Source organism: Pleurodeles waltl, chromosome 6 (genome assembly GCF_031143425.1).
Source record: "Pleurodeles waltl isolate 20211129_DDA chromosome 6, aPleWal1.hap1.20221129, whole genome shotgun sequence".
Lineage (NCBI taxonomy): Eukaryota > Metazoa > Chordata > Amphibia > Caudata > Salamandridae > Pleurodeles > Pleurodeles waltl.
Genome location: NC_090445.1, coordinates 490257369 through 490401547, shown reverse-complemented (window position 1 = coordinate 490401547; position 144179 = coordinate 490257369). Strand labels below are relative to the sequence as shown.

The window sequence follows — 144179 nt, the reverse complement described above, 5'->3', positions numbered from 1 at the left end:
AGGCAACCTTCAGCACAGATGAACATGCACGGCAGAAAACGTTGGCGGTTTGCACCGCGGCGGAACAAAAAAGCACAGCGGAAAGTACCCAAAACCACATTGGCCAGTTCAAATAACCCACACCTGATAACCATACACACACACACCACGGACACCTGACCACACCACCATGTGACTCCCCCCCACCCACCTACAATCCCTTGCATCAGATCTGAGCAGCCACAGCCAAAGTGGAGAAGAAGTGTACCCCAAACACAGCTAACACACTTCAGAGCATACATTGCACAAATCAACACTGCAGCCCACCAGCCCACATAGCCAAACATCCCCACATCACCACACACCCTGTACTGCACCCAACATACACTACACATACCCATCTCACAACATGTGACGCCAGAAGCACCCACAGTTCAGCGATAATGAGTTGCAGGTCATGGTGGACGAGATCATCAGAGTAAAGCCACAGCCCACGGGAGTCCAGGTGCAACAAACATCAATAGCCAAAAAGACGTTATGACTGAGGATGGTCGACAGGGTCAACGCAGTCAGCACATACACACACACAAGGGAGGACATCAGAAAGAGGTGGAACGACCCCAGGGGGAAGGTCCAGTCCGCGGCGCCTAGGCAGAGGATTGCCAATAATAAGATTGGTGGTGGGCCCCACCTCCTCCCCTCCAGCTGACAACCTGGGAGGAGAAGGTCCTGGACATCATGTATCCAGAGGCCCTGACTGGCATCAAGGAGGGCTCGACACTGGTAAGTCAGCAATAACTCCCAAGCACCAACCACCCATGCCCAGCATGCCTCCCCACCACTCTCCAAACCACTGCAACCCACTGCACTGACCCGTGCCAAACACCCCACACCCCTCCTCTGCATGCCACACCACCCCACCCTCACCATCCTTACTCACACACCCCGAATGCATGGATGTCAAGCACAATGTGGAAGAACCACAGCTCCCACAATCCAATCCAAACCAATGTCTGCAGTGCAGCAGCTGTCATTGCTATCACTGGGTAAGAAGTTGAGCCACTACATGCATCACAACAGGGACACAACAACAATAGTCACACAACTAACATCTACCTTATCCATCCACAGGTACCCCTGCAACTGACACCCTGCAGAGTATGGCAGGCTCAGACAGCACTCCCCAGGATGAAGGCCCTACTGGATTTCTGGATGCGGTCGACTTGACTGGGCCATCTGGGGCCACTGGGCAGTCCACCAATGGCACACCCACCCTGGACACACCGGAAGGCCCTTGTCGTAGTTCGGACTCTTGCTCGGGGCAAGACTGCTGATTCAAGGATGACAGTGCTTATGTTTGTAGGTGAATATGCCTATCCTACAACAAGTCGCAACTGGAGTCCCAACCCTTCCGGCTCACCAGCAGTACCTCACCAATAACCCAAACAATTAAAGGTGATTTGTGGCAGCCTTTACGCATGGACTCAGAAGGAATGTATGTCGGAACCACGCTTGCTGGAACAACGCATGCCTGAACAACGAGGTCGGAAAAACAACCTCGTTGTTACCACTAATGCCTTTACCACGAATGCCTTAACAACGATTTTTCGTTGTAAAGACATTCCTGGTAAAGGCATTAGTGATAGGCATGCATTGTTCCAGCATGCGTCCCCCCTGGCCCCCCACCCCTAAAAATTACCGCAACCCCCCCTAAAACCACACCAACCCCCCACCCTTGCCCCTAAAACTACCCCAACCCCCACCTCCTCCCTAAAATTACCACAACCCCCACCCTACCCCCAAAACCTAAAACAACCCCAACCCCCACCCCATCCCTGAAACCTAAAGTACCCCTACCCCCACCCCTAAAACTACTCCGAGACCCCACCCTGCCCCTAAACCTAAACCCCCCAACCCCCCACCCCGCCCCTAAAATTAACCGACCCCCAACCCACCCCTAAAACCTAAAACCACCCCAACCCCCAACCCTAAAACAACCCCAACCCCCACCCCATCCCTAAAACCTAAACTACCCCAACCCCCACCCCTAAAACCACCCCAACCCCCACCCCATGCCTAAAACCTAAACTACCCCAACCCCCTCCCCTAAAACCACCCCAAACCTCACCCCTAAAACAAAAAATACCGACCCCCCACCCCTGCCCCTAAAACTAAAACCCCAACCCTCACCCCGCCCCACCCCTAAAACTAAAAATACCCTGACCCCCCACCCGCCCCTAAAACTAAAACAAAACCCCAACCCCCCACCCCTGCCTCCCGCCCCTAAAAATAAAAATACCCCGACCCCGCCCCTAAAACTAAAACCCCAAACCCCACCCCGCCCCGCCCCGCCCTTAAAACTAAAAATACCCTGACCCCCCACCCCGCCCCTAAAACGAAGACCCCCTGCCCCTAAAACTAAAAATACCCTGACCCTCTTACCTGACCCGACCCCCCACCCCTGCCCCTAAAACTAAAACCCTAATCCCGCCCGTAAACCTAAAAATACCCCGACCCCCCCCACCCCCGCCCTTCTTACCTGACCCGACCCCCCACCCCGCCCCTAAAACTAAAATCCCAAACCCCCACCCCGCCAACTGCCCCTAAAATGAAAAATACCCCGACCCCCCCACCCCTAAAACTAAAACTCAAACCCCGACCCCTCGCCCCTAAAATGAAAAATACCCCGACCCCCCACCCCTAAAACTAAAACCCCAACCCCCACCCCTCGCCCCTAAAATGAAAAATACCCCGACCCCCCACCCCGCCCCTAAAACTAAAACCCCAACACCCCCACCCCTAAAACAAAAAATACCCCGACCCCCCACCTCTGCCCCTAAAATAAAACCCCAACACCCCCCACCCCTTGCCCCTAAACCGAAAAAAACCCGACCCCCCCACCCCACCCCTAAAACTAAAACCCCAACCCCGCCCCAAAACGGAAAATACCCCGACCCCCCCACCCCTGGCCCTAAAACTAAAACCCCAACCCCCCACCCCGCCCCTGCCCCTAAAACGAAAAATACCCCAACCCTAAAACTGCAATGATTAGGCTAATGAACAGTGCAAGAGATAAAATTGTAAAGACCAGAGTCATGATTAAGAAGACCCCCACCATCTGACGATAGTATTGAAAGGCATAAAGTGTATAACATGTCCTAGTGCCCTATCATAATAGGCCTAACCTTCTACCTAGAGAACAGCTGGGTATGTTAAACCTAATTTGCCATTGCCATGTCCCTGGAAGGAACCCCCAACCCTCGTTACCTTGGAATGAGGTCTTGTGCTCAGACTCCAAAGAAACACAAAGTCTGGGTCAGTGTCAAGGCGACATGCAGCATCAATAGCAGCAATGGTATCTGGTCGGAATCCCTCTGATTATCTGTCTAAAGTGTGATGTATTTATACAGATCTACTTGGACCCCTGACGTAGGTTGTTCCCAAACAATAGATAACACAGCATGTTTGGGACGGTAATTCTTAATGTGAGCACCTATAGTTTGTTTGTCTTTGTTGCATGAGTTGAAGCCTTAACGCGGTGGCACTAATAACATAAAGCTAAACAAAATGGCCTAACTATAAACAAGGCAGCAATCTTAGAAGAATTAATTAAATAAATGGTCTAAGACAGAGCAAGCTAAGTAGGTTAAAAGTCACTAGGTGACGGGGGCACGAGTCTGCAAGCCAAAGGCTAAGCTAACTCCTATTATCCCATTAAAACAAACTAGGATTCACTACACCCCACCCATTTGGCAACAATACCACAGCCAGACCCTGAACCCCACACCTGTGCCCTAGTGACCCAACAATCAGAGGTGTGCCCTGTAGTTCAGCAGCCAGGATCAAGGGCACCCATCCCAGACAATGACGGCCCTGCTGATACTGTGAGTGGGCACACTGTGCCAGGGGCACAGGGGGGCCAGGGATAGTGGGAGGGGAATTGTGACCCAAGGGTCGGGACAGCCACACCAACTGACTGCCCAGGAGGGCCTCAAACAAGTCCTGGGTGTACACCAGCACACCTAGGACACAGCAGCCCAGATCCTCGCAACTGTCCAGGAGACCCAGCAGCTGCAGGGGCAATACCATCAGGAGGCCATGCAACAGTGGGAGGTCCACAATACCCCCTTGGCCTCCATTGTAGGGGTGCTCAAGAACCTGACCAGTGTCATGCATGAGTCCACCACCCACCAGCAGGCCCCTACCACTGGCCACATCCTATCACAGCCCTCCACATCAGCGGCAGTCAGTGGTATGGAGGCCCCGCCACAGGTCTTGCAGGACACCACCACCCCGTAGATGAGAAACCCTCATGCCAGCGATGACGTCCAAGAAGACATACAGCCGGACATGATGCCCAGACCAAGACTACTGCCAGGGAGTGACCCTCTCCTGAACAGTCTCCCTTGTGGGTGACACCCTGTCGACTCCCATATCATCGTCTACCCACGGCCAGCAGACTGGACCTGGACTACCTACAGCTAACCTTACCATTCTGATGACCTCTGCCACCATGACCCCACTCATCACCCCTTGCACTTAAAAAATAAATGACAAATGAGCACAATCCATGTTTACGTGTTTATTTCCCATGAGCATGTATGGAACAGCGAATACGTGTACAAGTGGCAGCCCATGCCCAGCACATTCATGTGAGGGTGACAGCGTGGGGAGCAGAATTCTGGGAGGTTAATCATGGAGCAGGCAGTGGCAGGACATATGTGTCAATGGAGGAAACAGCCTAGGCAGGGAGCGCAGAACACCACTACATTGTCCTGAAAGGAGACCAAGACAGGAACATCACTGTAGGAGTCACAGATGCCAACTCCACACAAATGCACTGTAGGAACAGGAATCCAGGGCAAAAATGCCAGACAGGTCCAAAACCATATGGCCAGTACCAACACACATACACAACACATACCAACCCAATGGTCTCACCCTCACATTGCCCAGTGTCAGACCTGGCCCCACACCCACTGCCACCAACAACAATGTTGCACTGCCCCCCAATGTTGACTCCCAGGATGGATGCTGCACAGATGCAACCCCCCTGTGTGGGAAACGCGTAGCACTTGAACTGGCAAATCAGGGAACATTCCACATACACATAGATGGCACTAGTGCACCAGCACAACACCTGCCTGACTATAGACCTCACCTGTACACTGTGACCACCTCAGTCATGGCCACATGTGACACCCCCCAAAACCCACCCTGAGTCAGTGGTCATAAACAACAGGTGGCAGCAGGGACATGGCAGACAGTTGTAGAGGACACATACCACACAGTTTGCACATACCTACATCTCAGCCAAGTAATGTCGAATAAGCTCTGCCCTGGAGTCAGCTGCATTCTCATCATCCTTCTCTTCATCACCCCCATGTCCCATTCATCAGCCACTGGCACAGCTAGCCCCTCCTCCAGCAATGGGATGTGACGCCTCAGGGGTAGATTGTGCAGCATGCTGCATGCCACAATGATCTGGCACACCTTTTGTGGCTTGTAGGGCAGGGCAGCCCCGGAGACATGCAAACACCAGAACCTGGCCTTCAGCAGACAAAAGCATCTCTCAATGACCCGTCTGGTATGACTGTGGGCCTCATTGTAATGGTCCTTTGCAGCTGTGGATGGATGCCTCACGAGTGTCAGGAGCCAGGGCAGGTTGGGGTAACCAGAGTCACCTGTGTGCATAGAGGGAAGAGGCATGTCAAGACCAGAAGGCAATGGGGCCGGGACACAAAGGGCCAGTGACCTGAGGGGCCCACATATGGAGGGGTACATACCTATGAGCCAGGCCCGGTCCCTCTGGAGTGGTGCCATTATGTGTAGGATGCTGCTGTTCCGCAGGATGTAGGAATCATGCACAGAGCCTGGGTACTTGGCGTTCACCTGGGAGATGTACTGGTCCACGAGACAAACCACCTGCACATTGACCGAATTAAAGTTCCTGCGATTTCTGTACACCTGTTCACTCCTCCTGGGTGGCACCAGGGCAATGTGCGTGCCGTCAACGGCACCAATGACATGTTGGACATGTGCCACAGAGTAGATTGCAGCCTTGACAGTGGGCAAATCTGCATGTTGGGGAACCGGATGTAGATGGCCATATGTTTTATCAGGACACAAAGTACATCCCTCAGGACGTTGCTGAACATGGGCTGTGACATCCCACTTGCAAGGCCCACTGTGACCTGGAAGGATCCAGAGGCAAGGTAGTGGAGGACTGAAAACACCTGCACTTTGGGAGGGATGGCACTGGGATTGTGTCTGGCAGTCAACGGATCTGGCCCCAACTGGGCCACTAGTTCCATTATGGTCACATGGTTCAGGTGATAGGTCTGGATGATGTGAAACTCCTCCAGGGTGGCAAGGACGACTAGGGGCCTGTACACTGGTGCATTCCTCATCTTCAACCGTGCAATGTACCTGGGGACAGGGAAGAGGTGGTAACATGTCGTGCAGCACATATGTATGATGCAGTAAATTTCACACACATCACACTTCCTAAATGTAAAATGGTTGCCGCCTGTCTGCATGCATGGGAGAGGTGGAAGTGAGATCATCCCGCCGGCGTAAGACGTCATGGCGGTAGGCGGTCACGACCACCGTGCTACACATTGTTGTCTCACACTCTTGTCAATCGGAGGAAGGAGCCAATGGTGATCGCCTCCGGCAGTGACGGTGATGTCCGCGGTGGCCGTGACTGCCATTTCATGTACTCATGCTCACTTGACTCCTGAAGCTTGTGCACCGAAGACCTCCACTGCATGTGCTGCTGTGTACTGACTCTGGTAGCCAAGATGCAGTATCCTGCAGGAGACAGAGCCCCAGCCTTCACTCAGGAAGAGTTGATGCAGCTTGTGGACGGGGTCCTGCCCCTGTGTGGGCAGATGTATTATGGGGCACCAGAGCAGCAGGTGAGCCCCCTTGTCATTGTCCTGTATGTGAGTTGCACGCATGGGGATGGGGGCCTTGGTAGGTGGGAGTGTGAATGGAGCATGGACTTGGGTGAGGGGCCGAGGACCAGGTTAGCTGACGACGTGTGGGTGTGCGATGTGTGATGTGTGCTATCCACTACTATCCTCGGTTTACCATCCTACATGACTGTGTTCTTCTGTCTGTGTCACCCATGCAGGTCAGCACCCATCAGAAGAAGGGGATTTGGCGTGCCATCACGCAAAATGCGGACCCTTTGGGTCCATGCCTGGTGGAGCACCCACTGCAAAAAATGGTGGGAGGACCTGGGACGCTGGGCCCGGAAGGCCGCGGAGGTCCAGCTGGGGACTTCCTCCCAACAAGGGAGAGGTACCCGTCAGACCCTGACCCCCCCCCAATGGCCCACATATTGGTGGTGGCCTACCATGAGGTGGATGGGCACTTGAGGGCAGCACAGCAGCCACATAGGGGTGAGTACTCACTCTCACTTGTGACATGTGTTGACATGGTGGCTCTGGGGGGGCAACATCGGGTAGCTGTGGCGTCGATGCTTGGTACACTGATCTCCACTATGGGTTGTGCCCATCTGGGCAGGATTGACATCACAGGTGTGAGTAATGGCATGCAGTCAGTGGTAGCAGGGCAGACTCCTCAATGAAGTACTGTGTGGCCACCTACTTGCTAGATCTGCCTGCCAGCACATGGCAACTGGATCGTCAGAGCGGGGATGTTAGGGCATTCTGATTGGTCCTGGCCAACCCCTGTGCCAGGGGTGTATCTATGACCTCAATCAGATGGCAAGCACTGCATGTATGGTGGGGTCGGTGCACCAGGTGGTGACAGTGCTTCTTGGCATTAGCCAAGGGGGCCATCCAACTAGTCATGCAAGATCCTCTTGGGTGTCCAGTCCTTTGCATGCGTGCCACAAAGGCCATGGGTAGTGGGCAGGTACTGGACAGGTGTGGCTGGCATGACACTCCTTATTTTGAGATATGCCTCAGTTAGACCATCAGTGGTTGACATGTGCATTGTTGCTCCTTCCCCCATAGTGTCACCAAGTAGTAGGATGTTCAGAGGTGGGCAAAATGTATCATGGCATGGCTTCAAATGCAGATATGTGACTGTTGTGCTGGCATTAACCGATTGCACCCTGTCTCTCTCTCTCTCTCTCTCTCTCTCTCACTCTCTCTCTCCCTCCCTGTCCTCCTCTATCTTTGTGTGCATCAGCATCATCTGGCGAAGGAGAAGGGGCACCGGCAAGTGGGAAGCTGTAGCCCACGGGACCCAGGAGGCTGACACCAGCGGAGCCGAGGGGACCAATGGGACGGAGGGTGAGGAGAGTGCCACGGGGGAGACCGGACCGACCTCTACATCTTCTGATTCTTCCTCCAATGGTGGCTCCCTTTCAGTGGCAGACCCATCTGAGACCACCCCAGCACCATCGTGGCCGCCATCCCCCATACCAACACCGCCCTCCCTGTAGCTCCCCACCCATTTACTTGTGCCCGCTCACCCAAGAGGGTGGGCATCTCCTTCGCCGCAGGCACCTCTGCCCCTGCTCCAGTCAGCCCTGATGCCCTCAATGAGGAGGGTATTGACCTCCTGAGGTCCATCTCTGTGGGGCAGACAACTATTGTGAATGCCATCCAGGTACTGGCATCCCAGATGCAGCAGGCTAATGCGTTCACGGTGCCTTGTCTGGCCTACAGAGATCGTTTCGAGCTCTGACCTCCTTGTTGACATCAGCCAGTGTCCCTTCTTATTCTGTTCCCCCTCCAGCTACCTGTTCCCAATCCCACATCCCTCTCCCCTCACCCATCCAAGGCACACCTACTGACCCACATGCATCCACATCAACAGACACGGTACGCAAGGACAAACATAGGCACCATAGATGCCACCACTGCCATGCACACACTCTACACACCCATGCAGACATGTGACCATCCACACCCTCCACTGACTCCCTAACTACCTCCCCTTTCACAGTCAACACTACACTACACAGCCACATGTGCCCTCACTGACACCGTCACCACATCTTCACGCACCCCATACACCATTGGCGCAGACACCACAACAATCAACACACCCACATGCAGCACATCCACACTACCTGCAGACACCATCCCAACATTCACTCACACTTCCCCCGCCATTCTCCCTGCATCTCCTCCCAACCTCCTCCCAGTACATCTAAACGCACACACTCATCCACCCAACAGACTCCCAGCGCACACATTTCAACCACCCATGAACCTGCACCCATGGCGCACACAGGTACACACCTCACAACCATACCCACTCCCTCCACTCCCAAACGTCTTTCCAGTGACCTCCCATGTGTTCCCAAAAAATGTTTCCTGTGCAAGTTTCCCTGTTTTCCACCACTGATCCAGTCCCTGTCCCACCCATGCACCCTGCTACCCTTCCTCTGGCCCAGGCTTCTCCATCCCAGTCTGCCACTGCCCCTGCCCATGCCCCGCTGCCACCCGCCACTTCCGCCCCTCTCACGTCCACGTCCACTGCTCCTGCTACCAAATCCAAGCCCACTCCCTCCTCTTCCCAGGCCAAGCCCACTCCTTCCACCTCCAGGGCATGCCCATGCCCACCCCCTTTGCTAAGCCACCACCATCCAAGGGAAAGTCCAAACTGCAGCCCCTTTCTAAGCCCCCCCCAACCAAGGGAAAGCCCAAACTGTAGCCCCTTGCTATTTCTCACAATCTAAGGGAAAGCCCAGGGACCCCCCATCTAAGAGCACACCGAAGGGGCCCCCCTCCAGGCCCAGATGGAAGGACTCCCCCCATCCAAGCCCAAAGAGCCCTTCACCCATGAGGTGCCTGCATTCTCCATTGATGCCCCTGCCCTGTGGAGGTCGGCACTTTGCAGTCAGGAGTCAAGTTGGGGCGTCATCTTGTGCCCAGTGTACTCAGGGCACTATGTTTTTTTTGACTGGCCCTTGGGCCTGTATGTACATATGATTCATCACATATTTTAAAATATATGGTTATCATGCAGCAGTACATCATTGGTGTTGTTGTTATCTACCTGGTTCTGGCTTTCATTCTCCATGTATGTGTGGTGGTTGTGGGTATTGGTGTGTGTGTGTGTTGGTACGAGTGTTTGCGTGTTTGTGTGGGCATGGCTTCCTGTGTCGTGTGTGTTGTGTGTGTGTGTGTGCTAACGTTGTTCCCTCCAGTGTGTGCTAGGCTGGTGTACTTAGGGTTGGTGTTGTGGTCGCCGTCGCTGGTCCGGGAGTTGCAGGACCAGGGAGAGGATTGGGAGGAGTTGCATTCCATGTGCCATGCTGCCTACGGTCGTGCCTGTAGTAGGTGTTCCCTTTATCTTGTTCGTTTCTGCCAGGGTTTTGGTGGTGGTGGTTCCGCCCCGGAAATCCTGGCAGTGTCCAACCTCGTAGTTTGGTCGTGGGATGCTGCCTGACCGCTGTCTCCACACGCCTCATCCTCAACATCCCTCGCCGCGACCACATCTCAGCCCACCTCAGAGACCTCAAACTCCTCATCCACGCTCACAAAGCCCTTCACAACACAGGCCCGACCTACCTCAATGAGCAACTCACCTTCCACACTCCCACCCCCCAACTGCGCTCCGCCAACCTTGCCCTCGCCGCTGTTCCTCACATCCATTGAACTACAGCCGGTGGCAGATCCTTCTCCCACCTCGCCGCCAAGACCTGCAACACCCTCCCTGCCCACCTTCGACAGACCCAGGACCTCCTGACCTTCAAAAAACGCCTCAAGACCTGGCTATTCGAGCAGTAGCAGTCCTTTCCCCCCCCCCCTCAGCACCTTGAGACCCTAGCAGGTGAGTAGCTTGCTTTACAAATGTTTGATTGATTGATTGATTGATTGATTGATTGACCGCCAGTGTGGAGATGGCTGCTGCCTGGCGCACCAGCACTTCTGCTGTGGCGGCCCAGACAGTAACTTGCCAGTGTTCTTCAGGTCCCTTTCCAGCACTTGTAATGTGGCGGTCTTTACAACCGGGCCCTCGGCGGTATGGCCGCCAACTCCACCACAGCGGTACGCTGACCGCCAAACACTTAATGAGGGCCATTACCTGACAGAAAAAAACAGGCATTAAAAGGGCAGTGGGGCACATTCATTCTATTCAAATCGAGTGCTGTTGGTTTGTTTGATATGTGTTTTATGGACAATCCAATTGTTCCAATTATTAGTTTGAAAGATGATACAAGTATATGAAGGGAGATATTGTTGTTAGCCCTTCCTGTACTTTTTGGGTTACATTTTCGGTGTGCTACTTTATTCTTGTAATGGATCGATTTTTATTGTCTGTTTTTGTCAGGAAAGTGACACACTTAAAAATGCTGAGTTCGGAATTTTCAGAAGGACAACTCCCCTGTTGACTAATTCCTGCTCATTGCCCTGCAATTTAACCATAAGGATATTTTAAGACTGCAGCAAGGACATCTATGCAAGTTTCACAATACCTTCAGTGTCTCTGCGGTTAAGGTTACGGTCAACCTAAGAAAACATTTTCTTCTAAAATGTGGTGTCATACCTGACAAACAGCTTTTCCTGTACCACAACCAAAGGCACAGGTGACACTTGGATTTACGTGTTTGATTTATAATATGGGAAGTCCCAAATTAGACTATTCTTTTTGTTATTGTTCCTTTTACCACACTGTGTGGCTTAAACGTGAACTCTTAATAACCCCTCCTATTAGGCTGCTTTTCCAGTTTTCTGTTTATCCATCTTTTATCCTGCATCTATATTTCTATTTATATGTAGTTTCTGTTTGTGTTGTAAAGGGAATATACAGCAATACTGGTAAACATACTTTAAATGTTTATGGCACATTGAAGTACCTGATTATGAATTTAGTTAAAAACAAGATATGGGGGCAAATTAAAAAACAAAATATGGGTCAGTAGAAAGAGTTTCTTGGCATTCATTTTAACTTTGGGAAGACTAAACTCAGTCTGGGGCTTTAATATACATTGAAACCCGATATCGGCTCTGTTACACATAATTGAGTATATATTGGAGTAAAGCCGCAATTGAGATTTGGAGGTCTCAAAACTGATTTAGAGCCCAATTTCGAGTTTGTTGGACGTGGTACTCCATTACAAACACAATGAGGTATCCTGTCCACCAAACTGATGGTCAGCCTGCCTTCTCTTTAGGAAAGGATGGACCGACAGCTTGCCACTTGCAGAGTGCCCTCCAGCTCTCTTCATGGAAAGCTATTTCGGACAGCCCGATTAAGTAGGGGCTTTTATAGTAAAGTTACCATACCACCCACAATATCTAAAGTGGATGGCCTGAGCTTCTTTTCCTGTCCGTCACTGCCAGGAAAAACAAAAAAGAATGACTTCCACACCTGGAGAGGAATCTCCCAGGACATTGGGGTCATTAGTTTTTGTTTTTCAACAAAAAACTTCCTCTTTGTTAGTTTGTTTTTGAAAAACAAAAATTGTTAAAAGCTTGAAGGGAACAGCTGTGCAGCAGTTCCATTAAACATACAAGTCTTCCACCGCCCTGGTGTATGGTACTCCACCCTCCAGGTTCTAAATCAGTCTAAAGCCTGATTATGAGTTTGGCGGTCCGTGCACTGCCATGGAGGCGGTCCGACTGCCATCTGCTTGGCGGTAGGACCACCATATTACAATATTTGCAGCCCCACAAAGCAAAGACCTCTTGGTTCTGCCGGCATCGCCAGGCAGCGCAGACCGCCGTGGTGACGAGGCAGGCCAAACAGGCCGACGGAACTAGTGTTTCCATTGTACACATTATGATGCTGCTCACTGCCAAGGTGACCGTGGCGGTCCAACCACCACGTCCCAGCAGGTAGAAACAGAGTACAAAGGAACCTGCAGGCAGCGTTACATGTCCTGTGCCGCCATGGAGCCCATCACATACATCCTGCTGCTGCTGCTGTTCATTGATGGAACCCAAAATCCACGCTGCCATGGATGCAACTCACTGTAAAGCAAAACACCTACCTGTGTCATTAAGCTCAACAACAGATTGTCGCGCCGTCATCCACATGATATGGGGCGTACGCTACAGGCACCAACTACACTTCACATTGTGTTCATAGTCGGAGCCATTCACAACAAATGACAAATATGCAGCTATCAACGCCCCCTTTAGGCAGGTCACTGACACTGCACTGCCACACTCCACAAAAACACACATCTGCTCATCTGAAGCACAGGGACAGTGAAGTGGACAGAACATTGTGTCACATAACAGCAACACCACAGTAACATTACCAATTCAACTGACACCTTCACATTCCTCACATGCTTTGGACTGTCGTCAGATTGAAGACACATATGTATGGATGTGTCATGAACCACAAATACTCCTCACATTAGACATCCCTGTAATGGATACACATCACACACATTGCAACACAATGGGCGGTCAATGGGATACACAATATTTTTTTTAACAAATATCCAAAGCTCACAATGACAATACCTGCACAATAGGGATGGGGCATCAGGAGCCCTCGTGGAAGGATGATGCCTTGGGACACATTTCACTTTGCACATGCCCCTAAAACAACATTCATACAGTAACTGGACCTTCAGCTATCTCACGGACAAACAATAGTACAGCCAAGTGACATGCCAATCTGCAAAATGTTTAAGTGCAAGTCAAGAAAGCAAATGCAGAAGCAACGGCATGGGCCATGCATCTAGATGAAGTAGCTGCAAGGTGCACAAATCAAAAGGGACTTATGGTTAGTCAAATGCAAAGGAACATAGCACAATTGAACACCTTCCATATGTGGACAAACAAAGCTCAAATGTCCATACATGAGACAATTGTACAATCCATAACAGGGGGACAAGTCTAACACCATGCATGCTGACATTGGCCAACACAAGATGAAATACTTGGCCAGTCCAAATACAAGTCCATGCACATGGTTGTACCCAAGCTTGACTCCAATCACTGCCAGAGAACCTCCACAGGAAGAGGCATCAAGTGGGCAGGCAGGCACATGTGGGATCATTCTTGGGTGGGGTGGGGTTGGATTTAGGATGAGTGGAGTTGGGGGGGGCTTCTTCGGAGGGGTGGGTATCTTTTTGGGGGGGACAGATATGGGTGCTTGCAGGGGGCAGGTGTGACAGGGAAAGACTTTGATGTGGAAGGGATGGATAGGGATATGAGTGGGGGGCCTGTTGAGTTTGGCAGGGTGGGTGAGAGGTGCAGGAGAAAGGGCAGGCTCAAAAAGGCAGCTCTCCTTGGGAAAATAGGTACAGGCATTAAAAGAGGTTGGGGGTTTGAAGGCTGAGAGAGTGGTTGTTGATGCCTGTGGGTATGTGCGTTTGTGAGGTATGCTTGTGTTTGGGTGATGTCTGTTGCATGTGTGAGTGCAGGTGTTTGCGTGTCTTGGGGGCTGTGAGGGGGAGGTGCTGGTGGCAATGGTGGATGTGTGTGTGCCTGTTGGGGTGGTGTCTGTGGGTTTGGTAGATGTTTTGGATGTGTGTGTCTGTTGGGGTGAGGTCTGTGGATTTGATGAATGTTGTGGATGTGTCTGTGTGTGTTGTGGTGGTGCCTAGGTTGTATAGTGTCTGAGTTGTGTGGATCGATGGGTTGTGAGCTGTTGTCTGGGTGTATGATCGGTGTGGTGGATGTGTCACAGGCTGTTGTGGTGGTGTCTGTGGGTATGGTGGTTGTGGTGAGTGTGTCGGTGGGGATGGTGGGGGTCTCTGTTGAAATGGTGGCTGAGGTGGTGTTTGTGGGTGACTATTGAGTGCCTGCATGCTGGTGTATCTTGTGGTGTTTGTGTCTATATGTGCTGCTTGTGTGTGTTGAGGTGGGTGCATACAGATATGGCTGTGTGCTTGGGACAGGCAGTGGAATAGGGAATTTGGATTGGGAAGAGGGAGGTGGAGGTGGAGTGGGGGAGGATTGTGGGAGGGGTGGATGGCTGCCATCAGTGAGGAGGCCAAAGACTGAAAAGATCAGTGTAGGCCAGACATTTCACTACAAATGCCTTCCAGATACGCATTTGTCTGCTGAACTTTGGTTACAGCATTCACAATAGAAGTCTGCCCCACAGAGATACTCCTCAGGAGGTCAATAGCCTCCTTACTCAGGGCAGCATGGGTAACAGGGGCTGAGGGTGAGGTGCCTGGGGGGAAGGAGATGCCCATCCTCTTGGTTGAGCAGAAATGGCCAACTGGGTGGGGAGGAACAGGGAGTGTGGCAATAGAACTGGGGGCGGCAGACAAGGCTGGTACAGGAGCAGGTCCTGATGGGTCTGCCACCACTAGGGAGTGGCCACTGGAAAAAGAATCCGAAGATGACAAGGTCAATCCTGGGTCCTCCGTGGCACTCCCCTCACCCTCCTGGCCACTGGGTTCCTCTGTGTCATTGGTGTCGTGACTGGAGGTGCGGTGCTCAGATGCTTTCCTACTTTGATCTGCCCTATCTCCTTTGCTTGCCTGGGATAATGCTGCAAATGCAAAGAGAAATAGGGTCACTACATGTTCCTGATTATGCGTGAACAACAACTGTGATTAGCAAACATTATCAATACATCATGTAGGCCCCAGCAACAAACTACGTCAAAGTGGCCCATATATGTACCACACCATATACATCCATCCCACATGAACTGCCAACTGTTCCCCACAGGAAAATCTGATTCGCAAACAGCTCTAATTGCATGGGTGTAGCCGTGCAATCACAGTAATCATTGAAAAAGTAGAAGACCTCATCACCTTTGTTGCTTTGCCTCATGGAGAATGCCTGTTACCTGTTGTCCTACAATAGTAGGGCAATGCCCAGTTTATTCCCACAGATCCCACACAAGGTCATGCACACATCTATTGGTCATATACACAATACCCCAACAATAAGAAAGGATGCTCCACAATCCTGCCATGTTGCTGACAGCAGTATAGTAACCTGAAGAAGGTGACATGGAAATACTCATGTCACACTGGAAACATAACAACAATGCACACTTCACCATGTGTAAATTGTCATAATGGAGTCATGGAGGTTGAACTTATGTTGCTCAGATATACAAAACATTTGGCATGCCAATGTACACTGTAAACAAAATGGGCAAATTGTCAGGGAGATGTATTTCGAAATCCACAACACAAGGAATCAGCTAGCCCCAGAGAAATCAACTCTACTGTATGGCACCCTTTACAATGACCACTCTGATTGCATCAGTAGAAGCCATTAGTCTTTTGAATGTTGGAGAGGCCCAGATATTTCCAAGTACAAGTAGAATGCCCTCAACATGTTGCCCAATGGGGAGCTACATCACTGTCTCTATTTTGGTCCTGCAACCCAGATGTCCGTGGATGAATGGTTGTATCCAACTACTTATGATTACCTCATAACTGTAAGTCACTCCATGGCGTATACCAACAGTCAGGTAACAAACCTTTCCCATTTTACATGTGCAGGGCACTTTGCTACATGATGCCTCATCAATGGCATGGAAATGCGCATTGTGGGTAAAACCCGTAGTCCTACATGTCATGTTCCTCATTGCTACTGCATTTCTACATGGCAAATGACATCAACGGCTGAAGATATGTGTGAGCCACAACTCAGTGGTGATACACACTCCTGTCTGTGGCACCACATGAAATGTAGACCCATTACATATGTCCAAGTCAAAACATAGGTTGGCATGCACATATATGTGAGGGAATAAAATAAGTTATCCAATTAACACAGGTATACCATGTATGAAAAATCAGTTTACACATTTTGTCAAAAGAGAAAGGGACACATGTTATCATGTACCCCATAGGAATGTTGGCAACAGAGATGTCACATAAATCATGTCAATGGACATTCCCCACTTACCAAGAGAAAGTACTGATCTGTAACTGCACCCAAAGAAAAAAGTATGCTCTATTGCAGATATGATGGCCACCTTCACATGACAGACAGTAGTGAGGCACTAGCACTCGTCACACACTGAAGACAAGTGGCCTCTGGGGGGCAGATGTCAAATTACTCACTTGATCAGACACACGGATGAGGACAGTGGTCCATCACTTCTTTCTCTTTGGGCTGTAACACTGAGGAGTAGTGGTGTGTGGCATAGATTTTAGACCCTGTACAACAACAAACGTTACTTGATTGATAAATGTACACTGCCATGTGTTTCCCTTGGAGAGCAATTTCACGGTGGAGTGTACTCGGTTGTGTCCTACGTCCCTGGGCTAATGGGCAGGGCACATCAGTATGCACCAAATACCATTCCTAACACAAACAGTTACTCATTTTGTGTGTCACACATGGCCCATCCCCATTTGTCAGGGGGGAGATGGCAGAACCTAGGACATCAAGTTGGCTATGTCACAGGCAGGAATATGCCCTGCACTCACCCCTTTGTGGCTGCTGTGCTCCACTCAAACCCCTATCAAGCTCTGGATAGGCCACCACCAGAATGTGGGCCCTTAGGGGAGGTCAGGCTGCGTTCTTTCCAGCCCAGTGTCTGAGGTCCTCCCACCTCTTTTAACAGTCAGCGCTCTGCTGGTTATGGACCCCCAAAGTCCACACCTTCTGGGCAATGGCTCTCCAAATCCCCTTCTTCTGATGGGCGTTGACCTGTCTGGATGCACAAGACAAATCAAATAATTGCAAACACAAGTTTTTGCACCAATAGTTGTAGCACACACTTGTCAGAAAAACCAAGCACAAAATGGCCAATTTGTCATCACACCACAAGTGTAAAGCACACATGCCAAAAAGTACAGGGACATGACTACACACTTTTGGAGTCATCTGTAGACTAACCCACTACCCTGCTCATGGCCTACAATGACTAACCAAGCTTACTGACATCAGGTAGCCCATGCTCCAGCAACATGTACTGTTATGTGAGCTACAATGAAACAATACACACCAATGTGACTTCTGAAGGGTAAACTCCTTAGGACTCACTGGACAAACACATTTACACTCTACAACATTAACTCAATGCATACAGTCCCTACAGGCATCTGCCATAGTACAGATTTCAACCTTACACTTGAGTGACACTGAAAGGGCTGGCATAGTGGGTAAGAAAGTGTCTTCCCTTTGCATGTGTGGACATGTGGCCTACTAAATACAGACTCATGCTGCTTCATGGTGGGTTTCTGTGGTATGCACCTGTACCACAGAACACAACTTTGAACATATGTTGATAACTTACAGAAATGGCATACAACATACAAAGTTATGTTTTGTTCAATTTCAGCTATGTCACCAAGCTACTGAGTCACATGTCATGGCCTCCCAGGAATCTACACACTGTCTGCACTGTGGGTTTGTCATGTGTGCAATACACCTGTACAGGACAAACATGACTTATGTGAAGGTGGCAACACAGCTGTGGTAGTAGGGGACCTGTCCTGTCTTGAGTCAAAGACACACATTGACAATTATGCAAAAATGCACATATGGAACAATTTTGGGATTTACCTCAGTTCTCATTCCAAATCTACTCACTGGGCTGAGGCATTCCTTCCACATTTTGCCACTAGGAACGTATATTGGCCACATGATAGGATGTGCAGGTCTACAGGAAGTGGGCACAGTGCCACAGTTGCATAGCCACAGTGACTCTCCCACATCCTGGAGTATGTTCCATACTGAGAAATATATTTGACAGGGCCTGGTCTCTGCAGGCGGAGCATACAGAACTCACATGACACTCATTTCCATCACTTTCGTGCATGACAGTACATCATGTGGCCATCAGCAATGTGGCATGTGGCTTGTGTAACAACCTGAAGGGCACAGTGAGTCATGATATGCCTTCCATACAAAAGTGTGGCATGGTCAGATATGGGGTGAAAGATATGTGGCACAATACACATTGCTTACAAGATCCTCAAATGACTCAGACAAGAGGCATACACAGCTCATGCTGCCATGCACATAAGTGTTGTCTGACATAAACAATCATCATGAACAAAGAAATGTCATTGTATGGCAGTAAAGTCTCATTGCCTAGTAATGTGCATCCAACACAAGGAGGATCTAGGCCCTCATAAAACCTCATGCAACACAATGTAAATGAGCACAACATATAGTACGTTTTTCCAATACCTGCACCATGGACATCCCATGGATGCCACACAAAATGCAACAACAGGCACACATGAAGTCCAACATGAAGGCACACAGTGGCACATTGTAGCCTGTGAGGAGGGAAAGGATGGTGTTGAGCAGAGTCATTTGTGCATATGAGGTACTAACGTGCTCCTCTGGTGAGCCATAGAGCTGATCATAAAGGGGAAGGACCTCGCTCACAAGCCTCTCCACCTCCTCTCGAGAGAAAGTAGGAGCCCTTTCACCTGCAGGACATGGCATGATTGCTCTCAGAGGCAGCACACAGGAGCTGAAGTGGTGGAGGTGTTGCTGACAGCAGTGTCAGGAGTCAAGTGACTGATTTTGCACAACGCAGCATACATGTACACCCCATACGCTGTCATCACCGTCGACGGACACAGCCAGTGGGCGGTGACTGCCATGGGAACAAGCTTATGGCTGTGTCCGCCGCGGTTGGAAATTCCCACCGCGCAGTCGACTGCCGCTGGCGGACGCGGATGGTCGCTGCTGTGTACTGGGTGTAATGTATTGTCAGTCCGATATGCTTTATCATATGTTATTGGTGGTATGCATCATGTATGTTGGTGTGGACTCAGTGACTAATGTTCCAAATTATGTATTTCCACACATGGGTATCCTAGGAGAGGGAGAATGTGACAACCTCCTGTCTACCGTCCATTGCCAGACCTTCACACCATGGAGAAAAGCCATATTATCCAGCTGTATCATCTCAATAGGCAAACAATAGTGGATTTATGCCATCAGTTGGAGCCAGATCTTATGCCAGCTATCAGGAATCCACACTGCATACCACCCCTTATTCAAGTCATGTCAGTATTGCACTTCCTGGCTACAGGGTCCTTCAAACATATAGTGGCAGAATCTGATGGTATTTCCCGAACCTATGTTCAGTCTTGTGTTGAGAGATTTCCTCTCAGCAGTGCTGAAACACATTGACAGCTATAGCTAGTTCCCCTGACATGAGGATTTAGCCAATGTGAAGTCTGGCTTTTATGGCTTTGCTCGCCTCCCACAACCGAAGCATCTCATCAATGTATTCACGAAGATGGGTGTTCCCTTTTTCTGTCAAGGAGTATGTCCTTCTACAAGGTATTTGATCTCTGTGTAGAAGATCAAGTTGGCAACCCTATGGCCTGTGAGGAGGAAGGAGAGTGGCTTTTTTTTATCAAACACATCTGCGAGATCCTGGTTGCACAGAGGCTGGCTCAAAGGCTGTTGTTACCTGTGTCTGTAAACCAGAGTTTCGGGTTCCCGATAAACAATGCTTAGCACAAAAGAGAGTCAAAATGTCAGGGTATGATCAATCCAGTCAATATCAGGATTGTGCTTCTCCAACCAGGGTTTGCGAGTATGGCCTGGAATTGAGGGGCTTAGATCAAATCAAAATGAAATGCTTCCTGGTGGATTTCCTATATTTGCAACAACAATTCTCCGGTGGAATGAGTAATGGGCCTTGATTTAAACACAGTCCCATCAATGGTTTTAACTTCATCTACTACTTCTTTTTTTTTTTTTTTATTAGTATTCTAACATGACAGAAGAGAAGGCCTATACAAATAAAAAAACATAATATTTCCACAAACAGAAACAAAAGCTGGAAGGAGACAGATATATTCATCACATATCAAAATACCCAACAACCTCTATGGTGTATCTTGATTTTCCAGCCATTTAGTCAGTGGTGCCCAGATTCGTTCCCCCCTATGTCTCTTCTTATAACCTTTTAGTTTATACAAGCTCAGTTCAATATTATAGATGGCAAGTAGTCTAGAACGCCATCCCTCAAACATAGGGGTTCTTTTTTGATCCAGTCTGTTGCAATACAAAGACAATATATTGCCATTGTTACAAATAGAAATCACCTTATTTTATACATTGAGGGCTCCATACCTTTAGTTGAATCAATAACCCCAAGTAATACCAGCATAACAGACAACTGAACGTTGCAACCCGTAATCTTCTTGAGAAATACCTCTATCTCACACAAAAATATCCGCAGCATTGGACATGCATAAAACATATGCAATATCTCAGCTTCCTCTTCCCCACAACGAATACAAAGCCCAGAGGATTTCCCCCATTTTTTCAGCTTAGCAGGTGTGTAATATAGATCCACCAATGTTTTATAATGCTGGGTTTTCAAATTAGCTGAGAGAAGTGTTGTGTCAGCCATAGCTAAAGATTGAACCATCCAATCCCCAGCCTTGCCAAACCGTGTAGACCATCTTTCTTTCTGATGTGCCATATCGTCTGATTGTAAATCGACTAGTAAAGTATATATCATACCAATCTTTGCACCATGATTAATAGCCTCAGTTAATGGAATCTCGGTCATTTCTGGCATGTCATGCTTCTGACAGCAAAAGAAATTCCGTATTTGCAAAAACGTAAAGAAATGGGTCTGAGGGAAACCATAATGAGATTGCAACTCCATAAAGGATTTACATCCAGATTTACAATACATGTCACCAACATTCTTTATTCCCCTAGAACGCCAAGAAGCTAGTATAGGATCTTTAAAAATATAGTTAGGAATAGCAGAGAAATTCATTGGCGTATAAGCTGTAATCCTTCCCAATCCCATACTCCGTTTTACCTGGACCCAAACCTTGTAGGCAGCTAAAAAAAGCTTGAATCTTACTTTTTTTAAATAGCTTGGTTCCTCAAATTTCGACAGCCACCCGCTTGCTTCCCCACCCGCCATCATAGTATAAATAGAGGTTTGATTTACTTCTATAGCTCCTCTGGGGCTTCCCCTTATAAATTCATCCATATGTTGGAGACAACAAGCATAGTAATACAGTGTAAAATTGGGAACCGACCAGCCACCACGACCCTTGGGAAGTGTCATATACTTCATTGCCCTTCTAGATTTAGCATATCCCCACAAGAAGTTATTCCCTATTTTTTCCAATTTTTTAAGCCAACTTTTAGTAACCTAGAGGGGAATAGCCCGAAATAAATATAGTATTTTCGGAAGAACCATCATTTTTAAAACATTAAAGCGACCCTCCAGTGATAAGTGCAAGTTGTGCATTCTATCTAAATCACTTTTTATTCTACTTAACAATGGAGCGAAATTTAGTTCCACCAATCGATTGACCACAGAAGTAATTTTAACCCCCAAATACACCGCATCAGATACCACCTGCTTGTCTATTAATGAGGTATGCTCAGAACATACTATCTGCGTCTTACCGGAATTCAACTTATACCCGGAGTATCTTCCAAACTCTCTTGCCTCTATTTCAACTGCCTTAATAGCATTCTCCGGATTACTTGTCACTATGGCTACATCATCAGCATAAACACCTTATATACTTCTCCATGATATAATAATGGTTTACTATTATTGCATTCTTCTAATCTTAATAGAAAAGGATCAATATATAAAGCAAAAAGCAAGGGGGAGCAAGGGCACCCCTGTCTGGTCCCCCTTGAAATTGAAATAATGCCTGACTCCAAGCCCGCAATACAAATTCTAGCTTTAGGGGCTACATATAAGGCTTTTATAGCTGTGATATACCCTATCCCTATACCCTTCCACTGCAGAGTTTCCCATAGAAACTTCCACGATACTCGATCAAATGCCTTTTCGGCATCTAATAGTAATAGCCCAAGAGTTGTTCGATGCAGCTCTGCAAGATCAAACATAGATATTATTCTTCTTATATGATCAATCGTGTCTCTGCCGGGAATAAATCCATGTTGTTTTTTCCCTACCAAACTAGCTATTACATTTGCCAATCTACTCGCCAAAACTTTTGCACAGAGCTTTCCATCTACATTCAACAAAGATATTGGTCTATATGAGCTGGGAAGCTCTGCTGGTTTATCCTTTTTATTAACACTATAATATTAGCGTGTTCCCAAGATAAGGGTGCTTGGCCTACCTGTGCTTTGCAAAAGGTGATATGTATGTCCCTTTTTATATCTGCCAAAAAAAACTTATAAAATTCAAATGGTATGGCATCAGGCCCAGCCGCCTTCCCAGCTGCCAGGGAACTCACGGCTTCAATTATTTCTCCAATTTGAATTGGTGCATCTAATACCCTTTGTTCCTCGAGAGAGAGCCTTGTGCTTTTTAGTTTACCCAAAAATCCACTGGCCTCTTTTTGAAGTTGTTCAGAGTGACCTATATCTTCTCTATACAAATCCTGATAATAATCCTTAAAGACCTCTAAAATTTCTTCTAGATGTCCGTGTTTCTGGCCATTAATGTCAATAATATCTAAAATATTTTGCTTGACAGCCTTTTGCCTTATGCGCCTAGCTAAGACGTTTCCTGTTGTTTTGCCATATTCGTAATGCTCAAACCGGTGACCTTGATAATCAGCTGCAACTGTTTTGTTCAAATAAGCATTTATTCTAGCTTTGAGGATCATCGTCTGAGTCTGTATAGAAGTAAAATCTTCCTTACTAGTAATTTTAAGGGCTAGTTCCCTCTCTTTTGCTATTAATCTTTTCTGAAGCTCTGCAATTTCTTTCCCCCTGGCTGCCTGTACTCCCAAACTATAGCTAAGGGTTTCACCCCTTACAGCGGCTTTAAATGAATCCCATACCATCCCCCAATCTGCTGTGTTTCTATTGATTTAAAAAAATTGATGAATCCACACTCTCATATGAGATATATAACCTGGGTCGACCAACAGTTTCCTATCGAATGTCCACACACGACGTGGATTTAATGGCCCCCTTACTACTATTGACAAAATTAGTGGATTGTGATCTGATAAAAATCTAGGCTTACATTATATTCCAACCCCTTGAATTAAACTTTGTGTAATAAAAAAATTATCCAGCTGTACTAATTTTGCATTAGGGAAGGAGTAGTAAGTGTACCCCGGGTTTGGAGCTTCAATATTTTCCCAAACGTCCGTCAATCCATGATCCACCTCTAACCTCCTTAAGGCTTTCCATACTTTAGGCTTTTGACCCTGATATAGGCTCTGAGCATCCATACTGTTACTGCCTACTTCTAAATAAATATTTAAATCTCCACATACAATTAATGGTAAGGGCCATCCAGTTAATTCTACATTCAACGTATCCAGAATCTCAGCCTCATCGAAGATTGACCCATATATAGTACAAAGAGTAAATTTAAATGTGCTCACAGAGAATTCTGCGAGAGCCCAATTTCCATCACCACTTGCTAGAGATCGGCAAACATGAACATTACCCATTCTAGCAAATATCGCCTCACCACGTGTCGATACCTCCTGTCGGGTACAAACCATAAGTGTTAAACCAAGTTCTCTCAGTAGCTCACGTCTGCCCCATGAAATATGTGTTTCTTGTAAACAATATAAATCTGATTTAATCAGTTTAAGGCCAGCTGCCACTCTTTTCCTTTTTTGAGGGCTATTAAGACCACAGATATTCACGGTGCAGATCCTTAATCTATTTGCCATTTTGACCAATTTGTTGTACCAGCCTCGCGACACTGCTCCTTCCTCTAATCAAACCTACTTGTTGGGATCCACTACTTCTTTAGACAGAGTAGATATAGGAAACTGTTTGGCCATGGTTATGTCCATTAAGTTGCCACTGGCACCGGAATCAATTAAAATATGTAGATGTGTGAAGTGTTCTTCCCAAGTCACCCGAGTGTGAACAAACAAATGACAATAGGTATGCATAGAGGTGACTTATGGCAAAGATTTTTAAAACTATAGGACTAGGATAACCCGAAACACTTGTCTCAGCAGGTTCCAGGGTTTCTAGTTTCCTGACTCTCCTACTTTAGGTTTCACAGTACATTTGCATAAAAAGTGGCCTTTTTCCCCACAATATAAACACAATGTAAGCACAACTTCATATTCCAATGTCTCTGTCTTTCTTCTTCACGAAAGGGTCCTCTTAAACTTCCTTTTTGCACAGGTCCAGGATCCTCTGTGTTTTCTCTGGTTCCAGTGTTCTGTCTATATAGACAAGAACCTAGCTATCAGTACGTCCCCTCTTTCTACGTCTTTCTGTAAGTCAGCGGTCTGGTTTTATTACTAAATTTATTAAGTTGTTAAAGGATCAGGGGGAATTTAACACCTGTGTTAATAGGTTCTTCAATTGATCTCTCAAGCCTCTGTAAAACAGAGAACTGAGTTTACTTTCAGGCCAACTGGCTTCGTCATTTAACCTATTAAGTTCGGAAATGTAAGTCATCAGGACTTTATTGCCCTGCGGCGGATTCAATAGCTCTGTGTCTACAGACTCTATAAAGGATTGGTGATCAAACAGCCGTTTTAGTTTACTTTTGAAGGTATCATAGTTGTATAACAATGGATCATTCTGTTACACTAATGGAATGGACCAGGTAGCTGCTGTGCCTCCTAGGAATGACAACATGAGGGCTACATTTGACTATTCATTGGGGAAACAAGACGCCTTGCACATGAAATGTAACTGGTACTGATTAATGAAAGAAGTAAACTTCACGGGATCCCTTTTGTACCTCTCTGGAGGAGCTAACAGAATAGTGGGACTAGGATATGAATGGCTAATCCCTGTGGTGGTGGACATTGGAAAAGTACCACCCGTAGCTCGTGCACCTTGTCCCAGTGTTTGTCACTAATACCAGCAACCCCTAACCCCAGTTGTGTGTCTACTCTTTGGGTCAATGTGTTTCTTTCTGTAGACTGCCTATCATATGGGCTGTGTCTGCTAAAGTGATATCCTATGCCTCCATCTCGCTCAGGCAAAAACTCCACTTGGGTTTGTCGTTCTGTCATGTTCTCACTTGGATTTTCCCAAGGGAGCAAAGTGAGGTCACAGTGCCAGGTCCCAACCTCCCGACGACTGAGGCGACCCAACAGTGGTCAAAGTCAACCCTGGCCGATGGGGAAGAGAAGGAAGAAGACAAAAGAGAATGTCCCACGAAGACTGTGCTGCAAGAGGTGTGTCTATTAGGACCCGTCAAGTTCTCCCTGCATGAAGATAGAATCGACAGGTGCATCAAAGTCTTTCTACAGCATATCTTCATCCCTTCTTATGAGCTGTACATGATCAATAATAACTCAGTACCTGCATGGATCCACTCCTCTGCCTTTAGTGTAGGGACACCTAGGCCAACTGTTGTAATGCAACAAGGCAAAATAAAAAAATACTGGTAGATAAGAGACAGATATCACTAATGAGCTTTCCCCTTAGCTAGTGTACATAAACATTAGCATACCTCATGCATCTAATAATGTCGTCACAGGCTCGGATTAAATGACTAGAAAACAAATACTTAAGGAAAGAACAATGTACATATATAGACATACTAGTTCAATGCATTGCCTTATGTGCCTCGTATTCAGCCATTAAAAATAATGTATAAAACAAAAATAGAAAAAATGGCAAGCCTAACATACTAGTACTGATGCAGTGTGTTCAATGTGATAATTTGTCAAGACCAAATCTAAATAACATTAGTAATGTTTGTTATCTCTGTATTTTCTGTAGGCAAGAAGTAAAACAGACAACTCCTCTTTGATTCCACAGTAGCAACTCATTGAGTGTTGCCTCTTGATTCTGTGTCTTGTCTTTTTCTTTTCAGGAATGCTGTGGAGACTCATATGGGTCCAAGGACGAAGCTGGAGAACCACCCCGAGGACACCACGACGAAATCCTGCCTGATGAGTCGAGGTGAAGGAAAACGCCATGAACAATGATGGAAACCCGGAGCAGGCAAGGAGCGCAACACAGGATGCTACAGGCAGAGCACGACGAGAATGCAAAGCAGCTTTGTGCCCGTCCCCACGCCCTCTTTATTCAGTGCGTGCCCTGCCCCACCTCATTAAGAGACATCCTGGGACCATCGGCAAATATGCTAACCCACTCCCCGGGTGATTGGCAAGCGTGTCACACTCTTTGAATTGATATCAACTGAAATGCAAACATTATAATGTTGGAGCAGAGGGCCCGTACCAACCATTATTGACCACCTAAAACTATGTTGACTTCTGTAAAGCTCTAAATATGCTAGTGTCGAGTCGGCCGCCGAGGGCTAAACGAGATCCTCTCCCATGCTAAGTCACAGTGCAAAGGCCCTTTTACTGACTGGTGTAGCCCAGTGGAGAAGGGTATCTTATTAAAACATTCCCCCTTTAAGAATACGGTATATGATGCTAAATAGACACTAGATCACTTTACGAAGAAGGCAGGGAATTTAATCATAATTATTAATTAAAAGAAACATTATTATCAATGCCTTCGAAGTGTAAACAGCAGGATTGCATCTGGAGGGAAAGAGTGGAGAGTGGGCGGCATAGGAGAGGAAATGAATCATCAATGGAGTGGAGGTGGTGAAGAGCTAAAAAGAGAAAAAGAACTTTAGTTAGGAAACAAATCAATTTTCGGCCTGAGTGGAACGCATTTGCCAAACACACACAGACACACGCACTGACACACAAATACATACGCACACTCTTTGCAAATTGTACAGAGCCATTTTTGGCGCGACTTCCCAATTTACGTGCTTGTGAATTGGCTTTGCAAATATGGAAATCCTCAAGCAAGCAGCAAGGGCTCAGCTTTGATAATGCTGTCTCTCTTACTTACCCGCTCTGTGAGGGGTGAGTGATCTGACCGGAGTTGGTAGTGGGTCAGGAACACAAAGATGAGTGCTGACTATGGGCAGCCACTTTTATTTCTAGGCAGTGAAGCGGGCACACCTTTAATTTGCTCTTCCTGTGTTGTTCATTCGCAGAAAACTTCGTCCTGCACCTGCGCTGTCCCAGTCTGTCACGCTCCAGCATAGCCACAGGAGCCCGGTGACAGGCCTCAGACACAGTTATCCAATCTGCTTCAGCAAAATCGGCTAAACATGATGGTCTACCTGACAAGCAGCCGTGCTGAGATCAGTAACCTGATGATGCAATGTCATCATGAATGAACGAGGGTGGGATAGCCTGTGAGGACATACTAGGCAGCCACCCTGAAGGACAGGTATATTTATTTTTAATAACTTTCGGGCCCACCACACATGGAATAAAAACTTTATAGCCCCAGCCAAGTTGTGCCTCCCACCCGAGAGCCATTTAAAAGCAAGTGTTAAAATCCGGTATGAGTAATTTTGTTACTGATGAGTATTTCCACCTGATTTCATGTTCTGGGCAAAATTATGAGTTATAATGTGTGGTGACAATAGTATTGCACATGTTTGTACTCATGGTTACATAGCAAACGTTTGCTAAAGTAACGATAACTGACTTAACTATTCTCTGATATATGATTACTGCATTACGTATTGTAGTTTTACCACAAATCTTTAAATCTTTGAAAACAAGAAAATGTGCTGTAATCTAGCATTTTAGATCTGACTTGAAAGTACTGCTGTCTGCCCGACCTATTGTTACCAATTCCTTGAAATATACAAAGTGTGGGCTTTGGCTTCGCCCAGAAAGTATGTATTTTTCACCTTATGCTGTTATATATTTGCTGTATAATTCCATTTTCCATAAAGTTTCGTGTATGCCAATGCCTGAGGGACTATTTCACATCTCAAAATTACGGCGAATCATCACAATTTAAATTCTTTACCTCAGCCATGCAAGGTATAAAGAAAGCCATTTTATGTCTTTTTTTACTGCGGCATATAGCACGATTACAGAATATTTTCAAGACATGCACAAAACGCAGCACATTTACAGGTAATAGAAGAGAAAACTTTCACATATAGCACAAATGACAACATTTCATGTGGCTTGGGAAAGTATAAATCCTTGTCATTCTTGGGATACCTAGCTTGGTAGAAGATGAAAGGCCTGGCTTTAATGTGTGAACACATGCAAATAACATTTTGTGATGGTCCAAACACTGTCAAGAGACCAGACAAGGTGGTAGGATCATATCACACTGCCTAGCCTAGTCCGCCTGTACCTAGAAGCGTGCCTATGGAAGAGTTCTACCTGCCTGCAGGGACCACAGTGCGTGCGGCGTGCCCCAGGGCAGTTAGTGAGATGTGAGGGTCAGGCAGGCTGTGCCTTTGATATTGTGAGTGAGGGTACGAGGCCTCCTTTGACGGACAGCTAAGGTTATTTTCCATTGGCCTGCGGGGAGCCGGAGATTGTGCTGCATGCTTGTGTTTGCCAAATAAAAACTAAAAATTGACACAGCACATAAATAAATTAAACAAAAGGAGAGGTTAGCCTAACAGTCCTGGCATGGAAGTGGACTGCATTGCAGTGCAAAGACAGTAAAGTGGGTGTAAAAGGTACCGAGGGCAGACAGAACATTGTCAAGACACCAGAAAAGGTAGCGGGATCTAAACACACTGCCTAGCCCGTCTGTACCTAGAAGTGTGCCTATGCCAGGGTACAAAAGTGTTTCTCCATGATAAGATTCCAGGCCATATGAAGGGTGCAAATGATAAGTGACTTGCCTCTTAGTGCAGCAATGATATTATCATCAGGGTGGGGGACACGAATATAGCTACATAAATGTTAATGAACGACCACTTTTCATAGATGCCTTTCAACGGTATAGTCCTTTAGTCTGTCGTTCTAAGGTGAAACACACCCGCATGTCACTGAAATGTTGTTCTTTTAATTTTAAAGTGACTTTATCATATTTGCATATAACGTTTGCTGCATGATTACATCATTTATCTGTCCGGACCCTTGGAGCCAAGCCAGACCTTGGCTTGGCTCTGGCTCGGCTCCCATGCTAATTTCTTCACTTGCCCACCTCCAGAGTAGAAGAACCCATTTTACCCATCAGGAGAGAGCAGTGGAAACCTGCTCCCCCTCACCCTAAGGGGCAATGGTAGAAGTTACCCGGCCACACCCATTGCTTCCATGGCAGGCAGTGGATAGGCAGGAGAAGAATAGGACAGGAACTAACATACGGTACTATCGATGGGCAGGCAGGGGCAGTCACGGTCAAGCAGAGAACAAACGAACAGTCAGAGGAAAGGCAGGTGAGGGGGCTGAGGCAACCAGAGGCCAGGCATGGTGCAAGTCATGGGGGTGAGGAACAGTCAAGAGAGGCAAATGAGAGTTAGGGCCAGACAGAGGCCAGACAGGCAGAGCACCTACACAAAGCAGGCATATTACAAGACAGTGCCCCTTTATGGGCACATATCTCAACTGAAAACAACAACTGTAAATACGCGCACCCTCAGGGCCGCCATACATCACAACCACCGGGGCCCGCTACATACCACCATGGTGACCGGAAGCGCCCGCACGTGGGGCTCCTCTGTCAGCTCCCCCAGTCCCTTCACAGATTCTTATAGCATAACACTCCAGTTCCTCCACCACTCAACTCCAGAAAGCCAAGCCAAGCACCTCCTCCAACAAACTCCAGCACCCAAATGGACGAAGAAAGGGAAGGAGAGAGTACCAGCGAACGTGCTGCATTCTGGGAATGCACTGCACCCGTTTTGTGAATTGTTTTACGCTGTGGGAGACAAAAGTAATATGCTGGCTTGAAAAAAATAAGTAACGACATCCTGGAAATGCAAACACTCAGAGAGAAAGCCAGATTGAATAAAGGATGTGAAATGTAAGCAGAAAAAACATGTTTACTTTAGCTGAGAGCAGGAATGCACTGCAAATGAAAAGGGAAGTACCGAACACAAGCAGGAAACCAAGAAAAAAAGGTCTGCCAAAGAAACTGATAAACACAACAATGGGGGACATTTTGACCCTGGCGGTACGAGACCGCCAGGGCTAAAATGACGGAAGCACCGCCAACAGGCTAGCAGTGCTTCCAGGTGTATTACGACCGCGGCGGAACCGCTGCGGTCGCACCGCCGGGGCCAGCGGTATTCCGCCACTTTAGCCCCGGCGGTGATAATCCGCCTGGGCAGCGCTGCTTGCAGCGCTGTTTAGGGGATTACGAGTCCCCGACCGCCAGCCTTTTTCTGGTGGTTTGCACTGCCAGGAAAAGGCTGGTGGAACGGGGAGTCGTGGGGCCCCTGGGGGCATGGGTAGTGCAGGGGCCCCCTGACAGGGCCCCATGCAACTTTTCACTTTCTGCTATGCAGACAGTGAAAAGCGCGACGGGTGCAAATGCACCCGTCGCACGGCCACAACACCGCTGGCTCATTTGGAGCTGGCTCCTATGTTGCGGCCGTGATCCCTGCTGGGCCAGCGGGCGGAAACCAGGTTTCCGCCCGCCGGCCCAGCAGGGATCTCCAAATGGCCGCGGCGGGGGTGCGGCCGCATTGGCGGCCAGATCTTGGCGAATGACCCCCAAAGTCTAATTATACTGTAGTTAGTCCCTGCTCCAAAAGAGAAAAAGAAGGGACAAAGAGGCATGACTGACCACTAGCAAGCAAGGATTTTTAAATGACACTGAATTATATTTATATTTGTTTTAAATTGTGTTTATTTTTTAAACTATGCATAATTTCATTTAATTTTGTTTTAATTATTATTTGGCCCCCAGTATTTCAATAGGGAAGCAGTTATAGATACAATTGCTATAATCCTACTTACACATTGTGACAGATGTGTTCATTATATGACAATAAGCTCATAAGCATACACTCATTATCCCTCATTTTATTGATGTATTGTTCTACTTTTATAGGAATATAATGATAAATTACAGCTTCCCTCATACACAGGTGAAATACAGCATTATTGCATGGGCTGCAGGAGTGCTGGTCTCAGTGTGTGGCAAGATACACATTCATTGTTTGTCCTGGGAACCATATGTTTTATATGTGCCAAAGAAATGTGTCATTCACAATGCTGTTCAAGACAACATGTGGCCAGCAAGATGGATCCGTAGTTTAGCCCTTGCCCTGTCCTTTTGTATAATGATAAAGCCATACGTTTGAATCCTATTTGCAGCACTTTGAAATGGCATATGTGAAGTGTGAAGCAATTCATAAGCAAACATTACAAATAAACATGTGCCGAGACGCGTGCATATAAAGTTGTGAAAGTGAGCCATGCCAGTGATAGAAGTGAGTAGTGGCCTCTTTAGAGGAATAATCTTGTACATCTGTACCTATTATATTGCTTTTTTTTTTAACAAACTAAGCATTTATTTTTTATGTTTTGGATTCGTAAAGTGCTCTTTGCACGTGCTAAAAAGCCTAAGAAATTAAACAATCCATAGATATGTATTTATACATTGAGAGAGTAGCACAGAGTATCTCTACTGAGAAGCTAGGGGTAGCCTCTGTTTAGAGAGTAAAATAAAGAAACAGGGAAGTACAGTTCCACCTTTTAGTTTGGTAATGTCTATCCAATTGGCTTTGACAAAACCCTAGTACTGAAATGTAAGCAGGATACTGCCCTCCACCTATGTGGTGTACACAGTAGGTTTTCTGGAAATTTAGTGTAGACTGGATTATGCAAGGAGGTCACAATTTGTGCCCTTCAAAGCATTTCCAGAGGCTGTGGGAGGATGACCACTCCCAGTGGAAATAGGTGTTACAGGCATGGGAGGGGTATCCTCCCAGAGCCTCTTGAAATGCTTTGCAGGGCACAAACGGTGCCCTCCTTGCATAATCCAGTCTACACTGGTTCAGGGACCCCCAGTCCCTGCTCTGGCACGAAACTGGACAAAGGAAAGGGGAGTGACCACTCCCCTGTCCATCACCACCCCAGGGGTGGTACCCAGAGCTCCTCCAGAGTCTCCCTGGTGTTAGCCATCTTGGGTTCCAAGGTGTGGAGACCCTCTGGGAGCATCTGAGTGGCGAGTGCCAGCAGGTGACATCAGAGGCCCCTCCTGATAGGGACATACCTGGGAAGGTAGCCAATACCTCTCTCAGGGCTATTTAGTGTCTCTTCTCTGGATGTTTCCTCAGATTCGGTTTGCAAGACTCCACCAGGGCTCCTCTGCATCCTCTGCTTCAGCTTCTGATTGTCGGATCAACCGCAGACTGCCCCAGGAACCACTGTAACTGCAACAAAGTGTCCAGGAAGGCTACTGTGACCTACAACTTCAGCTCCAGCCAGCAACTGCAACAGTTTCCAAGGTGTGCACGCTCTGAGGACTGCCTGTCTTCACCCTGCACCAGAAGAATCAAAGAAATCTCCCGTGGAGTGACAGAGTCACTTCCCTGCTTCAGCAGGCACCTCTCTGTGATGATGACCAGTACTCTCGGACTCCTCTCCCATCGACGAACCTGATCCCTGGAACACAGGTGGTGGACCGAAGTGACCCTAACTGTCCAAAGGTCCAGCAGTCCAAATTTGGTGGAGATAAGAGCTTGCCTTCCCGTGCCAGACAGTACCCCTGTGCATCCCATCTTCTGCAGCTCCTTGGGCTTCTGTGCACTTCTTCCAAAAGTTCTTCCTCCACAGCGTAGCCCAGGTCCCCAGCACTCCATCCTGTGATGGAGAGCTCTCTGAGTTGTTCTCCTGTGGTGTGGGATCCTTCTGTTTAGTGCTGCAATTGCTGCACTTTGCAACTCCTTTTTCCCCATTTCCTGGGACTCCCGTGGGTGCTGCCTGGTCTTCTTTGGGCTCTCTGAAGTGCTGATAGCCCCCTCTGTCTCCTCAGTCCAAGTTGAGATCCCCAGGACCCTCCTGAGTCCGGGCAGCTTCTCTTTGATGCAAAACTCATTCTTGTGTGAACCAAGGCTTGTTGGCTGAATCTAGTGATGCAAACAGCCTGTATCCAACAACTCGATGTGGGGCATCTCTTGCACCAAGCAGGAACCTGCAGTATCTTCTTTGGTGCATTTCTGTACTTTTCTTCCAACCGGAGAATCTACTTTTGCACCTTCTTTCAGGTGGACAGGAGCTCCTGTTCTTCCTGGACTTTTCATCGACTTCTGGACTTGGTCTCCTCTCTCCACAGGTCTTCAGATCCAGGAATCCACCATTGGTTGCTTGCAGTCTTGCTTGGTTCTTGCATAATTCTTCATCACGACTTGTAGTGTGTTCTGAGGAAACTTGGTGTACTTTACTCCTGCTTTCCTGGGCTCTGGGATGGGGTACTTTACTTACCTTTGGTGTTTTCTTACACTCCCAGTGCCCCTCTACACACTACACTTGCCTTAGGGGGGAATCCGGCCTTCGCATTCCACTATTTTAGTATATGGTTTGTGTTGCCCCTAGGCCCATTGCAGTCTATTGTGTTTTTCACTGTTTGCACTATTCTATGACTGCTTACTTACCTGATTTTGGTTACTAGTGTACATGTTGTGTATAATACAGGGAGTGCAGAATTATTAGGCAAGTTGTATTTTTGAGGATTAATTTTATTATTGAACAACAACCATGTTCTCAATGAACCCAAAAAACTCATTAATATCAAAGCTGAATATTTTTGGAAGTAGTTTTTAGTTTGTTTTTAGTTTTAGCTATGTTAGGGGGATATCTGTGTGTGCAGGTGACTATTACTGTGCATAATTATTAGGCAACTTAACAAAAAAAAATATATACCCATTTCAATTATTTATTATTACCAGTGAAACCAATATAACATCTCAACATTCACAAATATACATTTCTGACATTCAAAAACAAAACAAAAACAAATCAGTGACCAATATAGCCACCTTTCTTTGCAAGGACACTCAAAAGCCTGCCATCCATGGATTTTGCCAGTGTTTTGATCTGTTCACCATCAACATTGCGGGCAGCAGCAACCACAGCCTCCCAGACACTGTTCAGAGAGGTGTACTGTTTTCCCTCCTTGTAAATCTCACATTTGATGATGGACCACAGGTTCTCAATGGGGTTCAGATCAGGTGAACAAGGAGGCCATGTCATTAGATTTCCTTCTTTTATACCCTTTCTTGCCAGCCACGCTGTGGAGTACTTGGACGCGTGTGATGGAGCATTGTCCTGCATGAAAATCATGTTTTTCTTGAAGGATGCAGACATCTTCCTGTACCACTGCTTGAAGAAGGTGTCTTCCAGGAACTGGCAGTAGGACTGGGAGTTGAGCTTGACTCCATCCTCAACCCGAAAAGGCCCCACAAGCTCATCTTTGATGATACCAGCCCAAACCAGTACTCCACCTCCACCTTGCTGGCGTCTGAGTCGGACTGGAGCTCTCTGCCCTTTACCAATCCAGCCACGGGCCCATCCATCTGGCCCATCAAGACTCACTCTCATTTCATCAGTCCATAAAACCTTAGAAAAATCAGTCTTGAGATATTTCTTGGCCCAGTCTTGACGTTTCAGCTTGTGTGTCTTGTTCAGTGGTGGTCGTCTCTCAGCCTTTCTTACCTTGGCCATGTCTCTGAGTATTGCACACCTTGTGCTTTTGGGCACTCCAGTGATGTTGCAGCTCTGAAATATGGCCAAACTGGTGGCAAGTGGCATCGTGGCAGCTGCACGCTTGACTTTTCTCAGTTCATGAGCAGTTATTTTGCGCCTTGGTTTTTCCACACGCTTCTTGCGACCCTGTTGACTATTTTGAATGAAACGCTTGATTGTTCGATGATCACGCTTCAGAAGCTTTGCAATTTTAAGAGTGCTGCATCCCTCTGCAAGATATCTCACTATTTTTTACTTTTCTGAGCCTGTCAAGTCCTTCTTTTGACCCATTTTGCCAAAGGAAAGGAAGTTGCCTAATAATTATGCACACCTGATATAGGGTGTTGATGTCATTAGACCACACCCCTTCTCATTACAGAGATGCACATCACCTAATATGCTTAATTGGTAGTAGGCTTTCGAGCCTATACAGCTTGGAGTAAGACAACATGCATAAAGAGGATGATGTGGTCAAAATACTCATTTGCCTAATAATTCTGCACTCCCTGTAGTTACCTCCAGAAGGAGTATTGCCTCTAAGATATTTTTGGTCTTGTGTCCTATAATAAAGTACTTTTATTTTTGGTAACACAGAGTATTGTCTTTTATTGTGTGTAAGTACTGTGTGACTATAGTGGTATTGCAAGAGCTTTCCATGTCTCCTAGTTCAGCATTGGCTGCTCTGCTACAGCTACCCCTAGGCAGCCTAAGCTGCTAGACACTGCCTACATTTCACTAATAAGGGGTAACTGGACCTGGTATAAGGTGTATGTACCTTAGGTACCACTACAAACCAGGCCAGCTTCCTACATCAGGCAGCCAGGGAGCTCTATACCTTCAACTTGGCCACTGGTGTGGTGGCTTCACTGAAGCACTCAAGCTTTGCAGAACATGCAGAAAGTTTATAGCATTCCACATATAGAGACAGAGGAATGATTTGTCACAGTAATGTGTCATGGTATTGCCACCATAACTCCAGAAATATCACTGGAATACCTAACACAAGATGCCTAACCACTGGGGTCCCAATATATTCAGGCGACCCTTAGAGTTGGGTAGATGGCTGACCTAACTCCAAGGGTCTTCCCCTAAAAAGCACAAGAGCCCTCACTCACCGAAGTAACAGTCTTCCTCTTTGGTTCCCTTCCTCACCACAGTAGCATCCAGTTATACATGTTGGGCTCCCCATAGAGCTCTTTTTTGAGGAAGAGAGATTTTCTATGTTTATTCTTTTGTTTTTCTAAAGTGCCAATATGTAGAATCGGAAAAAAAATTGGATTAAGAATGTTTATGGGAGTGGAAGATGTCTCAATCATTTTTTTAAAATGATGTCCTTCCTATCACATGGCAAAAACAACTATGTTAGAAGGGCTGTTTAATGCAGACCCCTAGTATTTGTTGGCAGCATATTTATGTTCTCTTCAAAAGGCCCCTAGAGATGTAGAGCATTTGTCAGGATTAACAGAATGAACTCCTTCTAAAGCCTGAAAATTGTCTAATCTTTAGACAGCGAGTCATTTGTGAGAAAGAAAATAAAGTTTATATCTTGCCTATTGGTATCCTGAAGGTGGTCCTTTAGACCTGTGAAATAAATATCACATATAGCAATAACATATTCTGTCAGTATTTATCAATATGCTAATGGGACATAACATTCTGTTGTCCTTATCACGTCTTTTAGCTACAAACTGAATGAATACATCTGTGATCACTATACATAGTACACAAAAAACACTTGCACCCACCATCACACTTAGCCAGTTACCTTCTGGTGTTCATTGTCTTTTTTGAAGATCAAATGCTCACCAGTCTTGGCTCTGCACCGGGCCACCGAGCTGTGGCCCATGTTTTTAGACTCCTTTTGTTAGGCAAAGCACATATAGGAGGGCATGGCTTGACATGCCAAGATGGTGGATGCTCTTCACTGAGCTCCTGTCGACCGCACTCGATCTGGGATCCTCCATGGTGCTGGTGAGGATTGCAGGTGGCCCCATTGTCCCAGATGTTGTTCTTGCACCAGAGGGGGTGTATCACAGGCGCAGCTTGCCGGTGTGGGGGCCTTTACAGCTACTGGACTGGATGGTAGACCTACTCCTAAACCAGCGGTCGAGCTTCACAGTGGCACAGCATGGAGAATATCTCGAGCTGTGGGCCACTTAGTGCCAGGGGTGTCTCTGGGGGGGATTGGCAGCTGCTCCTGAGGACAGCCCCATAGAATGCCCCACCACCCAAGAGGGATTGATGGACTGCAACGGTGCCTGTGGAGTGACAGACTTGAGCTTCTCCTAGGGCCACAGGCTGCGGTGGCACACAGGATTGTCCCAGCTCTGCCCAGATCCTGGATGTGCATGGGGGACATTCTGGGTTCCCAGATGGGCCTCTCCTGTCTGGTTGCTGCCCAGACGTGAGGGGGTCCCTGCTGATGCCCTCCACTGGCAAAGGCCTGGGGTGCGGATTCGGGTGGAGTTCCTGTCGCCCCCCCACTGCAGTTTGGCTGCTCAAACTGCCCTTTCCTCATCGCAAAGCGGGACAAGCAGGTCAGGACCTGAGCTTCCCCTAGGGCTCCCCTCACAAAATAATGGACAGGGTGATATTTCCACTGCCTTTAGCTGCACTGACCAGATCATGGGGTGTGTAGTGGGCAAAGGGGAATGATGCAGACCTGGGAAGGCCCTCAAGACCTGTTGCAGCGCGTCACCCCTCATTTGTGGGGCACTTTTGCCTGGATTCTTTTGGTGGTCAGTACTCTTATTCACCAACTTGGGGTGGGCCTACCACCCGTTGAGGGTACTGACCCTGCTTCATCCTCAGAGCTGTGCCCTTCTGATATACTTTCCTGACCGGCACAACTGCCTGCAGTAAAATCCTCCCTGTGTCAGGGCCTGGTGCTGACTGCCATATTTTCTTCCCCCCTCTTGCCCTTCCTCTTGGCCACCTGGTTAGGGGCTGACTGATTCTATGGACCTTTGCCTGCTGCTGGAGAGCCACTCCTGATAGTGGACGCCGTGGGGCAAGATAAACCCTCTGCCTCACACTCGCAGTCTAAGATTGATAAGTACACGGCCCCTACTTCAGCTGCCCACGAGGCATTGAACCTGCTGGACAGGCCTGCTTTACTCCAGCAGTGTACAACACTGATGCTATCCTACAAGCCATTCAATCCTCACGCATTGTGCTGGAGCCTAAGGTTGATGAGTTAGGGGTAAAGGTCTCCTTCTTACGACTAGATTTAAGAGGGGTGGCTGACAGGGTTACTGAGGCGGGAGGCTGGGTATTGGAACTTGAGGACACAGTTAAGGTACTGAAAATAATTGGCCTGTGACTTTTGATTAAGTCCAAAGTACTGGATGCTCGTGTTGATGAGGTAGAGGGTCGGGCGCAACAGTGTAACCTGTGCTTTGAAGGCTTTCCAGAGGGGGTGGTGGGTCAGACACCTGAAAAATTACTAGAGAACTGGCTGGCTGCCCACCTTCTGTTTGTCAGCCTATTGTGTTGTGGAGATGGTGCGCCGTTCACTTGTACAGAGGCCCCCTTTGTGGCTCCACTATATCCTATGATTGCAAAGTTTTTGAACTATTGAGACCGCAATACCATTCCCTGCGAGATGTGGGAGGCAGGGAAGGTTCGGTTCCAGGAAAGCCATGGTATAGTCTTTCCAGATTATACTTATTCTGTGCAGCAGCATCATAGGACCTACGACAAAGTCAAACAGCATCTTAGGACAAGGGGGATTCACTATATACTTCTCTTCCTGGCTCAACTCAAAGTGCTTTACAATTTCAAATCACGTTTTTATAGACTCCTGAGGCAGCCTTGACCTAGGCGACAGAACAGTTGCTACTTAAGTGTAACCCTCCACTTGTGTGGCAGCCCAGCGGCACATAGGTGGATGAGTTTGATGAGGCGGAAGTGCTGGTGGTCCCACAGGCGGAAACTATCAGACCAGGAAGAGGGGGATGCACTGGAGCATCCTCTTCATTCCTGGACCCCAGCGACATGTGTCACCTTCTTCATCTTTTGGCCCCCCAGGGGTCCAGGACCGTCCCACCGCTGACTAGCTGAGCCCTGCAGTTCATGACAGTCTTTCACACCACCACTTTATCCTTTACATAAGATCTGGCTCAGTTGGTTGGGACCAAGGTCTTGACTTTTCCACCTAATTCTTTGTTGTTGTTCTGAGGGGGCAACATATGTTTCTGGGCTGGAAGTGTAGGGGGGGGGCAGAGTTGTTTTGGGGTTGTTTCATTGTTTCAGTTGTTCTCTATGTTATGCTTTTACTTTCTGATATTGGCTGCATTTCCCGCCTGTTTCCCATGCATGTTTGTTTGGAGCAGAACCCCTGTGATGGAAGGTACAGAACCATTTACTGTCCTCTCCTGGAATGTAAATGGTCTTAATAAACAAATTAAGTTAGTTGCAGTGTTCCAATACCTGAAGTGCCACACCTCACTGGTGGTACTTCTTCAGGAGACCCATCTGCTTGGTAACCACTGTACCTTTTTGCAACGGGGGTCCTACACCAGGGCTATAACACTCCAGCTAAACTGCCACCTCCCAGGGAGTTTCCATTTTCTGGTTTCAAAATCCTACTGTGATACCCTGGGTCACTTTGTTATCATTGAGGGCAGCATGGTGGGCATTCATTGGATAATTTCCTCCATCTATGCCCCCACGCTTGTGTCCACCACATTGCAGGCATTTTCACTCCTGCTCCTTCAATCCCTCCCTGGCCCTACACTGCGGAGGGATGATCTTAACTTGGTGATAGACCCTCATCTGGGCTCCAGTGACCCCCTGGCAAGTAGATTGTTTGACCTGGTGGCATGAGTCTCCTCTATGGCTCTGACCGATGCCTGGAGCCTGCTTCATCCACACACAAGAAAATACCCATTCTACTTCCATCCCCACAAATCCTCTGCCCATATTGATTATTTCCTTATGCCCTTCATAGACATAACCAGGTTGATTGACTCACAAATCCTGCCCCACACTGATCATCCCCAGATTACTATTAATGTGAAGTCTTCCAAGAGACAGAAACTGGGAGACTGAAGGCTGAGCACCTTGTGGCTCACAGATGTCAAAGTTGATGACTTTCTTTGGTGACAAATTTCTGATTATTTTTTACCAATAAAGACCCGGTTGACTCACCTACTGAACTGTGGGAGGCCATGAAGTCAGTCCAGCCTGTATAGACAGTGTTCTACCAGGCTGCTGCTGGGACCCATAGATACAAGGAGATCACTACTCTAAAACACAAGTTGCACGGGGCAGAGGAGGCCCTTGTGGCCCATCTGTTAAAAAATGAAGAGGCTAACGTTTAGGTAGAAATTACTGGATAAGGTATCCCTGGCACATATCACCACTCAGGACAAACTGTTACGAGTTGGGGGACAAGGCAGACAAACTCTTACATTGGCTGGAGGGCAGGGACTTTGCCCTTCGTGTAGTGCTCAGTTTAACTGCGGACATAGGATGTGTGGTGTCAACCTCCCATCTCGTAGCTCAGGAGATCGCTCTGTACTTCAGAAGTCTTTACCCCAGCTGCCCGGCTACACAGACGAAGTTTTGATTTATGTCGGTGAGCCTGAAACCTCTGTCCTGCAAATCTTAGGGCCTGATTTAAATCTTGGCGGATGGAATAATCCATCACAAACATGATGGATATTCCATCTGCCATATTACGTTCGACATAGGCTATAATGGGATCATAATATGGCAGACAGAATATCCGTCATGTTTGCGACAGAGTATTCGCCACCGCCAAAATCTGAATCAGACCCTTAGTTATGTTACAGGTGTATCCTGAGGAATCTGGCCTCACAGCGAATTTTCCCAAATCCACCCGCATTCCCTTACAGGGTGCCTGAAAGGGTATCAGAGCTACAATCCTGCTTCATTTGATATCCCACCACTTCAAATATTTGGAGAGGGCACATCACTTTTACCCAGCAGTAGGCATGGTGTGTCAACGTTGCACCCCTGGTTGCCCAGACCAGAAAAGTAATGTCTCACTGGTGGGCAGAGAGGCGCTGTTTAAGATGGTTGCATTGCCCCAGTTCCTCTGGACCCTGCAGAATTACACATACCCCATCCCACCCACCTTCTTCTGCATGCTGCAATCTGAGGTGGTGAGATTCATATGAGCAGGGGGCCTCCCACAGATCTCCTTCTCTAAATGCGGTACTTAACCCTTACAATGACAGACTGGGGTTATCAGACCTGCAGTTATACTACTGGGCCAGTCGCCACCTCCCAATTACCAAATAGTTCTGTTCAGGTATGAACGATTCCTCTATAGCAGTGAAGCTGAGTCCAATTGACCACCATGGGAAGCTCACTCTGGGTCCAGCACACCCACAGCCCTCCAACCTTTGACGCAATCTAACCTGCTTAGTTGTCATTAGGCACTGTGATGGATTGGTTGGCACAGTGTACCGACAGCGGCAATGTTGCTCTGGGCCAGGTTCTGGCTTCAACACACATCCACCCTTGAGGGGTTCTGAGCATGGGATTCAATGGATATTTCAATGGTGGTGATGTTGGGGCAGGCACCTCCATGTGCACATTCCAGCACCTCATAGATGCTTTCACAATGCACAAGGTGCAATTCTACCACTTTTTACAGCTGCGCCATGCACTCATCCCCCAGCATAATCCCCTAGAGGCATACCTAATGGAGTCACAACTGGAGAAGAAGGGTACTCCATCCTTTACCAATCCTTTGTTAATAACACCCTGGACCCTATGGCGACACTGAGGGAAGGATGAGAGCCATGTGGGCCCTTTAGATGAAGATGAGGAAATTGCCAGAATGGCCCTGAGGGCACTAGCAATTTCCTTGAAGTTACATCTGATTCAACTGAAGTATATGCATCTTGTTTACTACAGCTCTACAAATTTGCACAGGATGAGGGCTCACTAGCCACCGCAGTGCTGGTGTTGCCCAAACCCTGAGGGTACCTTTTTTCATATGGAATGGGATTGCCCAGTTTTACACAGCTAATGGTAATGTATTGGTATCACTTTATCCCATGGTTGTGGTTAGGGCGATAATGCTAGAAATGAACTTGGCTCTGTTGGGTCTAATGGACAAATGGAGAGAGAGACGCCACACCAGACTGCTGGTTGGTATGGGCTTTGTTATTGCTAAATGGGACATTGCATGGCACTGACACTCTTGTCTGGCTCCGGCACTGTTTGAATGGACTTGAGGGATGGACTATACTGCTAAAGTTGAGAGGTTCATATATAAATCCAGGAGCTGCCCTGAGAAACATGTATTAAGGGAATCGCTCACACATGGTTACTCATGGGCATATTTATACTCTGTTTGCACCGAATTAACGTCTTTTTATTTTATTTTTTTTACTCTAATTCGGTGCAAAACTAACTCAATATTTATACTTTGGTGCTGACCCGTCTAGCACCAAATTTATGGAGTTAAAGTCATTTTTTGGAAGTGGAAACCTACCTTGCCTTAATGAGATGCAAGGTAGGTGTTCCCGTGCAAAAAATGACTCTGTGGCCTTAACGCCATATTTATACTCCTGTGCAAAAATGGTGCACAGGAGGGAGGAGGGGTCAAAAAATGGTGCAAAGTTTGCTTTGCCCCGTTTTTTAACTCCTGGGTCAGAGCAGGCGTTAGGGGACCTGTGGGCCTATTTCCATGGCGGAACACCATGGAATAAGCCCACAGGTGTCCTCCCGAGGCCCCAGGGGCACCCCCACCCACACCAGAGGAACTTCAGAGGATGGGGGACCCCATCCCAAGTAAGTACAAATATGTACATGGAAGTATTGCATTTCATTTTTTAAAGTGCCTCGGGGGGCCCTGCAATGGGCCCCCATACATGGCACAGGGTGCAATGGCCACGCCCAGGGGACCCTCGTCCCCTGTGCAGGCCACTGGGGTGGTGGGCATGACTCCTGACTTTTCTAAGGCAGGAGTCATGCGGCATGGTAGGTTTAGCACCATAAAATGACTCTAATCTGGTTAGAGTCATTTTTTTTACTCTAACCTGCCTAAAGTCATTTTTTGGTGCTAATCCCCCTTCTTCTATACCACCCCACCCGGCCAAAGTAATTTTTTACTGTAGCCTACCCTTTGCACCATTCCATAAATATGGTGCCCGGCTGGTGCACAGAAATGGTGCAAGCCGGTGGTAAAGTTTTTGTTGCAAAACTGCTTTAGTGCAGTTTTGCACCAAAAAGAATAAATAAGGGCCTTAGTGTTGATTTTCACTGATTTCCACTGTGGGGGGGCAGGCTAGAGATTTCTGCAGTACAGTATCTGTAATTGTTGTTGAATTCTTTGTATATGATACGGAAACCAATACAAAGATTTTTACATATATGTAAGCATAAATATCAATGTCTTGTTTTAATGTCATAAATGATACATATATGTGGTGTTCTAAAAATGGTCATTAGAAATTCAGCTCATACCACACTCATTCATTCTCTTCCCACTGGGATAATTTCTGTTGCCCAACAGTCACCATTCCAACTGAATGAGACACAATCCGTGATATCACTATTTGTACTTCTCTTGCCAAAGGTTTTACTGTTCTGTGTGTGAAGGTACTAGGCCATTTGGAGTGATACATAACAAGAGACATTTTGATACCACCCACTTGCTAGGTAAATATATAAGTAACATCTGTTTGAGCGTACCTTTGTCTAAAAATGAGTGTGGCCAGACTTAATATTATTTGAGATGGTGGAAATCCATTCTGTAGGTGGTTCCATTCAATATCATCCGTGAGCCCAACGACATTGCTCCTAATTTGAAACATCCACCAGTGTTCACAGTGGAACTTTCTCGATTACAGTCCATGTCTTAAGATTTATTGTGAGTGTTTCTAATTGTATTGTGTTCCTAGGCTCAGTAATTCTTATGGTAACCTTTTGTACTGTCAAGCCTAAATATTGGGCAGAGCAAGGGCATGGGATGAGGTAAGTAACCCCCTTCCATGTTACAGTTTGTAGCAGTATTCTGCCTCCAGGAATAAGTAAGTCCCAGCTCTTCTTCAGTGTTGTGAATGGTAACATGACACACAGTACAAGTTCCACAATATACAGTGATGCCAGTGGTTGGGTATCTTGTATCAGGTACTGCAGTGCAATGCTTATATTGCCTACTACTAGTGTTTTTCAAAAACAAATTCCTAAAGTGAGATTTTGTTACTGAAAAAACTAAAAAATGGCCCTGACACACTAATGCCCTTATTACAAGTCTGGTCCTGGGACCGCCAGGCTTGCGGTGGCAGTCGTACTCCCACCAAGCAGCGGTCCAGTCTCCACATTGTGACCATAGTGGAGCCACCACGGTCTGACCGCCGGCACTGCCACATTGCCGCCAGGCGACAGCCTGCCTGCCAAACTCAAAATGAGGTCCTAAGTTTTCTCCCAGTGTATGCAGTGTATTTTTTTTTTGTTTTCCTATTTGGGACCACCAGGCTTTTCCTGGGGGTCTCGAATAGGTAAAATGTATGTTGGAGTTTCCCCCCAAAATATGGTTGATGGGTCTGACATAAAATGACCAGCACCCGAAAACTAACTAACTGGCCAACCGTCAAAGGTTTCTGTTGACAGAGCCAGTGGAGGCTCTGCTTTCAGATCCATGGTGCTTATCCTGACTCTAAATATAGTAAGGGAACTGCGAGTTTGGTGAGCAGAATACCTACTTCTTTTTGACAGATGCTCTGCATTCACCAAACTGTAAATGAGCTCCTCTGTAATTCGAATTTCCTCCAGAAATTGGAGAATTTTCAGTTTCATCCAAACTCTAAATGAGCTCCTAAGTGTCCTCACCTCTGTTTTTGACACCAATAAGAAATGCTTTAACTGACTACATCTAAGAAAACGAGTCTTCCATCCCATTGTACTCCCCTCTCAATCTCATTACATTAATTTCCCTCTTTATAGCAAAGAGAACCCTCCTGTGCTTCAGAGTTTTAGACCCCAACCCCGGAAATTAAAAAACTTGGTGAGCATCATAAATATTGTGACAGAACTGCTGGGCAGTTGCTAGTTGTTGTTGGTCCGTGCGAGGAGTGAAATGGCATTGAAGACGTGTATCAGTTTTAGAGACTGGGGAACCATGTATTGTCAAATATTAGAGGTGGTGGTCACTGTGGAGCATTGATTTCACACATGAACCAGCTCATTTGGGCACTAAGTCACTGGAGATAAAGATATAATCAATAATAGATAAGCCACCCCTGCCAGTGAAAGTATAGTGCCACAAGGTTGTATTATCAGTCAGACCATGGGCATCCTGTGCATTCCTTTCCAATATATAATTAGCAAGGGCATCTCCCTGTTTATCCAGGTGTCACTAACATCGGGATAACTTTTCTGGCGTGAAACTGCTCGATGAAAATCACCAGACACCAGTTTCCTACTGGTGTTAGACTTAAAATCTCCAGCAATAAATTTTTCATTAATGGGACGCACTGGATCAAAATCCCAATTAGCGTAAGTGTCAACTATCTCATTCTTATTATTATAAGAAAATAGGACACTAAAGTTAAAACTTTGATCCCTTCTTAGATTAATTCCCTGTATGTTTCTAGAGTCAATTGGGAAGCAACTGACTATACTATTCTGTGAATTTGCTACCTTCCTTTCGACCTACCAGTTTTGGAGGGATTGCTGGTGTAAAGAAGGTGAAATCCATTTAAGCCATGGATCTACAGCCTTTTTCTGTAGTAAGAGCTACTTTAGGTCACCAAAAAGCATCATGAGCTACTGCCTAATATGTGGATGTTAGATAACAATACACAAAGTCCACAGAACTTAAACACCACCCTTAGAGTTTCTGGTCCTGCTCCAGCGAGTATTCAGTATTAATGCTACACAAGCTATGTAGCAAATGCTAACTTATGCGGTCCATAAGGATCAGTGTTATCCCTTGTTCATGAATCACACTGGGAGTCCTCATTATCGTGCAATACATACGATGACACTTTGACTTTGAGAGTTAGGGCACAAAGGACCATTAGCAGTAAGACAGTTTGTGATGCTCATGCAGTCTTCATAGATATCTACAGGTAAACATATCTCGGCAATGACTGGCACACTGTACAGCAGTCAGACAATAAAGTTAATGTACGAAGAGATTGCTTCAAGAAGCTAGGCACTCTTTAAGCAAAGGAAGAAAGAGCAGAAGAAAGAAATAAAGCAATGATAGATGGAAGAGAAAGGAAGGAGAGGAACAAATGAAAGGGAAGTAGAAACAAAATGGAAATGTGAGAAAGAATAAGAACGAGAAAAGGAAGCATGAGGCAAAGAGAGAAAGAAACTAAGAGAACGAGAGCAATGCAAGGAAAAAGGGAAGAAAGGAAGAGACAAGCCCAGGGAAAGAGAGAACGAGATAAGGATATTAAAAAGAGAAAAACAGTGAGAAAGGACAGTGATTGAAAGAGAAAGGAAGGATGTGAGAGAGCATGAGACAGGGAGAAAGAAACAAGTTAATGAAAGAAAAAAGGTTAGGAAGAAGGAAGAGAGCAAGAAAAACAAATAAAAAGGAGAGAATAATCAAAAAACGACACAACAGAAGGCAGAATAACGAATAGAAAGAGCAAGAATAAAGGAATAAAGGAAAAGAACCGAAAGGAACAAAAAAGAAGCAGAAGCTAAACAAAGAGGAACCAATCATGGAGAAAACCAAAAAGAAGTAAAAAAACAAGAAGTGAAAGGATACGAAGGAAAAAAGAGAAGAAAGAGGTGGAAAAGGGTAAGACTGAAACCAGAAAAGAACATGTCAGAGAGAAAAAGAGTGGAGGATAAAGAAAAGGAGAGCAAGTATGGTACATGTCAAGAAGGAAAGGTAGAAAAAAGAAGAACAAGAAAGAAACAAACAAACAAAGAAAAAATCAGAAAAGGAGGCTGAGACAGACAGCTGGGGGGAACGAAAGAGGGTAAGAAAAAAGAAAGAACCAAATAAAAAGAAAGGAAGGAAAAAAGGAGAGTAGTGGAAAAGGAAAGAAAAAAGTGAAAGAAACTGGAAAGTGCAGGAAGAAAAACAAAAGGAGACAAAGAAGAGTAGTCGAGAAAGAAGATGAGTTTTAAAGAAGAAATAAAAGGAAAAGCAGAGAAAGTGGGGAGAAACAAGGAAAAAATGACTTGTAAGGAAAGTACAAGAAAAAAGGAGTAACTAACAAAACATAGAAAGTTAGAAAAGGAGAAAAGAAAGAAGCACGTGAAGGAAACAAAGAAGTAGAGAAGAAAATTAAAGAAAAGAAAAAATATTTTTTCAAAAGAGTGTGGACTACATGGTTCTGCATTTTCAGCTTCACATGTCCCACCGAAAGCGAGGCAAGCCATGCACTGTGGTTTACAGTGCTGCCTTAGCATTTTGGCAGCAGCATAACCAGTTGGCAGGCAATTATCATGTGTGAGCTACTCACGCATAGCCTGGGAAATACTGGAATCTTGCGATGGAGTCATATGCAATATCGAATGACTTCTCTCATCCCTATACCTCCACAAATCAATGCAAAATGCCCATTAAATCATCTGAAAGACCTGGTGGGAGTTACGCAGTTCCTTCCAAAATGCCTAATAGGATTTAGGAAAGAACATTCTAATACATCCATCTGTCTCCTGTTGAAATTGATGGCAAAGAAATACCCTAAAAACAAAGGAGAATTGGTATATGCAGCATTTGTCAACCTTTCCACTGCATTCTATACCATTGACAGAAATGGGTGATGGGAAAAAATGTGGTGCTATGAGATATCCCTTCTGGTTTGTTCAAGTTAACTGTGGAACGGAACTTGGACAAGGATACAACTGAGGGAACTGTGACATTATACCATAAAATAAAAATGGAATTAGGAATGGATATATCATTTCCCTAACGTTATTTTCAATATATCTTGCTTATGCGCCCGACGTTATGAGTATGCCCATTGTTTCCCACCAAAATTGTATCAGAAGCATATATCCAACCTTTAACATGTGGGTGATAGTATCCTTTTAGACAAGATACCAAGGTGGTTGCACAAATCAATGGTTGCATTCTCTGGCTATTGTAAAGTTTATTTATTGAAAATAGATATAACTAAAAAAAATGGTGATGGTGTTCAGGAAGAATGGATTATGTGGTAATCTGTACTAAAGAAGAACATTAATAGTGGAGAAGTTGTATCAGTATAGCCATTCTGTAAATTGTACTTCATACACGTTTTATCGCAGCTCATAAGGAATTCTTGCTTTCCTTATTTAGAAGATTAAAGATAAGGTGAGTAAATAATCTATATCTTAATAATATGTCATAGTAAAAAATGTTTATGCTCTGCATTCGATAGGCACAGCAGTAAAACAACATTACTCTGAAGTGAAAGCAAGTGATGTGTCTGTGGGTATATTTTGGAGACTGATTTAGAGTTATCACTCCTATGCTGTTTCTACTTACTTGGCCAAATGACACTTCAGAACCTGTTTGGAACCAGAGAAGAAGAAACCGTCCTAACTCCTTAAAGAAGGCTTTCAAGTGCCTGCCAGATGAACATTTGACGGGTCTGTTTCTACCTTCCTTTAAAATCTCTTTGTTCAGGATTAAGGTGCAGAACTTGAGAGATACTTTATAGATTCGGTCCACTGGGATATTTGGCCCTGCCTCTACTGGGGTAGATGACCGGAGAAATGAGCCAAAAGGCTTCCTCCGGGGACATATGTGCTGCAGAGCTGGAGTTTGGTCAATTTGGAGCTATATCATCCAGATAAATGTGTCTCACCAAGAGCTGCTACTGGATGTGTTGGCCCATCACAGAGAGCTCTTCAGATAGAGCCTCCCTATTGTCCCACTGGCCACATTTCTTTTCCATAACTTGTTCAAAGTGTAAAGTTAAAATCTTTCAGTTACCGAAGACAAGATAACAAACCTTTGGGGGAACCTGGTTAGGTCTGTGGTCTGGTGTCATAGAATAAATCAAGAGGTCAGTTTCTCGAAGTAAATCACTCCATCTTCCCTGTCCCCAGTTTATTATCCTTCTCTCTGTTTTTATTATGTTTTTTGTTGCGATAGTGGAACAGTTGTGATAGTGACACACAGACATGATGCCTTGCTGCCTTCAGCAGGGGCATAGTTTGGTCAATAAGATCTGGGGGTGCGAGTTCAGATTTCCCAACACTCACGGTGGCATAGCTTGTTAAAATACATTCCTGGTAAAGTCCGACCAAGACCTCACCATACCGGACTAAAAGCACTTGTACCCAACTATTTACCATAAAATAAATGTATTAGGTGAGGTGCTACAATCCAACCCCCCCCCTCCCCCCCCCCTCCCCCCTCCAGTCCGACGCTATGCCCCTGGTCTTCAGGAATGCTGGACTTTGAAAAACTCTTTAATTCTTACATCCCATTGACTTACATTTTAAGGGTGAGGATGCTTTTAAATGATTCTGGAGTAGATGTTTGAGTAAAAAAGCTTTTTATTACAAATTAAATATGCATGTAACAATTTGAAATGACAAACAAAATTGAAGCATTTAAAGAAAATGTCTAGCTGTACATTACTCTTTAAATTTTTCATAGAGGAAGGGAAATAGCAACAAGCATTGGCGAAGCCAGTTTGTCTCACCTTTCTGACCTCCTGGCTTTGCACATGCTATTTACCTGTGCTTTTCAGCATCATCAAAAGAAAAGCTTTTTACTAAAGCTGTGCAGCATCAGGAAGAAAACGAAAAAGTGTGAAGACATGGACACATGCATGCCTCAAGATGCATGCTCACATTTACGTCATGATATGTGTCATGATGCTACAGTGACATTTTTTTTATTTTTGTTTACTGAAGCGGTAAATCAAAAATAAATTAATTTTATCAGGCGCATGTGTGCATTTCAAAAAAAGGAATATCCCAGCAGCAAATAGCAGATGTTGGGACTTATAAGGGACAAGTGTCTGTGGAACTTGGAGGATACGTGAACACAGGAAGAAGCAATGATGAATAATTGGGGGGAGCAATGGAGGCATTTGAGGCAGGGAAGAGGTAAACATTAAAAAGTAAAAAGCTTTGGGTGGGGAAGCAATGGGTTAGCTAGGGGTGCCCGGAGGGGGAAGCATCATGGAGCGTTTTGGAGAGCAGGTATTCAAATGGAGGAAGCAGCACATGAGGGAAACAGGTGGAAAACACAAGCACTCTTGTGGAGTGCAGAAAGAGAAAGAAAAATATAATTTCTTGAATGTGAACTGTGGAAGGATATAATTCATCCTAGCAAAAAGACTGGTAACTAAGGCATGCTGCAAGGGAGGGACAACCCTAACAGGAGGAAGGTAAGCAATAGGCTAGTTCTAAGCCCTTTGTAAGACAGGCAGGTAAGACCTAAAAAATTACATAAATGTCCTCCCTGTTTGACACCTCCTTTGACGCACATCAAAGAAGAAAGGTACTAGACTCTCTTTACCACCCTTTCCGTGAGGCATGGTTTCATGTAAGCCATTGCAAGACAATTCTGCTTTAACAAATAGCATTTCCTGTTTGCCAGATTTGGGGGCTATTCTATTTCCACTTTGTGCCTCTTGTGTTCCAGAGAGATGCACCAGCTTGGACTATGGAGTACAAGTTTCGAACATCTATGGCCAGATTCCGTAGCACAACCAGACATCTCTGTAGGACAACTATGGCACTGCAACAGGCTGATGGGTGCACTCCATCATTTTGAGGCATGGAAACCAATGAGAAAATACACTACTTATTCAGGCAGCTCGGCGCTGCATTACGAGAAATGCATAATGCAGGACAGCACTATAGCCACAAAGGTATGGTGCTGCTCCGCTCTTCCTTAGGCACCACTATAAAATGCAGCAGCACCTACAATGTGTAGAATTCCTCATTGGACCAGTGCGGCACCAAAAGTATTTTGATGGGTTTTCAAATAAACAGCGGCCTGCCAGTAGTCACTTAAAAGGATTTGAATAAGATTATTAACTACGTCAGTGCTTGCCCCCACCGTGCCCATCCTGTGAAAACAGTTAATCCTGCAGCGCCTCCTTCGCTCCCAGGAGCAGAGGGCGTCGCGCGCACAACACGGGTCACGCGCTCGGTCGTGCTCCCGGTGACCTTGCTAATCTGTGTCCTTTTCTATAAAGGTGGAGGGACTTTTGATTTCCACTCTGCTTATTTTCAGATGTGCTTTTGCTGCTGATGTCAGAGTCAAAGCCAAACCTGAAGTGGATTACAAGATTAGGTTCCTTCTGGGAATTACCTCCCCATCGCAATCTGAATCGCCCGTTAATCTCAAAGGCTAGTTCCCATTCCATCTTCATTCTGTTTTTTTCCTTTCTATTTTTTTTTTTGTTCTTGGAACTCTAGCCAGATCCATCAACAGGGAGTCATTATCACGTCGTGTGTCATTGGCCGAAAAGTTAATTTATACAGGCTGGTTTAAGAGGCGCCTTTCGGCTAGAAGAGATTACTTCAATGAAGCTCCCAGTTCAACAGTCGACAGTAGAGCTCAGGAGGCAAAGACTCCAGTAAAAGAACAGGAATCATGAACCTTAACTGCTTTTTCATCCGCTGACCTGACATCGCTTTCATAAAATCATAGAGCTGTGATTGGTTTAACAAACTGTATTGCTGCCTTCTTGTGACCCAAAAATGGGTAACATTGACGGGAAGGCGATGGAAGAACTGAGTGCCACTGAGATCCACCAGTGGTACAAGAAATTCATGACGGAATGCCCCTCTGGGCAGCTCACACAACATGAATTCAAGCAGTTCTTCGGCTTGAAAAACCTAAGTCCGGATGCCAGCCAATACATCGAACAAATGTTCAACACATTCGACTTCAATCAGGTAACTATGCATTGTTTTTATCTTTTCTCCCCCCCCCCCCTTAAATAAATAATGGTGTCGTCTCATACCGGTGCCTGGTGCACAAGCAAAGGTGCCCTTCTAGGCTGTGTACGAATGACTGTTATTAGCACAGTGTTGTTAACTCTGCAAAACACTTTCCTATTGACGAATCACCAGCGTATTTAATGTGAGTGACTTATTTTGTAAAACTACCATGCTCATGTCTCAATTTACCGGAAGTTTTTTTTCGAATCAAACTCAGAGAAACATTTTCAAAACTCCTGAAGATCTGTTCACACTCTAACCTCAAATTGCACAACGGACGATATCATAATAGGAATAGGTGTTTTTAAAACTAATCTTTCAAACCTGCTAATAAAAAGCAGACTTATGAATTGAGCACAGTTATGACTATCCTGTGGTTTTAAATACTCATTTATTTTAGCCAGTGTTGCATTTGTACTAATGGCACTAAAGTAAGAAAGTAATAGCAGGCAATAGTTTGATTTCAATTGTTAGAATTTATTTTTTTGTGCTAAGGCCGTAATTGTGAGTGCCAGGGAGGAGGGTGCAGTATTTATTGGCTTGGTTAAAATGAGACTCTTCGTGGATAAGAACTTTCGGGTTGCGATAAAAAGAACCTTTTACGTGTTTTTTTCTGCCAATGGGGGATAATATGTATTTTGGAGCTTAGGCACCAAAATCAGCTTGTTCTACATTTACCAGATCCATTTCCCATATTACATTCTGCCACGTTTGACATGCCGTCATTTAATGCCCCCGGTAAATACTGGGTGCAATGAAGTCATGATCACTTAAAATTCCAACCCACTCACAACAGGGGTGTGTGCAGGAATCAGAGTTGTAGTGAGAGCCTAAGGTGAGTTTTGTCACCTGCTCAAGATTGACAATATTACAGCAGTTTGATGTACCCCCTTGTAGTGCTCTCAAGTTGTCCTATGTCAGTTGTGAGGTGTTGAGTATGTCCTAGCACTGTTCTCATTGTAGAGGCAGAGAAGCAAGAACCAAAGTGCAAAGTTGTAAGCAGTGGTGCAAAGAAACTTGAGCCCCCCCCCTCTGCAAAGTACCTGGATGGGGCCCCCTCCTCCCTGGACTCAGTCACGGGCCAGCAGCCCGTGCACAGTATACTGTGCTGAAGGGCCCCCTAGACCTCGGGGGGTGGGGGGAGCACACTGCTGGAGCTGCCGGGGCCTTTGTTACGCCACTGGTTGTAAGAACTAATAAAAATCTACGTGTGAAGGATTGAACTGTCATTTATGGCTAGTGGACTATTCTACTCAGTGTGTGAGCTGGTCATGAACACAGATATGGCATTAGGTAGGTCACAGGTTTAAAAGACCAAATGTAGGGTTTTCCATATTTGCAAGAAGACATTAGCTGAGTGTGTCAGTTTTCAATTGGAAATTGTAGCCTCAGCTTTATTGTTAAAAGTGTGGGTTCTCTAACAAGGCACAGAGGGTGTGAAACCACTACCTTGAGTTTGGAAGTCAAGGCTCAGCCCTGAGACAATAATGACACATTGTATTATATCAGGCAAAGTGCACCTTGCATCCCAGTACTCATCTTTCCTATCTGTGAAGTCTGCTTACAATGTGTGTGTGTTCTATCTTGGGCCATTCATTGACCTAGGGCATGAAAACCTGGTATTTCAAGTGTGTAGAACCTCACCCAGAGGATCAGTTTCAGAAATACACATGGAGTAGCTTTTGTCCTCTCTTTGCTTAAACAGACTTGGTTGGGGTAGGGCTGTTCAACTAAATCTATTTGCACCATCATCTAAGAATTAAGCCTTCAATAGACTGCATATTCAATATGGTTAGAAAGTTGTACCCAAGGAGTCCATTGTGTTCTGTCCTGTGCAGCAAAACCAAGGCTACTGTTTTACAAGTAGTGCTAGAATATGTAACCACAGCTCCACTACATCCCATATGCCTTAAAACTCTTTTGTTGGCCCACTAACTCTGTTCAAAGTAACATTTATAAACTTTGCCCTAGACAGTAGCCACTGAATGGTGTTTTAGTATATCATCCCTTAGCATGACACACTTTCCCTCAACCACCTACTTAAATTTAACATTTAAAAAAAAAACATGATTTCCAGCATCTTTATTTTAGGCATATTTCACATAGCAATAGTTATTTTAGTAGGTGTGTCAGCTGGATAATATCTCATCAAGACAGATACAAAGTACTTGCTTGCTGTTTATAGTAATAAAACTATTGGTTGTGATATCTTCTCTGTTTAAGCCGACAACATATGGAAGTCCCTACCTGCAAAAATTAGAACAACTGAGAATCACTCACAAGTCAGAAGAATAGTTAGGACCTGCTTATTCCTAAAATGAGCAGTGAGGGAATCTATATTTTCTTCACAAAATTAAATGCCATCTCAAATTCTGGCTTCTCTGCCTTTGGAAAGATGACCTGCAGAACACTCTAAGACCAAGAGAGCACCAATTCAAGACAATCCTGTTACAAATAAGCACCTCATTAATCTCGGGAGAACCAGATCCACCTACAAAAATACCACCCATGCATCAGTTTCAAACAAATACATAACAGAATGATAGATGCAAATCCTAGAGATTGGCCACTCCTCCATATCTTACCTACCAATCCCAAAGGACCAGCTACCAGGAAATACCAATTAACACAGTTCTTCATATTAGAAAGAGCAAGAATCGAAACAATCTTCAATATGAAAATAATGTATCAAAGGAGAAACTGTTAAACACCATTGCAGCCAAATGGAACAACCAAACATGCCCTAACATAGAGCACCTTCTCACAGGTGAAAACCACCCTCCCTTCTTTCTATAGTTTCTACAACTTCAGATTGCATGCTGTCTCAAAAAGCCTCCTCCGACTACATTTCTAAATCTGCATGGCAATTAACCTTCTATTGAGTGCTGTCTCTACTTTGTATTGAATGACCCTCTCCTTACCCTTGACTCTCTGCATGCCTTACTGTCCCTGAGAGCAGCGTACTCTGTTGCGAGCTGATCTCCCTACTCTCTACTATATTTCTGAAAACTGGCCATACCCCTCCTCATAAATCACAGACTTTCATGTGTAATCATTCTTTGCCATCAAACAATACCTAGCAACGTCTAGCCCATCTTCTCATCTCACCTTCCATTTGCATGAATTCACACTAATGATCACACCTAGCTCATACTAACATAATGCGCCACAAGAAAATGGAGTAACTTCATGGAACAGTTTCATGGGAGCACAGGACTGATACAGTAACCTTCAGTAAACAACAACCAATAACCACTAGATTAATTTGTATAGTGATTTCCTAAGTACCATCTAACCTGCCATAAAGCACTTCATCATCATAAGGGTTAGTAAACACTATATAAATGCAATTACTGTTAGGGATCCCGGTTTTAGGGTTAGTAAACACTATATAAATGCAGTTACAGTTAGGGCTCTCTGTTTTATGGTATTTATTTTTTAACATTTCTGTATGTATTTATCCATTTTATTTTTTCACCTTCTCGTTGGTGTTTACCCACATTTATTTTGTATTGTGTGAAACAATTGTCACAAAATAGTGTATTGCCACATTTATTTAATTTATAAACATGCACGTATACTTTGATGTCTGTCATGGTTTAGCAAATTAAGCACCCAAATATAAGAAAACACTGCACCCACAGGTATGTGTTATCATTATACTACACACAGTGCTTTAAATGGGCCGGTACTCTCCGGTACTGAGTACCGGCACTTTTTTATTTTGAGAGGGAGAGTACCGGCATATCTCAAGAAAAACGTAATACTTTTAATTGGAGAGTACCGGCACTTCTCAGAAACAAGCAGGTACTCTGATAGAGAGTACCTGCACTTCTATTTTTCCATTTAAAGCACTGACTACACATATATTAGTATATATCTGGATATATGGAAATCTCATCCTGTGTTTTTTGACTCCCATCTACCTGCTCACCTGTTGACCTGACATTTATGCAAGACAGCATGGAGATTCACTTTCAAGAAGTCCAATTTTCTACATTTTTCCACTTTTAAAAACAAATAAGTTAAGAAACACGTTATGTCTGTCAGTAGTTATCTGTAAAAATGAGTGAAAATGTGAAACTAGAATCCTTCATTACAATTCAATGATATTCTAACAATAGCACTCCTGTGCCACTCAAATAGCAGTAGTACTTGTTGTTATAAAATGCTTCATGCTGCGCTTCTGCAATTTTTGAGCTCTGGAAATAGGAGCTGTCACAATTAACACAATTTGGTATTCCGTTTTAGACAGCCCAATACCTTGCCTATATCCAGCTGCAAACTTAAGTGGGCCTGATTGTCAGAATCCTGGAGTACTGTCCTACTCACATGGCTTGTCATAACTTCCACAGACAAAGTGGTTTATGTTTTCTGCTTGTGAAAACTATTTTCCCTAAGCAGAAACCTGTTTCACAACACCCCCACCAAATGTTGTGGTTTACTGTGAATTTCCAATACGAAAGCAGATTCACTCCTGCCTTTGATAAAAATGTTAGGGAGGGAAAGTAGCCCACATACCTGGTAAAAACACACAAACCTACATATTTGTTCATAGTCACCAACATTTGCTACAGGGCCCAATCCGAATACTATCGCCTCCAGTGGCAGTGCCCCACACTGAAGTTCCACTATAATGGTAGAAATTTAATGTGAGCAAATGTAATTTGTGAGTCTAATGTTGACCTTTTAGAAGCCTTTATTTGTGCAAATAACGTTGGCAGTTGAAAGCGTTATGATGAAAGCAATGCCCTAATGCTAGCGTGCCTAAATATTAACCAGGCACACCTTTTAGGACCCAAGCATGTTTTTTGTAAGCCCCTGGCACCACATCGGAAGGCTCCTACAGAATTTTAAACATGCATAAAAGCGACCATAGACATAGTGCCCTCATTGAAATAGAGGTGAATCTAAACACGCTGGAAATCACAATATCACTGCTGTAATAAAGATGGAGCCACTCTTAAGGATACATTTAAATCTGTATTCTCAAACTGCAATTGTAATGTTCCTTTGAATCCTGATGGGGACTGTTCAGAATTATAAGGTTTTTGGTAAATCTGTAGGACTGCTAAGTTTCACCTGAGGGATCTGGCTGCTAATTGCAGCCAACATCTGGTGGTGGAATTCCAAGAGGAGAATGAGTAGTTACCATGGTAATTAGACCCAGAATTACTTCTTTTCTCAGTAATCATGTCCAAGGGGAACACCAGCTTTCCGCGTTAAACGCAGCCCCAGAGCTCCACTATCTCCATAGTGGTAGGTCTTTAGAACAAACCTATCGGGGCCAAACCCTGGTCACTTGTAATGAAGGTCATAATATTGCAAAGCCGAAGTTCCTAAAGGCAAAATAGCAATTCTCTTCCATCTCAAAAGTCCTAAAAAATGATGAGTGACACTCTAATTAGCCATAGCAAAGTGATTGGTCAAAACAAGAATATGGCATGCAGTGTGGTATACATCAGTCAAATGCCTCGCCTTAATAAAGTGGTCTTATTTTCCTGTCTATGACATTGTAATAGTCCGTAAATCGACATATGGAACAATTGTGCAGTCACCCAGATATGAATTTGTTTTGAAGTTTCATATACTTCATTTACTTCAAGATTCTCATGGTAACTCTTAACAGTAAAACCCTTCACCAACGTTTTGCTAAAGCCCTCACGGTTGAGATCCGCATGTGACCTGCATGTCGCCTATTCAGAACCCGCCATAGGCCATAATAAGTTCAATTTACCAAAGTCATTGGCATTAGTAAATATAGCAAGGAAGTGGCCTCGTGGTCACACCTTCAGCCGGACGAGGCGTTATATGCAACAGCTGTATGCCTGCTTGGATTTTTAAATCCATTCATTCAATGTTGAAACCCCATAATCCCAGAATGCAAAATTCTATTGACTAAAATATAGTACTGGCTGAAGTTTCACAAAAGACATTAGGCCATTTGGCAATTATGATCAACTTGTTAAATCTGATAATAAATGCCTTCAAAAAGTTCTTTGTAAAACTATGCATTTCAAACAGTTGCACGAAGAACATTTTTTCTATTAGTGTAAAAGACCTCCTGCCATTTTTACATCGAATCTGACACACAAAAAGCCTTTCACTCAACTCAGAGTTTAGAACAGCTTTATGACGTGAGTAACTAGATAGATATTGTCACATGCTGAGATAGAGCAAGAGTACATCAGTGGAATGGTGCACAGCGCAGGTACTCTGCAGGTAGTTGGGAGGACCAGAGGTGCCCACCTCTTTTCATTTTTGAAGCTAAAGTGGATGCAGCCAGGTAAACCACAATATAAGTCTCGAGGGCACATTATGATTGCATGTGCCACGGTCAAGGTGAAGAGGCACAAGGTCACACTTCTGATCAGCCCAGATTATGTGGGATGCCGTCCCACCCCCCATGGCCTGCAACTAAAGGGGACACGTCCCCGATTCTAGAAATAGTATTGGGACTTGCTGACTAAGGTCTAGCCTCGACTTCAGTCTTGTCGTTTTAGTCTTTAGTCCATAAAACCAGAAGAATGAGGAAGAAAGACAGACTTCAGTAATCAAAGAAACTACAAGCAAAACCGTCAAAAGGTTTAAAAAAAGTAAACATGTGGTTGTTCAATCCTCAAATCCTTCGAACAAAGCAGCACAATCTAACATTAAAAAGCGCATTCCATCCTCCACGCCATTAAAGTTCATAAATTAAGTGCAGTACATACATATATCCTGATTAAATTGATACACAAAATTGATTTCTATTTGATGTCAGCCGTTCCATTCCAGAAACCCTTTTTTAAAGGATTCTTACATAAATCTACCTAGTAGTACATATAGAGTCACCAAAATATTCACTCATAACCAAAGATGAAGTTAGACCCCTTTAACAGAGATCACAAGTTTACCAGGTCCATACTTGAGCAGCTCATGCAGACCAGGTTATTATTTGTATTCTGGGACTGGAAGTCTTGTTTATGCCATTATGCAATCAGGACTAAAAGTTCCAACATGCAAAAGCAAAAAACTGGCCTGGATGAGCTACTTGCACAGGAAACTGAGGTCCTGGAGCACTGTACCTTGCACAAGCGCAAGTCACAATCTTTATGAACAAAAAAATACAGAGCCTGACCTTTCTAATAAATTCCCAATATCAAACTTTACTTTGACCAGGAAGATGTTATGTTATATTGATGTGCATAGCTTATTATTCACCTGAGAGGGTATCCAGGCACTGGATAGATTGTCATCAGAATCAAGTGGTAACATGAGCCAAACGTATTCTCTCTCCCTGGCTAAAGTCCTTTCCCCAGCTTTTAGACGTCTGTCATTTCCAACCTAAGAGTTGCTGTCCTTCCAAGTCCTGGCACTCTTTCACTCGTTTCTCCACTTGCCAGTCTGTTGGCTCCTCTTTTCTCCCTTTGTCGGTGGGCTTGATTCCAAGGGATACCAGGGTAAAGAAAGAAGATGTGGACAGAAGGGAAGCAACAGTGACCAGTTCTGTAAAAACCAGTCTCACTGTCATCCTCAGAGACTTTATAATCTCTGCTCCATCAAGTCCTTTTGGTCTGTATTCAGTATCTCTCGTCATTTCTGGGGCCACTATCTTGACAGTAATCTGGGTTTCCCATCACAGTTTCCAAATGGGAAATGTTTTTGTAAAGTAGCACCTTTCCTGTTAATAACACATGGTGTTTTTAAAATGCTTCTCATTTTGCAAGGTTATATGTCGGAACCATGGGTGCTTCAAGCACCCGTTTCTCAACAACGAGGTCGGAACAACGACCTCGTTCTAATCACTAATGCCTTTACTACAAATGCGTTTACAACGATTTTACCATGTAAAACGCATTCCTTGTAAAGACATTAGCCATCAGCATGCACGGTTCCAGCATGCTTCCCCACTAGCCCCCACCCACAAATATTACCACGACCCCCCCATCCCCACAACTACCCCAACCCCCACCCCCAAAATTACCAGAACACCAACCCCCTCCCCTAAAACCTAAACCACCCCAACCCACCCCTTAAACCTAAACCCTAACCACCTCCCCCCAAACCCTAATCACCCCCAGCCCCCACCCCAAAAACTAAAAATACCCAGAGTCCCCACCCCCACCCCTAAAACCTAAACACCCCAACCCCCCAACCCACCCCTTAAACCTAAACCCTGACCCCTCCTCCCCAAACCCTAATCACCCCCAGCTCCCCACCCCCCCAAAAAAAAACAGTCCCAGCCCAACTTACCTCCTCTTCTCCGCGTTGACTCCAACTCCTTTCTTCTGTACCTTAACCACGCATGTACGTGGTTCAGACATGCGCGGTTAAGGTACCAAAACCAGGAAGTCGTGGAAAATGAAAACATTGTTTTGCTTTCGTTTTTCACGACTTTGTGGTTTCGAAGTCGTTGTTCCAGGTGTTTCCCATTTTGCAATGCAAATGTAGGAACAGAGATCTCCGGTACCTTGCCAGATTCGAACCTTGCATTCACAGCTAATCACAATGGGGCGCAAATTGTGGACTGCTTATTAGTTTTCATTAGACAGGTCATTGTGTGACCCCATACGAAAAGACAATTTGCACTGTGACCAATTAGTAGATGGGTTACATCGCAAAATTGCATTCTCGTTCACAAACCATTTTTGTGCAAACTGCACATCTCTGGGTGGCAATTGACATAGTATTGAGGCCCAACGTGAATAAAATAATGCTCCAGCCTTCCGTAGAAGAAAACATCGTTAATTGTTGGTGAATACAACTTTCAATGGCATCTGCTGAATATGGGGGTCATTCTAACCCTGGCGGTCCAAGACCCACGTTTGGCCGCGGTCAGAAGTGGGAAACCGGCGGTCTCCCGCCGGTTTTCCGCTGCCCAAATGAATCCTCCATGGCGGCGCAGCAAGCTGCGCCGCCATGGAGGATTCTGACACCCCATACCGCCATCCTGTTCCTGGCGGTTCTCCCGCCAGGAACAGGATGGCGGTATGGGGTGTTGCGGGGCCCCTGGGGGCCCCTGCAGTGCCCATGCCAATGGCATGGGCACTGCAGGGGCCCCCGTAAGAGGGCCCCAAAAGAATTTCAGTGTCTACTTTGCAGACACTGAAATTCGCGACGGGTGCAACTGCACCCGTCGCACCTTCCCACTCCGCCGGCTCAATTCTGAGCCGGCGTCCTTGTGGGAAGGTAGTTTTACACTGGGCTGGCGGGCGGCCTTTTGGCGGTCGCCCGCCAGCCCAGTGTAAAACCCAGAATACCCGCAGCAGTCTAATGACCGCGGTGTGGTATTCTGGAGGGGGGAACTCTGGCGGGCGGCCTCCGCCGCCCGCCAGGGTGAGAATCACCCCCTATGTCTTTTGAATAGTGCCAGGGTCCCTTTTGCATCATTGCGTGTGAAAATGACCACCTAACGAGACGGCACAGTTATTGGAGATGCAGCATAATACTGCATATTTTGCATTTTCTTTCGGCATAATTGAGTAAACCCAGTTGCACAGTTTGGTCCGCCAGTGCGCCTACCCATCTCTCTTGAACGAGGTGCCCCTGCATAGCAGCCTTTCACCCTGGCTGGGATCTTGATGAAAGAAAGAAACGCCTGCCTTTTCACAACATTACACCACCCGTTGACTGACTCACCCTGCCGTCAAAAGCAACTGACTTACTTGCGCTGCCAGACAATGCTGCCTGTCTCCCCTCTGTCTTCAAGGCAGATATTGGATGTGTGTTACCTATGCTATGCTGAAATGGCTCTTACCTTTAATGCACCGCCCAGTGATTAACTATAAAGTGCTGAGTTGTCAGTTCTTTACTACAGGAGTGGCATTACTAAAATAATAATTTAAAAAATCTTCAGAGACCAGCCACTCTAGAAAACAGTAAACATGCTACTCTGGAACTTAGCACCCTATGACATTGCAGGCCATTCCATTTTCTGATAAATGTCATGAAAACATTGTCAGACCTATTGTAACAAATAAAACTTGTTAGCCTTTAGTTAAATTTAAATGTAAGCCATTGTTCTGATGTTGATCTCCAATCTTACTGAGCAAATCTTTGAGAAATCCAAATGGTTTTATTTGGGAATGACCCGTCCTGCTCCAACTCAAGAATTCATTCAAAACCCATCACCTTATGCAAAATCTACACAAGTGAAGTGATGACTTTCATCAGCTACCCAAACAAAACATGTACTGAGTGAACTGCATCGTCACAACATTGCTGCCCTGTCGCCCTCTCTCAGTCTCATTTCTTGAATTTTGATAGTAAATCTGTCCCCTAACAGTGCTTCCGCCTACTGAAAAGGCACCCACAAGCAAGTTTTGCTGTTCTCTGAGTGGCACGCACTTCATAACTGCAACATTTGTTATTTACAGAGCTTAGAAACTGCATAAGTGCGGTAATTACCTCTAAATGTTCAACACACTGTTACTCTGATCAAAAGATCCTCATGATTTTGACAATTTTAGGGGCAACATGAATTCCTGTAGACTCTATAGTGTTAACATATAAAACGATTGATAATTAAGACTGAATAGTAATTAAAATAATTAGCGGCGCCTTTAATGTGTAGTCTGTTTGAAAGGCAACACCCTGACTTTTGGCTCTCTTAAGCCCTGTATCGCAGAGAGGCGCCATCCTGACTGTCTCTTCCCAGGTTTACTGGCCCCTCAGTGGTGCCAGACTGCGACTGACAGTGTCCTACTGGCCCTTTAGACGCATCATCTGGTTCCTGACTGACCCTAAGGCTGCATTAATGTGTCTTGTGACTGACTCTTTCCAAGTCCTACTCGCCTTTCCTGAGACCCATGGGGGGGTCCAGCGACTGAGAAGAAGCGCGAAATGTGAGCCGCATAAGGAATACATAGAAACTAACGCACGGTGGAAGAAACGAGAAGCAGTAACACTCAGTTTGTAAATTTAAAGTAGGCGACATACGACTGTGCGTGAAAAACACTCGGGATCACGCAGCCCTGACTCCCGGGGTGACAGGCAGCTCTACCGCTGCCAAATGTAATTCTTTGTTGTGTGCATAGGGCTGCTGAGGTGCGCTGGAATGTCTAAGTTGCCACTTCAGAAAAAATTCAGTCAGGTCCAGTAGGTTTCGGAATTGTGTGACCCTGATCAAATCATCCTTCTTTCTAATGCATCACAATCAATAGCTATCGAACAGTTGGCTAGTTGAAGCTTGGTTTCAGCCCTTGTTCGTGTCACATTAAAATAACTTTGGGATCTAAATGGAGACGGAGTGTGTGTGTGTGACAGATGTGTTGGGAAACATTCCCTGTTCTGTACCTGGTCTCTGTATGCAGGGTTTTAAGTGGGCCAGTTCCCTCCCTGTCTCAGACCCGGTAGTAAATAAAAACGGACAATAAAACGGGTCTCTAGGCCCTATGTTCATATCCTTTAACTTAATTGTCCAAACCACTGATCGATTTGTGAGCAATCAATGCCAAAAACATTGAAGTAATAATCCATGTCAGCGATTTACTTCCTGTTTATACGTTTTACTTAATCTTGCTTTCTCTAAGAGTGTTACCTATTTCCAAGATGTTGTGTTTCTTTGTGCTTTTTTCATACTTTAAATTGAGTAGCCCCAGGGGCCCTTTACAGATAGGGTGCTCATTTTCTGTTTGTGCCAATGTTAAAATTGTTGGCCTGTGCGCAAACAGTGAAAGTGCATCCTAGTATGAAGAATGCGCTGCCCTCAGTGGAACCACAAGCTTGTGCTGTCCTGGAGGCAGCGCATTCATGTGAAACATGGAGTGGCTACTTTAAAGCCACTCTGTGATTCATTGTGCAGGCAGAACCCGCCTGCACTTTTAAGAGGGATTAAAGATTCCCTTGTAGGTTCATAGGACCCCATAAGCCCCTCCAGAGGGCTGCCATCAAGGGGCGCACTTAACAGTGTGCCTCCTTTTTGTGGTGCACTTTCAGAGCGCCTCATGACAGCTTCTTTGCCTTTGCGCCTACGTTAGAGTACAGAGTGGGTGCAGAGGTCAAGGGATCCCCTATGAGGGAACTCCCTCTTGCGATAGCACTGGCTCCACGTGTGCACCAGCGCTATCTGTATTACAGAAGGGGGCCTCACAAGTGCCTGCAACACCTTCTTTAATACCAAAGGCACTTTTTATAATATGGCTCCAGGTGTTTATATCAGGCCATCATAGAGCTCTGGAGTTGAGCATGAACTGAAGGCAGTTCGAGTTTCTCAATGTGCCTGTCATTGATCAAAAAGGTGTTCAGAATTCATAGTGCTACAATTCTTGGCCTTTCTGCTAAGCACACAGAGCAGTGGTCATGTATTCCATTTGAAATGTTGATAGTGTGCAAATGTGTGTGAAGGAAGTACACACTGGTCCAAATATTGATAAAGACAAAGAAAAATAAAACATAGTGCTTACAGGTGAGTAGGTGTGTTGTGTGTTTAGTGGGTGGTGAATTGAAGGATATGCAAGGATGTGCTTTCAGGAGAAAGCAAGAAGAGGGTGCTGAAGAGGAAAGAGACGAGGTGTAAGCTATGCAGATGGATGGAATGAGAGGAGAAAAAGGGTGTACATGTCTAGTACAGAGTGAACATAACACTCAGAAGACTCCTACCGTCTGAAGACCATTACCCCTTCAACAGCCCTCAAAAGTGTTTAATTCAGAGTCTCAGAGTTTGAGAACTGAAACATTTTCAATAATAATTATTTACAGCAAAATCATTTTTGTAACTAATTTATTTACAGCTAACAAGCATTTGTAAAGTGAATAGACCTGGCTGGTTTTAGGTGTATATTAGTTGTGGTGATATATATATATATATAAATATATATATGGACGCAATAGCAGAAAGCTCAAACAGGAACCAAGTACCGGTCAGGTGGCAAACCATGGAAATTGCAGAAATTAAGTTTACATTTCTTGAATCTATTAAATCTGGCTCACCGATGGACCCAGCCCCGCCAGATACCTTAGGTCAAGGTGGACAGGTGGTATGTGAACGCATTAGGAACATACTTAATTACTTATTGGACTCAGCAGATGTACTGAAAGCATGGAAGCTTGCTTTCGTGAAACCTTTGATAAAACCCCCCATGGCAAATCTCAAACTAGCGGACAACTACAGACCAATCTCTTTGGTCCCAGTAGTTAACAGAATACTTGAAAAACATGCTAATCAGCATCTGTCTAGCTTTTTAAGAAAGGCGCAGCATTTACCATCCAACCCAGATAGGCTTGAGACCAGGCCTTAGTATGGAAACTGCAGCCACAGAGGAACTTTGTTTCATTTTGGTTCAGGGTGGCTCAGCGGCGATCATCATGCTGGACTTGAGTGCAGCCTTTGATACGGTCTCACATGCTATCCTAATCAAAAAGATGAGGCAGGTTGGCATAACTGGGACCAGTTTTAAAAGGGTGGAATCCTTTTTGATGGACAGGAGCTTTCAAGTGTGTGAGGGCTCTTTTGCCTTCCCTACATTTGCGGTGACGTGGGGTTCCACAAGGTTCGTCACTGAGCCCTACCTTATTCAGACTGCATGTACACCCACTGGCAGACATTGTTCATTCTCATGGGCTGGTGTTAGTCTCATATGAGGATGGCATGCAGATTATTTTGACCCTGACAAATATTTCTACTCAAGTCACCGAGCAATTAAACTCCTGCCTTAAGGAAGTCACAGACTGGATGTCTAACAGTAGATTAAAGCTTAATGGGGAGAAAACGGAGGTCTTATTGGAAGGCAAGGCCAGCTCCAGGTGTCAGGAACGTGCATGGCCAGATTACCTGGAGATAGTCAGAAGCCATCCCAAGCAGTAAAACACCTGGGATTCTGGATAGACGATAAGCTTACAAAGGAGACTCAAGTTAACAAATTGGCCGAGGTATGCTTTGGCATGTTAAGATCTTTTAGGAAATTTCTGCAGATGCTACCTTTTGCCACAAGAAGAATAGTGGTGCAAAGTGTTATAAACTCTCACCTGGATTACGGAAATGCACTGTATTTGGGAAGTCTGAAATATGTGATGAAGAGGGTCCAGGTGATACAAAATGCTGCAGCAAGAACTCTTTATAAAATCCCAAACTATCAAACAGCCAGGCCACCACTGGCATTCTTGCACTGGCTTCTAGTCCAAAAAAGGATTTACTTTAAAGCCATATGCATAGCTTACTGGACCACTCAAGGGAAAGGACCTCTGATCATTCGATCATTATTTAGACCCTATACTCCAGAAAGAACCTTACGGTCTAGCATCCAAGGACTCCTGATGGTACCAAGGATTAAGAGGGCAAGGAGTGGAGGTCGCTCTTTTGTTTTTTCTCACCTCCAGGCTTCGGAATGCCCTTCCAGCATTCCTCGGAAACCAAACATCAGAAGTCATCTTCAGAAAAATGCTAAAAACACATCTCTTTTAATTGCAGCATGTGGAATCAGGAGTAGGTTGTTAAAGGGTTTATTCTGCATTTAGTGCCAGGAGGCCTGGTTTGGGTAGCTGTGCGCTATACAAGCACCTTTGATTTGATTTTGATTTGACATGTTTAAGCCGTGCTCTTAATTATATTTGCCAACCCCCCTTTTAGAGACCTTCCACTTTTTATCATCCCACTTAAAGCCCTGTCTGTTTTCAAGGTAAGCTTGCACACATTCCTTGCTCCCTGTTCTCTTCTGCACATTGCATGTTGCTTCCTTTCCTCTAATTGTTCTCTCAGAGGGAATCTTGAACTGACACACATGCCATATCTCCTGTATGTAGCAGGAGCATGCACTGCTGCTTCCTGTGCTGCACTCTGCACATTAAGCCCTGTGTGGCTCCCCTTTGTACACACTGCTGTTTCACTATAGGTCTCTGAACAGCTCCCACCTTGCTCTCTGGCCTCTGTCCATGCACCTTTAGTTGTTCCACCTGATAGCTCCAATAATTTAGGAGTTGATACAGCAAGAAGGTATTCACTAATAACCAATCACAACACAGGTACAACACACGCAGAAGTAGAGCAAGCTTCACTTACACAAAAAGTCAGTAAAGTACGACAGCAGCAGTGTATCCTTTCTCACACAAAGAACAAGCACATCTAGTATGAGGGAAATAAGCTTCATTTACCTCTACACATGTGGTACCTCTTCAGTGTACAACTCAATCCTTTCAGTACTACAAATGCTAAATGACTGGTATTGCCAGTGCTCGTTATACTGGGCTCTAAGAAGAGAGGTTGATGGCCAAGATTACCTGATGCTCGTGAGATTGCTCAATGAGTTAATGGGCCCACTATACAGATCTTGTGTAGCTTGCAATCTAAAACATTCTAGAGCAAAGGCCCTATAATTGACAAAGAACTGAGTGACATGTACTGAATTGAAGAATATATTTCAAGATCTCATTTTTTTTATTTGTTGGGTATTATCTTTCACATATGCGTACATGGCCTTCTAGGTGTGAGGCATTGCCTTAGGACATCCGTTGTACCCACTGTACCTGTGCCTACAGCCCTGCGTGGCCTTCAGCTGATCCTAGCATTCACTGGGTACAGTGTGCCTGTGGAAGAACGCTTCACGTATTCCCTCTGCCTCTCTGCTCTACGGCCCACGTTGCTGTCAGCTGTATCCAGGAAGTTCTATGTGCCAAGGATGGTCTTTGACAGCTCCTTGCATGCTATTCATTGGCTCACATAGTCTTCTGCGTATCATTTTTGACAATGTGCCATAATATCTGTGCTGCTGCCCTGGCCATTGGTTGCACCCAATCCACTGGCCCCCAAGGTTCAGCAGGATTTTGGGTGCAGGATGTGACCTTCAAACTATGCTCTGTGCCCAGTCTCCCTTCCCCCAGAACCCAAAGTGCATGTTCTTTGACTATGTTTCCCTGGGTGAGGGCATCAAAGGGTGGCCTCCTGACCTCTGGAGCTGGCTAGACCCATCCTTTTGTCCGTGCCAGTGATTATTCATTCTTATTCCATGGCTCTGGGGACAGGGCCTCCTTCCATTAGTGCCTGCATATTTGACCAAGAGCTGAGGCGTGTAAGCAAAGAAGAAGGCATTTAGCCTCATCTTGGGCCTAGTCCACAAATAGTACCTGCTATGCATGGCGTTTGGTCGTGTATGGCCTTCAGTCGTGCCCAACAGTTGTGGCGCACACAATATGACATTCTTTAAATACCTGCACCCAGTAATTTGAGCTCAATACCTGATTACGGTCTGTGCTAATGAAGCCTTTTAGAAAACTAGTACATTTTCAAAAACATTTATTTTGACTTAAAAATATTATATCTGTGTAACAGCATCGGTGATGTATGCCTCAGTCAGCACAACATATACTGTATTTGTCCACGGTATTACAATTATTATTGAACAATACAGCACATACCATAATGTAATGCTCATAGCAATGCCTTCAGAATATTCCTTTATACATCTTTCTAAGTTTTTTTATTCGGAATTATCAATTTTAATAAGTATTTCTCAGAGTAGTATTCAATATAATTTATGTAATTCAAATACAAAATATAAAAGATGGAACTCTTGACTGATGGATTTACAGAAACATCTCTTATGGGCTATGGCACTTTTGAGTGTACTGATTCTGACATTACAGAGACATAGACTGTCAGATTTACTTGTATTTAACGCAGCCCAGTAATCATCGTTGCCCCACACACGATGTACCACACACAGATCTTGCCATTATAGTGCCAGTGGTTTGTGTGTGTGTTGTGTCAAGCATAGGTTTTCTACTGAAAGGATACCAATTCAGTACAAAATACTATTCCTAGATATACTTTAAAACTTTTATGTTTTGTATGCTGTGTTGTACAACACACATGCAAAGTTGGAAAAGTCTGGAGAAAAGAAACAATTTTGGCTGAAAGCCTGGGTTATCTTTTTCGGTAGGTAAGGGTATGCATCAAAATCCGTAAGTGGATGCATGGGGATGCTCTTCTACCAGCTTGACTCGATTTAACTCAAAGGAGTGAATAAAGTTACTTTGTGTTACTTTAGGGCTACTTTTCAGCACAAAATAAATTTTGTGCTGGAAGGTGAACCCCCAGACAGATGCACTAGCTTTTCACACAAAGCAGTACAGCAAGAAAAGTTGCTGCACTGCTCTGTGTGAAAGGGGGAGAGCAGAACTGTGTCAAATCTACTAAGATATGGTGCTGTCTTATCCCTCTCCATGTGCTGGCATGCTTCAAGCTGCTATAGTGCAACGCATACACACTTGTAGCATGGTGCAAGTGTGCGCGTGTTGTATCAAGCATAGGTTTTGTACTGGAAAGGGACCTTTCCAGTACAAAAACTATGCTTTAATATATTTCCCACTGTATATGATTGCTGTACAGTACAGCACATATGCAAAGTTGGAAAAATGTGGAGATTTAAACTTTGATCCCCGGTTACACCTACCACAAGGAAGTGTGAGTTTTAACGTAAATCCCTGTCTACCCATGTTAGCAAAGAGAGATTTGAGTCAATATCAATGGTTGGTTGCATGGGGAAGCCCATGTACCACAGAGGGAACATCCCCTTGAGCAAAGTAGCGTAAACTAGTGCATATTTCTATTTTGTTTTACTTTGTCAAAGCTTCCAACGTAAATTCTGCTTTTTGCTGGAAAGTAAATACCACCAAAAGAATTTGTGCTGGGTTTGCACTACAAAAGTAACACAAACCAGGCAGATTGTGTTAGTAAATCTTGGTCCTCAGTTTCACACTTTGCGCCAGTTTGCATCACTTTTGTGGCACAAACCGTTAATAAATCTAGGCCAGTGTACTATACCACAGATCATTACTAGATGTCCTGATGGAGTTAGCAGCAGGATTCAGACCCACCATTTATTATTTGAATTCCCGGTGTTACCAGCCTTGTCTTAACTCCTCAGTGATATAAAGTAACTGTTTGTCAGTTTTTATTTGTAAAGTGATTGCTTTGTTCTGTAGGGCAGTTCATTTTGCCACCATGCTTGGGCAGCGCCTAGAGCGCATGTGGAGGGTAGGCATCTGTTTTCTCTGAGTGACCACATTGATGTGTTTTTCCCACATTCTGTGGGGGCAGGCCATTTAGTATCCTGCAGTGTGAAGGACTGCACACTAAACAGTTTCCTCATGGCTTGAATCTCTTTGCTACATTCTTGACAGGTGAAAAATTGACTGGTGGCAGCTGAAGACTTGCAGCAGTGCACTGCACAGGTTTTACTTCTCAACACTTGGACAGGGGTAGAGTGAATGGAAGATTAGTGTATAGGATACAGAAGTGGAGCCGTAGAGCCTGCACAGTGGCAGCTGTTCTGCACCGAGTAAATAGTAAATAATACTAGATAGTGTTGAGTGGCCTCTCATTATCCTAATGAGGCTGCTGGATTTAGGTGGCAGCATCACCTGAATTGTGGGGAACTTAGTCCAATCGCACACCATGTGACAACTGGTAGCCTAATCCATTTACGGCCAACTAGTAATACCTCATCTCTGCCCAAGAGCAGGGATGATTTGTGGCAACCGGGCGCATGACAAGATGACTTCTCAGGGAAATCTTGGTTGATCAGATCTCATCCTTTTCTCTCAGTTACATTAGTCTCACACATGTAAAGACAAGCAGAGGCAGAAAAATGGTTCAATAAGATTTTTTGAATCAGCTGCATCTTAGAAAAAATGGCATGGAATGTGATAATTCGAACGATGAAACATAGTAGAAGCTAAATGGTGACAAGGAGAGTGAAACACAGGAAAAGTCCTACCATACTGTCACTATGTGCAATATATGCAGTTCCTACCTAAGCCATGTTAGGGCACAGCAGGATAAACTCTAATCCGCCCTTTAGGATTCCCCCTGGGAAGATATCATCCCCCATACCTGAGTATAACAGTAACGAGGAAGCCAGTTGTCTGTAGAGACACTATCCCCATGTAGGCCAGAGAACTGGTGGTCTCAGCAAGCAGGATACGTGTGTTTCTGTGAACGTTAGAGAGACAGTGTACCACTTGTGTCAAAAATCCTCTCTTGCTCCAGCCTTGAGGAAAGGACAAAGTGAAAAGAAGGTAGTGCTAAGAAACGCCATGCTTTCCTAGGTGAAAGGACAACTAGATAAAGAAAATAAAACATCACAATGAACATGGCTGATTCTAAAATCATAAAACAACGCAGAATAAAATGTTACTAGGCTAAAAGGCACAGGCTGCAGGCCTAATTGCTAAAATAACATGCCCAGGGACATCATTAAAATTGCTCCACAACAATGGGAAGGCTCATACAACCTAGACTTTGCTCCACAGCTCCCAGGCAATCCTTTTGAGCTAAGAATGGGTGGGGAGGGTGGATTCAGGGTTTTGCTCCAATCACTTTGGCGAGGCCAGAAAGGGTCACATGAACAATTCCTTTTTTCTGGAAAGGCCATGACATCCTATTTTTTTTTAAAGAAACCCAACTCTCAAACTGGTACTCACAAGACACTGCCATTTGTGAGCTTTTCATCATCCTAGGTGAGACAAGACATTAAAAAGCCACTTTTATATATCAGATGCCCAATTTACGTGGTAAATGTATTAAATCCACAATTATGTTGTAGTCCCTGCAGCCTCAGAATCAAATAAATCCTATGGCCCTCATCATTGTTTTATTAATAATTTATTCATGATAGGTAAACCTAACTATTGTAATTGCAATCAATGTCCTTTTTTAGCTGTATTTGAAGAAAGCAGCTTTTTTTCCCAAAACGCTTACCCTAAAAAAAACATGCAATTTAAAACATACATAACTAGTAATGTGCAATGTGGTCCTATTTTGCCATCTTTGAGTACTGGTGACATTTACAAACCACTTAGTCTTTGCTTATTGGTTTATGATGTCACCGGAAACCCTCAATGGTAATATTGTAGCACATTACATGGCTACCTGTTATGTACTTTAATATATATAGTTATGTGTGGAAATATATAACTAATGGTTAAAGTGACCTTACAGTTAAAATGTAATATATTAAACTAAACCAAACACTGGAATTCAGCAGTTATAGTCTACTGAGCTAACTAGAACTTGTGCCCCACCATGCTCAATGTTGCCATCAATGATGTCCCTTAAGATGATATCAGTGATGTCATCAGTGATGCCACTGAGCGTCCATAAGTGGTACGATCTGCAAAGTCATAGGCAGTGGCAGTGCATGCTGAGGGCACAAGTTCTAGTGTGTTGATGTTGTGACCTTTTAAACACTTACATGCTGAGCATGTGGCACCTCAATTATACATGTATATTTAGCTTATCACATCTCACGCTTACTATATCAAGTAGTCTTCCATACTGAGTACATGGCCGTGCAAGCACAAGTTCATACTGAAGTCATGTTATGACAAACACAAGCGTATATTGAAAACATAACATTTCAAAAGCACTTAGATTCTTAGCACATGGCATGTAAAATATATATTACCTTCCAAATTGTGGATTCTTGTGCAAACTCAAAGATGTGCACAGAGTGCACAACCATGGCAATGCTACACCTCAAAACCCTATTGGGTGTGTTTCCCCAAGCAAGCACAACCCAATTTGACATCCTGTTTCCACTGTAACACCCCAAGGGGGATTCCTTTATGATGGGAGTCAAATGACCATTCCATAACATTTAACCATTTTTTTTCAAAGCACAATTTTTATTATGAAATGTGATTCTTTTCAATACACAATAATAAATAAGGAATAAGTAAAAGTATACAGAACATTTTTTTAAACCATGGTACAACAATAACATTATCCTAAATAGCCAACAACCAACAGCCAGCATTAATTTCACCGAGTTTCTCTCTTCTGCTTCCTCAGGGCTGTGAAGGAAAATTCAAACTGATCCAATAATAATCAGTAGAGAAAAGAAAGGAGAAAGAAATCATAGAATGATGCCACAATCTTTTAAAAAATGAGAGACACAAATTGCAATTTCTTAAATATATTATGGACTAGGAATCCATTCCATTGTCTTTACTTCACATTCAACATAGACCATGTGCCACTTCTTTAATATTCATCACCCTCTTCACAAGGTTCATAGAGAGTCACAATTTAAAGATTTTTAGTGAGGCCCGCAGTTTAGGCTTTTCTGGAGAACAACACACTATAGGTAAGGGGTTATAAGACTTAACTGCTAGCATTTGAGTAGTGACAAATGGTCTATCAATGAATTAGGACCAAGACTGGAATCCAAGTTATTGATTGTATTTTCTAACTTTGCACATATTCGAATACAGAGCAAATTAGAGCTATGCGTTATTGTTTTGAAAATTAAAATCTATGATTGATGTGAAGTTAAGACAATGTAATGAGTCGAAGTGTGAAATAAATAACTTAAGGTATGGTATAAAATTGCTGAAATGCTGGTTTTAGTATAACTTGCTTTTTTTTAGAAAATGAGAATATATAAAATATTTTATAACTTCAATCAATTGTATATTGTAGAAAAGAGCTGATGTTAACATATTATAGTATATATTTTAATAGACTGTGATTTCTGTCTCTAGTTTTTCAAAAAAGATTGTGACATGTCCTGACTGATTCCTTTTTCTTCTTTTTTCATTGACTATCAACTATTGGTTATTATTTAATCAATTTGAATCTTTCTATGCAGCCCTGAGGAAGTGGAAGACACAAACTCCACAAAACACGGGGTGGCTGTTGGTTGATGGTTATTTTAAAAAATTATCCTTGTGTCATGGTTTGTAAAAAAATATATATATAAATTCACTTATTCTTGATTTAATATTGTGTATCAAACAATAATACAAATTGAGTTTTTAAAAAATGATAACATTTTATGAACTGATCATGTGAATCACCTAAAAAAGTAATCTGCCTTTTTTTGGGGTGTTAGCATGGAAATAACATTATAAATCTACTTGGAAGCTATTAGTTATTTCATGAGAAGTAGTGAATGCATAGAACAGTCTTCCAGCAGAAATGGATGAATTTGAAGAAGCCAGGGTAAGGCAGACTTAATATGCTAGTGAGTACTTATCTGTGATCATGCACACGTGTGTTCTCTCTTATACAGAAATGGCACCAGAAAGTATTTAACTCTGTTTTGTCGTGCAGGATGGATACATGGACTTCATGGAGTATGTGGCGGCTCTGAGTCTGGTCCTCAAGGGCAAGGTTGAGCAAAAACTGCGATGGTACTTTAAATTGTATGACGTGGATGGCAATGGCTGCATCGATAGGGGAGAGCTGTTGAACATCATCAAGGTGAGTGATAGGAAGCATTCTTGCTGTTGACTTGTGGATAGTCAGTGATACCACCGACTACACCTGGTTTAATGCCTCTAGCACTGTCCTTCCAATGCCTCAGGACAGTGGCCTTGAAAAAAGCGGTATCTACCCTTCTGCTAGCCTTTCAGTATCTAATGAAGAGCTAACTGTAAGAGCACGAGTTAGCGCTGTGACATTTTGGAATGAAATATTATGTCATGTTACTTTTATTTCCCCTCACGCTTTTTTTATTGACATGATGATATAAAGCATGATCTATTGTGGATGTTTCTCCTGGTCATAACACCAATTAAAATGGGTGCTAAAGACATTAGATGAAGACTAGCACAGTCACTTAGGCCCATATTTATGGAAGCTTAGTGTTTCCTCAGCACCATTTATTGTGGCGCTAAAGCGGCGCTAGCATTACTCCATATTTATATTTTGACGCTAGATGGGTCTAGCGTCAAAGCATTGGAGTTAGGGCCATTTTTAAGATGCGTGAACCCACCTTATGTCAATGAGATGGAAGGTAGGCGTTCCCGTTCTAAAAATGATGCTAGTCCCTCAGCGCCATATTTAACTCGTTGCACAGAAATGACACGTGGGTGGGAGGCAGGCTTAAATAATGGCGCTAAGCCTGCTTGGTACCATTATTTAACTCCTGGTCAGACCAGGCATTAAAGTGCAGGTAGGCCCATTTTCATGGGAGAACACCATGAAATGGGCACAAAGATGCCCACCACAAGCCCCAGCAACTCCATCACCCACACCAAAGGAACACTACAAGAGAAGGGAGCCCATCCCAGGTAAGTTTCAGGTAAGTGTTTGTGTATGTGTGTGGCATGGGTCTCCCTGCCTGGCACTGGGTATGTAGGGCTTGCCCAGGGGACACTGGTCCCCTCCGGTTGGCATTGGGGTGGTGGAAATGTCTCCTGTCTATAATTAGACAGGAGTAATTTTTGGGCTGCTTGTACATCAATAAATGACGCTAGGTTGATTAGCGACAGAGATGTTGCCACTAACCAGCCTAACTTACTTTCTGACCCACTAGCGCCATTTCCCCTAACGCCACTCCCACTGGCTAGCGTCTTTTTGTGACGCTAGCCATTTCTTAGCGCCATAGTGCGTCATTTCATAAATATGGCTCACGGATGGCTTTAAGGATGAGGTTAGCCGGCATTAAAAAAAAATGATGCACAACGTTAGCACAGCAATCCGCCATTTTTCATAAATATGGGCCTTAGTTTATTAGCACTGCTGGGCAAAGATTTTATGGGCATGGCTTTCTCTTTCACTACCAGCCTGAAAGTGGGGGACCCTGGAGGTTGGTATAATGTTTTGCTAATGATAGGTAACTGTGTGTTCATAAATAAACATGTCTTGGGGTATAAGCAGCTCAAGTGATGGGTTGTCCAACTGTTATGGCGTCCCTATTCTCACATTTCATGTCTGACAAAGAACATTAGTGTCTTCAGGTTTTACAGATATGTAGTCGTCTCTCACATTTTGAGGTGTTTTTCATTCCTCTGTATGTTAGTAGCTGACTTTAATCGGCTGCACTCATTTAGCCACCATTCTTTTCCAAATGTGTTTGAGCTATGGCATTCCCACAGCTTTCACTTTTTGAGCATTCTACTCTTGACAAGACTAAATAATATTTACTAATAACCACAGTCGACAAGCTTCATAGGAAATTTTGGGGTACAATGCACTTTGTATTGTAAACAAAGGGCCAAGACAGGTGATTTTAAAAAAAGCAAAAAAAAACAAGCACTGGCAAAGTCATTAAGTCGCACCTGTGGGAGCTATTTGCTTTTCCAGAGTCTTTTCACCTTGCTATACAGCATCGGCAAGATGCTGTGCAGCATGGCAAAAAGTTAACAATAAAAAAGGCATGACTGCGGCATTGTGTAGGCGCTTGCATGGTCTATTAGGCAAGCGCACCTACAAAATGACGCACAAACACACTTTGAAGTCAAATGGGCCAAAACTAATTTACTGCTTAGTCCTTGGCAAAATGAATAAAAATATATTAAAAAATAAAGACCATGTGTTGGGGAGGAGGCAGAAAAAGGATGCAGGGGATGTGGGGGCAGCACCCGAGAGAGAGCACAGGAGCAAGAAAGCAGGGGTGGTAGAGAAGCACACCAGTTTGAGCACAAGAAAGGGCCAGGGAAGAAGCACATGGGTGAGAGACAACAACACGGATTGAGGCAGAATAGTAGAGGCAAGCACCTAAGGGAAACTGCTGGAAAACACATGCACTCTCATTGAATGCTTACCCAAAAATAAAACGGACTACCTTAAAAGTAAGCAGTAAAAGGCACAAGTAATGAGGCTATGCTCCAGCAGAGGGACAAATACAAGAAGATGAAGAATAGCTCAAACAAGCCAATAAATAAAAATAAAGCATACAGTACTGACAATATAGCTAATCAATGGTAAGCAATGGGCAGCCTTTAAGCCCACTGTAAGTTGACATAGCTCTTTTCGCAAACCAAAAGCTTGGTAGGCGAGACCTGAAAAAGGGTTCAATCTCATTTTAATAATAACAACACACTCAGGAACACTTACAATAGAGACCAAAGCAGCAAACCTATGTTTCAGTACACAAAGAAGATAACAAAGCTCACAACTGGTCCTTGTGAAATGTACATTCCTATTCTCTAACTCAAGACTACCTGAACGAAGATCTTTCAGAGAGCTACCTATCAGTAGCCTCTCATCCACTCTGTGCCTTTGTTTAAAATAATCAGAGAGACACCTTTACATCAGAAGCATTGGCAAAGCCAACAGGTCTTGCAATTTCTAAGTGAAACTGCTTCTTTATTGATTAGAAGTTAATGTGTTTGTTTCAGTGGATGAATGGTCGAAAGTGAGAATGCGTAAACATGTGGATGAGTAAGTACACGGAAAGGTGAATGAGTGATTGAATGCATGAATACTTAATACACAAATGCATTGATGTATGGTTGAATGGGTGAATGCATGGATGGATGGCGGGAAGAATGACTGAGTGCATGGAACGATTGTATTGTATGGTACTGTGGCATCTATGTAGCTCTCCATACTCGATTACAGGATGCCAAAGTGCATTATCAGATTGGTAGCACCGTACACCTTGGGTAGTCTGTGGTTGAAAGAATATATTATTTGGTGTGACCACTTGTGGAAAATGTGTTGATGCTGTGTGCGAGTGACCAGAGACGTGCTTTTATCTTGTCGTAGGATACAGCACCTACAGTGTGTTGAGGATGAAATGTGAGAGACATAGGAGCAAAGTAGTATCGTAATTAGCTGGTGGTTATAATTTGTTCTGTACATCCTGAGTTATGCTTTACGGTTTAATTTTACCTTCCAATTTATTTAGTGTGCTGACTGCAGCAGTTGGGATGACCACTCTATAATGTATTGTGTGTCTGATAGGTTGAAACAGGGAAGGAGGGGGTGAAAAGCAAAATGCAGAGATCTTCTAGGATGGTCTTTGTTAGAGTCCTCCTTATAAAAAGGAACTGGAACATTCAGGGTTACTGAATTTTGTTAGAATATTTTGCAGTCCTTTTGATGGATAGTCTATACACGTCGACAAATGTAGCATCTACGACACTTCAATGCCTATTTGCATGTTGCGTTGAAGTCCAGGGTGTATCCTCTTGTCCTTTTGATTGTCTCCATTTTCGTTATAGAGTGCCAATCCCTGTTTTCAACTTCTTAATCTTTTTATCAGTCCATAGCATCCTTTTGCTATGTTTGTTACATGTGAAAGGCTTCTATGTTGTCTCTCTCTCACCAGTGCATCTGAGTTCCAGTTTTAAGTCCTGGTCACTTTTTATAGGTGACGGGTGTATGTGGTTTCGGTGAGTTGTGAGTCCAACATTGTGAGGTTCAGTTTCTTCCATAGTATATGACAGTTGTTGCAGTTCAGCGCGTTCTTTGTTGACGTTTTCATGTCAAAGAGTTTGATGCTCATAAAGTGTGGTGATCACTCTGTATCATAGGAGAGTTTCCTGTTACCTAGACATGACCTCTTGACGGGTATATTACGATCAGGGTGTATCTGGGTTCATGTGTTTGTTTCTTAACAAGTTGCTTGAAATTGACGCCTTCGAGGTTTGAGGTGTTCAGTTTGTTTGGGTAGTTCTGGGTAATCAAACCTAATATTAAAGTCTACACATGCCCCTGCTTAGTTTGTTGCTGATGTATCCTTGATACTCCTGCTACTCTTTGCGAAAAAGGATTCATGGTCATGGTGAAACCTTTAATATTTGCTGTCTTCATTTTTTAATGCAACTGGAAGATCGCTCTCTGTGTTTCTGATGCGGTGGCTTCAGATAATGCTGTCTTCTCAGGGAGATAGCCACACAGCACAATTGCTTTGATGTGTTGTTGTTGATGTACTTTGCATTGTCTGTTGTGTTGTTGTATGGCTGTTGTGTTTTGTTTTGTTTTTGTTTTGTTTTCTAGTAGTGTTTTTGTGTGTCAAAGTGTTTTTCTATGTTTTTTGCTGTTATTGTTTCATGTGTTGTCTTAGTATCTTGTTGTGTTGTATTTTTGTGTTGTTTTATTATCTATTGTTTTTCAGGTATATGTATGTTTTCTGCTATCATTGCCTTTTTGCTATTGTGACGTGTTGTTGTGCAGTTATTATTGTTTGTTGTGTATCTATGCTTGTAATAGTGTTACCCTGTGTTGCGTTGTTGGTCTTGTTCCGCACTGTTGCTGTGGGCAGTTGTGTTGCATTACACTGGATATCTGTGTAGTTGTTGTTATTTTATTTTGTATGTTGTCCTGTGTTGTTATCGAGAGGTGTTCTTGTGGGCATGTATATGTTGATGTTATCTTGTATTGTTTTTGTTGTCTTCTCTTGTTGAGGTGTTACTGTGTCGTAAAGCCTTTTATATTGTGTTATTTTTGTGCGTCATGTTTTGAGGTATGCTTTTTGTTTTGTTTGGTGCTCGTGACCCTGTGGTTTGTAATATGATGCAGTGAAAAAACGATTGCTTTGTGTTTAGAATCCATGTATGACATAAAGATTGATTCAATTTAATTTTGAGATAGTCCCTCAGGCATTACAATGGAAGAACTTCCTAGGAGGCAAAACAATAAACCACATATACAGTAGCACTAAGTCACAGATGTTTACTCCACTGGATGTGTATATATTGGTGATAAAAGCTCCGAAAGTCAGCTGTACCGCCAAGCCAGACTCAAAAAGGGATTCTTAATCTTCCATCTTCCCCCTCCTCGTCCTAGAACAATTTTCATGGTGGGTCATCACAGTGAGCCTATCAAGCCCTTCGTTTCTCCACTTGATCATTGACAAACATTTGTATGGTATAGATATTTTTATTCCAACTTTACACAGATAACGTGCTTAACAGTTGCCAAAAGAAGAAAAAATGTAATTTTAATATACAGGGAGTGCAGAATTATTAGGCAAATGAGTATTTTGACCACATCATCCTCTTTATGCATGTTGTCTTACTCCAAGCTGTATAGGCTCGAAAGCCTACTACCAATTAAGCATATTAGGTGATGTGCATCTCTGTAATGAGAAGGGGTGTGGTCTAATGACATCAACACCCTATATCAGGTGTGCATAATTATTAGGCAACTTCCTTTCCTTTGGCAAAATGGGTCAAAAGAAGGACTTGACAGGCTCAGAAAAGTCAAAAATAGTGAGATATCTTGCAGAGAGATGCAGCACTCTTAAAATTGCAAAGCTTCTGAAGCGTGATCATCGAACAATCAAGCGTTTCATTCAAAATAGTCAACAGGGTCGCAAGAAGCGTGTGGAAAAACCAAGGCGCAAAATAACTGCCCATGAACTGAGAAAAGTCAAGCGTGCAGCTGCCACGATGCCACTTGCCACCAGTTTGGCCATATTTCAGAGCTGCAACATCACTGGAGTGCCCAAAAGCACAAGGTGTGCAATACTCAGAGACATGGCCAAGGTAAGAAAGGCTGAAAGACGACCACCACTGAACAAGACACACAAGCTGAAACGTCAAGACTGGGCCAAGAAATATCTCAAGACTGATTTTTCTAAGGTTTTATGGACTGATGAAATGAGAGTGAGTCTTGATGGGCCAGATGGATGGGCCCGTGGCTGGATTGGTAAAGGGCAGAGAGCTCCAGTCCGACTCAGACGCCAGCAAGGTGGAGGTGGAGTACTGGTTTGGGCTGGTATCATCAAAGATGAGCTTGTGGGGCCTTTTCGGGTTGAGGATGGAGTCAAGCTCAACTCCCAGTCCTACTGCCAGTTCCTGGAAGACACCTTCTTCAAGCAGTGGTACAGGAAGAAGTCTGCATCCTTCAAGAAAAACATGATTTTCATGCAGGACAATGCTCCATCACACGCGTCCAAGTACTCCACAGCGTGGCTAGCAAGAAAGGGTATAAAAGAAGGAAATCTAATGACATGGCCTCCTTGTTCACCTGATCTGAACCCCATTGAGAACCTGTGGTCCATCATCAAATGTGAGATTTACAAGGAGGGAAAACAGTACACCTCTCTGAACAGTGTCTGGGAGGCTGTGGTTGCTGCTGCACGCAATGTTGATGGTGAACAGATCAAAACACTGACAGAATCCATGGATGGCAGGCTTTTGAGTGTCCTTGCAAAGAAAGGTGGCTATATTGGTCACTGATTTGTTTTTGTTTTGTTTTTGAATGTCAGAAATGTATATTTGTGAATGTTGAGATGTTATATTGGTTTCACTGGTAATAATAAATAATTGAAATGGGTATATATTTTTTGTTTGTTAAGTTGCCTAATAATTATGCACAGTGATAGTCACCTGCACACACAGATATCCCCCTAACATAGCTAAAACTAAAAACAAACTAAAAACTACTTCCAAAAATATTCAGCTTTGATATTAATGAGTTTTTTGGGTTCATTGAGAACATGGTTGTTGTTCAATAATAAAATTAATCCTCAAAAATACAACTTGCCTAATAATTCTGCACTCCCTGTAATAACTGGAGCCTGCAGTCCCTATATAAAAGTCTGTTTCTAATTTCCTTATTACAGTTGGGTTGTGGTTTCTCTAGTCACCTATGATAACGAACTAGCCTTTCAACTGTAAGAACTTATTACAGATGAGCTGTAATGTCATAATGCTTGCAGCTAGAGCCCACACCAAAGGTGAAAGACAGACAACAGAGCACAATTACAGCTGCAGTTTAAACAACAAAATGATAACTGGTTTGTCCTTCTTCTGGTCTGTTGTTCAAACTCAACATAGATTAGCACAAGAGAAATATTTATGAAAACATGTTTATTTTCTACAATTTATAGGCCATTCATTACTGGAAAGATAGAATGTCTTTGCATGTTTGTATACACTTCGAGCTGAACCATTTTTAATCCAACTTACATTAAATTGATTCTAATACATTTTTGCAGCTAAATACTAACTGCTTTTGGTCTGATTAACTCTGTACTACAGATTCTACTTTTATTCTCTATGACTGCAAATATCCTATCAGCCTCGTTGCTCTATATGGGATTGGGACTCCTCAGTGACTTGCAATATCCCTAAAATCTGCACCATGAGTTACTTTATCCCATATATTATAAATATATTAATGCAGGTTCATGTGCATGCCATAATAATGATCCCTGGTTTTACTACTCTGATTGCCCTAAATTGCTTCAAATGGTGAAAGAAGAGGAAGCAAAGAGAGGTACAGTCCCAGCAAAACACTTCTGCTCCTATAGTTTACACAGATTCTCTGCACTTCCTCTTCCAGAGATAGTGTAACTACACCTAGACCTTCATGTTCTAGTACCCCACCCTTTGCATAACATGAGTTGCTAACCTCAGTATATATAATGTTTACCCACGGTCTTCTTTCAGGCCTTTGAGGATGACTCTAACCGAGTGCATCTGCACAAAATATAACATTTGCCGTCATGATCAACTCTGAGCCTAGCTGGCAATTCTACTCATTTTGCCATCTCGTTAACTGCCAGTTCATTTCTGATCTCTGGCCGATCCTTTTTGAGTGCAAATGTATCAGGACTGCGATCAGGAAAAAAGAACAGTCTGGCTGGGGTTATGCTAAAACTATCTTTTGCTGCATTGCTGCTCTCACATTTGTTCTCTTCATGCTGCATCAGAGAGCTCCAACATCATTGCGCCCCCCTGTTTCAACTTTCCATCAATGACTCTTATGATACCTCCAGCTCTTGTCCTAATAGATCTCTCACCTCTCCTTGGACCTCCAGTGCTCTCTGAATGGTTTGTTGCTTTAACTAGTTGAGGGTCTCAATTCTAGTGTCCAGATTTGTCATTGGTTTGATCTTGACATTTGAGTCCTATACCTTCTGTTTTCCCATGGATTTTTGCACTGAATGTATCACCTTTTCCTGATCATTTTCCAGCTTTTTCATTCTTCCCTTCTGGTTTTCGCTCCATTGATTTCACTACATGTTCCACCCTTTCTGTTGTCAATGCCAGTTCTAAACACAGTTCTTTCACATAATTTCCCTTTCTCCTGCAGCCATCTCACCTTCTTCCTTTGGTTATTGTACCCCTTCTTTGTGGGTCTTTCTTCTGCTCTTGAGGTTGAAGAAGCCTTCTTTTGGATAGCTTCTTTCTAACATGTCTAAGATCTGGATTAAATCACTCTATTGCAGCTCCACTGCTTGGTGTGTTGGTCGACCTCTTCATTTTCTCATATGGCTTGGTGGTCCCTGCGCTCTGGGGATAGGATTATGAACTGGGCTGATCATCTGCTCATTAGGAGTTGCTTTTTCTAGACCTTTCCGGCCTTTGCTTGCTTTGCTATTGTCGGGTACCCGGGGGTACATCTAAAACAAGCATTTGCAATGCAATGGGTCTTGTGTTTGCTCTAGTTAGAGCTATTAGCATTGTAAATTCCTAACTGGACTTTTCTTGCCACATAAATTGAAAATTAAAAGTAAAACAGTTGACGGAAGTGAGCCGACTCAAAGCGCCACAGCTGTCATGAGCGCGAAGGAGAGACACAAAAGGAAAAAGAAGTTCACCCGCAGTCAAACGTATTGGCAAACGTGCACTTATCCATGTAACTGGGTCAGTGTCCAAGGCAGTAACAAAACCACCCCATGGATGGACAAACGTAAAGCATTTTTGAAAGGCAAGCCCATGAACGAGTGATAGTGATGGGCATACGGTGAGCATGGTTAAGAGCCCAGAGATAGATTCCAACAGATCAAAGCGTTTGCATGCTCAACCTAAAAACTCTTAACCTGGTTAAGTTGTGGCACACTGCAGAATAAAGGCCATTCACGTCAGTTCCACAACAACAATTTAGTTGGTGCTCTCCATGCCGGCAGATCATCTTTCTACAGAGACGACCCACTTCAGACCAACACCACTGATTCTGTGTGGCAAATCCCTGCCTCCCTCTGACTGGAAGAGAAGTTGATTGACACTTCTCCAGATGCTGGCGGAGCAGAGCACTCAAGCTTCACCCTTGGCTCACCTTTGTTAAGCATTACATTTGTTTTCCAGAAGATTCTGCAAAAAGCACAGTTAGCCCAGGCTGATTCTCAATGCAAGAGCCATTTCAGTATTTTACTGACAATAAATAAAGGGTTTTTTGACAGGGTGACTGTCCCTTAATCCCATCATGTCCGTCTGTTTAAGTCTGACTGCATCAGCACCCTTGAGCAAGAAAGCAATGGCTACATGTATCAAAGTTTGGTTTTGCGACTCGCAAATGCATAGTGTCAATGACACTATTTGCGACTCGCAAGGGGGTTTCAAATGCCCACCTCATGGCTATAGCGACCCTATTGGCAATGGCCGCCCTCACAGGGATGATGGTCTGCTGGAGACAGCAGACCACCATCTCCATGACTGCATTTGAATAAAGAAGTTTGTTTTTTTCTAAATGCATCCCATTTTCCTTAAAGGAAAACAAGATGCATTTCAAAAACAAAAAATGAAACGTTTTTGTTTAAATTTTTCAGAGCAGGCAGTGGTTCGTAGGAAAAAAGTGTTTTTTCTGACATTCACAAAGGGGAAGGGGTCCCCATTGGGACCCCTTCCCGTTTGCGAATCGGTTTGCACCAATGTAACACTGGTGCTAACTGCGATTGCTTTGCGACCGCATTTGTGGTCACAAAACAATCATACATGGGACTGCGAGTTGCAATTAGGAAGGAACTCCCCTTCCTAATTGTGACTGGCAATCCCTTTTTGCGATTCGGTGAATAGTTTACCGAATCTCAAAAATGGTTTGGTACATGACAAAGTGCAAAATGGCCTCATTCGCTGTTTGCGACATGCAAAAGGTTACGTACATGTGGCCCCAAGTTCCTTGGTAAATGTTTAGAACAGAACATAAAGGGGCCGACTATTACAATGCATATCTTAGTTCTCAGAATATCCATATGCAAGATAACAATGAATACACTCTCCAAAGTGTTTACATATTTCCACTTTGCCATCAATCCCATTCTGTAAAACGGTGTCCATAAGTCAAAGTCCCATCCAAATATCTTTAGCCAGAGTTTAAAAACTCTCAACAGTCCTGGCACAATGACAGCACTAGAAGTTATCAGCGAATGAATTACCCATGTTTTATTGTTCACTAATACAGCGAACACTGTCTCAAGGTGCCATGTTACACTGAAATCAATTTGAGAGGTGCATGAAGAAGCGTACACTGACACTGTAGCAGGATACCCATTTTGATGTCAAATAGTGGACTCCTAAAAAGCATGATGTACTCTCCCACCTTTATAACAACACTAATGTCATTTGCAACAAAGGCTTGGTAGTGACACTTTGCCTTTAGGCTTCATTCTGGTTTTTCTAGAACACGCACTGCATACTTTGTAATCTTGGGTAGAACACCTGGCTCTTTTCCCTTCCTGGAGTAATTCAAAACATAAGTTATGTGAGCGAGCTATTTCCTCCTGCAGCACATTTTTGATGAATGAATACACACTCCTTATCTTGATAAGATACCTTGAATTCTCATTGTCTCCTTAAGTTATTGTATCATTTGCTTGTATTTTTGGTGTAGAATCTTCAAAGTTCTAAAAACCTCTTGAATTTAAGTGATGAGAAAGAGCAATTATTAGGAAGGAGGGTTAAACAGATTTAAAAGCTTGCACAAAAAGTAATGTTGTCAAACACTTCCTCAATGCTACAATGTCTGAAGCAGAGCGAGTATATACATTAAGTGTCGAAGGTGTTCCCATATACCAAATCGCGAGGGACCATGGTATGAGTGGAGTGACAGTTTTTCCAGTGTTGCTTGGGACGTATTTCGAGATCTTTCTTAGCATCTTCAGGGTGTGGAAGCAGGATGCAGTGATAGAATTGACTTGAGGGGTCATGTTCTGTTTCCTTTCGATGTTTATTCCAAAGTTCTTGCATGGATGCTGGGGCAGGAGTGGTTCCAAATTTAGACGGCCATCAGTTGGAGTCCCATGGCAAATCTTCTTACAAAAAAATCAATACTTCTTTTTTGTCGGTGCTGAGCTTGAGACAAGCGGCTTTCATTCAGTTAGTGACTTCTGCCATGCAGATGGTAAAATAGTTTCTTGTGTTTAGAGTCTTGTCTTAGAGGGAGAGTATGAGTTGCATTCTCTCAGCATATGATAGGATTTTGATGTTTGCGCAGATGACATTGGCCAGAGGACAAATAAACCAATGAAGTGTTTTATTGAGCACACAGCTACTCCACAGAGTTCACCAGAGCTGGGAAAATAGAAGGCTCACTTACGGCTCGCTATGAGGTCCAAGAAAACAGGTGTTTAGCTCTTTCCTTCACTGTAATTCCAAAGAGATCGAACAAAAGTGATAATGGAAACGTATTACATGATTTACAGCCAGTAATACTGTCAACTTCATCATAACAGACTGTTCATCAACCAATGCAAGCCTCCAATACCCCTTAACTGGACTGACCATCTCGCCATCATCTAGCTCTCCTTCACCCTCCAACCAAAACTAGACATCAAGAAACCCCTTAACGTATACATTACCACCAATCAAAACCACATGGACACCAAGGTGTCTAAGAAAACATCACAGTTCAGTACTGAACTATCAGCATCTTGGCCTTCCCAAGAGCTCATCAAGAACAAGTGCAGCATATGCAATAAAGAAAATGTGTGTATATGAACCACAGCCTTTGTCAATTTAATTTTACTTAAGAAACTCATCTCTGTAGATAGGCTTCTCATCACCTCAGCCAAAGTCACCTCATACCAAGTACTAAACAAACAAGCCTCTAAAAAAATATTTTTCAAGGAAGTCCTCTGCCACACCCCTAGTCCCATAGCCAAACAACAAGCGTAAAGCCATAAATTACTTAATTGTGGAAAAGGTAAACAAGAGCAGAACCCTCATCACCAACACTAACCGTACTTCCACCCTGCTACTGATCCCCCTCAAATCTCTCCTAAAATAGATAGTGTTTACACACCAACCTCATCAATATCCTCAAGGCCACCACCCATGAAGCCGATATTCAACTATCCATCATTGAATCTCTCCCAGGAGATGACCTCATGCCCCTCCTCAACACAGTCAAAGCACCTCTCAATCCAAGAACTTGCCAAGATGACCTGAAAGCAGGACAGATCTTCCCTGCTCAAGAAACTGACCCTGAACCCAAACAATCATATCAACTACCGACCCATCACCCACCTCCCATTCACTGGAGATATCATCAAGAAATTAGTTTCTATTGAATCCAAAACTCCAAAACTACATTAGCATACCCGCCTACTCCAGGATGGGGAATGAGGCTTCAGGTTATGCTACAGCACAAACACCACTACCCTTGATGCTCTTGTAATCACCAGGAATTACCCCTGTGATCTAATCATTCTCGAGCTTGACACTGCTGTTAACACAATCTGTCATAAATTATTGATCTGCACATTCAAAACATGCAGAGACTTCACCAACACGGTCTTACAGTCGCTTGACTCCTACATCACAAAGCACCACTTCTAGATCCATAGTGGAGCTTCAAGATCCCTGAAAGTACCTGTTTCTTACAGCATACCCTTGGGCTCCATCCTGTCCCGATTCATCTTCAAACTCTTCTTCAACCTTTTAGAACCATACTCATTTACAGCTGCATCAACATCCATCAATACTCTAATGATGTCCAGCTCTTCTTGAAAATCACTGCATCGCATGACATTCAGTGACTCAAAACTTGCCTTGATCCCATTCAGTACTGGATGTTTAACATCTCCCTTAAACCTAATATAACCAAGCCAGAGCTCCTTCTGTTTACCAATAGAATCAGACAACCACACATTCAAGCTTGGCTCTTCATAGTATACCTACACTGCTTCACCATCAGCTGACAGCCAACACAAGGCCACTTGGATACACTATGTTTTACTTTAAAGAAAACCTCTCCAATAAAACCAAGAAAAGCATAGGAACAGCTTTCCCTTTTGAAAAAAAGTGAAATTCTTCCTCTATGAATCTAACTTCAGAACAACAGTCCAAGCATTAGAACTCTTGTATCTAGGTGAAGGCAAAGCCCTGCTCTGTGACCTCCCTGACCTAAACATTGTGCGTTTTGAAACCATCCTTCTCTCTGCAGCACATCTCTTAATAAGGCTGATAGAAGTCTGACCACATCTCCCAACCCTGAAGCAACTATTCAGCACCCCACATGCATTGGTCAGAAATTAACCAAGTCAGGTGGACGGCAATGCATAAGAAGCTAGGCCAAAATGAACCTGGTAAAAACAGAAACTGTTAAAAAGCGAACATAAGAAGACTTGCCTTTTCCATACTCCTGGAATTTGGAATAACATCTATGTCAATATCAGAACTGATCCAACACTCCTGAATCTTAGTAAGTATCTGAAGTCTCATTTTCTGAGAATTCCATACCTCTACTCAATATGAATCAAAACCCACAAATATTGTGACTCATTGTTAACAGTCCTGAATGATATCAGAGACCCCCCGTCCATATTCAGCTCTCTATTATTCTCTAGCTGTGTTTGTGGTCTAGCTGTGTATTCAGTCTATAAGCATACCCACAGTTCGGTGTAGGTGTCAAAGTCCCCTTCCCCATGCCCTTCCGCCCACACAGTTCTAAATCCTACCAGTGCCTTTCCACCATGAATATTCTTCTTACACTTGGCAGTAACATCATTACGATCTTTTCAGCCTTACTGCACCCTAACGACCAATATTTGCTACATTACTCATTGTTAGTTTGTCCTATGTAGATATTTTCTCCAGACACAAATGCAAGATCAGTTTCATTTTTCTGCTTTAGTTTTTTTATTTGGTTACTGTGCACACACTTCCTTTGTAGGTCTGGCGTTAGCCAATACTTTTTCATTTTAGTAAAATGATTTATATATTACGCTTACAGGAGCTTTTGGTCAGCTCTCTTAATCCATAGGTCTGTTGGTGTGCCAATTACATTTGCCAACTACAGCATACAGCATGGGGCAGTGGGTTAGCCCACATCAGCCATTGGCTAATTTAAGTGTAAGTGAGAGCATGCTGCCTTTTACCAAGGAGCACATCTACACAGAAAGTAGTCTTCAGTGGCAAATACTACAATTGCAGTAGGCGCTTTATGAGACCAAAAGTATATTTTACATCAGCAGATCCCACAACAATAACGTTTTATTCAAACCATATCAAAACAAGCATCAACAAAGCCAAAAGGTTGGCAAACATCGCAGACCGATTGGCTTTGCCAGTGTTTGTTTTTCATTTAGAAAAGTGAGGACTTAGGAAGACATTTATGGTTAGATGGCCAGAGCGTCCAACCACTCGCGTGGTGTAGGCTCCACCTCCACCATCCTGGTTGCACTTTGCCTACGAAATCAAGTGTTGATCGAGCATTTTTGATGAAAATACTCCACCACACAGGACAACTTGTGTGAAAAATCTTTGGCAAATCTTTGGCCATCTTGAGGCCGCGTATTTGTTTCGCAGAAAAAAATTCTAACTAGGAGAGCTTGTTTATGAGAAACAAAACAAAAAATATCCCTGACAAACAAAGATTTTAGCTCCTGTGTAGCAGGCACAATTCTTCCTTTCCCGCCTGGGATCTCTGTGTCTTCTACGACTGACACATGGCACTCAGAAGGCCCGCCCTTTTTCGGGCAGGCCTTTTGGCATTCATCAGTCAGCAGCCCTCTACCACAGGCCACTGAATTATGCAATTCTTCTCATCCGCCAAACCAAACATGATCCCTGTTATCCTGGCTTTGCACTACCTAACAGGTGTACCACTATCCCTGGTCTCTATTCTTTGATGTCTGCGCTGAGACTTGTGTGTGTTTAGGCAATTTTTCAACTTTTTATAAAGGTACAGAAACAGAATCACTCGGACGAATGAAATCGTTAAATAAGCAACGATTGCTACTCTCCGGTTGGGAGTCAAGGTCCTACTTCTCAGCTCCTTGTGCAAGACCCACGGAGATGTACTTTTAGTAATGTTTGCTGTGATTTAAACATACGTATGAAACCAAAATATCATGGTATCTGTTTGACAGCCCTAAGTATACATTGAAAGATTACCTGGTAAAATGACTAATGGAGTTAACCACTTACTCCTGATATGTGGTAATTAACTGCATGTCATAGACGCGAACCCCTGCAGATCAGGCTATTTCATTAATCTGAGACTAATAAAATGTTTGCGATTTGTTAGTAATAACAATTGCTTTTGATACTTTTATGGAACGCAAACTGCCTGGATAAAAATGAAATGAACACCATCACACAATCCCTTTACTCAATTCAGCTGTGCTTCAAGTTTCATAAAATCCCTCGTTCAGTGCATGCAGGTTCGTCAACCTAGATTTATACTGTCCACCCCGCCACCATTTTTAGCCCATCCTTATTTGTCTGCACACTTTCTCCAAACTGTAAATTTCGGTAGGTGGGGGAATCCACAGGATTTTTTTCAGAACTCTCCAATATCTGGAAGAGTTTGCAGAATGTCAAAAATCTGCAGGGAGGTAGCTTTTCACTGAATTATGTGTGCCGGAGTCGGAGAAGTGACTGTTCCAAATAAAGAGAAGTGTTCAGCCTTGGCTCCACCTAGTGGTGCCCAAAATAACTGCAGACGCACCGAAAATTGTTTGTCGCATGCAGGAAGAATGGAGATCGCGCAAGATATCACCGTGCAGGAGACAGTGTCAGTGACTGTGTCACTCGGTCTGTCCCTATTGCAGGTAGCTTGGGGTTCCTGCAGGATCTCCAAACTCAAAGTGTTATGTCATTCGTGCTTTCTTCAGTACAGGAAGGTTGGGGCTCCTGCAGGATTTCATAGTGCAAGAGGGCATGACTCCCTTGTAGCATCTACTTGCAGTAAACCCAGAGTTTCTGCTGGGACTCGCACTGCAGGAGGTAGTGTCGGCGTCGCTGCTTCATCTGCAGGAAGTTTGAAGGATCTGCAGAATCCCAGAGTGCTGGAGGAAATGCCACCTTCACCTGCTTTTACTGTGGGAAGAGGGTGTGGCTGCCATTATGCAGCAGGAGCAGTGGCACTGGGGCTCATCAATATGATGGTCCAAAAGTACCCTAATTATGTCACTTGTCGCCTAATCAGGAGATAGAGGACTCTACTTTTCGTGCTTGCGCTAGTGCCTACGGCACACTTCTTACGTCACTCTGCAGGTTCCCAGAGTAGAGGGTGGTGGTATCCTTGCTTCGTCACCTGCAGGAAGGTTGGGCCCGACAAAGATGTATTTTGCTGCTTCTATTGAGACACATGCGACATGTCATTCCCTGCCACAGAATATCAAAATCACAGTAAAGTCGGTATTCTTGAATGAACTATGAGGCGTCTTATGCTCTTGCAGGCGCCCGGCCTTCTTGCAGGAAAGGCAGCGAGGGTGACATTGCTTGCTGCTTGTTTTGTCGTGTGACGACGCTACTTTGCATGTAGGACTGTACATCCCTGTTTCTGTGCGGCGCACGTACAGAGTAATATGCACTGACACAAGCAGGGACAGTGTACACTGCTGTAAAACCGACCTCGAACACCCCCGCTTTATGGAGCGTGTAGGTGGATGCCGACCAGGGGGTGCATCCCTTGACTGAGCCTGACGCTGGTAGGACCCACATGATGCACAGTGTCCTCGGACATCACCTGCAAGCGTCTGTGTGTGTTAGTGTGTAAACTGCACAGGTGGCAGGATGAAAGGTCTCGGTTACACGAACTCAGTCCAATGCATCATAATACTAATAATAATAACAATGACAATAATAATATCCGTTCTGAAACTCTTTCCCACACGTGTTTGCATTGCGGAACTCTCCCAGGGTGACTGGTTTGTGTTCATCATTTGGGGCTTTAATTCCAGCGCTGACGCCTTGGAACCTGTTTGACTTGGAGCCTAGTCATGCGGAAGCCCTGGCCTGTGACGTGGGCACGTTCTGTGACTGCTTTGGTTGGGCCGGAGCCTGGGTTGACGCTGACTCATATAGTGATTAGCGACATTTGGTCTCTGCCATGCTACTGGGAGCCTTAGCGTTGCGTGCAGCTTAATAATGACTGAATACACTCTTAAAGCGATGCTAATGGCTGAGAAAACCGTATGTGTCACATGTGAAAGAGGCACAGCGTGTTTGGAATGCTACAGGAACTTCCTGTGCGGTACTTCTCTTGTACAGTCATGTACACGGCACTTGTAGTGTTTTTCCAGTGTCATCATGCAGACACGTTTTCTCTGCCACTCTGTGCCTACAATCGTGTACTTTGGGGGTTTCAGTTTTGGGGTGCACATCAACCTGACGGCATCACAAATACTAGATTCAGAGAGCACTACAAGAGCCGTGGCGAACCAACGAAATAGGAGTATGCCGCTTACTCGCAGATAGAAAGATACCTCAGACTTCAAGGACCTGTCGCTTCATTGGCCTTTAGAAAGGGTTGCCGGAAGTAACCGTCATAATGCTTGAGAGGCTTACAATGACAGCCACTAAGCAAGCTAAGTGGATTTAGAAGTCGCAAAGAACATCTCAGTGGATTTGTTCTCTGTAGCGGTAACTTAAGGGCGTAGCTCCTCACGGGCAGGGTACGTGACAGGATGCACTGCTCAATTAAGGTGACCAGATATTGAATACAAACAACCTGAACAATTCGCAAAAATAAAAGAAGGACTACCATTTTACACCAACCGAGCAGAACAGAATGATAGCGCTCGTCAACGTAGAATCACATAAGAGGCACTAGGAACATAGAAAATGCATTTTTTTAAACCCAGTAAGATACTTTTTAATTAAATCGCTTTATTATAACAGTTGCCAACTAGCTCTGTTTTGTAACCCATAAAAACACGCTTCCCTCTGTTTTCAATCGATTCTGTCCAAAAAAACAGGACATCAGCCAATTTGCCTAAATCTGCTGGGACAGCTGGTGAGAAACCAGGACTTTCCCTGCAAATCCGGAACGCTTGGTCATTGTATGCTCAATGTTCTGTGGAGCTGTGGCTCCAAAGTGGTGACAAGTGATAGACTAGTACTCTGTTTGTCTCTAGATAAAAGGATGCTTTGCCTCTGGACATGAACATTGATCTACCAGGGTACTTCTCTGACATTGATGAATTCACGTTTGACCTATTGGCCCACCCTTAACCTTCAACAACCTCGCATGTGCTACTGAGGGAGGATGAATCAAACTAAAGTAAACAGGCCCCTTAAAACTCTGGCTACTTTCTGTTCACTACAATCATCCAAAATAAGAGGTATCGCTCTGCCCTCAAATTCCAACATATATCAAAACCACACAAAAAAGAGGGCACAGAGGTGATTTATACAAAGGGTCTTTCTTACCCACTTGATAAGGAACCCGTGTGAGTTTTAAAATTTGCCCTCACCCACTAAATAGTGGCCTGCTTCATCATAGGACGTGCTACAACGCTCAGGTGCAGACCAACATCCTGAGCGAAGCAAAGGAGTATTATCTGAGGTTACTCTCCTCTAATTAACAGGGATCTACCTCAGAGTCAGATTTAAACTGTCTAGTTGGGTACCTACTCTGACTTTATTTTTAGTCCCCTCTGACAGGGTTAAAACTCAGTATTGGGGGAACCTCTAGAAATTGCTGCCCTGTCCCCCTCTCTGCTTAAATCCACATGTTTCAGCCCTTCTTCTGCCCATCTGGGTTACCAGGCCTTCTTCAGGATTTTAGATCCCTTACCTCTTTTACGCAATAACTCCCCTCATTCGTAAATGATGGGTCTGGCTATTCTGAATATCCCGGTTCCACTTTGTAACACCTCGGAAGTTCCTGTAGGAAAAGGGAATGTACAATGAGAACTTAATTCAAATTACACCCACTCCAGACTCAGGAAAGCACAAAATAGTGTGTAGTTCGGTCTCATGCTTGACCCATTGTAACCCAAGGGCCCAGACAGCATTAGTGATGAGGCACATTCCCTCGGGTGACTCCATGTCCAAATCACTCGCCTTACCCGAGTTTTACAAAAGTTTCCCCAAAACTGGGGAAGTAGTGGGAGCATCGCCCTGTAGTCAAACTTTGTTGCTAAAATCTGATAGGAATGTAGTTAGTACCCCCTCGGTTTTCATGCCATCACTTGGTATATTATAAAATTGCCTTTTCTATCTCGTATTGATTGTGTGTAATTCCCCTCTTGTGGTCCTTCTCTCAGCTCTTTGTCATCTTGCCTCTTTACTTCTCGCATTTCATAATGGCTCTACCTCTACACTCACTGGTAATTAACCATTTATTGCATCTTCTAGCAATCAGGTGACCCCCACTCCATTCTCACTGGGACTGTTCCACGTGTTCTTAACTCTCACATACATACACTCACCCAGAACACACAGATATCCTCTCATGGTTTCATGAGGAAATCCAAAACCTTGGGTTGTTTAAAGGCAGCCTCCTTTCTACTCTTCTATGTCTCAAACCCCCAGCATATTTTCATTGTATGCCGTTAGTGTTTAAATTGTGGGCCCTTTGCTTAAAACATAAATAGCACCCAGGGATGCTAGTAAATACAACCCCCTTCTGGTCACTGGTACTAAAAGACAGCAGTCCAAGCAGTCTTGTCCCGCCCGGCCCCAATAAGTAACAATATCACATTGCTCCCCCCCTTCTCCACTTACTTTGTCAAGGGATCGGACACCTCACATCAAGCCACTCACTTCCCTCCGTTGATTATAGGGCAGTGTGTCATAAGCCGGTATTTATGCTTTCTCTGCTATGGGCGTCATTCTCACCTGATAATACGTGCCGCCTGCATAACTAATTCATCTACGAACTCAAATGTCTGCCAACTTTGAGTGGGTAAATCTACTCCAAAAAGATAATGGTCTGCATCTCTCCATCAGCAGGTCCTCATAGACCATTAGAAAATCTATCCAATATGAGTTGGTTTATAAACTCCATTGTCATATACTTATCCGCTTTCATATAAAAGTATTGCATTCTCATACTTCCGTAACCCTATGTGCCAGCTGAATTGTCACCTGATGTAACGTGATGCCAATGTTAAACACCGCCGCACTCCAGGTTTTCTTTTCCCTTGTGTTAATAAATGAAACTTCCTACATTGCTCTCATATGTTTACAAGAAAGTTTGACTACAGGGCAAAGCTCCCACTACTTCCTCGGTATTGGAGAAACTTTTGTGAAACTCAGGTAAGATGAGTGATATGGACATGGAGTCACCTGAGGGAACGTGTCTCACCACTAACACTCTCTGAGCACTTTGGTTGCAATGAGTCAAGCATGAGACTGAACTACACACTATTTTGTGTTTTCCTGAATCTGGAGTGGGTGTGATTTGATGTAAGTTCTCATTGTAAATTCCCTTTTCCTACAGGAACTTCCGAGATGTTATAAAGTGGAACTGGAATAGCTATAATAACCAGACCCATCATTTTTGAATAGGTAATGAGGGGAGTTATTGCATAAAAGAGGGGAGGCGGCTCTAAAATCCTGAAGAAGGCCTTGTGACCCGGATGGGCAGAGGAAAGGCCGAAACATGTTGATTAAGCAGAGAGGGGGGCAGTAATTTCCTGAGGTTCACCCCAATATTGAGTTTTTAACCCTGTCAGGGTGGATTAAAATAAAGTTAGAGTGGTTACCCACACAGACCATTTTAAATCTTGCTGTAAAGCAGATCCCTGTTAAAGAGATGAAAAGAACCTCAGATAATACTCCTTTGCTCTGATCAGGATGTTGGTCTGCATCTGAGCATTGTAGCATGCCCTATGATGAAGTATGCCACTATTTAGTGGGTGAGAGCAAATTTTAAAACCCACAAGGGCTCCTTATCAAGTGGACTAGAATTATCCTTTGTGTAGATCACCTCTGTACCCTCTTTTTTGTGTTTTTTACTTTCTGTTCACAACACTCTTCTTGATGCAAGAGCCCGGGACTAGCAAAGGTACTGCCACCACTAACAAAGTACAAACAAGCAGTAGCAGATGTTACCTCCACAAGCCTCATTTGATGCCCAAGCCTCTGAGGCACAGTGTCTAATCTTCCTGACCAAAAATTATCATCACTCTCCAAAGTACAGTACTGTGGTTCATTAAAAAGAAGAATGGGATTTTCTTCTTAGTTTCCAGTGTGACTGTTAACCATTTCATGTCATATTTGGTACCTGAGGACTTTGAATGCTACACATTAAATGGCAGGAAATGATCATGAAAGTCAGTGAATCTCTGAAAGTATTTGCATCATAGATGAGGTATTGGGGCAGAAAGTACACTGCAACACATGTTGGAGGAAAAGGGGCACTGGTGCAAAAACACAGGAGCAACAAGTTAAAAAAAAGTTTGTATGACAGCTCAGAAATATCCTTAATGTTAGCAATCGGAAATTATGCGAGTGGACCCATTCATGGCATCGATTATTTGGGAGGTAAACTCCACCACAACCTCATAGCTGCCAAGTGTCCCTGTTACAGCATCAGGCTGTCCTGAGTTTTTAACAATTTGTATTTGATCTGCTGGGATGTTTAAACACACATAGCCCCTCATTACGAGTATGGTGGTCTTAAGACTGCCACACTCGTCGTGGCAGTCGGACCGTTGCCAAAGTGGCGGTCCAACCTCCACATGACAACCGTGGCAAAAGCGACCCGGTCGGACCGCTGGCACTGCCACTTTTAGGTCGGCTGATGACCTTGCAGTGCCAGTGGTCTTAATCCACCAGGGGATTACTGGTCCCGTCTCCGCCAGATTTCGCAAGGCAGTTCCACCGCCATGCAAAGGCTGGCAGAGATGGGGTGCTGGGGGCCCCATCGGAGTCCCTGCACTGCCATGCACTTGGCATGAACTGTGCAGGGTCCCCCATAGACAGCCACGTTGTGCTTTTTGCTGCCTGATTCACAGGCAGTGAAAAGCACAACGGGTGCTGTTGCACCTGTTTTACTGCACCATTGCCGCCGACTCAATTACGAGCCGGCATCAATGTTGTGGTGAGTTTCCTGCTGGACCAGCGGGCGGAAACGCTGTTTCTGGTCGCTGGCCCAGCGGGAAACTCATGATAGGGCCTGCGGGTGGAAAACCGGAGTGGCGGTCTTCCAACACAAAGAGCCAAACTCATAATGAGGCCCATAGTGTAACTCGTTAAACTACACGCCCAGAATGCAGTGTTCTATTGGTTAAATGCCTCCTCAGGTTATCCCAGTAGGCAGTAGAATCGCTTTGCAGCTATGCTTTCTTTCAAACTAACTTTCTTTCAAAGAAAGGCACTGGACAGCAGTCTATTCCTGGTATGGTGTCCCTGCTGGCGCTCCTTCTGAGAAGTTTAATTAAAGCAGTTTTCAGATAGGGGCTGGTGGCAATTGACAAAACCTAACTTTAATGCCTTGACTGTACTCTCCATGCTGTCGATACACATTTTTGTAGGTGTTTGTATTTGCTTTGTAAAGCAAGCACATTTGATGTATGTGTTTTGTGTGTGCACCTGTGTTGGCAAACCTATGGAATACTGTGACCCTCCCCTTTCACATTTACCCCAGCAGGATTGTCCTAAGTTACAACATATCCTAAACATGAGGTTTGAGAAAGGAGTAAGCACAGCTCTCCGCAGTAAAAATAATTTGTAGCGCTTTTTCAAGCGAAATTTCCCATCATGAGAGAGTTTGCAATGGAATGTACATTAATTGCTTAAAGAGTAATGCTTAAATCCTCTTGTTACTTCTAATCTGAACTCCTGCACACTTACTTCCCACGCCACTGCTTGTGAGCCTTTGAGGTTCCTGTGGTGTCCCGAGGTGTAACTTCAGAGGAACACTGCGTACTTGGTAGTAAGAAGTGTTAGCTGGGACCAGGGAGGGCTTTAAGTGGGCCCGGTATTTCCCCATCTCAGCAATTAAAAACGGAGATTGAAACTGGCCCCTGTCGTGTCCTGTATTCATGTCCTTAAATATAAATATACAAAAATATTGATCCGATTTCTGAACAATGAAGGTAAAACATGTTAAGGTAGTCCATGTTAGGGATCTAGTTCTTGTTTATATTTCACATGGTTTACTTAATCATGCATTCTACAAAAGTGTTAGCTATCTCCAGGATGTTGTGTTTCTGTATTTTGTTTCCGGGTAGCATATTACTCTTGTGTAGGCAAGTTCAAGTTTCTCATAGTGGCTGTCAGTGGATCATAAAGATACTAAGAATAGATGGTGATCCAGTTCTTGGCCTCTCTGCAGAGCGCTTGGAGAAGTGATTATGTATTCCAGTTGCAGTTGTGATTCTGTTCAAAATTGTGTGAATGAGTTGTCAAATATTAACGGTAAAAGTAAAAGAAAATGCAGTGCTTACTGTTGAATGAGTGCTTTGTGTGTTTAGTGGGGTGATGAAGTGGACATGTCACTAAGTGCATTCAGGAGAGAGTAAAAAGACTACGCTGAGGAGGAAAGAGATGGGGTGTAAGATATGCAGATGAACAAAATGTGGAGACAAAAAGGGAGTGCATGTCTAACAGAGTGAACAGAACCAGAGTGATTGAGTAACTCTGAAGATCACTTCTTCCATATGCCTCAGTACCGTTTAATTCATAGTCTATCAATTTCAGAATTGAAATATTTTCAATATTTCTACATTAATTGCAATCAAATCATTATTGTTACTCATGTATCTTAAACTGCTAACAAACATTGACAAGACCAATAGTTCTAGCTCATGTTAAGTGTATGTCAGCTGGTGTGTCATTATTTCTGGATGCAATAACAGAAAGCTCAGATGTGAATCAAAATACCGGTCAGGTGGCACATTATAAAAATCACAGAAATTTAGTTTACAATGTGTAAGCCATGCCCCTTTAGAGCACCATTCCACCCCCTTTCTGTCCCACTTAAAGCCATAGGTCCAGGTGGCATCTTTGTTAATGAAAGGATGTTTCTCTTGCGATGATGGCAACTATGCCTAAACTATTTTAACTTCAACCTTTTTAGCAGTTGACTAGATAGGTGGTTTTCAAAGGGCAGGTGTCACTTTTCAGCAGTGGAAAAACTCACTATCTCACTGTATAAATGCACATTTGAAAGGCAGGACAGCAGGTTTTCCTTACAGTGTTAGACAACAGCGGCTCCTCTGTTAAGGCAGAAAAGCATCGCCCCATTGCTCTCTCAGCAGTGAAAACATGGAAAATAAAATGATAATAAAACATATTATTATCATTTTATTGAACTTGCTGAGCCGAGTCTCGAACAGAGCATGGCCAAACCATCCTAATTGACGAGAGTCAGGGGGAAGTGGTGAGCACTGCTGCAAGTGCGCATGTCGGTTTGCCTAGCCATCTTAGGACGGCCAAACCGATGCACACTTAGATCTCTCCACCTGAGCTGTGCTGCACAGCCCAGTGGAGAACAGACACAGGCTCCCAGGGCCTGACTGAGCGTCAAACCAGACCGCTCAGACAAATCCCATCGCTTCTCTAATGCTGGGTATTACCAGAATGAGAGCAGCGTCTGGGTTGGTTTAGGGAGCCTGGAAGTCTGTGCATGGAATGCCGGGAGTTAAGAGGAGCAGAGGAACACAAGAGCACCAAAGCATCAGCCTCCAAGTAAGAGGTATTTTATTATTTTTCTTCCTTTTCTCCCCCGGGCTTCCCCCTGCGCTGTCCCCTGTGCTGCCCCAGGTCTGGCTTTAGTGCTGGTGGTGCCCAGCGCGACAATGATTGTAGGTGCCCCCAATGACCACCTCTGCCAGGGATTCCCTCACTACCACCCTTTAATAGAGCCACTCAAGTCTCCATACCCACACTCTCAGATGCATTTAATTAGTTTTATAGCATCACCCATACCAGTGTAAGGAAGGGTGTCCAAGCACAGAGACAATCAATCCTTCATGTGTAAATCAGTGTATAGGAAATGTTCCATAAGACAGAGGACTACAAGGTGTAGGAGTTAAAGGTCATCCATACTGGTAGGCAGTATAGTTTGAGTACTTTCTCTGGAGAAGCACAAACTCATAATTTCAAATGTAACACCATGGTTGGGGGTTCTCTTTAATAATAAGAATTGATTTCTACCCAAATTAACTCTTTTTGAAACATTAGGATAATGAAAGTCTGGGGACAAAATCATAATGCTCATAATACCTTGCTGTTTGCGTGCAGCTCTTTGATGAAAGTTAATAGCTTACTGTTCTATATTAGGATTTTAACTTACAAACTGGAAGTAACAAAAGGATCTCGCTCACAAAAGCAGTAACACTCTAACATTTGTACATTACATGCACTTTGTGATTTGCATAGTACATGTTCTTTGCAGCAGACGTAGTACACCTCTGCATTACCATACCACGAGTCAAAACTTCCACTAGACAGAACTCTTTCTCTCTCCAATAAGAACATTAGTCAAAGAGTTATCTTGACATTTTTATAGCTGGCTGAAAAATAGATGGAGGCAAGGAACGCTGCAGCGGGTTTAAAAAAAAAATCAGAATACACTTGGAATTACGGCGCTCCCACCCGAAGGCAGCATCCAGTGCGATGGCACTTCCCCGCCCAATATTATTTCACAGCAGCCGCCACTGGTGATATAAATACATAAAGCCAGGTGCTTTAAAATATGCTGCATAGACAAGAATGATACGGTTTGAAAATATCTTGTCAATTATTCGTCAGAGGCCCTCTTTGAATGAAAAGCAGTAGGGCTGGGATACCATCAGCCACGCCAGGAGCCCCCCCGCGTGACCTGACTTTGTCCCACACCCTCTTGCCTTTAAACGGTGCCAGCGAGTCAATTGTCTGAGCTCCCGACTGGGCAATCCTGCTCTGCTCTAACATCATGCTTGTTTACAGGCAATGCAAAGTTACCAACTTATCCAACTTGACTCTGAACGCTGCAGCTTGCAATTTCAATTTTCTTGTTACAAGCAACAGTCTACAAGTCGCAGCATGCAGACCTCTGGTGGCTTATCGGTCGAGGCTGGATACAGGTGCTTGCACGCGAAGGAGGGGTTGAGTGACTTTGATATTTGCATCGATCCCTTTGCTGACTCTGTGTCAATAATAACTGTTTTATGTATTTTCAGGCTATAAGAGCAATTAACAGATGTAATGACGAAATGACGGCTGAGGAATTCACGGACATGGTGTTTGATAAAATCGACACCAACGGAGATGGTAAGCAATAGCTGCCTGCAGTGGGTCCAGTGCACAACGTTTTGAGACACAACTGGTGCTTTAACAAACACTGGCATAAACAGTATATGCCTGGCTTCAGTAGGCTAATGCATGCACAGGCATTCATGAGCCCATTTGTGCATGCCTGTTTTTGCCCGCTTAGCATATTAAAGCAAGCTTATTGGTTATGCAAAACCGCTCATGTATATTGGCTTCATATTGTTTTTAGGGCTATATCTGTGTTACAGAAACTCAAGGACTCTAGAAATTGCATGATAGTGTTTCTTTTAACTGAGCCTGACATGGTTGTAGGCCTCTAATACAGTATGAGAGCCCAAGGTGGCATTTAGGGAACATAGGCAAAAAACTGAATAATAGCTTGATGTGTTGCAGTAAAAACAAATTGCTGCCGAAAGCTCTAGTATGTGTAACTATGTTAATTTTTGTGTTCAAATCTTATTATATACTAAAGTTGTGAGTTTATTTAAAGTCTGTAAGAAGGCAGATTGAAGTCTGGTGAGATCACAGCTTTTTTGTTGATCTCAAGACACTTCGGGAGGAAATCTTGAAGTCAGGCTATCCAAATCTATTGAGGGATGTCGAATAGTGAGTCATCTTGCGTCATGCTTCTGGAGTCCTGACAAAAAGCATAAACAATTGTTTTTCTTTCAACAGTGAAAAAGTAAAAAAATACAATTGCTTGCTGTATATAACTTATATATAACATAAAGATCTGAATGTGACAATGTGCTCACCGGGATCCACTCAGAGGACTGCTATTCCTTGACTGAGGGGGCGGGGCCAAGTCCCCCTTTAAACCAGCACTGCGCGCCCGCTTCGCGGGTCGCGCTCACCGGGATTCACTCAGAGGACTGCTGTTGCTTGACTGAGGGGGCGGGGCCAAGTCGCGTGCGGGACGCGCCCGGGCAAAGCCCGGGCCAAGGGCGGTCCCGTCCTTTGCCCGTCAGTGCCCGGAAGAGGCTGGGCTGGGCCACACCTCTTAATTTTTGTTTTTTGTGCTGCCAGTGGTATTGAGTGAGCCTCTCCCTTTTTCCTTAACATGGGAAAGCGTAAGGTACGCTCTAGTCCCGATCCAGCCTCAATTAAGTCCAAATCTTCCAAATCTAACAGAGCAAAGAAAATGCACTCTAATTGTGTCTCTAGAGAAATTGATAACCTAATTGAGGAAGTGGAATCTATCCTTAAGGAAAAAGAGGGCAATGCCGGAAAGAGATTGAAATCTGGATCTCTCCTCCCGTTTTTGACAACAGGTCCTAACAAATCCTCCGATGTTCAGTCTTTAAAAACCCCGGCCTTTGGCCCCGCTTCCTCTATCCCACCTTGTTTGGTGAGCCCTTCACCTCAACCTCGATCTTGTTCCAATTTGGAGGTTGCTCCTCCCGACTCCTTCATCAATGGGATTTCTTGTGCAAACCGATTTTCTGTTTTGGCTTACCCAGAATTGGCAGATGCCAATCAGCCTTTGCCTCCTGTAGTTTTTAACTCCATCTGTGATCCTCCTAGTGAAGACGTTTTAACATTGGTGTCTAGTTTGAAACGTGAAGTTGGGGAATTGAAGAGTTTACTGTTTGAAGTTTAAAAACTTTTTAAAAAACCCGAATTAACCCCCCAGTGTACTTCGCTCTCAGCGGCGGCACAAGTTTTCTTTCCTTCAGCTCCTGCTCCTCTGCCAGTAGTCTTGCCACCGCCACGAGAAGCTGACAAGGGTCTTAGTCGTAGATCTTATCACAGAAACCATCCGATCCTAGTTCCAGCCCCTGTTAGCTCTGATTACTTTAGGGCCCATTCTATATCTGTGTCTGATCAAAATTGTATTGACGTGTGTAACGTACCCCAACTTACACCCCACAAGAGGGAAGATACTTCCTCTCTTATCAACAAAGTGTCGTATTGGATTCGTCACACCAGGGGCTGTGGCTCTATTATTCATGCTGACATTGTTTTTGCTTCACGCGTTCGAGGCTGCCCTGGGGGGCGGGATACCATTAAACTCAACCTTGCTAACCCAGCTTTAGTTAAGGGGCTTTTGCAGATGGAAGTTCGTAATCCTCCAAGAACGGATCGAGATATATTTTTTAGAGAAAGCTTGCCCGTTATGGATGATAAGACCTCGTCCTCCTGCCCTCCTAGGGCTACGACCATTCCTTGTAATGTTCTTGCTCCTGTTGCTCCTCCTGGTCTGCTGCCTTTTTTTAGTGATGGGGCTGCTATGGTTCGTAACACTAAAGCTCTTAACACCCGAGATCCTGTCTGTCCAGGGGATACATCAGATGTGGATTGACTACGCCATTATTCCTCTGGCAAACCTAGTGCTCCATATTACCAGGAGGTGCCACCTTTAAGATCTCCACTTGGCACGGGGGTCAATACTTCAGGGGCCCCACTTTGCACTATTAATGCGATCTCCAATCTAGCTTTTGATGTCGACTCGTGCAAGCTGGGTTGTAGTACCGCACCAGGGAAATTACTGTCTTGGAACGTAGCCGGCATTAAGAGCAAATTATCTGACCCAGAGTGGGGGTCCTTTGTTGATTCTTTTTCCATATGCATGTTTCAGGAAACCTGGTCTAAGGACTGTGTGTATAGGCAAGGTTATTGCTGTTTTACTAAAAAGGCAATTCAATCCACCAGGGGAAGGGCGATTGGGGGTCTATGCACTTGGGTCAAGTTGACTGAGGTGGGCAGGGTTAAGGAAATTGCTGTTGATTCTTGCGATATTCTAGCAACAGCAATATGGCCAATTTCAGGTGTTCCTGTATTATGCATCAACATTTGTAATAGACCAGGTCCTTCTAATCTTCAGTCTGATACTATCCACCTATTGCACAACCTTCTATCTGAATCCCACTGTAAATATCATGTTATTATTGCAGGTGATTTTAATGCCCAAATTGAATTTGACTCAGCTTTTGCTGAGTCTATTCAGGCTGAAGATGAAGTGTGGAACGTCCCTCCCCTTTCATTCCAACCAGTATCTTGCATCCCTCCCCCCAGGGCGCTGCAGATAATAGATCTTGCAGTAACATATGGCCTCCGTTTCGGAAACGGTCGATTCCCAAATGATAACCCTGCCAAACCTACCTTTTTTAGAGGCCCATATACCAGTATTCTGGATTACATCATTCTTGATCTACGAGTCTGGCATTCCATAATCGATGTGGAGGTAGGTTCGAGGTGTACCAGTGATCATGCCCCTCTACAAATTGTATACAATGCAATGCTTTTTAAAGGGCACGCTTCACTTTTTGCCTTGGACGCTTCCAAAGTTCTACTGGAACTATCCAGCAATAGGCGTGTGGTGAGATGGTCCTCGTTTTCGAAATCCAATCTGCTTAGCGACAAGCTTTGCGCCCCAGTTTCCTGTCACCAGCTTTTCGATGAATCTACTGTATTTTCTCCCTCAGAAATCATGTCTTCCCATGAGGCTCTTTTTGCGGATCTTAAGGAGCTTTTTACCAAAACTCCTATAATACATAAGAAACTTTCTGTACCAAATTGTAAATGGTTTGATAAGGAGTGCCGGGAGGCCAAGAGCCTTCTGTCCAAAGCCTTAAAGTCAAAGATCCGGGACGCCATTGTACATGCGAGACGAAACTATATTGCTACTTGTAAGTTATCTAAACTTAAATATGAGGAAAATCTATGGAAATGCTTGGCGGAGGCGGCTAGTGCTCGTGATGTTAAACTTTTTTGGTCTCTGGGTTCTCGCAGAGATCCTGCCCTTTTATCCATTCCTGAGTGTCATATTGATGCAGAAACCTGGCTCTCTCATTTTGGGGATCTGTATGGGTCTTGCCCGGATCTGGACAACACTCCTCCTAATCTCTCATCGTGCCTTTCTGCTGTTCCACCTTTTACATTAAAAGAAACAGAGCTGGCTATTTGTGCCCAAAAAATAGGGAAGGCTCCTGGTCTAGACGGCATCCCTTCGGATTTGTATAAATCAGATTTATCCGTTTGGACCCGGTATATCAATAGGGTTTCGAATAGCGTCTTGACAACTCGTTTTTATCCGGACTCGTGGAAGGTGACAATTATTGTTCCCATTCACAAAAAAGGAGACAAGAGTTCCCCAGGGAATTATAGACCTATCAGTCTATTAGACAACTTGCAAAAAATGTTCTCTTTCCAGCTCCTATCCAGACTAAAGAACTGGATAACGAAAAAACAGGTTTTAAGTCATCTACAGCTGGATTTAGGGACAAGGTCAGCACTATCGACCAGGTCTTCCGATTTACTACCATCAAGTGGAAGATCGTAGACGCAGACCGAGGCCACTTATTCGTGGCCTTTGTTGATCTGAAATCTGCGTTCGACCTTGTCCCGCGTGCTAAGCTCTGGGAGGTCCTGAGCTCCACTGGAATTCCGGGCTCTATGATCAACATTATTAAAGATCTTTATTCTGATAGTTATGCCAGAGTTCGTTGGGGCTCGGCTGGCGATTTGTCTTCAGCTTTTCCTACAGCCCGTGGTGTGAGGCAGGGATGCGTTCTTGCGCCTACCTTATTTTTATTGTTCATCAATGCATGTATCCCATATCTCTCAGATTCTTATGGTGACGCTCCAAGTTTGGGTGGGCATAAGTTCCCTTGCCTTTTGTTTGCGGATGACACCCTGTTACTTTCACGAACTGCAATGGGCCTTTCAAGATTGCTCTCCCATTTTATGGAGTTCTGTAAGGACCACGGGTTGGAAATCAACTCAGTAAAAACAAAATATATGGTCTTTGGGGACAATAGGTGCAGAATGAAGAGGCCGGTGTACTTAGAAGGTGTTCCCCTGGAAAGAGTGGGCACCTTCGATTACTTGGGTATTAAATTGGAAGACTCGCATCTTTGGCATGCTCATCGCCAGAAATCGTTACTGTGCTTGAAGCAAAGGGCGGGAGGCATTGTTAGATTTGCTTCTAGATCTCCCAAATTTGCAATGTCTCCTGCCCTTGAAATATACAGATCTCAAGCCAGGGGTGGGGCCCTATATGGTGCCGAACTCTGGGGCCATTGTAGCTTGGTGAACTTGGCAAGGGCAGAAAACCAATTCTTGAAAATGTTGCTTAAGGTTCCTTCCAGCACTCCATCTCTGCCCATTCGAATGGATCTAAACCTTTTTTCTATTTCGCAGATTGCTGCTTTAAGGCCCTTGCTATTTTGGATTCGGCTTTGGTCAACAGATGCCCTATCCCCTTTTCGCTGCGGGCTTCTTAACTTGGTGGGTCATAACACTATCATTAAAACCAAATGGTGTGCTTATGTCAAACAGTCTTTAACTCACCTTGGTCTAGGGTCCTATTGGTTGGACCCATCCTCCATTCCCAAAAATGCTGTACAGGTACTGAATGACGCTTTTTGGCATAACATTCAGATTATGCAATTAGCTAAGATTGTCCCGCTGTCTATGTCGGACAGTTACTTATCAATCAAATGCCATTATGAACTGGAGCCCTTCATGGACATCGCACTATCTCCATTTGCACGAGCTCTTTTTGTTAGATTTAGAGTAGGGTCTCTCCCTTTATGTTCTTTGACGTACAAATGGCCTAGTTCTACTAAAAGATCCAAGTTCTGCCCGATGGGTTGTAAAAGTGAAGAGTCTGTCTCACACGTTTTATTTTATTGTCATGCATACCTCAAACAAAGAGCCCTTTGGATTATCCCACTTTGTAAATCTATAGGTGTCAGGTCCCATCTTCATGCGGAGAGAATTTTAAAATCTGATCCATCTGTCCAGGTAGTTTTTCCAGTGGCAAAATTTCTCGAAGCAATTTGGCGCCTCAGATTAGTTATTTTAAAGAAGAATATTGGGTAGCTAATTTTTATATTTATTTATGTATATCTATTGACTCGTGATGATTGATTTAACATTTTTCCTTCTAGCACAAAGTTATTCTTTTACTATATTATTGAGTATCTCTGGACCCTGGGAAGCGGCCCCTTGTCAAGGGGACTCTCTTATTGTTAAGAGACACATCTTTGATACTTTGGTTGGATCTTAACTCTCTTTTATCTTTTAATTTTCTATTGTGCCTGTATTTTTAGTGTTTCTTAATCTTAACTGTTATTGTCTGTATTGTACTTTTATTTATATGTTTTTTACTTACCGAAATAAAGTTAAATGATGATGATAAATGATGATGATTGTGCTTTTGTGATATTCTTCATGCATGCATTGCTGTTAAAGCATGCCATAGGAGGTGTAATGATCCACCAAAGAGACAATAGCATACAGTGAGAGTGTACGGGCCTTTTTAGCACACTATATATCTCGTTTTTTTAAAGAGTAGAGACAAAACGTCTCGCAGACAGATGAGCTATCAAGCAGGGCCTAAAAATGTTCTTTGTATGTTACAAATAGCAGTGGGACTGATGTAGCATAAATGGCTGTGTGTCAGAATGTCAAGCATAGAACTATTGTCCTACATGAATATTGTAGGCAGATATCAACTGCCATCAACATTAAATCTATTCTTACCTATACATACAATATTGCACTTGATACCCTGGGTACAATATTTAATGGGAAAATATTTTGAAACACAATTTTCAGGTGGAGGGGCGCACTGAACAGATGGATGAGAGCCCAGAGATACAATTAAGATTTGTAACAGTCAGATAGATAATAGGAAAGTTCCTATCATGTAGGGTGTTAGTGCTCTTTGAAAAGATTTGTCTTCAACTTCTTTCTGAATTGCAGGTGGGTTGGAACAGTTTTGTTCAAGGGTATGATCTTCCAGATCCTAGGAAAGTAGACGGAGAAGGCTTTTGTTTTAGTCTTACCTTTCTGTATTTCTTCAAATCAACTGTGACAGTATCCTGGCTCCTGGTGTGGTGCTGACTGGCTGAAGTTGTTAGGCCCATATTTATACTCTTTGACGCGAAACTGCGCTAACGCAGTTTTGCGCCAAAAAAATTAGCGCCGGCTAACGCCATTCTGAAGCGCCATGCGGGCACCGTATTTATTGAATGGCGTTAGCCGGCGTTAGCCGACCGGCGCTGCCTAGTGTGCGTGAAAAAAAAACACGTACACCAGGCAGCGCCGGCGTAGGGAAAAATGGCGTCCAAAAATGGGGCAAGTCAGGCTGAGGCAAAAAAATCGTCTTAACCCGATTTGCGCCATTTTTTTTGGGCGCCCAGACGCCATTAACATGACTCCTGTCTTAGCAAAGACAGGAGTCATGCCCCCTTGCCCAATGGCCATGCCCAGGGGACTTCTGTCCCCTGGGCATGGTCATTGGGCATAGTGGCATGTAGGGGGGCACAAATCAGGCCCCCCATGCCAAAAAAAAATTAAAAAAAATACTTACCACAACTTACCTTTTCTTCCCTGGGATGGGTCCCTCCATCCTTGGGTGTCCTCCTGGGGTGGGCAAGGGTGGCAGGGGGTGTCCCTGGGGGCTTGGGAGGGCACCTCTGGGCTCATTCTGAGCCCACAGGTCCCTTAACGCCTGCTCTGACCCAGGCGCTAAAATCCGGCGCAAATGCGGGTTTTTTAGTCCCGCCCACTCCCGGGCGTCATTTTTGCCCGGGAGTATAAATACAACGCATATGCATCGCAGTCATTTTTTAAGACGGGAACGCCTACCTTGCATATCATTAACGCAAGGAAGGTGTTCACGCAAAAAAATGACGCTAACTCCATGAACTTTGGCGCTAGACGCGTCTAACGCCAAAGTATAAATATGGAGTTAGTTTTGCGTTGAATTTGCGTCGAAAAAAACGACGCAAATTCGGCGCAAACGGAGTATAAATATGCCCCTTAGTGTCTACACTAGGTATGAATCAATGTCATTGCTGATGACTTTGTAGGTCTTGGAGGTCATCTTTAGTATGTTGATGGCCAACATGTGGATCCTTTAATACTGTGACTATGTGGTCAATCTTAATGAGATAAGTGCAGCATGTAGGATAGAATGCTATTCATGAGTGCCTTTGTGGCGTTGGAGTGTGGTACTGGAGCAGAATGATGCCACCATCTAGGTCAGTGAAGAAAAACACTGTTTTCTAGAAGTCGTATGATTCACTGTTGCCAGTATGCCAAACTTTTAACATGCTGTCTTGATGTTTTTTTGTTGAGAAAGCCTTGTCAAGGATGATTCAAAGTGATTTTATGTTTGTTGTCAGTGGGTGTAAAGCAGTGTATACTTATATCAAAGAGTCAAGTTTGCTTGGTGCTGTTAGTGAACAGGAGGAATCTGTGTTTTCTGGGCTGACCCTTAGGTAGGTGCTTTGAATCAGCTCTGTAAACCTCTCTGCTGCTCTTTGGACCTACGTCAATGCTAAGATATAAGAAATGCATAGGAACAGTTATATACACATTTTTGAGATATCTGTAGACTGAGCAACAGGAGGACTCTGGTGAGTTATGTGTATTGACATATGACACCTATCAACTCACCTTCATATGGAGGGTGCCCCTCTAGTTAGCATCAGTTGTGCGTCTCCAGACATCCAGATACATGCTTACACAACCATGTATTCATCTTCTCATGCAAACCTTTCACACTCTGATAAATTGTTCACCTCCATTGATATCAATGGGAAACATCATTTAAAAGCCCCTGACTTTGTCCTCCTTGGATATAAAAGAGGGGGATAGGTATGTTCTTCGTGTACAGCACATACATGTCAGAACATATGAACTGCCAAGCTGGTCGACAGTAGGACGGCAAGGTGTGGCTCTATGTACCTTGAAGTGCATATATTTTCAAGGTACATAGATGTGGAATTAGGATTAGTAAATTTGTACTTTCCTCTGTGCTCTTACCTTTCAGTATTTTGTCCCACAATATTTTGTGAATGGTATTAGTGTTCCATGATATTCTCGTATACTCGATATTCAAGAGTATAATCGGTGAGCAATACAATGCATTATATGTGAAAACAGTGGGCTTTACAGATTGCCATATATCGGGATAACTGGTTGGTTGTGCTGCTTGTCACTGTTTGCTGCTAATACAGGTTTCATGTGGAAGAGCCAGCTTGCATAAGTCCATGAGGAAATTATGTAGTCATCAGACGTATGTCTCTGCTACACCGCATGGACCATAGTTCAGTATAAAGTGCATGTGTACCTTCTTTCAAGGTCTGTCCCAGTTGACATGAGATACCTATGGCAAACGACATGCAATAAACAGTTAAAAAGGTCCATTGACATCAGATAATCCATACATAGCCTTTCTTGACTCCAAAACAACATCAGCGATGTTTCACATCCAAATATATTGGTAGCATATATGTTCCCATTGACAAACTGTGACTGCTCACATACCCTTATATCACCAGAAACTAGTGAATTTACAGGCACCTGAGTGCAGTGACATCACAGTGCACAGGGCACGTGTGTGAACATATGTGTTCAGATGGATTATGTGGCCATTGTGCTGCAGAAGTGACTCTTATAGGTAGTGGCGGCCGCCGCAAATTCTCACTTGAGGGGTCAGGTGGAGGTGGGGTGGACGGGGGATTAGCGAAATAATAATTTTGAAAAAACGTACCTGTCCAGCCGCCGATGGTGCCGGACGCCTCACTCCTCTTCTGTCCTGCTCCTGATGGTGTCGCAGCAGTTCCTAAGACACCAGCACGGGCTCCCTCATGCAATCCAGGCACCTCTCTCATGCTATGCTTAGCATGAGAGCAGTGCCAGGACTGGTGACAGTGCATGGGAGTCTGCTGTTTCTCCAACCCATCTGTGCAGCACAGCTGGGTTGGAGAAACCTAAGTGCACATGTCTGTTTGGCTGGCCTAAGATGGCCGACCAAACTGACATGTGCACTTTTAAATGCACTTCAGTGACTCCACTCCACTCCCCCTCCCATCTCCCATGGCCTAGCCTTGCCCCTCCCTGCACACGCTGGCTCAGCCAGCAGTTGAAAAATAAAACAATAATGAAATATTGTTTTATTTATCAGCTGCTGGCTCTGAGCCAGTGGGGCGATGATCCTCCGTCATTGCAGAGGAGCTGCTGCTGCTTATGGGCAGTTGGCAGTATGGATGCTTTGGGACAGAAGTTGAGGCTGGAAATGTCAGGTGCTAGAAAAGCACAGAAGGCAAGTGTTAGAATGGGGTCTCTAGTTGGCAGGGGTATACACCCTTGTCCAAGTAGGGACTACAATCCTAGTCAGGGTATGTCACACACACTCCAAATTATCCTGTGCCCATCCTCTGGTAGCTTGGCACTGAGCAGTCAGGCTTAACTTAGAAGGCAATGTGTAAAGCATCTGTGCAATAAATCATGCAATAATACAGTGAGAACACCACAAAAAGACACCACACAGGTTTAGAAAAATATAAGATATTTATATGATTAAATTAAGGTGTAAGAACGATCAGGATTTGATAATCACAAGTTGAAATATCACTTTTGTAATGATAAGAAGAGTCTTAAGTTCTTAAAAGCAACAATTGCCTCTTGCAAGCACAAAGTACCTAATTTGCGTAAAAATTACATGCACAAAGACCACAGAGGAGGAGATGCATGGAAAAAGGTAGGTGAGCCTTGGATTTCTGGGTGCACACAGACAATGCGCCGATTATTTCCCATGCGGAAAGGGCTTTGCGTCGAATTCTAGCGCGCAGGCTTGAATCCTCTTTGCGATGCAGGATCTTTTGACGTCCAGTGATGATGTGTGGAAATCCTTGGCATGCTGGATAAAGTCACAGGTGTTGCGTCGATTCAGTGAGCAATGCATCAAAATGATTGCAGCACAGCAGGTGCTGCATCGATTCTTCTTGCAGGAAGTCGGGCTGCGTCGTTCTGGATCGGCGATGCGTTGATCCAGTGGGCTGTGCGTCCAAGTTCCTGTTGCAACATTGGTGTTGCGTCAATCTCCACTCAGGGAGCCAGGCTGCGTCACTCCGGTTCGGGGATGCAGTGATTATTTCACTGCTAAGCAGGCTGTGAGTCGATTCCGGCAGGCTGTGCGTCGATTTCCACTGCACAAGGAGTGTCTTTGCAGAGATGAAGTCTTTTTGGCCCTGAGACTTCAGGAAACAGGAGGCAAGTTCAATCCAAGCCCTTGGAGTTCACTTCTCAGCAGAGCCAGAGGCCAGCAAGGCAGCAGGGCAACAGCAAGACAGCAGTACTTTACAGCAAAGTAGTCAAGGTGAGTCCTTTGGGCAGCCAGGCAGCTTCTCTTGGCAGGTTGCAGGTTCTGGTGCAGAGTGTCTGTTCCAAAAAGTGTCTCATTTGGTAGGGTTAGGGACCCAGTTTTTATACCCGAAAGTGCCTTTGAGGTGGGGAGACTTCAAAGAGTGGTTTTGAAGTGCACAAGGTCCCCTTTCAGTATAATCCTGTCTGCCAGCGTCCCAGTAGGGGGTTTTGCAGTCCTTTGTGTGAGGGCAGGCCACTGTCCTTTGAAATGTAAGTGTCAGGCCCTCCACCCTTCCAGCCCAGGAAGACCCATTCAGTATGCAGATGTGTGCAGGTGTGACTGAGCATCCTGTGTTTGTGGTTGTCTGGGTGAAATGCACAAGGGAGCTGTCAACCAGCCCAGTTCAGACGTGGGCTGGAGACAGGCTGTAAGGCACAGAAGGATTTTAAGTGCAGAGAAAGGCTCACTTTCTAAAAGTGGCATTTCTAAAATAGTAATATAAAATCCAACCTCACCAGTCAGCAGGCTTTTGTATTACCATTCTGGCCATACTAAATATGATGTGTCTACATCTTTCTGATCACAACCTACCCCTCAAACAGTATATAAGGGTAGCCCTAATGTTAGCCTATGAAAGGAGTAGGCCTCATAGCGGTGAAACACACATTTAGGAGTTTACCACTACCAGGACATACAAAACACACAGGTATATGTCCTGCTTTTACCTACATAGCACCCTGCCCTGTGGGTTATCCAGGGCCTACCTTAGAGGTGACTTATATTGAGAAAAAGGGGAGTTTAAGGCTTGGCAAGTACTTTTAAATGCCAAGTCGAAGTGGCAGTAAACCTGCACACAAAGACCTTGCATTGGCAGGCCTGAGACATGGTTAAGGGGCTACTTATGTGGGTGGCACAATCAGTTTTGCAGGCCCACTAGTAGCATTTAATTTGCAGACCCTGGGCACATGCAGTGCACTTTGCTAGGGACTTACTTGTAAATTAAATATGTCAATTGGGTAGGAGCCAATGCCACCATGTTTTAAGGGAGAGAGCATATGCATTTTAGCACTGGTTAACAGTGGTACAGTGTGCAGAGTTCTAAAACCAGCAAAAACAGTGTCTAAAAGTGGAGGGAGACAGGCAAAAGGTTGGAGGTGACCACCCTAATGCTGTCAGGTCCAACAGTAAGGCCCATATTTATACTTTTTTAGCACCGCATTTACGTGATTTTGTGACACAAATGAGGCGCAAACTTACAAAATACAATTATATTTTGTAAGTTTGCACCGATTTTGCGTAAAAAAATGGCGCAAATGTGTGCTAAAAAAGTATAGATATGGGCCTATTTGCTTGGGAAAATGAAACTTGTTCACCTTTACATGCAGACAGCACCACATATGTGTACACAGCCAATCTAACAATTTGTCTTGATTCATGGAACTGGGAACAGGGGTTACATTCCATACAGAAGACATGAAATATGTCTCTAAGTAGGACAAAAGAGAACAGATGTTGATGCTGCATATACACATCCTACAAGGAACATCAACATGTTTGCATATGTGAACCATGATCAGTGCATATCTATGGGGAGCAGAGGCAAAGCACCGAAGACAGTGGTGCACAGGACTAATACTGTCACATGACGAGGAAGGGGTATGCTGCCTGGGGCCAGACAGCTGGTCCCTACTATCCATTGAGTTACATGAGAAAACAGTGAGAGTACTAAGGGGATGTGGTCGTGTGGAGACCACCGGTAATGCCTCCTCTGGACCCCCTTCAAAAGTAGCTGGAAGTCTTGGGTTCCTGAAGCAAGCTGAAGAGCTACTGTAGACACCAGTCATGGACACATCTGCTCTTACACTTCATTCACTGGCTACATCAGACTGTTCATCACCTGCACTAATAGCTAAGTGTCATGTGTGACCTTTGTATCTCTTCACCATGTTTTCCCCTTCTTTCACCGCAACCTAGGCGGTTTGCTAGAAACTGGATGCTGTCTGTGCAGGTCTGCAACCTATTGTAATTGCTATCAACAAAGCTACTAAGGTAATTGGGTAGCTGTAAATACAGCTTGTTCTCAAATCACCAAGGCATTGTTAGCTGTGAACATACCTTGTTGACCACCACATAGGCTTCCCTGGTGACCTAGGTAAGAGATCCACACTTCTCTCCCATTATTTTCACCAGCCCAAGGCTGGCAGGCCCTGCGCCATGCATTGATAAACAGCTGCTGAGGGAGGTCTTGCAAATGGCACCTCCGAGCTGGGTAGCCGCCCTAAAGCCAGTGTTGGCCGTTAGTGCTTCCTAGATGTTTCCTTTCTCTGATTCTCTAGTCTCAGAACTGCCTTAATGTGGGTGAACAAGTGAGCCTTCTTTTTCTTCAAAGTAATTGGTATTTGTGGTGCTGCAGCTGACCATATGTGTACCCATTTTTCAAAAACAATTGACAGTTTTCACCATTTACCCTTCATAATAAACTTGATTATCCTACCATGCACTTCAATGGAAAGGAGATAATTCTTTCTTTGTCATAGAACCCTGGTTACCTTTATTTTTATGTTGATAGCCATCATGTTTGGATGACATTGTTATTACCCCTCTCCCCACTAATTCCTAAGAATGGTGTTCAACACCATTAAGAAATGTCACTCTTAAGCCCCTTTTACTGGGGGAGTTCATGGACGACTTCATTCTCTAGCACGTTTCAGTATTACTCAAAAGACTTGTAAATTACATAGGACTCAATTCAGGAAAGCAAATTTACTTCAACCATTGTCCTTCTACATCTGCCAGGAATCCACAAAGATTTGTGGCAGGCCTAAATGCATTAACTGTTGTGAAAATTTCCACTACAATTATGAAGAAATCTGCAGTACTAAATCCAGATCATGGAGTGGCACGGTTGTCTTGGAAGTCTGCCAACATCCACTTCTCTGTGGCACTGTTCCACCTTGGAAATGGTTAGATATTTACTGCAAACAAGGGCAGCCAAGATGGAAATAGGAAATAGTTAATCCCCAGAATAACTGAGGGTGTAGGTCCCTGTGTCTCTATGGTGTAGGGGTGCCTCTGGGCTTTCTCCAGAGGCAAATGTTTTCCATGTAGAGAAAAAAAAGATGGCACACAGGCTACACAGGAGGCTATGTTCCCCTTGTGTAGAGTTCTGCCCTGTAGAGAACTCCACACATGGGAAATAGGAGTCTTTAGGACAAGCTACATTACATACCTGTAAGTGTGCCTGTCAGCTTGTACCTGGAACAACTTTCCAGGCGTACTTCTGCAAATGCTTGTAAATACAAAACAAAATCTCATAAGGTATGGTCAGGTAAAGATATAAATTGCCCCCTTATTTTTGCAGGTTTTCCTATGAGAAGCCCTTTATGTGTTGATAGTTCACTGCATCTCTCATTTCTATAATAATGAGTTTTCTGATGTCAGGTGTAAGTGGGCAGAAAGAACTATAGATATATGTGACCTATCAGCATTTTTCGTTTTCATATGTTTACAAGTCCTCATTTACCATAACCTTCATCACTCTCTTTCCAATGTCATTGATTTCCTTCCTTTCTTTGAATATTCTTTTTAGGTGAGGCCTAAAGACAGCTTTAGCTGTCTTGCCAGCTTCATGGTTTCCAAATAAATCATACAAAACTACGTACACATATAGAAGCTTCCATCCAACACTTTTTCACCATTGGACCATTGACATGTCACTCAAATTACAATCCCTCCCACCCCAGCAGAGGTATAAATCAATAGATCTGCCTACTCCAGCCATTGGATGCTTTCACTGTGAGTGACTCAGTGTTTCCCCTGCACATTCGCACATACACCTTAAAATAGTTCCTCAAGAATAGAACGTTAGACACTTGCACTACCCAATGGCGAATAATCCTTATGTGTAATAGGGTTTCATCAACTATTCCTATAGCTCTCAAAAACATATTGTAAATTGCAATGTTGATTCCTTACTTTAAACCAGCTTTGGTATGTTCATTTGTCCTACAGAAAATGAGCACTGATCATTACAGTAGCTAGAGTATATATGCAGATTCCTGGGCTAAAGTCACACCCCACCTCAGGTTTGTGATTGCCATTTCAACCACTTGTATCTGACTTGAGAGAGACCCCTAGTAACTTCTTGTGGAACTGCAGCTTTTCCAAAGACGTTTTGTAGTGTTGGTGGTCATTCAGCTCAGGAAAGAATAAAAAACATACTAATTCCCAACACTGCTGCAAGGGTGCAGATAGTATTCTGGAAAAAGACTCCTTCTCCTCTTAGCTCACACTGCAGATAGGAAACACTCCTCTTCCTCCTCTTAATTGGACAGGCGAGCAGCTCCCGTTAAAGATTTGCTAGTTTATGCATACAATAACACCCACCTAAAATGAACAGCCAAAATTACATATCCAAACACACTACTTCTTACCAATGAATGGAAGCTCCTATAATCACTTACTGTGATAGAAATCAATACATGTTTTTGAAATCTGTAATTTTAACTCAATTTTATGAACTAACTTTAGCAAATAATTAAACCTATGGAAAACAAGCACACATGATTGAAATAACAAAAGTGTCCATGCCAGGTTTCTCCAACATTTTTTGTAGTGAGAGCTACTCCTGATCAGTAAAAATTATTGTGAGCTATTAAAGGCCAATCAACTTGCACATTGTTCCCAGAGACCCCTACGCCCAGCTTTGTGACTTTAAGCCTAATTTCCATAGAGCCAGATACTTTTGAACGAAATACGTAGAGACATGTGAATGTGTGGCGGATGATATACCTCAGGATCTCACCATTTGTGACACTATTACATGTATAACAGAAACATACAAAAAAATGTTTAAATGGGAGAAATTTGGAGTGAAGACAAACTTACTGTATTGTTCTGTTATGAAAATTACACCGTGCCCACTAGCCACTGGGAGCAAGATGCCTGCTGTTTGTAAATGTGCAGTTTTAAATGGGAGAAAATTAAAATGAGGAGTTAGCAGTTAACTTTTCGTTTTCATTTTCTCCCTTTTAAAAGCATCAGACACACAACTTGCTCTCATGTTATCATAATAGACTGTATCACTGCTTTTTGTGGAAGTCATTACGCTTCATGTTGATGTCTTCTACTTACTTACCCCTTCATCTCCTATATTGAATTTAGGGCCTTAGACTTATTTGCAAGTGAGGTTGCTGCCAACAAGCATTATTCCTCTTCAGCACACAGAGAACAAATGCCCACATTTTGTCAACTTACTGAGATGTTTCCCATTATCTATCTGCACCTACGATCCTGTGCTTCCCATCTGAAGTGACACATTACAAAATTTAAAGGGAATAAAGGACCTAGCAGATGTTATATTCTAGAAAAGACAGTCTATAATTGTCTTTCTCACCTTAAATAAGTTTTAAAACTGCCTTAAATTAGGAAAATGTCTTTATATGTCAGGCACAGTGGTCTTCAAAATAGCTCTGGGCATAATAATTGTGACTCCTTGCCCTTATTTAACTTTATTCAAAGTGTTTTCCCTATGGGTGATAAAACCAAAATGCCTTCCAGGTCTGACAATAACACCAATTCACCCTGCAATGGCTATCATTCAAAGGATGCGGAACTGTTTATCACCACTACATTAATATGAAGTTAGGGACTGGACCCACATTTAATATAAAAGCCTAAGATAGAACAGTGTAATGTTGTTTCGTGCTATTATAGTTAGAGCACTTTGTGGGAAAAGATAATAGCATGTTTTTATGTGATTCATGGGATAGTAGCTGAATGCCTAAAATAGAAAAGTGCAGTGTTGTTCTGTGTTCTTCTAATAAGTTAGTGCACTTACTAGGAAAAGATAAATAATCATTATTTTTGCGTGATTCATTGGAAAAAGACTAATGCTTATTACCTTTTTATAGCAAGTGCACTAGCTGTAATAATACGAACACTTTTTACTGTCAGGGTGAGCTAATCGTGTTTGTAATTAAGTCATGATGATTACAAGAGACCGAATTAAAAAATCAGGATGCCTCACCCTGCTGGGCCCCACTCATAAAGTGGACTGAGATCAATTATTTAAATAAAATGCTCATGAAAAGAGACAACAATCGCAATATTGTACCTTGGAATCCTTGAGGGAAGGCCGTCCATGCTCTCTGGAGTCCGATGGCAGGACTCTGGCAGAAGCCATACTGTGTCGTGGACGCTGCTATCAGACACAGCCACTGCCCCAGGCCAATACTCTGGTACTCGGCTGCTGCGAGGGAAGGCCTGTGCTAGACTTTCTCAGAACCTGAAAAAGCAGCAAGGGAAGGAACGTCTAGTGCAGATAGTGGAACTACAGCTACATGAAAGAATGTCATTGCTTTTGCATTTGACTTTGGTGGATGCCCAGTAAGGACTAGTGGAATTGCAGCTTCATGAAGAATTTCAATGATTTTACATCTGACTCAAGAGTAAACTCTAATAACACCTTGAGGAACTGCGAATGGATTTTGAACATTTAGCATTTGACTCCAGATGGACCTCTAATAATGACTTCAGGTTTGTGAATATATATCTGAATAAAAGGACACTTCATAAAAACTTTGTTGGCTTGTGTTTTGTTTCTTCTTCCCTCAGCCCATAGCATAAGACAATAGGCATTTTACTGGGACACAAATATAATGTCATCCTAAATAAAAGAGCTTCCCCAGAATACTGCTGAATACACTTGACTTAACCAGTGGCTGCTAGTCCCTGTATATACTAGGCTGTTGTCACACAGGTTGCTTAATCAAGACATTTATTGAAAGTTGCAAAATTGATTCATCAGCATATACCAGCATTGGCCGATTTAGCTATTCTGTTGAAATCAAGCACAATGTATTAGAATAGCAAAAGTGGATATGTACATGTTCATCTGTTGTTTTTGCATTTGTCGCCACAAGTGGGAAGGGCATGCCTAGACGTGGGTCCCTTGCTTGCTATGCCACCAGATTCAAGCTAGCCTGGCTGATGAAGGGTGATACCCTGAAACCAGGCCCAGGATGCTTGTTTCTGGTCCAGGGAGGACCTGGCCTGGCAGTTCCAGCTGGACTGTTCCTATTGGGAACAGGGTCAAGACTGATTTGCATATAGCTGGGTCCAAACAGAATGGCATGGCAAGCAAAAAACTGATGAATTAAACCCAGATCTGTGACTGGGGGTGAATGCTTGATTTGCTCTGCATTCCCTCCATCATCATCTGTTGTTTTTGCATTTGTATGCTCTCAGGCATTATCTTCTTTGGTAAGTGGAACAAAGGTGTTCACATTGTATTGTTTTTCACAGCGGTCAAAAGGGTGGAATCTGTAGGGTATGATGTGGCCATACCTTTTTAATTTAACAAAAACATTTCCCTTACTTCTTGTAAAAAGATACCTGTCCAGTGACAGTAGGAGGGGGAATCTCCTGTCCTCTGAAGCTGAGGGGGAGGGACAGGCAGCTGAACACGAAACAAGCCTTGTTGCCAGGGTGCCTACTGTCTGAAAGAAATGTAATTGTGTGCAACTGGGGAATTTGCAAATGTAAGGGGTGCTTGGAGGCCGGCATTGTCTTTGATTGATGAATTTATTTGATGCTTTCTGATGCAAAAGATTTATTTTTGAGAGGTATTGTAAGGGCGTTACCAGATGAACTGTGAGACGCCTGCTTAATATGGACACCTATAATAAAGGTTTGCACTAGGTACAGTCTGATTGCATTTTACTAAAATCTGTATTTTAAAAACACTTTTTATTATCTTAAAATGAAACATTTTGTGCATTTTGTGGCTGCTTGCCTTATTCTGTTTGTAATGCAAATTTAGAACAATGGCATATTCACCGTTTTATTCTTTCAGAGGCTTCCTAGCACTAAAAATTCCCAAGACCCTCTTCCACACTGCCCCAACCAGAATTCAGTTCTGTGGCTGTCTGGTTGGAGACACAGACATCAGCAGTGATCAATTTAACCAATAGAAGTGTCACAACGTAAATGTTTGCATTTCCCACGTATTAGGTTAACTTGTAGTTGTTTCACATTTAAAGTGTGCTGATTTATATGCAGTTAACTGAAGGGGAAAGGCAAAATAGTTACATCATATTTTATTCTTTTTAGCCACACCTTTGACTCGGCCCCCCCACTCACTGACCTTGCCTCCATTGCACTCCAGATCACAGTTACCACACTTATTTAATGCACTTTGACTACTGGTTAAAGGTATGGTTATGTCTCAGATAACTATCATTAACAGACAGTGCCACCATACCGACAACAAAAAACAACCTATTACACAGCAGAACATTAATCAGTTAAGAAAACACCATTCACAAAAACAACTTGCATATGCAAGCAATGCTCCTAGAAAGTGCAGCATTCACTTTTAAATAAGTGGTCCACAAGATACACCTGATACTGTTGTGCTTTATTTTGGAAATCCTTAGCATGTTACAACTTTATCTTAGCAATAAAATGCCTAAAGAATAGCAGTGCATTGGTGCCACCAGGTGGTAAAATAGCTGTAATACAGATGCAGTCAGCCAAGTAACTGGCAGGAAGCCACCCATTTAGGTCACTCCAACAGGCAGCTTTTGATGGATGCTGTTCTTCCTTATTGTCAACAATACAATATACATACAAGGGGCTTTGCATATCATTTTTGACTTTCTTCTTGATCTTATTTATTTGCTTCTTATTTGATGGCTTTCCCTCCTTATTTTTTGAATATTCTTTTAGGTTGGATGATTTGTTTTCTTCAACAGCACATAAGAGGGTGCGCCTAGACAGTACATACACTGTTCCATCGAGACCTTTTGTTTCTGTCAGTGTAATTTCAAGCTGCTCATTGCCTACCAATTGTTGGCTTCATTATCACTCTCATTTGCTTGCCTCTTATTGATCTGCTGCCTTGGGCTTCCTTCCTCTTTGTGGTTTTGTCACCTCTTCTGAGGCTTGGGCACAATATTTGTGTCCTTCCATTGCTCATATTCATTAGGTTTGTACACTAACAGAGTGTGTGTTTTCCAGCTGCCTTCCCCGTGTACTTCTCCCCTTACCCTGTTCTGCCCCCACAAGCCCCCCTTTCCTTCTGTTGTCCCTGATGCTTGCCTCCACCTTCCCCCTTCCTCCGTTGTCTGTGTTGCCTGCCCAACCTACCCTCCCTCCTTTCTTTGTCCATTCTAGATTGCCCCCACCCGACCGCTCTCATTCCGTTGTCTGCATTGGTTTCCCCCACCCAAATTCTCCCACCCACCCTTCCTCCTTCCCTCCTTACTTCACTGCGTTTAATTGATGTCTCCGTTGGTTTGCCGCCACCCTCCCTCAGTCCCTTTGTTCATTGTCCATGTTGGCTTGCCCCTACTTGTCCTCTCTCTCTCTCATCTCCCATTGTCCGTGTTGCCCTACCTCTCTTCCTCACGCCCTCTTTTCCTCACGCCCGCTCTTCCTCCATTGTACGCGCTGCCCTGCTCACACCCACCCATTGCCCTCCTTCCTGCATTCACCATTCCTCCTGCCCGCCTTCCGTTGTCCATGTAGCCCGGCCCTTACTTGCCTTCTCTCCTTTCTCTATATTAGCCCATACTTTTTTAACGCCGCATTTGCGTCATTTTTTGATGCAAAAGTGGCACAAACTTGCGAAATACAATTGAATTTTGTACGTGTGTGCTGTTTTTGCATCAAAAAGCGGCGCAAACGCGTCGCTAAAAAAGTATAAATATGGGCCTAAATATCTATTGTTTTTTAAAATATGTGTATTGGTTGTTTTAGACACACCATACAAATGCAATCTCCAGTGCGCATGTGATGAATACCATGGAGTGACAAAAAAAGAAAATGTATGTGCCCCTATGGAGAAGCCATGAGATAAGGCAAGAAATCAGGTCTAATTCCAGGCCAGTCACAATGCTAGAGTACATAAACCAAATAGAAGAGTTGCTTTTCTCAGGTTCGTAGTGGGTTTGCCACAGTCCCCAGAACTTCACAGATATTCAGAGGCACGCTCTTCTCTCATACCGCATCCTCTTGCAGGCCAAACACCAATCTGCTCCACGTGCAACATTTGAAAAAAATATTAGACCATAAAGTTAAAAGAAGGATGCGCCAGGTGTGCAAAAGTATTGTTCAGCAACAAAGGCGGCAACTTAAAAAATCGGTGTTTGCTATTGCAAAACAACATTGTGCGATGTGCAAAAGTGATCTTGCAAGTCAGAAAACGAGCTTGAGACTTGGAAATGTCTTTGCAAAACATTCCAGATCGAAATTAGGAGGAGGTATGAAACGGGTCGTCCCCTCATATCTTTTAATTAGAAGGCAACCTATCAATGGTTTGTGAATGCAGTTGTGGTCGCAAAACATTAACTACTGCTGATAGTTGCGTTGGGATCGTGTCTTTTTTGCAAAGGAGATTACTTTATTGCCAAACTACTCCACCAAACAGACGTCTTCCCTGAAAGTCACCACTTTTTTCAAAGTAACATTTGCCCCTTTAAGATACACGGGCTGCTTTAAAAAAACATATAGACACCCAGGGAATGGAAACGCAGAAACAGAGGTTTGCTGTCCCACGCAACCCCCATGCCGCATTCACCACTAGTCCCAAAATACTCATCTCCTGATTAATATTAATGAGCACGACATTTTGCAACTTCCTTGGAACACTCATTTGTCATATGGAACTTATTAAGGAATCAGTCAGATCGCAAAATGTAGCAAACTATAGCCCTCTCCGCAAATCAGTTGTACATTTTGCAAGTACTTGCTTGTGAACATGGCTTGGTACCTTTAGCCCTGTGTTTTTAAGGAAGATGTACCACTTGAGGTGACCAAGACCAAAGTATGCTGCTTAAAACCTCAGTCCTATAACAGAGTAAAATGAATCCTGCATAGCCCATTGACTGAAGAATACGGTTTATTGACTGCAGTCTTTCTCAGTTCTCGCGTTGCCGAGATTTTGAAGACAAATGTGCTTAGAATTTGAGGTGCAATCAGTAAAGCCAAATTTGTAAAAATAAAGCCATGATCACAAGGGATACATTCCAAGTGTGCAGTGACCAGGGGCGTAGCTTTGGGTATGGTGTTTGGGGTGTTACAACCCTTAATACATAGATGCTCCAGTAACTTGTCAAGTGCAGGTGCTTTCAGTCGGGTATGGAGAGATGGCTTTCAGTTTTCACACAGGATTTTTACATGAACAGACAGACAATACATACACACACACACACACACTCTCCTCTCTCTGTTTAGATCTTAAAAAATATTAGTTATTTTGCAAAGTATTATGTTTTAAGTACCCCTAACAATCCCTTTCCACTGCCCCTTAAGCTCCCTCGTGCCCTCCTGCTAATGTATGCAATTTGTCATGATATGCCGATATGATTGTTGGGAAAACTGAAACTCCTCCCCCGCCACCTGACTGACCAAGCTACACCCTTTGCAGTGGTTATTGTAGCGCTGCTGCTGGCTCTTGAATGGTTTTTGTAGGTGAAACTTGTCAACATTTAGCAGTGGAAAAGGCTTAGTTAAAAGGCATGTTTTGCTGAGATTAAATACCCAATCAGCATTTTATATCTCATTCTCAGGGCTAAAACTTGGATTGGGAGTATTTCATAGCACCAAGAAAAAACCTCACTCAAAGGTATTGGCATTTACCAAATGTAGTAAATATCTCCCCTGATCCAAAATACTCAGTCATGGACATATCCTGTGGGTCCAAAACATCTTCTTCTTTAATAAATGTAGCAAAATGTTGAAATAGATGGAACAAAGTTGTTTTCTTGGCATCGGTACTTAGCCTTCATCTGAAGCTTAAACCCAAAGATCTTAAGAAGCTTTGGGGCCACATTAAGTTAATTGATCTCTTTGGAGATGTTTTGTTCTGGTAAGAGATCATTCTGCGCCCATGACCCAAATATTGGACAAGTTAAAGCTGATCAAGTGCTGCTCTCTGATGTTCGCTGTCTTAGGAGAGAGGACATGACCAAATGCAGAAGTGCACCGGTTCAATGGGTTTACTTTGTAATTGTGCCTTAATTACATGGTGAGACGAGGACAGGAAATATGCATGGACACTAAAATAAAAGTGGCCCTCGTTACCGAATCTGATAGCTAGAAAAGTGTCACATATTTGCAAATAGGACAGTTTTTAACTTGTAAAGACACATTTTATAGGAATTTTTCAAGGTATTGCAGACTGCATGGATTTGTGCTTACTACCGGCAATGTTTGTGGTAATATCAGGGAAATCAACAGTGAAAACCACAGAGTATAGAACAGGCCCACATATCTCTTAAAACAAGCACTGGCAAAGCCAATAGATCTCGCATATGCGAGAGATATTGGCTTTTGCCAATGTAAACTGCAAATGTGTTTATATAGCACTTACAAACCCTGACGAGGCATTGAAGAACTTTTTTCGGTGAGTAGCCAGAACCCAGGAATAGTAGTTAGTAGGTTAGTACCGAATATTATAATCATTTTTTAATGCCATAACATGTCATACTTAAATGTGTAATATGAAGCATTTTTCATACAACCAAAAATATCCCACCTGTGGGCAAGTAATCCAAATAAGAATGGGCAGATAGTAGCTTTGCTGGTAATTTATATGTTTTTATTACCATGCATCAAAAATACTCATGTGGTTTTCGTCTGGATTCCAAAACAACCTCTTGGAAATTAATATTCAAAGCGATGTTCTGGTTTTCAGTTTAAAAAAAAAAAAAAGACAGGAAATATTATTCCCTATAAGGGTATCACATAGGCATGGACCAGGTTGGGAGTGTGATTTATTTAATGCTGATTTCAGGGCTGTTTGTGTCATACGAAGCACAATAAAAATGTAAAGAAAGACATTGAACGGGTTTACATACACCAAACAAGGCTTACTGATGGGATTTAAACATTTAAACCTTGGTGACTAAGACAAACCAAAAACACGCAAAGTGGTCATTTATTTTATTCACAAGAACACGAATGTGAGTTGAATAATTCTTTCCTTACCAGCACCAGTGTTGCTTTTCACTCGAACACACTCCCATCTTGTGTAAACATTCTCAGTAGAAAGTACTTTGAAGTTTCAGAATTGAGGAGATTTCAGGGCCCAGCCTGTGCTGGGGTTAACATAAATTGTGAATGTGTGCAGACTGCGATTTACAGGCATCTCGCAAACACATCTCTGGAGAAATCCCCACAAAACACTACAGAGATGGGACAATTATGATGAAACAGGGGCGGGGTGAGGAGAGAGAAGTAACAATGGGGGATGGAGTGGTTGGGAGGGAAATGGAGCAACATGAACAAGGATATCGGAGTGCCTGAAAACACAAGCACTTATGTGGAGTGCTTGAAAACAAAGAACAAAGTAGCTCCAAAAACGAGAGCAGTGGAAGTACTCAGGTATTTAGTCCATGTTCCAAGGATGGACAATGATATGACATGCATGCCATGCCGAAAAGAAAAGAAGAAAATGTGTCATAGTGAAGCTAGCCAACGGTAAGCCTATAGATGAGCTGTAGCCCATTAACTGTAAACAACATGTCTCGAAGAGACAACACATGTGCTGACCTGCCAGACCAGCCCTTCAGGCCCTGCGTGACTGCCCTGTAGGCCAGTTCGACCCTGCCTACATATGCATGTTTGATTTTAAATCTATATTGTTAAAAACCTTATTATATCTATAGCTTTATATCCCACAGGAATATGTTACTGTAATAGCTGGGATATGAAAAGAACATATAAACGAGTCTAACCTTGCTACAACTATACCAAATGAGGATAACTCAATATGTTACAAGGTTATATAGCTGTACTGTCAAATTTCATCCATCATATGTAGACAGCCCCAATGCTGCTAAGATGAAACACAACTATTTCTTCTGATATGGAAGCATTTCATAATGTTCCCACTGTGGGATGTGAGGATGGGGGGATTTCAAGAATCCAAAGGTTACTGGCAATGCTACAACACAGAAGATAGAGTAAAGGTCGTGGGGCATATTGAGGGCCATAAATTCTACTTCACAGATTTTATAACTTATGTAGAAAATTGCTGCCTGTTCCCAAAAGATTCAAGGTGATGTGATTTGATGTGGCTTACAAAGGCATATTTTAAACTCTCACCCTGGTGTATTTCAGGTGAGCTGTCTCTGGAGGAGTTCATGGGGGGTGTTCAGAAAGATGAGATGCTTCTCCAGATTCTGACCCGCAGCCTGGATCTCAAGCACATTATTCTAATGATTCAAAATGATGGAAAGCGGCTCGACGAGATAGAAAATCCACCTAAGCCGGAGCAGTCAGCAGAGGGAAGCTAAGAACAAATTGAGTGAAAATGCAGCCGTTCTGTATGCATCAAGAACTGTGGGGGTGGACAATGGCTGGCCAGCCATATGCAAGTGGTCACTGCACTCTATAATAGAATACCCTCTTAGGAGGCAGGCTGTAGGCTTCTGAATTTTAAAGTGCAGAAGGCATCTGTCACCCTTTGACTCGTGCTATCAGCAAGACTGAACTTCTGAGAAGAAACAGAGCGACCAAAATGGAAACATCATCAATTGTACGAAAGAAAAATGAAAGAGAAATGAAGGACGTGGTATCACTAGTTCTGTGTTCTTCTGGTCAGATTCTCGATATCATCAATGTAGACAGAGAAGTTATTGTGTCTGTGAACCTTGTTGAGTGTCATTTGAGCAAAATGATGGTTGAAATCTATATGCAAGAGATGTGGAACATTAGCGAGTTCATATCAAAATGTATTGAACATGATTTTTGGAACTTGGAAATTTGGGCAGCGGTTTACCATTCATAATCCTCCAAGATACAGTTTTGCTTAAGAAGCAGTCATCAAAGGTCTTTTACTTACACTCAAATACATTAATTTAGTTATATCATAGTTTTATTATCTAAGTAATGATCTGTGTTTATCATCACTGAGAGATGTTGATAATGGCAATAAAGGGAAGGGATATATTACATATAATCATCGGGGCACTACTTAAGAGAACATATTTATGGTCGTGTAGTGGTCTTAAAGAAATGTAAGCTATAGAGCATCTTTTTCCACTTCTAACACTGTGGATGGATGAACCTGTCATTGCTGCTTCTCCTAGACATACTGTAGCATGTTAATAACTGTACTGAGCGCATGCAGGTGATATTGTAACACTGGATATCTGGCGGTAGAGTACTAGGGTTGTGCAAACTTTTTATGCAAGCAATGTTTTCTTGTCTTCCACATTTTTCCCACAGCACGAGTGAGCTTTGCAAGAAAAACAAACGCCTAGTTTATGTTCTTCTTTGCCCGCTAACAGTTTCCATCCCCTTACAAGATAACTTTCCATCTAATCGAACATAGTGAATGTGGAAAATGAATGTAGGTTTTTCTTTCTGTACGTTTACCTTTTGCACACGTTTTCTATCAACAATTGGAAATCTTTGCATAATTTTTCTCTTCACGCTTTCCTTTTGCAACATAAATTGTCACAAAGGCCGTAATTTTCGTGCAAAAGAGGGAAATCAGTAAAACTTCAGAACTGTATAAAGTATGAGGTTTGTAAATTTTTTGAGTTAAAAGCTCTGAAACCTTCCACACATCTGAATAACTTCAGTTATAAGTGCAAATGTATGCATGGAAATGTATTAATTCAGGACTGTCAATGAAATGCCAAAATTATAGTGCAGTCCTTAAGTAAGGATCTTTTGTCTCAGGCCAGGTCTGGCGGGGTTGTGATCAACATTCACTGACCATCATGTCATAAGGAGAAGACCTGTCTTGAGGCACACAGCTTGCTGACCAGTAAGCAGTATGTGCCAGGGTGGGAGAGGTGGACATGGATTGTAGTCGTCATTGACAGACTTCCTTGCTTGTATTTTGTTCACTGAAGTTTGACAAGTGTATCTTAACTAATACATTTTGGAAATTGTGGTATGACATAATATAATCCCATTTAAAAATAAGAACATTGTGAAGAGAAAACAAACTCTCTGGTTCTGAATTACACTCACTTGTTGGAAGCAGAAAGGAGCTGGTCTTAAAACATTGTCCATGTCTGTTTTCTCTTTCAATGCAGCCCGGTATGCCAGAAGTCAGCTAGAAATACCCCAGCTCCCTTTCATCTTTCACGTTTTGTGACAGGACACACTAAAGCCCATGCTTATACTTTTTTAGCGCTGCATTTGCGTCGTTTTGCTGATGCAAAATCGGTGAAAAATTACGAAATACAATTGTATTTAGTAAGTTTGTGTTGGTTTTGTGTAAAATAATTATGCAAATGTGGCGCTAAAAAAGTGTAAATATGGGCCTAAATCAGCAAAGTGAATCGATCTTACTACGTCAGAAGTATCACTGAGAGTCTTGTGTGCTCCCTACTGGTCTACAGCAGCTTCATCGTTCCACACCTCAGTGACTTTAACTCCCTACCATAATAAAATGGGACCATACAATGGCAGCTCATGACTGCACATTTCAAATCAAGTTCAGAGTCCAAATCAATTACTTCATGTCACACACAAAGCCCCACACACTTCAGGACGCCTTTGCCCTCTTCAGAGAGAGCCTGCTCCGCTGTTCTATCATAACATCCCACCTGCCTATTAGAAAATGCGAGATCACGGGCACTGGAGGCCAACTGCCCAGATTCCAATGACCCTTTCAAAAGTAACTGAGAAGTCACCTCTTCTGCTAAGCACGCAATGATGATAAAACAGGAATACATGTCTTACCCACCGTTTCACCACAGCCATGAACAATCACACCTTACTTATTTATCAAGAGTAGGAGATCCACGTTTCCACAGCTCTGCCCATATCCACCATAATCTTCTTCTTGCTCACCTTTGTGTTCAAGTTCGTTCAACATTTAGGGCCTGGTTTAGATATTTGCAAATTAAATACACCATCACAACAGTGATGGCTATCCCTTCTGCCCAAATCTAAATTCCATAGCATATAATAGGACTTATAATTCGGCGGGCGGGATGTACGTCGCTCTTGTGATGAAGTAACTCATCCACCAATATCTAAACCAGGTCCTTAATTTTCACTTGGGTCAATGCGGCCTTGTGTCTGACTTCTGGCCCAGGACTAGACCCCTCTGTTGCCAATGCCTCTTCAAAGGGCCTGGGTGAACTATCAAAAATTAAATGCTATTATTTATGTATCCAGGTACAAAAACATTTTTGTAAAGAGCCACGATTCCACCTTAGACTTTGAAATGCTTGAACAAAAGAAGTACTATGTACAAGAACAGCACAGGCACATTTTGGGAAAGGTTGTTTGAGTCTAAATGGATGTGAGAGGATGCTCTATCCAAAATGTTAACCTCTTCGTGAATGCTCTTTGTTAAATGAAGGTCTGAGCAGCTCAGTTTTCAGGAGTTTTCCGAAATAGAAGTGGTGAGGTCCTGCCCCCAGAAAGGGATTAAACTTGTTCCAGTGTTCGGGTCCCTCCACTTTGTTAGACATGCTTCCGTGATTCAGTCATCCTGTGGAGTTCATCTCGTACATTATAGAATCCTTAAGTCATGGACGTCAATTCACCAAATTGCCAGGGGTTGCGGAAGTGACAGCACACAGCATTTGACCTTTACTTTAATTCACACACTTAGACACACGAAAACATACACACGCAAACATACACACACTCTCATCCGTAAGCATGCACACAAAATACATGTAAAAGCAAATTTACTTATGTCAATTGCCAGAGAGGATCATTTTCCAGCTAAATGTATTACACTTTTTATTACCCTAATAGTGAAAGATAAAGAAAGTGGAGCCCAACCAACATATATAATATAAGAAAGAGTTGGCCCTGTGTTCCTGGCACTGATTTTGCCACTTGAGCTCAAAGTTAGTGACAGATGTCGCAAGGGTACACCAGGGGTCGCAACAGCGACCCCTGCCGGTCCCTAAATGACGTCCATGCCTTAAGGTAAACAACAGTTAGAACAGCAAAACTGGACAAGAGAGGGAAACGGCAAAATTCACCTTGGGTGTGTAGCCCTCTTGCACATAAAATACAGCCTCCTGTTTATCCTATTTGTTGGATCTTTGCATGATTTCAGTTCATATATTTTTTGCTCGCTTCGTAGTAATTAGAACAAACTTGGGTCATAATCTCAGACCAAAAAGTCTCTTTGAAGTGTAGGTGTCAGTTTTATTTGTTAGCTTTTATCCTTGTACAGTTCATACAGAGGCACCCTTGTAATTTTGTATTCAGTAGCATGTACCACATGGCAGTGTTTTGAAGATGTTACATATATCAAATTGCAAACTTTATATGAAATAAACAAAATCAACAAGTGTATTACCCGTTCAATGAATGAATGCCACATGCCATTGTTATGCGTATGGGATGGGAAAAGTGGGGCGTCAAGGTGTGCCTTGAAACTACGTTCAAAATGATTCCAACCCTCAAAATGGTATCAGATTTACTTCACTTCATAGTTGGCATAACTCTCCTTCTTGGGTAGGGAGGAGAACGCATCAGCACTATATCGGGTGGAGCTGCGAGCGAATCTTTTTCTCCAAGAGGAAAAATATTTTTCAGAGGACAAACAACGTATATTTGCACAAAGGGAATTGGTACATCTTATACTCCGCCAGGGACTACCAGAAGAATGGAAACAAAAGTTTAGGATCTCACGATTCCTAAGGGAATCTGTATATCAACATGTGCCAGACACAGCTTCCCATGCTAATTCGAACAGGAATCAGTGAATTTGAAAAAGTAATGCATCTGAACCACACACGGAAGTAATCCTTTCATAAATGTTTTTGGGAAGAGGGCTCTTGAATTGCGTGAACATATTTGAAATGAATTAGGGGGTCATTCGGACCCCGGCGGGCGGCGGGCGCCGCCCGCCGGGCGGAAACCGCCAAAAGACCGCACCGCGGTCAAATGACCGCGGCGGTCATTCTAACTTTCCCGCTGGGCCGGCGGGCGATCTCCAAAAATCACCCGCCGGCCTAGCGGGAAAGCCCCTGCAAAGAGGAAGCCGGCTCCGAATGGAGCCGGCGGGTTTGCAGGGGTGCGACGGGTGCAGTGGCACCTGTTGCGATTTTCAGTGTCTGCAAAGCAGACACTGAAAATCTTTGTGGGGCCCTGTTAGGTGGCCCCTGCACTGCCCATGCCAGTGGCATGGGCAGTGCAGGGGCCCCCAGGGGCCCCACGACACCCGTTCCCGCCATCCTGTTCCTGGCGGTAAAAACCGCCAGGAACAGGATGGCGGGAAGGGGGTCGAATCCCCATGGCGGCGCTGCAAGCAGCGCCACCATGGAGGATTCCCTGGGCCAGGGGTAAACCGGCGGGAAACCGCCGGTTCCCCTTTTCTGACCGCGGCTTTACCGCCGCGGTCAGAATAGCCCAGGAAGCACCGCCAGCCTGTTGGCGGTGCTTCCGTGGTCGTTGGCCCTGGCGGTCGGTGACCGCCAGGGTCAGAATGACCCCCTTAATGTCTTAATGAATAAGACTTTGTGCAGGGCGCAAATAACCACAAAAAGGCATCCTGGTGTTAGAGGATGAAGGACATAAGTTACTAATCAAAATTTGTAGATACACTTGTTTTCACTCTGTTGCGAAAGGTAATGTACCACTATTGAGTGTTCGTTCAAGACAGGAGAGTTCCAGGTTTTGGTCACTGTACGGAAAAATCATGAATTCCTATGTGTATCCCTATATATTTGAAAATCAATAAAGAATGGAAGAATTGGAGTGAAAACATCTGATCAGTTGGTACGAATTAAAGAGAAATGCAAGGTAGGAAGTAGAAGGAGAATACAGAGCTTTATGACAGAGACAGAGGCCCTTATTACGACTTTGGTGGTCTTTTTACAAGACCACCAAAGCCGAGGGCACCAGAAGACGGTCTTCTGCCCACCATATCACAAGTACTGAAGGATTTCCGCCAAATTTTGGGCTAAATCCTCCAGTAGTTGTGCCGGCGGTCGGAGGTGCATGGGTGGTTCCACCACCAGCCCTGCCCCACCAAAAGGATTCCCCCAGCTGTATTACGAGTAGTAATACATCCTGGTGGTGTCCTGATGGTGGGGCGCTGCCAGCAGTGGAAGTGCCCGTTCCCTGCTGGACGACCTCCTCACAGGACAAGGCAAGTCGATTGTCTGACAGGAGAGGGAGGTGGGAGGGAGGGGGTGTTGTCTGCGTGTGTGCATGTATGTGTGTATGTGCGTGTGTATGCATGTGTGCATGGGTGTTTGTATGCTTGTGTGAATGTATGTGTGTATACATTGTTGAATGCATGTATGGAGGTTGAAGTGAGTGCCTGTATGAATGTTGAGGTGAGTGCGTGTATGAATGTTGAGGTGAATGTGTGTATAGATGCTTGTGAGTGTATGCATGTATGGATGCTTGTGAGTTAATGTGTGTATGTCAGTGTTGATGTATGAGTGTATGCAGGGTGCGTGAATGAGTGTCTGAGGTGCATGAAAGAATGTATGTGGGGTGCGTGTGGGTGTCTGTGTCGTACACGCAGGGGCGCTGCACTAGGATGGGGTGGGTGCTGGGGGACGGGAGGGGAGGGAGCTGGGGGTGCTGCACTAGAAAGGGGGTGGGGGCAGAAGGAGTGGGCGCTGTATTAGAAAGGGGTGGGGGAGTGTGGTGCTGTTCTGGTAGGGGGTTCTGGTATACAGGTGGGTGGGAGGGTGTAGGGCTTGTAGGAGGGGTGGGGGAGTCATCTGCTGGTGACAGGAAAGAAATTTCCTGTCACCGGTGATGACGCAGAAAAAGATGGTCCTACATATATTCACACATTGTGTAATCAAAATCGTATAATGAAGTGTGATTTTAGTAAAGAAAATAATGTACGAGGGAAATTGTACCCTCGGGGTAGTTCGCCATCTTTATAAACAAGCTTTATTAATCATGAAGAATTGAAAAATGTAGTAATCCGACATAATTACAAGTGTATGCCATGATTTCTTATTTGAAACTGTTTTGCTTAGCTTAAATTTAGTAGAGGCTTTGGCCTAGATGCCTGGTCTCAAATTCTAACTGCGTGGCTTTTCCTTGAACTAATGAAACATATATTTTTGCTTGAAGTTGTATTTTTCCAGCAGAGATGACTAATACACTTATCTCCAAGGTTTCGTACTAGGCCGGTTTCATCCCCTTTGATACAAGGTCGGTCTCTGCAGGTGCGGACAATGAAGGTACAGATACCAAAAATAATTGGCAACCCATGTTGCAACTTGTGTTCCAAGGCTCCAAAGACAATGTATGCATAAATGAGCGCTAGTAAAAAGACAATTTTCATTGGACAATTTGAAGCCAACCGATGAACCCTCCAATGGAAGACCCTGCAGAATTTGGAATGTTTCTTACTTAAACCCACTGGACAAAGAGAAGTCAGCCATTTTCCTTGATGCCAATTTGAAGCCAGATGCCAGACTCCATTTTGGACGACACCCTGATGCCCTTTTCTCTATCTGAGAGAAAGAGACTTTAAGAATTCTCACCCTAGAGACTTTAATTTTGATTTGCCCCGTCTTGCCCATGAAGTAACTTTGCCCCATTCTCCTTGCCGCTGCAAGGAAGCTTGCCCTTAACTTTGCCCCTTTGAAACCTGCCCCATGCTGATCGAACCGGTACCTGAGGGACAAAGACGTTCTTGAATGCTGATTGTATTTGGTAAATATGAAAGGATAAATGTATTATGCATTGTGTTTTTCCTTTTAGGTACCAACTGCTATTTTGATAGGGCCCAAGCTAGAAGTTTTCCAAATTTGTGTTGACTAAATTCGTTTTGCATGAAGCCCCACATGCCAATGCTAATTAGAGGTTAGTCGAGGTATTCATTCGATGCACCATGCTGATTTGAAATCTTGTTATGCTGACCAATGTATGAAATTAGTCAAATACAGTCAGTTATATTAATGATTTGCATTGCCATAACTGAATGCATCATTATTCAGATTTGGCGTAGATTGCGTTTCTTCCGCCGCTATGGACAACTAGTAATGTTCATATACATATATCATTTGGTTTTGAGACTTATATACATCGTGCTAGCTTTGTTAATATTGGGAAATAAATTCATTAACTTTTAATAAACTGGTGTGGTTATTCATGACTGAAAGATCATGGTGCACCGAAATATCAACTGTTATTGATTTCTGATGTGTAATTTTGATCTGTTAGTTGAGTATTGTTTACCGATCACAATAGTTATTGATCATTGATCTAAGTGACCCGACTATTCTAGGATGAGGAGAGCCCGACTTGTCTAAAAGATTCACCGACCTCCAACGTGTCCAGATACAGGTAATTTATAAGGGCTGGACGCGTTATCAGTAGATGGTAGCAGAGATTAATGGTTTAGCCCTTTGGGACCCCATCCGAACAATAGACGGAGTCAAGTTAGAATTTTCTTTGATAAAACAAGTTGGAGGGATGATGATGCCCTAAGTCCTCAATGACTTTCCCGGGATCTTGCGAATGAAGGACATGAAGGTGTGAGAATGGTTTTGGCGTTTCTAGTGACGGTATGAGAGAAGTTAAGGTTTTGCGCTTGCACAGCTTATTGTCGCAGATTAATTGAGAAGTTTGTGAGGATTTTAGGGGGTTAGAGGAGTGTTACTCCAAAGTGTGAGAGTAGAGAAGTCGTCGAACTTCACATGTGTGTAGCGCTTTGTGCAGAAAATTTTTCCACATGGTTGTTGATGTTGAGACGGGCCCTGCGAGGTCAAGAGACTCCGGAGTATGTTGAAGAGCGTATGAGATACTTGCTTGATGTTGTGATCTGGTCGGTTTAATAGGTTGATCGGGCGTGGTCAACAAGTTGGTACGAAAGTTGCGGAATGAAAGAAAAATTTCGACTTCAAGATCTGACGAATTCTAAGGTGCAGTAGAATAGTTCATTGATCAGTTGAGAGTAAAGTTTGTGGGTCAAATTTTGCTTGCGAAAGCGGGAAACCGAGAAAGATGGAATAACTGCAGAGGCTAGTGAAAAATCCCTAAGGTTTCTGAAGCGATTGTATTACCCTTCCTTTAGTAAACCGACAGATTTGTTTTATTCTTTTGGTTAGTGCTCGCGTTATATTGCAGAAATTAGTTTGTGAGTGAAGCCGAATGAAAAGAGGACAAGCCGCAGGACATTGTCAGCCTCAGAGTGTGAGTGTGACGTCACTAGGAGCCACGCTGGGATAGGTCGGTTGGAGAGAAGGGTCTCGCACGGATTGGACGCAGTCCGTGAAGCGCAATTGGTGGGGAAAGGCAAGCGAAGAGTATTCCGGGAATTAAAGTCACTTATTGATTACACATTTTAGAAAAATAAAAGACGGAAAGATTAAATTTTTCAAAGCATTTAAGAGTGCCATGAGGGGAGATGTTTATATTAAAGCAGGAGAAGAAACACCGCCTGAGGGTACACCAGCTTACATCGTGATTGAAGAAAAGGGGGTAGCACCATGTCTTTGGCTAAAGCAATGGTGCAAATTAACAGAGAAGCATGGAAGTGTAGCGTTCCCTATCCACGGGTCGTTTAATCTAAGGGTTTTAGAGAACCTAAGATTTGCGCTGTATGACATGAAAGTACCTCTAAGACCAGCACAGTTTGAGGCACTAGCAATTTGGGAGCTAATAGCTAGAAACCAACAACAAAAGAAGTTCGAGACAAGAATAAGAAAAGTAGAAAAAACGCTAGCGGATGCTAGATGGGACAGCACACAGAAAGTTTGGAGATCGGATGTATTGCAGGGGATTAAATTGTTCCCAGCAATTACCGATGAAGCGGAAACGGAAGGAAGGAAAGCTACCTATAAGACAAATAGGAGTCAGTCCAGAGATAGAGAGAACAACAGACACTCGAAAAGGTCAGACGAGTCAGACGATGAGGAGTTCATTATGCAATTGCTGAATAATCGCCCGCCACCATATGTGGAAAGCAAAAAAGGCTCAAGCATTAGTACTGCCCCTCCAGAACCAATACAGGGTAATGTAACACCAAATTTGAGAATATCCCAGAGGCAGAGTAGTTCTGATATGCCTTTCTCACCGCAAATACCACAGGTTCAGAGAATATACCCAGACGTGCCTAAATTGAAACCTGCTGATAATTATCAGCCACAGGTTCAAAGGCATTGCTGTGATGGGCGTAACATGGAAATTACTTTTGATTCAATGCGCAGGGAGGACAAAACTATCAAAGACCGACATTGATTCAAGCGGAATCAACACCGTTTTTGATGCCTCAAAAGCAGGCACAAGAAGTGCCGAAGTATACTCGAGTAACAGAGAGCTAGTTAGGTGTGCCAGCAATGATGAACCATAATGTGGGGATTAACATGCCACAGAATTCGGGGAACAGACAGAATCCAGACGCAATATCTCTGCCTATCACTGTAGGTCCACCAGTACCCCTGTACATACAAGCAAACCCAAACGTATGCGAACAAGGGGTAGTAATGACACAGAGTGGGACAGGGAGAAGATGCATAGAAACCACTCCATAAACAACTCCAATAGCGGCACTGCCAAATGGATCTAGGTCCTTGTCGGAATTTAGTCCAATTCCAATTTGTGCTCCGTCAACCGTGGTAAGGTCACATCCACCACTATTAGTACCGTTAACCTCAGAGACCGAAACATTACAGAAACCATCAGTAGCAGTTGATGTAAATGCTACACTGATGGGACTGAACGCGCAACAGTTAACACAATGGTTCAACAGCCTGAACTCCCCACAGAGTACATCCAGCGGGAAGGGAGAAGAATACCTGAATAAAATAAGATTGGGTATGGAGGCAGATGAACTGGTGGAGGGAACAATGGGTCTAAACAGATTAGAATCATACACAGAGGAAGAGCTGAGATACATGTGCCCTAGGATTACAAGAGAAGTAAGCAGCATACATAAAAAGTTACAAGAAATTGCAGACAGGAACGAGATTGATATAAGTAAGACCAAACACCTGAGCAGAAGTTACAGGTTAGACTTTGAGACAAAAGATTTTGAACACATGAGATCCGCAGGGATGAAACACACCTTAAAGAGATACTGCAGAGCGCACAGGTCTGGAGATGTTTAGACAAGTGGGAAAGCAGGTGGGTTAAGAAAAAGGACAAAAAGAAAGAAAATACTCCAGAGCGGAATGAGAAAGCACAACAGAATGATGACCTGATAACCATGTTACCAATGAGAGAGACAGCTGGGGGAAAACTTGTACATGTACCATGGCACAGGTGCGATATTCAATCCTTTACGGATGATTTCCCTAAATTAAGAGAGAAACCGATCGAGTGGTATCGAGTGGTATCAACAAACAGATTTGTGAAACTCGCAAAATGTCTCTGGGAAGACCTAAATACCTTATTTGAAATTTTGGTTCCGGCAGATTTGTGGGAAGATTGTAAAAGGGCTGTAGGTTGGCCGATGAGTGAGCCAAAGATAGATAGGGACACAGGTGCGCCATCACCTACGGTAATGAGTTTGTACCACAAGGTGATCGAGCATTTGAAAACCAAAGTTGCGTCAAAAAATGTGGATTGGCAGAGGATTGACAGGACCGCTCAAGAGATTAAAGAATCTATACATGCGTACTATGAGAGATTGTTGAAAGCGTTAAAAAATTACAGTGGCACGAAAACGATTGAGGCAAAGGACATGCTTCATTTTGTGTTTAGATTTGTGGAAGGGTTGAGACCCGAAATCAGCCAGATGATTAAAACGCATTTGATTTGTTGGCAGTCAAAATCGATCGATGAAGTGTTGAATTATGCAAAATACTGCAGTGATGAGATTGAGACAAAGCAGAAAAGATTGAAAGAAAAGGTGATGGTGATGGTGATGCAGCTCAGAGCAGCTCAGACAGGTTTGCAAGGTTTTCTACAACAGATGCCGCAGCAGCAGCATCAGGGAAATGCTATGTTTCAGCCGCAGATGAGAGGCAGAGGCCGAGGAGGTTTTGTGAATAATGGTCCTGATTTGAATACCGTTATGATTCCGAATGGTACACAGGCAATGAAGAAAGTGATGCCATGTCACACGTGCAGAATCGTCGGGCATTGGAAACGGGAGTGCCCAATGATGGTGCAGGAAGGTGTAGGTCAGCAAAACAATGATGTCAATGCATTTCAGACTATGAGAGGACCGAAATTGAGAGGTCTGAATCCAAATTTTCAAAACAATATAAACCAGATGCAGGGTTTACAACCCATACAATCGCAGCAGGTGCAAATGCCCCGTGTGCAAATGGCACAGTTGCAGCCAATGCAACAGCAGTTTCCTATGGTACCTAATCAAAAAATGCAAATACCCTTAGCACCAATGAATCAGCAGCAAGCAATGCTTCCTCAACAGGTCACGGGTCAAGGAATGAATCAAAATGACACAGTACACAAATTTCCCTTACATAGTGAGAATGGAATAAACGATGCATGGGAGAGTGAAAGTTCAGATGAGGAAGGAAATTGTATGCTTGCAGCATCTTTGGAAGTTGATCAAAAGGGTCCGTATGTGGAGGGAAGAGTTATGGGTCACCGCGTTTCATTCTTGGTTGACACAGGAGCTACACATTCCACTGTTAGGAGCATTGAGGTACCAAATTTGCCACTTTCAGGGAGAACAGTTCAGGTAGTGGGAGTAGCAAATAGGTACCCGACGAACCCAATCATAGATTCAGTTCAAATTAGAATTGGTAACTATCAAGGGTCACATAAATTTGTGGTGTGTGACTCAAGCCCGATATCACTATTGGGGAGAGACCTATTGTGCAAATTGGGATGTTCGAATATGTGTTCAAATGATGGAATTAAAATTCAGACAAACAGTGATGGGGAAGAAGAAGACAGTGTGGGAGGGGACGAAGTGGAAACTGTCGATGAAGAGTATCCTCTGATTACTCTTTATCCAATGCTCACTGAAGCAGACATTCCTGCTGAGTTACAGGAAACAGTCAGAAAGGAAGTGTGGGATATGACAGGGAAAGAAGTAGGATTGGTCAAAGGAGTGGAACCAGTGAAAGTGACTGTAAAACCCAATATAACCTTTCCCCAGACCCCACAGTACCATATGCCGCAAGACACCCTCATGAAAGTTGCCCAACTCATTGATGAGTTTGTAAAGCAGGGAGTACTGAAAGAAGTGTTAAGCAGTCCATGTAATTCACCAATCATGGGACTAATGAAACCAAGTGGAAAGGTCCGAATTGTTCAGGATTTGAGGAAAATAAATGACATAATAATCAAATGTTGTCCCGTTGTACCAAATCCAGCTGTGATAATGCTTCAAGTTCCCTGTGATGCTGAATGGTTCTTAGTCATCGACTTGTCACAAGCATTCTTTTCTGTGCCTCTTCATGAGGACAGCCAATTTCTCTTTTGTTTCAAATTCCTGGACAGGGTCTACAGTTGGTGTCGAATTCCCCAAGGGTTTTCGGAGTCACCATCAATTTTCAATCAGATTCTAAAGAAAGATTTGGAATCGTTAGAATTACCGTTTGAGTCAACCCTAGTACAGTACATTGACGATTTGCTGGTCGCATCCTAGACAGAAAGTGACTGTACAGCTGACACTATTGCCCTATTGAACCATTTGGGAAGGAACGGACACAAGGTGTCCCCTTCAAAATTACAGTTCTGCCAGAAGAAAGTTAAATTTTGGGGTCACCAAATAGAGAAAGGGTCAAGAAGAATTATGAAAGAAAGAATAACAAGTGTACTTCAAATGAGTCCACCAAAGACAAGAAGAGAGGTGAGAAAGTTTTTAGGAATGGTAGGCTATTGTCGCCAATGGATCCCCAATTTCTCAACCCTAGCAAAACCATTGCTGAAACTGACCCAGAAGGATGTGCTGGATGAAATAGAGCTGAAAAGAGATGAGATGGATGCTTTTATTGAGTTGAAAGAATGCATGTGCAGGGCTCCAGCTTTAGGTATGCCTGATTACACAAAGCCTTTCACATTGTTTTGTCATGAACGTGATGCATGTTCCTTGTCTGTCTTGACTCAAGCCCATGGTGGCGTGAACAGACCAGTAGCATATTTTTCAGCTACTTTGGATCCGGTTGCAGCAGCACTGCCAGGGTGCTTGCGTGCCGTAGCTGCAGTTGGTATCAGCCTAACTCAAAGTGAAGGAATAGTGATGGGACACCCTTTAACAGTCATGGTCCCTCACTCAGTCGAGATACTTTTGACACGTTCCCGAACACAGCACATGACTGGTGCCAGACTCACAAGGTATGGAACAATAATTCTGGGATCACCTAATGTGCAGCTGAAACAGTGCTCTACGTTGAATCCAGCAACCTTGTTTCCCAGTGAAAATGCTGAAGTTGAGAATGCTGAAGACATCGAGCACGACTGTCTTCAGGTGACTGAATTTTGCACCAAACCAAGACCTGATATCAAAGATACCTGATTGGAAGAAAATGATCAAGTTATTTTTGTTGATGGTTCATGTCTAAGAGATGCACTGGGAATATTGAAAGCAGGATATGCTGTATGTACTGTAACAGGTGTTCTGGAAGCATCTTGGATTCAAGGAGTTTACTCTGCACAAGTAGCGGAATTGGTAGCCCTTACTAGAGCTTGCCAACTCTCTGCATTAATGAAAGTTACCATTTACACTGACAGCCACTACGGGTTCGGAATAGTGCATGATTTTGGACAATTGTGGTCACAGAGAGGCTTTATGACCTCTTCAGGATCACCAGTGAAAAATGGTGAAAGAATAAGAGAATTGTTACATGTCATCCAATTACCAGGAGAAGTAGCAGTGGTAAAATGCAGTGGACACTCGAAGGGACAAGACTATGGGGGTCATTCTGGCCAACGACTGCGGGAGCACCGCCAACAGGCTGGCGGTGCTCCCATGGGCATTCTGACCGCGGCGGTACAGCCGCGGTCAGAAACGGCAAACCGGCGGTGTCCCGCCGGTTTCCCGCTGCCCTGGGGAATCCTCCATGGCGGAGCTGCAGGGGATTCCGACCCCCTTACCGCCAGCCTGGCTCTGGCGGTTTTGACCGCCAGAACCTGGCTGGCGGTAACCGGTGTCGCGGGGCCCCTGGGGGCCCCTGCAGTGCCCATGCCACTGGCATGGGCACTGCAGGGGCCCCCTAACAGGGCCCCACCAAGATTTTCAGTGTCTGCCAAGCAGACACTGAAAATCGCGACGGGTGCAACTGCACCCGTCGCACCCCTTCCACTCCGCCGGCTCCATTCGGAGCCGGCATCCTCATGGAAGGGGGTTTCCCGCTGGGCTGGCGGGCGGCCTTCTGGCGGTCGCCCGCCAGCCCAGCGGGAAACTCAGAATTACCACGGCGGTCTTCTGACCGCGCAGCGGTATTCTGACGGCGGGACTTTGGCGGGCGGCCTCTGCCGCCCGCCAAAGTCAGAATGACCGCCTATGTTTCTCTGGGAAATGGATATGCGGATCAAGTCACAAGGTTTTGTGCGTTGAACTGTATATTGCTCAGGGATGAGTGGAACTTGATAAATGAGCCAGAACTTGAACCAAGCGAAATCTTTGCTCTAAAGGTTGTAGATACAATGGATGAATTGAAGTCCTTACAGAATGAAGTCAGTGAGGATGAGAAACTCTCATGGACGAAATCGCAATGTGTAAAGAGACTAGACGAATTATGGGTTTCAAGTGAAGGGAAATTTGTTTTGCCAAACAGTCTTTTGACACAGTTAGCCAGATTCTACCATGGACAAGCCCATCTTGGAAGGGATGCCATGATTAGACTATTTAAAACTGATTGGTTTAACCCCAAATTCCGTCAAGTTGCTGAAGCAGTTTGCCATCGTTGCGTCATTTGCCAACAGATGAACGCAGGGAAGAGAACCGTAGCAAATTTGAGCCACATTGGAAGAGCAGGGGGTCCCTTCAGCAGAATGCAAATGGACTTTATTGAGATGCCTATGCATGGAGGCTTGAAGTATGTGTTGGTGGTTGTGTGCATTTTTAGTCACTGGATTGAAGCATACCCCACACGCAGAAATGACAGTCTCACAGTTGCAAAATTACTCTTAAGAGAGCTAATACCACGTTTCGGATTCCCGATCTCCTTAGAATCAGATAGGGGAAGTCACTTCAATAATGAAGTAATAAAATTACTTTGTGCAGCACTGAACATTGAGCAAAAGTTGCATTGTAGATAGCGCCCTGAAGCATCAGGACTAGTGGAGCAAATGAATGGCACATTGAAATTGAGGATGGCGAAAATATGTGCATCAACAAATTTAAAATGGCCTGACGCATTGCCCTTGGTGTTAATGTCGATGAGAAACACCCCTGACAGAAAGACTGGACTGTCCCCGCATGAGATCCTCATGGGCAGAGCCATGAGACTTCCAGCAGTTCCTGCAAATGCTCTTTTGAATATTACAGATGATATGGTGTTAGACTACTGCAAAGGTCTAGATGATGTGGTCCGCTCTTTCTCTCACCAGGTGGAGGCAACCACCTTGCCACCGATCCAAGGTCCAGGACACGCCCTGAAAGCAGGTGACTGGGTCGTGATAAAGAAGCACGTGAGGAAGTCGTGTTTGGAACCCTGGTGGAAAGGACCTTTTCAAGTGATTCTGACAACTACCACCACTGTGAAGTGTGCGGGAGTTCCCAACTGGATTCACGCCAGTCACACGAAGAGAGTGACGTGTCCCACAGACGAGGAAGTTGAAGCGTTGAAATCACCAGTGTCTGATAACAAAGTGCCAAGCGCCGAGACAGAGCGAAGAGGAACTAGAAGCGAACAGGTAGAAATAGAGGAAGGAGAAATATTTTCTGAGGACGAAGCAACTGATTCATTTGGGGAAGACCAAGGAGGAGCCTCAGAAAGTGACGAAGGTCCTGAAGGTGATAAAGAGCCTGAAACAGCTGAAGGTAACAGAGAGCCTGAAACAGGTAACGGTGACAAAGAGCTCGGAACAGGTGAAGAAGCAGGAGAGCCTGATCAGAGGAGGGCTTTCCCAGAAGCAGACGATACCGGAAAAGAAAAGGAAAACCTGATTGACTTCCCAGAAGGAGAAGATAAAGCAGGGCAGAACGAAGCTGTTCAAACTCCTTCAGAAGAGGTTTCAGGTCCATCAAGTGGACACAGTGCAAAAAGAAGACAAAGCATATCGCCAGTAAAATTAAGAATCAGAGAAACGTTAAACGAAAGTGAAGGGCCAAAGGTGAAAGAGAAAAGAAAAGAAGTGTCTGTCGCAATATCAGCACCAAGTGAAGAAAAAGACTTGGCCAAGGAAGAAAGTACCAGTGAGAGAGAGTCAAAGAGAGATGCAAAATTGAAAAGAAAAAGAATACAGAGCAAAAGATATTCTGGTCCGGAGTGGGCATACTTAGCCACTAATGATTGGTCAGACGAATTCGTATCCCTCAGTCTAGAAAACGAAGAGGCAGAACTCCACTTTGGCACATGAGGAGTAAAACTCCATGAACTTTACCGAATAAAGACATTGATAACCTGATTGACTTTTCAACCGGCTAAGACATTGCTAACTTGATTGACTTTGAAACCGATTTTGAGACAACGCTGCTAACCGATAAGAGATTAAGCTGCTAAAGAAAACTGTGTGAACATTGGACTCGTTCAGCTTTGTACATATACGCAAACACAATTGATAAAGTGTCTTCAACTTTCTGATTCTATACAGATCATGACAGGGTACACTACACAGGGACGCAAAATGAAGTGTTGTAAATACATGCGTATAGGTCTAATAACCGCTTGCGTACTAATCATTGTAGCACTAGTTCTTGGAATGCATGGTAAGAATGAGAGTGAGACGAATGATGTTTCTACTTCAAAACCTACAATTATTACTGAACTAACAGCTCTGAAGAGACTCGAACAGGACGAAAGGCATTTGCATGATAAGACAGAACTTTCGTCTAACATTTTCTATCGCTCGTTGAGTGAGTATATTGAGACAATGGATGCGAAAGATTGTTATGTGTGCACACAAATACCTACATCAGTAGTGGAAGGGGTGACGTATCATAGCATGCCTCTTACATACGGAATTACATGTAGTATAATAATGTCCAGATTTTATGGTCAGCAGTACATTCATTATTTTTACTCTAATTATGATGTTACTTTTGCATATGTCCCCATAATAGAGTATCTGAGTAAAATAGCCAGAGATTATTATTTCAAATTGATGAGGGACTTCTTTGAGCCGTTGTCACCTTTTCATACAGCTCACGTACATAGAGAGAACCTTACATGCTTGCTTTCACCGGGAGAGATACATTTCTTAGACTGCACTGACGATAGGAGAAAAGAAATGAAGGAGGAATTAGAAAGGGAATTACACAAAAGGACT

At 44.0% G+C, this 144179-nt stretch overlaps 1 protein-coding gene across 1 annotated transcript; it reads left to right on the top strand.

The window, feature by feature from the left end:
* The first annotated feature begins 51237 nt into the window (after nucleotides 1–51237).
* On the top strand, nucleotides 51238–130196 carry GUCA1A (guanylate cyclase activator 1A). Its single transcript, XM_069238640.1, has 4 exons — nucleotides 51238–51988; nucleotides 74064–74213; nucleotides 100705–100795; nucleotides 126030–130196. The coding sequence occupies exons 1-4, from the start codon at nucleotides 51791–51793 to the stop codon at nucleotides 126203–126205; spliced, it is 615 nt and encodes a 204-aa protein (XP_069094741.1). The 5' UTR covers nucleotides 51238–51790; the 3' UTR covers nucleotides 126206–130196.
* The last annotated feature ends 13983 nt before the right edge of the window (nucleotides 130197–144179 follow it).

Coding starts and splice junctions, on each gene's coding strand:
- GUCA1A (XM_069238640.1), top strand. CDS start 51,791: ATGGGTAACATTGACGGGAAGGCGATGGAAGAACTGAGTGCCACTGAG. Junction 51,989..74,063: donor ACACATTCGACTTCAATCAG/GTAACTATGCAT, acceptor TTTGTCGTGCAG/GATGGATACATGGACTTCAT. Junction 100,796..126,029: donor AATCGACACCAACGGAGATG/GTAAGCAATAGC, acceptor GGTGTATTTCAG/GTGAGCTGTCTCTGGAGGAG.